Here is a 144,179-nt window from a genome sequence, read left to right as displayed (position 1 = left end):
TTGTAAACACTGGAGACAAGTGTCGGAGTCTGAGAGTCACATTTTCTTCATCATATATTAAGTAATATATGTTCTATGAATAATTTTATATTGGATAAGTTGTAAATTTGGTGGTTGGAGCGTACCCTGTAGGAATTTGTTTCTTTATCTTATTTTTTTAACTTGCAGATAATGTAAAAAAAACAACACGTTTTTGTATTTTTTGAGCAAGTTTGTATATGATATAAACATATTATCTGTGATAAGATGGTGGAGATGTGCAATTCCTTTCTGCTCCCACACACCTAAATAAAACGATTAGTTGTTAAGTTGAAAGTCGGTGTTATGCCATATGAGAGAAAGCTCGCAGGGATCCAATTGGGCTTTTGTAATTTCTAGTACCTTCCACCAGGCGGTCAGGGTGGCGAAAATCATTGTTGTTGTTTTTTAAAGCAATTGTGTCGCTTAATCGATGTTGTAATAAAGAGTCAATCTAAAAGTTTGAGTTTAGGTTAGGTTAAAATCCTTCTGTTCTAGTTCCAGCCAACAGTTAGTATCTCTGTTGGTTTGTGCCCATAGAATAATATATTGTAGCTGCTGGTTAGCTATATAATAGTGCATAAAATTTGGTGCCTCTAGACCTCTTTTGGATGTACTTTTCTGAAGAGTAGATAGACTAATCTTTGCTTCTTCTTTTTTTATTCCAGTAGAATTTTGTATAGGCCGAGTCCAATGACCCGAACTAGTTAGATGTAGGTTTGAATGGAATCATTGAGAAAAAAATTATTTATTTTGGGCAAAACTTTCATTTTATTGGTGGCTATTCGTCCTATTAGAGAAATGGAAAGATTATTCAAGCGCTCCACGTCACTGTAAATGCTATCCAGAAGTGGAGTAAAGTTTAAATGAATTAAATCAGTTAATTTAGGGTGAGATTTTTATCCCTAAGTATTTTAAATTGCCTATAGGAAATTAGTGTGGGTCCTGGCTTGCAGGGTTCCATGAATTTTCTGTAATACGTAGTAGTGTTGATTTTGTCCAGTTAATAAAATAATCTGATAAATGTGAGAATGTAGTTATTAAGTTAAATACTTCCCCTAACGAGATAGCAGGTTTTTCTAAATAAAGTAAAATATCATCGGCATATAGATAAATTTTGTGTTCTGTTACCCCGGAGTGAATTACTTGAATCCTTCTCTCCTGGCGTATAGCTAATGCAAGCGGCTCAATAAATATTGCAAATAATAAAGGGGACAGTGGGCATCCCTGTCTTGTGCCTCTCTGTAGAGTAAAACTCTGAGATGTAATCCCATTAGTATTAACTGTAGCTTTAGGAGAATCATATAATATTGACACCCAGTGAATAAATGAATTCCCAAAGCCAAATTTATTTAAAACAGCAAAGAGGAAGGACCAATTAACTTTGTCAAAGGCTTTTTCTGCATCTAACGATATAATAACTGCCTTTTTATTATGCCGCTGTAACATGCTAATAAGGTTAAAGAGCCTCCCAATATTATTAGTAGAGTGACGACCTTTAATAAAGCCTGTTTGGTCGCTATGAATGAGTGTGGAGATGACTGTTTTTAGTCTAGATGCGAAGGCTTTAGCGATAATTTTAATATCAGTGTTAATTAGTGAAATCGGACGGTAATTTGATGGAAGGGTTGGGTCTTTTTCTGCCTTTAATAAAAATTTAATTGCTGCTGTGTTCATGTGTGGACGTATGTAACCATTAGTTTTAATTTATGTTACTACTCTTAAGAATAATGGAGCAAGCATTAACTAAAAGTGCTTATAAAATATAGCCGGATAACCATCCGGGCCAGGTGTTCCGCCATTAGGCATACTATCAAGAGCACTGTACAGCTCCTTTATAGTGAGTGGCACATCTAACATATCTTTATATTCAGTAAATAACTGAGGTATATTTAAGCTACTGAGGAATGACTCAATATGCTCAGGGTTAGGCTTGTTAGTTTCTGAGTATAGGTTGCGATAATAGTTATAAAAAATGTGATTAATTTCTTCTGGTGATTGTGTGATTCACCAGTTCTCCTTTTAATAGCCATTATAAGAGATTTTTCCCGATTGCGTTGAAATTGATTTGCAAGAAATTTACCTGATTTGTTATTATATTATATAAGTTGTTGTATATCAATTGTTGTTTTATAAACTCTGTCTTTTTAGATAACATATCGTCTAACTGTATTTTTGTATTTTGTAAGTCAGTCCATATTTGTTTTTTTGGGTTTATTGCGTATTCATCCGTCAGTTGTGTAATTTTATCTTCCAAGTCTTTTTCAATTTTTTTATCCTGTTTCTTTTTATAAGATGAATATGATATAATTTTACCTCTAATTACCGCTTTCCCAGCTTCCCAGAGAAGAGATGGTGATAAGTCTGGAGAGTCATGTATTATTTTTAATGTTTGGACTTTTATTTCATGAAACCATGACAGTGATTGTTGTCACAAACAATGACTTGAAGGGTGTGTTATGCAATGTGCTGTATCTACACGTAAGTGTCAGTAGCACCTAATTCATGCAGTTCCATGCTAGCCTGATAATGTGGGCATGGTTCCATCAGTTCATCATCGAAGATGTGTAAAGGTCCATCAGTCCGCCAATGTTGACGGAAGGTCCGTCAATGATGGACCACATTTTTCGCTGAGGGAATGATGAATGACGCATTGATGATTACAATGCAGTTCATCTTGAGATATTGATGTCCTGACTGTTGACGGTTGTAGAATGACACTCAAACTTCATTGCCCACCTCTGAGAATTATAATATATCCAGTGAAGTGCATCTTCTGTTTCAATTTAATTATAACTGTTTTGATTTAGTTATAACTATTTAGAATTTTATTTAGAATTAAAAAATTCAAATGATGTCAGGGGGTGATCTTCTCTTTTTACATTCCTGAGGGCATATGGTGGGGGTGAAGCGAATGTGTTAATTAGATCCCTTTGTTTTACAACTAGGCACCAGTATGTCTCTCTCTCTCTCTGAAAGACAACTCTCTTATTACAACTCTCTTATCTGATTTCTGTTTAACATCATGGAAGGTGACCCGAGAGAGGGGAGGGATTTTGTAGGACAAAGGATATTAGCCAAGAGCGGAGGAGACGACACAGATGAGAAGAGATGGCGTGGGTTCAACTGCATTTTCTCTCTGTCTACAAATTTGTGATAATAAATCCTTAAGGAAATATCTGATTTCACAGATCTCATTGTATGTTTTGATAATCAACATCATGAACACATAAAAAGTAAGAATCCTTCTGACAACACCAGCCATCCATCCATTTTCTTAACTGCTTGTCCTCACAAGGGTCGCGGGGGGCGCTGGAGCCTATCCCAGCTGGCTTCGGGCAGTAGGCGGGGTACACCCTGAACCGGTTGCCAGCCAATCGCAAGGCCCACAGAGACGAACAACCATCCACACTCACAATCACACCTAAGGACAATTTGGAGTGTTCAATTAGCCTGCCATGCATGTCTTTGGAATGTGGGAGGAAACCGGAGCACCCAGAAAAAACCCACACAAGCACGGGGAGAACATGCAAACTCCACCCAGGAAGGCTGAAGCCCGGATTCGAACTCACGTCCTCTGCACTGGGAGGCGGATGTGCTTACCAGCCAGCCACCGTGCCGCCAAGTATAAATATATGAATATCTAAATTTTTATTTTTTGACCCATGAGGACCCTTTTGCCAGAGCCAATCACATATACTGTATGTCATATATGTTAAGAATTAAGATGCCTCTTGCTCAGAGTCAGATGGGATCGGGGCCAGTTAACTGTGATTCTAATTAGGACAAGCAGTATACAAAATGGCTAGATGCACTCTAAAATAAACAATATGGTTCTTTTCCTGGAGTTTGCATTTTCTCCCCGTGCTTGCGTGGGTTTGTTCCGGGTACTCCGGTTTCCTCCTACATTACAAAAACATGCATGGTAGGCTGATTGACCACTCCAAATTGTCAGTAGGTATGAATGGTTGTTTATCTATCGGTGCCCTGTGAGTAGCTGGCAACCAGTTCAGGTTGTACCCCGCCTCCCAGAGTCGGTTTTGGCTATGGGCAATGTGGGCGACCGCCCACGGGCGCTCTAAAAACAAAAAACAAACAAACCTCTAAAATCGCTAGTTTACTCGCTAGACTACCGCACGTTTCAGTTTTTAAAGCACTTTATTCGCTTACAGATCAATTACAAACGCATGTTTCAGTGCTGGGGCACCTCGCTGCGGAGACTCAAATTGGAAGATGCAAAGGGGAAGGGGGGAGCGGGCGGGCGGGTGTCAAATTCCGACTGCGTGCAAATGCGTTTCCAAATAAATTGTATTTCATAATTAATGTAGACCCATATGTCTACACTAAATTGATGGGTATGTGAAAACATTTAAATAATAAATAAACAAAAAAAAATCTATGTAAACGTTGATGTCCCGTGTCAAGGGATTCTTTCGCCCAGGGCGCAAATCTAGCAAGAACTGCCTCTGCCGCCTCATGCCCATTGGCAGCTGGGATAGGCTCTAGCATGCCTGCAACCATCGTGAGGATAAGCAGTTTGGAAAATGGATGGATGGTTCTTTTCCCTCTTGAGTGTAGTAATTATGAGCTCCAGTTATGTTGTGGGATGACACTGCTTCAGGTCTGGCCTGAAAACACACAGCCCTTCTTTCACATTTACATTCTGTCAAAGCACATGAGAGTAGGGGGGCAAAGCGGATGAACAAGGACTTGACTAATTGAATGTGATGAACACTAACTGGAAACATAAAAGCATGTAAGAAATGTCCATTTCAAGTGCAGCGCTTACGAGACAGAATGAGGGCAATGAATTAGACATACAGTTGGGGATAAGATGTCTGTGTACACCAGTGCTGCACAAACCACTTAAATAATACACTTTGAAGGAGCCAGATATTTATCAACAAAGCAAAACAAAAAACAAAAAAAAACATTTTTGTAGATGTAGCCAGTGTTCCCTTTTTGACCCAAGGTAAAACCGTAGGTTAAAACTTAATAACATATTTCCAAAAACCAAAATCATCCTATAAAAAAATGTCAGGGAACTATTCCTTTTCTTATTTTCATTGTAGAGGAAGATAATAAGGTGAAAAGTATGCAGCGGAAAAGTCAATTTGTTCAATTTACCATAGGTGTGCCAACGCAAAATGGCCACCGCCGGCTTTACTTTTGCTACAGCATGAGCAGCCCAGGTTATTTTTACGACCGTGCTGTATCATCCTGCGAATACACCTCAGAGTCTGACTGTTTTGAGGTTTGAGCCAGGACAGCATGGTAGCGGTTTCATTAATTTTTTTTAAACTCAAGAACTATGGTTGTATAAGCGTTCGGTTGGCTAGCATCGGGCTAGCGGGCAATTTAAATGACGTATGTGTGCTTCTCTCGCAAAGCAAGATCTTTATGAGTTCTGGATTAATCGTGCACATGGTGATGTGATGAGGGCAGGACTTCCATATTGCATGTAAATCCGTGAATGAGCGGCCCTCACTGGAACAGCTTTTGGGGATTAAAACATGAATTGTCAAGCGTACGTACCAGAACGTTGATAGTAAGTTCTTTGCACGTTGAGAAGTACCTGAACACTCAAGGGAGATTTTTACAAGTGCTGGAGCTCTGTACCGGTGCGTGTGTGTGTATATATATATATATATATATATATATATATATATATATATATATATATATATATATATATATTGTTGCTGTATTTCTATCCTCCTCACCTGTCGTTTCTTGAATAATTACTGTCTAAAACTCTTGCAGCAATATACATAACTACAATACATTATTATAAAGCTTTGCTCTGTATATATTTCGATTTTTTATTATATACCATTATTTTTATATACTGTAGTAAGTCGCGGCCCTGCAGTTGTGTTACAGGAATTGGATTTAGTTTTACAATTTCCAACTGTTTGCAAGGCCACAAAGTTGTCTGAATGTGATTGGATATGAGCCGGGGGATGGGGCTTGTGCAACCAATCGTGGACAATGGGGAGTGTGTAAGCAGGGTTGTGTTCTCACATCTCTCAAAAAAATGAATGTCATCGATAAGCCAACATTGATTAGACTATTAATGTCAACTATAAAAAAATCTTAAATCATTCAACCCCTAACGCTCTGCATTTTATTAGACGAGCTAAACCATGTGTGGCCAACACATGGCATTTGTACTTTATCAGAACATTTCCCTAAAACCAGTGTTTTGTTTGTGCCAGAAAGAAGCCCAATAGTAGAATCAAGGAAAAACATCTAGTGTTGTGAAACTTATAAGCTTGAACGATCTAAAACTTTTGTGAAGATCCTGGTTTTCACCAAAATCAACTCCAATCATTTATTAACTGATTATTATACATTAGAAATGATTATTTTTGTTATGATTCTTATATTTGATTACTATTATCATTATTACAAAAACAATGCCCATAAATAAAAAATAAATAATCAGTGTAAAAGCTGAAATGAAAGCAGTGTTGGAAGAAGACATGTGAGTGAGATGGAAGGAAAACCTGTTGAGATTACCGAAATAATAAAAATTCTCATATTATTCAACTTTTCAAAGCAAGGTGAAACCTTCCAAGGCAAAACAGTTGTAAGAAGAAAAGAGGGTGAGATGGGAAGATAAGTTGTTGAGATAATAAGCAGTTAAAAACAGAAAGAAAAAAAATGTATGTGTGTGTGTGTGTGCGTGTGCATATCTAAACCCCAGACTGTTTAAATAAAGCATAAAGACCACACATTTCGAGAGGGATTTTCCTGTTGCTGGCACACCCAGCCGTGATTGCATAGTTTATGGCTGAGGCATGATGGGTTAGAATTATAGATAGCTGGCCTGAGGGCATACAGCAATACCATTACTCTTGATGGATTCCTTTTTGCTCACATATTGTCTGCAGACGTCAAGAGGGGCCACAAGGCTTGACTAATGCATGCCTTGATGATGGATCTGGAGAGGCAGGGGAAGGATGCAGACCTCATCATCTTAATCGTTCCTTTCACGGTTTTCTATTCTCTCCGACTATACTCTGCTCTCAGATGTAGTTAAACAATTTGTAGCATTTTAAAAAGCACTGTAATAAGATATGACGCGGAATCATAGAAATACTGTTTGCCATAAAAAGCAGGTTAGCATCTCTCCCTACTCAAATTTCCATTAGAACCATCAACTCTCCCAGTCAGTTTGTAAGAACCCAAAAATCAGGAAGTTAATACATTTACTTTGCAGTAAAATAATCTCTCATTAATAAATCACTAATTATAGTTTTTGTGTAAAAAGGTTTTTTAAAAAAAGAAGCTTTATTTTGATCACTAGTGCTGGACATACATTGTTTTTTAATCTAGATTAATCTCACTCTTAATTCTGCAGTTAATCTAGATAAATTTGAATTAATTTGAATTTTGACGAAGGCAACACGTGTTACCGAAACAATGACACTTGCTAATGATCAATAAGTCTTTTACTTTGTAAAAGACCAATACATTTAGGCCAGAATGTAAATGAGCAGTCTAAGTAACCATATCAATCAAGTCTGTCTGACAAAATGGGAGGCAATGAGACCATTCCAGGGATGAAGTGACACGAAAAAATTGGCCATCATTTTTATTTAGGCCTGCCAGCTACCACGTATATCTGACACTGATGTTGATTGGTTCAGTTTGCTATCTTTATTAAAAAATGATTAATGGTTTGTTAAATTAGATTAATGATGAATTTTTTTTTTTGTCACGCGAAGTGAGTCATGTTTTAACACTACACGTTAACGGCCCAGCTCGAAAAATTACACTCTCCAAGTTTCCAGTGCCAGCAAAGCAAAATTGGGTGCTTGGATCAAAATGTATTTCTTTTATCGGTAGTCGTACCTTGACCTATGAGTTTAATTTATTTCATTTTTTTGTTCTTTTTTTTTTGAGAGAGTTCATTCAGTAATTTTACCGATTCGACATGTCATCATCATTGCTCTATCCCTCTTTTTTTAAATATATATTTTTTCTTTTTTTCGTATGTGCTTGAGTATGTGCATGTCCGTGTGTGTGTGGGTGCGTGTGTGTGAGTGTGTACTCATTGATTCACCTAAAACCTATTTAAAATCCCATACCGTTCACCTAAACCGAATACTAATCCAGCTAGAAACGTGAGGTTGTCAGGAGACCCGAGGAAGGATGAAAGAAAAGAAAGGAAAGTGAAATCCAGCACCGACCAGACATCACCTACTACCCACCAGGTTACCAACCAGAGTCTTTCACCAACCCCAGAAACACCTCCCCCCGCCTCCCACCCACGTCATTTAGCAGTGAGATGTTAAAACGTCATGTCGGGGGTGGTTTAAAGGTATAATCAACTTGTAGGTTAAGGGAGACTGGTGCATGGTCCCTAAAAATAATTTGATGTATTTTTGTACCATTTTTATCAGCAACATAATTCTTTGTAAGAAAAAAATCAATTCTTGAAAAAGACCGGTGCACAACAGAAAAGAAGGTAAATTCCTTCTTAGTTGGGTTTTTAAATCATCCATATATTCACCTATTACTTTAGTAGATTGTAATCGCCTTATACATGTCGTATTATTAATTATTAATCTATTAATGGATTTAAGACTATGTTAAAATCTCCTCCAATAATAATAGTAGAGTTTGCTCCCAAATCAAACAGCTGAGAGAAAAATTCACCGTCCCTCCAAAGTTTCCGACCGAAGAAAGAGGGCACTCATCAGAGAAGTACCCAAGAGACCTCTGAATGATCAAGTGGAAGACGGTGTTGTGGTCAGATGAGAGCAAAATAAATTTTTGGGGCCTACAATGAAACACTATGTTTGGTGCAAGAACAACACTGCTCATCAGTCTCAATACACCACCCCCACTGTCAAACATGGTGGTGGGAGTATCATGCTCTGGTGGTGCTTTTTTTCTGCAGGGACAGGGAAGATAGTGTGAGTAGAAGGGAAGATGGTTGGTGCCAAATACTGGGTGATCTTGGAAGAGATCCTGTTGGGGTCTGCAATAGACCTGAGACTGGGACAAAGGCTCAACTTGCAGCAAGACAATGACCCGAAGCATACAGCTAAAGCGACAATGGAATGGTTAAAAAGAAAAAAAGGCATCAATGTGCTTGAGTGGCCCAGTCAAAGTCCTGATCTATATCTAATAGAAAATCTGTGGAGAGATCTTAAGATTGCGGTTCACAAACACTCTCCATCTAACCTAGCTGAGCTGGAGGTGTTTTACGAGGAGGAATGGGCAAACATTTCAGCCTCCTGTTGTGCAAAACTGATAGAGACATACCCAAAAAAGACTTGAAATTGTAATTACAGCAAAAGGGGGTTTGACAAATAATTAATTCATTGGGGACGAATACTTTTGCACACCCTATTTTTCAGTTTTTTTGTTGTAAAACAACTTTGAAATACATACAGATATACACTTTGTTTCACGTCACAAATGTGTGCTACTTTGTGTTTAACATTCACATAAAATTCCAGTGAAATATCTTTGTTTTGTGGTCGTACCATGCCAAAATGTTGAACAACTCAGGGGGATGAATACTTTTGCAAGGCACTGTATGTGTCTGGAAGAGGGCTCATGAACACTACTCAGCGATCCCATCCCCTCTCGACCATGGAATTTCACATGAACACAGAGACTGGCAAGTTAAAACCACTATGGTTTTGAGGGTGACGTCATCCCCAAAGCCCTTGTCAGTGTCTTGGCGGAAAAGGAAACAGATGAGGATGATTTAGCAGCTGATGAAATCCATACAAATATGGATGATGATCAGGAAGAAAAAGAAGGTGGATGATTAAAATCCAGTTATATATGATCATATTTGGCTACACAGAATGTTAATCTATTATTAAGAAATGTTCACAAGTCTGTTGGATTAGGCCTCTTAATAAGTAGATAGGCGACTTGAGCTAGACCGTTGGGTCTCTGTGTCCTGTCCTGGCTTGGCGCCTTGGTATCTATCGGCACTCTGGTGCACTCATCCAGTTAAAACCAGTTAAGACCATCATGTCACACATTTGCACATGGGCTAGGCTCCCCGTGTGAACTATATTCACTTTTATGTAATTCACTTAAGATAGTATAGTACTACATAACCCATGTTTCAAATATTGTTTAAGAATTTTTTTTAGATGCAGAAAAATAGCTTAATCCCATTTAGAAGAGTAATTCTGGAATTTTCATTTTTTTCCCCCAATTTTTTTCCCGGTTTAGGGAAAAGTGGAGTATTTTGGTCATAGTTCCTCTAATACTTCACATAGAAAGCTCATCTTGGACTTAAATTGAAGGTTACAAATGTGGGATGTTTTTAATATATACTTGAGGCAGTGAGATGTATAGTAAAATGTTTAAAATTGATCACTTTTGATGGTAATTTGTCAGGCGGAGAAAGATTTTTTTTTATTTATCTTTTAGGGTATGTTGAGGGTGATATTTGAGAGTTGAAATACAGGAAGTCCATTATTTGTAATTTTATCAAATGTTAAATTTTATACCTTGACAATTTTACATTTATACCTTGACATTTGCAATTACACAATTTCGCCATAAGCTTTCCCCAAAAGGGGTGTTTTTTGGCCCTTGTGACCAAACAGCTCTGAGTTGGGGGTGGTCCCTATCAACTTATGATGGCCCAAGGTATGAGATAACAGGAAATCATAGTAAAAAAAAAATGTAAAAAAAAAAGATAAGAAAAAACATCCTGAGGATTTTTTTTTATGACTCAGAACAGGAATCTCAAGTGTATGAATAAATATTTACAGAACAGTCTGAAATGAATATTCACTGTTTTTGACCACAATAGTAAAGAAGCTAATTCTAGAACAAGTTTTTTTATAAACTCGGGAAAATACTGCTGAATACAGCACATACAGTAGGAAATAATGAACTATTATGTGAATAATCAAGAGTTGTTATAGGCAACACAGATTTCGTTATTTTGTTTTCAATGTTTTAATTTTTACTACTTAACATTATTAAAGGATGTTAAGCTGTGTGTGTAAAGCTTAATTTGCAACATTTATATTTTTATGGACTGCAGTGGGGGGATAAAATCTAATATGTATTGATTCATAATGTGTTCAGCTGTGCATGTGGAGTGCTTTTACCAGCTAAATGAAAACGAACTTAGGCAGCCAGTGTGAGAGACTGACGCAACACAAACCAAGCTATGCCTTGTCAAGAGCGCTAAGGCTGCAGAAAATTAAGGACCAGTTAAAAGATAATTAATTACTGTCCGAGTGCCAGAAGGCGATGCTGCGCGGACAGATCCTCTCTCTCGCTCTCTGTGTGCCGCGCAGCGTGCGCCACAGACAGAAGGGAGAGGCCGGCTTTCCTTCAGCACGGATATTAAGGAAGTCTATCCGTGTTATATTCGTATCTGGGAAAAATAAAATGATCTGTAACGGATACTCGTGTTGTACGAATATCTGGCTCACCCCTAGTAAACAATAATTTGCTCGTTTTAAGAATGAGGAGACGATCAGCAGGAAAATAAATGCAATGGGTGCGCATCCTTTTCTAATGGCAAAAAATGTGTAAAAACATTCAATGTCATAAATAAAATCACTCGGAACTTGGGGCCATTTTGTAAGTCAAGGTAACACAATACTTACTGTATGCTGGTCAGGGAAATCTAATGCAAGTTACGTAATGTAACTGCAGTTCTATGAGTCCCAAACGACCACCAGAGGCGATACTTAAAAGCACAAAAAGTGCCTTCGCGCACGCTCAGACGACACAGAGACACGATTCATCAGTAGTGACCCCAGGGTGACCCAGGGTATGTATATAATAGGCAACAAGTCCTCCAACAATAACGACCATATTGGTCATTATGCCATGCACCAAAATACGACCAAGTGTCACGTATTGTAGTTTAACGACCTCTATCGGCCATGTTGAATAGCGAAAAAATACAAAACTGACACTTGAACCCGCATCGTCTGGTCGGTAGACTAACGTTTAACTTACTGAGCTGAGTTTAGTTCCTTTTTTTTGTTGACATATATTGACTTATGTCAATTCGGCGTCGGACTAATGGGGTTAGGGTTAGGTTGAGACTTTCAGTGAGGTTGTACAGTACACGTTACGTCTTTACATGGGACACTAATAGTTGAGTATAGGAAAAGGCATAGTGAGGTTGCAGACTGTTAGAAAACATGTAATCAACACTAGCAAAACATTTTGTCATCACTAAAACAATCACTGGCCAAATATCTCAGTCAGATAAACACTATTCTTCCAACCAGATGGACCGGGTTCGAGTCTCGCTTTTGTATTTATTTATTCATTTAATTTATTCATTTATTTTTTATTTAACATGGCCGATAAAGGTTGCTAAACTAAAATATGCAACACTTGGTCGTAATTTGGCACCTTTTCAAAACGACCTATGCGGTCAAATTTATTTATTTTGTCTCATAAAAAGCAATGGCACATGGAAGACAGTCCCTCAGAACCTACTTGCACGAACACAAGGGCTCCAAGTGATGAACCACGCCGAAAACCACACCCAGAGGATGGGGAGTGATGACATCTCAACTGAAAAACCTGGAGAAGGTGCCAGGTGATGACCAAGAAGCAGCAGCACAGATATTCTCCAAGGGCACGCCCTTCAGGACAGCAAAAGACATAGAAACTCCTAAGGCACTTTCCGTGCTGTTAAGCACCACCTCTGGTGGTCGATGATGATGGGAGACGTAATAGAAACAACAGCCCTTCAGTCCCAGGTCAATTTTGTAACCACAACTCTTTGTTTCATCATTTTTGATACATGGATAGCCTATTTTTTCCCCATTCTGTTAATTCAAAGAATATATCTGGTCCAGTTACCGCTAAATAAAACACTCAAGTCTTTTTTTTTTTTTTAAGATGTATGTTATTTGAGTTTTGAGACTTGATCTTAAGATCTTGCATCTTAAAATGAACTTCACTGAGGGTCAGCCGGGCAGCCATGCCGACCTCAGATTCTAGACGTGCTCCGGGTCCTTCCCGCAGATCCGCATGTGGATGTGTTCCGGGTCCTCCCCGCGGATCTGTCCACGGACCCAGACTTGCTCCGGGGTCCTCCCCGCAGATCCGGCTGTGGACGTGCTTCGCGTCCTCCCCACAGATAAGTTGAGGTACCCGCAGGGACTCTGCATTGGTAGCTTTTCGAAGGGACCCCGACGCCTAGCTTAGCTTAGCCTAGCGCAAATCCAGAGAGTCAGACGTCCATCGCTGGGTCGCCAATCCTGCCCGGGCCGGCAGTCTAGCCTGGAGTCCAGACCCAAAGTCAGGATATGGTAGGATTAAATAATACATTTTGCTTGCTTGTCCTTTTTGTAAGTGTGTAGGACCGCTAGAAGTTTGTGCGGGTCCGCGGGTAACAATTTATGCTACGGTAATGCTATCTGAGCTTGGCTCTGTGGCATAAAAGGAGTGCATGCGCGTCAGTTTCACACTTCAGCCAAAGACATGCTGTCGTGGAGTGACAGACATTCAAATGTGCTCCGTCACACAAAAGTTACAAATGCAACCGGAGCACACAGTGAACAGATCTGTGACCATTAACTTCTAGACATATTGGCTGTTGTCAGTGCACGATAAGTCTTAAAAAAAAAAAGTCTAAAATTAGCAACGGTATTTTCGGATACCCCGGTGAAATGTATAGACGGTAAAACGGTGTCAAAATTTGAATACCGTCAAACCCTAATAGTCAGCATTCATTTGAGTCCACCTGGTATTCATGAAAAGAAAGCCAAACTTAAATGATCCACCTGGAGCGAAACAAAAATGCCATCTGTGTTCATCATTATATCACGTGTACTCTCAGTGGTATGCAGAAGTCTGTTGATCCCCAATGCGAACGTGTAGTTGCAGAAGGATTTTTACCCATGCTCCCAATCACGCCCCTCCAGGTCTCACAGCAGAACAAGGGAGTCTCCAGGAGGAGCGCTCTCCAGCACACCCTCCAAGAACTCCAAAAGGGGTGGGTGCTCTGAGCTGCTAAAACAACAGGTAAAAACAACTGTCAGGACCCGTCCCCCCACCCGAAGGCAGAGGGAGGCTACCCTCTCGTCCACTAAGGTGAACCCCAACATACAGGCACCAAGCCGGGGGGCAATAAATATGCCCACACCTGCTCTGCCCCTCTCACCATGGGCAACTCCAGAGTGGAAAAGAGTCCAACGCCTCTCGAGAGGGCTGGTACCAGAGCCCATTTGTGTGTGAAGGCAAGTCCGACTAAGTCTAGTCAGGACTTCTCAGCCTCACACACCAGTTCAGGCTCCTTCCCCGCCAGAGAGGTGACATTCCATGTCCCAAGCACTAGCATCTGTAGACGGGGATTGGTCTGCCAAGATCCCCGCTCTTGGCCGCCACGCAGCTCTCTCCGCACCCGACCTCTATTGGCCTCTCCCACATGGTGAGCCCATGGGAAGGGGGATCCACGTTACTGCTTCAGATTGTTCCCGACCACTAGGCGCTGTTTAACTACAGCCCCTCTGTGTAGTTTAGTGTGGTATTCTTGACATGTCCCTGATGGTACAGTTGACATACTGACCATTGACGTGCAGTGAGCTCTAGATTTGGGTAGGCAGGCAGTCACAAATTGAGACGCACACACCAATTACAATTTTGTGTGTCGGCAGGCGACTGTACAACGTATCCTAGGTTGACCATATTTTAATTTTCAAAAAAAGAATATTCAGCCTGACCTTGAGATACTTGATACTCAGATACAAGATGTCATACATTCAAACTACTTTACATATGCCTCCTCTGTATGGGTAGAAAATAAAACAAAAAAGCATTACTCTCTTTTGAAGTCTTACATTTTTTGCTCCCCAATCTTTTATTTTTATTTTTTTTACTTCGAGCGGAGTTCGTACCCATCGCCTCCAGTGCAGCAGCTCAACACTTGCCACTCAGCTAAAGTTCTGGGCCACTGTCAGCCAGTGCGCGGTCTGCCAGCCACAGTAAACGTTGCAGTGCACTGAATCCCATTTTCCGCACAACAAAAAACAGACAATTTCAAACCCGCCCGGACAGAATGTAATAAAGTTAATATCTTCCTGTACAACAGCCTAAGTCCTCACAAAATCAAGCAATAATGCCAAACACCATGTAAAGTGAAACAGCCAGTTAATCGAAGCACATCAACAAAGCCAGTCTTTCCTTTTGCACCATTCTTTGTGAAAACTACGAATAATTCTTTGTCCCTTACTTTGCTGAAGATCCTCTAGCTAAGTCGTTGGTCTCCCATCCTTTAAAAGATGGCGTTTTAACTCAAAAGAAATGCATGGAAATTGTTTTATATTCTCCAGAGTGGCGTCATCTTATTGTTTTGCTGTGCACTAGTGTTTTGAATTCACAAATGCACTGTGCGAACGTACATTCGCATAGGAATAATACAGTGACGCAAAAAGGCTGCATAGTGATCTGCCTATTTGCGTAAAGGACTTTTCTACTGGGAAACCGACTATGCATGCGCAAAAAACACACATTACTAAGCAGACAGGGCTGGGAAAAGCACAGTAGCGGTGTGCCTTCAGGAGGATAATTTTTGCAGCATTTTTGCCTGCAGGCCAGATGAAGTAATGAGTCATTTTTAATTGAGGTATGGAAATCACCAAATTGTTGACATTTAACATTTTCAATTTATATTTTTACTGTTTATGAATTTACTTATGAGTATATAGATGCCATATAACTGTGTAGATAAAGGAAGAAGACTGTGATAATGTTGTTGTGAAATATATTGGAACTTTTTACTCCCTTCCATCTCTTGAGATAAGAATGTGTATTGGGAGTCAAGTTCTCATGGAGATAAGAATGTATGTTTTAAAGGGAGTCAAGTTCTCATGCCATTACTCATCATGTCGTAAAAACTGAAGGTCCAAGATCAAAACCTGTCTACATCATATTTCCGGGCTGGTAGGGGAGCTGGAGTAAACATGTCGGTATATCACATGTCTGCTTATTATAATTACTAACCCTTTATCCAGCCTGAGAGTGGGAGAGGAAGCTTTTTCATGTATAAAAAGAGTGGGTGTTTGCTAATCGGTACACACTTGGGGCTGGACATTGCTTTCAAATGTAAGCTCACTAATTGTGTCTTAAGAGCTCTTAATAAATCTTTGCAAGGAAAACTTTATCAAATAATACCTTCAAAATGTTGTCACTTTTAAACCTAGAGGTAGTGTAGGCTTTCTGAAATGAAAGAAATAATTAAAATAACTAGAAAAAAACAAACAGTTTCAACATTAATTTCAGCCTGGGGTAGGCAGTGCCTACCTTGCCTATCTTGACCACACGCCACTGGTGTGGAATCAAATTAGTAGAAGCTCAATAACCAATACACAAAGTAGCAAATCAAAACGGGGACACGACAGGGACGCCACCAGAAGCAAATAATCCAACAAAGACTGAAAAGGAGGCAGGGAAGTAAACATAAGCAAACTGACGAGACAATGAGGAAGAAAGTTACAAGTGCCTAAGGTCGCTGATAGGAAGACACAAGGGGACCATGTAGACAAGCACATGTGGACACAAAACCTTAACAAGACAGAAATGAAACCTATTACAAGAAAAAATGACAAAAAAGTAAATATAATCTAGACAAAAACATAGAAAAACAGCCTCTCAAAAAATCTATATCACAAATTAAAAAAATAAAATAAAATAACTGGCAACCTTGATGAGGAAAAGCCATGAATGAATAGGTAATTACCGAATTAGAGAACTTTTTTCAGTTTCTAATGGTAAATAGACTGCTTTTTATGCAGCGCTTTAACCAGCTCAGTGGCCTTTTGGTAGAGTGTCCGCCCTGAGACTGGGAGGTTGTGGGTTCACAAGGTTATGCCAAAGACATAAAAATGGGAAACCTATAGGTAGTGTAAGCTTTATGAAATGAAAGAAATAATTAAAATAATAGAAAAAGCCAAAACGGTTTCAACTTTTATGTCAGCCTGGGGTAGGCAGTGCCTACCTTGCCTATCCTGACCGCACGTCACTGATACTGACATACACAAGCATAATGTAGAATTTTATTTTGTGGTATGAAATTGTGTTTCTTATATGCAACTATTGATGTTGATGACCTATGATGTATTGGTGATTTTCCCTCTTCTTTTGTGCTTGCCATTTTCTTTGCAGCTCTAAAAGCAATTTGCGACCCATATATAGAGGAAATAGAGGGTGAAAGATCACACACCCCTTCATCACTGGGATGACCTGCTCCTTTACCTCTTCCTCCCCTGTCAATGCCTTCAACAAGGAGAGGTTGAAAGGCCTGCCAGGTCTCATGGTCCCTGGACAGACCACGATATCTTGGGCAACTGACCAGGAGGAAGAGAAGTACACAACTGTCTGATCTGGAGGACAGATTACTGGGCGTACTCCAGGAGCCTCCTTCCAAACCAAGCGTGCCTGACACTGAACTGGACAAGGCATATCATTTTACTCTCAGCACAGTCCCCCTGTTGTTGAGTTTAACTCTTTTACTGCCAAAGACGTTAAATGACGTTCTGCAAAAACCTACGGAGGAGCGCCAAAGACGTTAAAAGACGTCCTCCCATTTTTTTTTTTTTTTTTTTTGAAACGGGTGCTGGGAAGGCTTGCGGAGCTCTCCTGGAAGTTTTAAGCAGGTTTTTTGAGCCTAATGACTATTTTTGGCCCCTAGAGGGCAGCGATGACTCTCTTTTGACAAGATCGGGTGGGCGTCAGTAGAGGCGGAGCTAGAGCGTTGAGCAGGAGATCAGAATGGAAAACAAAGGAAAAATGGCGGCCGGTCGCGAGGAGCTAACGCCAGAGCCGTTTTTTTCAAAGACCAAAAGCATCGCTAAAAAAGCACATTGTTGATGACGATGATCATCATCGATGATGAAGATGATGGTGACTCCGTGGTTGGAAAGCATTGACGCGGCAGTAGAAGACGTTAGATGGAGCTAGATGGAGGAGGGAACGGGCAATGGCGAGCGTTTGCAAGCAGCTCTACACTTACAAGACGAAAGGCATCGACCAACGCTAAAATAGTACATTGATGACGATGATGATGAAGGTGAATCCGAGCTTGACGGCGAAATTGGAACCGCTGACGCGGCGGCTATGACGGTGTCGTAACGCGGAGCGCAACCGAGCACGCACAGGCGGACGTTCGATCGGACGACGGAGAGTGCCCTGAGTCCAATGCATATTCATCGGAGGAAGTGTGTACAGTCTGCTACTTGCTTTTTATTCCCCAGAAAAAAAGGCCGTCAAGAAAGTGTAACGTTTGCACGCAAAACGGACCAATGTGAAAGTGAAAGTAAACTGTTGTGCGAGTCCTGGCGTCTCCTTGCACGCAGGAGAGCGTTACAAAAGGAAAAACTATTTGAAACATCCACATAATTGTAAGTAGTACCACAGTTGCACACATTTGTAAATAGTTTGCGAAATTGTTACACTGTTGAATGGAAATAAACGTATTTTGCAATCAAAAAACACTTTTTCATTGTTGGTGAAAGCGTTTTACAGAAGTAAAGCACTATTTAGGTGTTTGTGGCATCATTCATGGACAAAAAGAAGTGTACAATTCACTAGAGTGCATGAAATAACATCGTTTCACAAAAAGCTCTTTTTCTCCGTTTTTTGTTTCAAAAGAGAGAATTTCGGTGAAAGTAACCATTTTCTATTGTTGATTACTGAAGAACGGAATAAGGTAGAAACAAACTTTTTTTTCTGATGAAAGCTGAGAGTCCAATCTTTCATTTGGTAGTATGTGTGTTTCCATAGTCCAAACACAACATTTTCTGTGGACCTTGAAAGATCACTCAAAATGCTTAAATCGGCTGGCACTGGCGACAACCCGTTTTTGAAAACGTCTGGCAGTCAAAGAGTTAAACAAAACAAGGAGGCGACGAGCAAAATTAGAAATTTTGAGTACACTTGACCGCCTCAATGAGGAACAGGAGCGTGAACAAATTGCTGCATCTCAAGCTAGCTGGAGATCTTTTACCCTCCCCGCCGAGACTTAACATACACCAACTGCAACATCACCAGACCACAACCAAGACCCATTCAGCATCCAGGCCCCCACCCACCCTAGACAACGGCAGAAACAATGGGATCGTTTACAGACTTGATAACTGTAGATCCACAATAGGAGGAGTCACATCTTGGAGCATCCTCCTCACTGACCTTTAATTTTGTGTGTAGTTTCATTCATTTGTTTTGTTGTGTGTTTATACATTTGCATGTTTTTTTTATATATATTTCCTATTGTAAATAAAGAGTGTGTTTTCTAAAGTTGGTGCTTAATTCTTCATATTTACCTCCTCTACCTGCCAGTCTGTTTTTGGGTTTTATAGCAACTCTGTAGTTTGTGGACTGTCTCCTCAGTTCAGGACCGATAATGGAAAGAGGTTCATCCATCTGCTCAGCACTCATCCAAAAGTACTGTACTTGTGATGTTGTTAATTGTCCAGCCTCAGTTCAACCACAAGATGATGAAAATCCCCTTGTTCTGACCGTAGCCTGTTGATGGCATGAACCCAGACACATCTTCTTTTTAGCCCTCCTTTACAGGGAACAGGGCAGCAATGGCTTTTCTTCGGTTGATATGCACTGTGTAAAAAACATATACAAATGTACCTTTAATCGTGAACGTATTATATAAAAGACAGTTATGAACATATTTAATAGAGATGGATCAAAAGATGATGAGTGCTTTGTCTTGGAAAGCTAGCTAACTACATAGCGTGACAAGACGGGCATTTAAAAGTAAAAAAAAAAAACTGGTCAAAATCAATTAAACATGACTAAATAACACTATGTAAACACAAAATGTACTTATCCATGGTAGAAAAGCATTCGTCTATGCATTCATCCACCGGTGTCACCATGTTTGGTTTGTTTCTCACGGCAGGGCTTGTTTTCATCACAGCCGCATATCTTGCCCTCAAAGACACGGACGGTTGCTGTGTGATTGGTCCGAACCACCAGTGAGTGGAGTATACTTTTTCAATCAGTATGTATTTTACCATTGACACAGTAGTGGAAGAGGTGGTGGTAACATAGTGTGTGTGTGTGCGTGTGTGTGTGTGTGTGTGTGTGTGTGTGTGTGTGTGTGCGTGTGTGTGTGTGTGCTTGCCATATCTCTGCAATTATGTTTTTTTGTGAGACTTTTTTTTTACAATTTCAATAGAAGATAATTCCCTTGGAAGACTAGTAAACGATGATCATATCAGCCCAAAGAGCAGAGCCCCATCTCTGTTTATTTTTAATAAAGGCTTTTCAGCCAGCAAAGAGGTAACACACACTATGGAGATTTTCACTTCCCACTGAGACTAAAGGTAGAGACAATTTCATTTTCACAAAGAGTTAATGATTTGCTGTTTCAGTTTAGGTTAATTTCCCAGTACTGTTACGAGGAATAGGATAAGTGGAATACAGGACCCATTGTAATCACGCAGTACGTTTATAGCCCGTATCTCACTGTGCGGCGCAGGTTTGGGATGGTCGGTGCATGTAGCAAGTGTTGCTTTTTCTGCCGGCTTCCTAAAGTGTTACAAAACGTTGCAATGCCTTTTGCCATACTCTCTCAAACCCTCTTTATCATCTCAAAACCTTTTTCTTGTCGTGGAGAAATGTTATACATGTTCAAAATTAATTTTGACAAGGCTTCAACTGAAGCAGAACCTGAACAGACAGATGTAACATTAGACCGTGCCAAAGAAGTTGACCGGGTGACTTGATTACTTTTTGAATGTTGATGTTGAAATCACAGTTTTCAGAAGCAAGACGTTAGTAGTGAAGGGTGTCGATACTAGGGATGCACAATATACTGAAAAAACATCATCACAATAACGTCTCTTGCAATATATGTGTATTGCAAAGAAGTGCAATAAATACTGAATTTTATGCAAAATAATTACATTTTGAGTGAGGTTATTTGTGGGTTTTTTCAACGGTTCATGTGCCAACCTTAAATGGTAATTTTTATGCAAAAGAGCCCTTTGCGGTGGGGGGGAAACTGGGAAGTTATTAATTTTAACAATATACTTTATTCACAGTTGATACCTACTATTAGCGAAAAAAAGTGATCAGGCTGGTCCGCAAAAGGTGAAAATCTGCATAAAATTAAACCATTGAGATGGTTTGGTGAACGGGGCAAAGGGTGTTGTGCCAAAAATAATTAGCCCCGAAAAAAAATGTGTCCTATGCCGCGGAAGCATTGACATCATTACTACGCCGCATGTTTTCATTTAAAGACATGAACAACATGCTTATGTGTAGTTTTGTTCCGATACCGTTTTTTGGCCCCCAATACCGATTCTGATACCCAGCTTTGCAGTATCGGCCGATGCTGATACCATAGCGATACCTACATTTTTTTTTCTCAACATGAAAACGCTGTCCTGCCATTGGTTCAGAGCATTCAAGGGCCAATAGGATATCTTAGCTTGGCATGCAGTGAAAATGTCACACATGAGTGAATGCCGCGCATGAGCAAGACACAAGATGCTACATCCAAAGTCCTATATTAGCGTTAGAATTAATGATATCGGCATGTTACTTGATAGTACTCACCGATACCACTGTTTTAATGCGGTATCGGGGCCTCTGCTGATACCAGTATTGGTATCAGAACACTACTTATGTGTATTTTAAATTTCAGTTGTATAAACAATTGCTTGCGTGTGTGAAGAAACAAAAGAAATGCAAGTACTCATACTCGTGTTGGGCATCAGACTCGAGATGCATTCAATGACCACTCACACAGTAGGACATCTCAAACTTCCATAGAAAATTCATCATTCAGTGCACCAACCAGCGATGATTGCAGGGGGTACATGGAAACATTTTATTATTTATTTGCCCGATCACAGATGACTGATGAAGACAAAGTAAAAATGCTATAGCAGATCTACATGCTATTATTTGTTAGATTTTTTTCCCCTGCTGTTAGAATTTTAACCACCTGTTGTTTAAAGGAAATTTATTCATAAGAGCTCCAGAATTTTTGTCGTCAATGTTATGAGAACTATAACTGCAGGTGAATTATTTATTTTGATGATTATTATTATATTTATATTTCTCTTTTTTTTCAAGGCGGCATATTAATTTCAGTAACCAAGAAGACAATGTCCAATAATTAAATGCTCAAATTAAAGGTGCATGTCGCAATATTGACGCAACTTGGAGTGTCAAAATAAACAGATTTTTCACTGACACATGCTTTAATTTTTTTTAATAATGGACAGGAGGCACTACTGTGGCACAATGGCTGTTGCCCCTATTTTCCTGTAGAGTCAAATAATGATTTGGTTTTGGGAACGAAACTAAGGTTTCTTCCTGACTGGCGTGTGCACGCTCTCTCTCTCTCTCGCTCCGCGGAAGCGCTGGGAAGGCGGAAGTGTTTGGGAGTGTTTCTAGGAATCCGATGGAAAAGACACGCATGTGCGACAGCGGAAATAAAAGTGTGTCAAAATAATAATAAACCAAGACTGCAGTGCGACCCTCAGTCTCCATCGGGCAGAAAGTTTGGCGACATGCAACGGGAGTTGTCCACAGAGGTGACTCTGACCCAGTGAAAAATCTCACCAGCGTCCCCCAACCACGGTCAGGATACCAATCAGAAAAGGATACCACTGTCTAGTGTGACAAAAAGGCAAAACTGAAGTTGCACAAGCATTGCGTAATGGACGTGGATTAATATTGAAGCAGCGTTAATATTGGAGTAGGTGGAAAAACCTAAGAGGATGAAAAGGGACCCACAGCTATGCTTTCTTCTTGCTAAAAAGGTAAGACCTGATAGATATTATAACATTTTTAATACTCCATTTCATTTATCAACCATTATTACACACTATTAACATTTTAATTCTTTATATTAGCCTTGTCGAAATATTTTGTGTCCTGTGCAGAGCAGAGTGTGTTGATCTCGGTATAATCTGACCTTAAACTGGGACATACTATTTAGTCTAAAAAAGTTCCTTCTCAGCGTTTTGTGCGAAAACACATTTGGTCCTTGAGAACAGAATCTGTTTTGAACACCCACACCTGACTCTGTTTTCGGCATCGCTCACGGAAAAGTACCAGAGAGTATGTTTTGTCTACAAATGAAAGAGAGGAGGTCTTTTAACTATAAGAAACCATTGTACATGCGGAAGAACTACATTTGATGCTCTGAATCCCACCTGTTTAAGTGATGAATTAGAGGCTGTTATCTGTCCAGAGATCTCTGACTGATTAAAAATCATTTTTGCAAAGGTGTATTTTTCTTACATTAAATCTATTTTCATTTTTGGAACACGCAAAGAGGACAAAATAATTTTATTCCTCTTTCAAAATGGTGCACCCCGACGTAGAGCGACGTTTTGCAGCGGGGCGTTCACAGATGAATGGAACTCCCGGCCACATTAACTCTTTGACTGCCAGACGTTTTCAAAAACGGGTTGTTGCCAGTGCCAGCCGATTTAAGCATTTTGAGTGATCTTTCAAGGTCCACAGAAAATGTTGTGTTTGGACTATGGAAACACACATACTACCAAATGAAAGATTAGACTCTCAGCTTTCATCAGAAAAAAAAGTTTGTTTCTACCTTATTCCGTTCTTCAGTAATCAACAATAGAAAATGGTTACTTTCACCGAAATTCTCTCTTTTGAAACAAAAAACGGAGAAAAAGAGCTTTTTGTGAAACGATGTTATTTCATGCACTCTAGTGAATTGTACACTTCTTTTTGTCCATGAATGATGCCACAAACACCTAAATAGTGCTTTACTTCTGTAAAACGCTTTCACCAACAATGAAAAAGTGTTTTTTGATTGCAAAATAAGTTTATTTCCATTCAACAGTGTAACAATTTGACAAAACAATTTCGCAAACTATTTACAAATGTGTGCAACTGTGGTACTACTTACAATTATGTGGATGTTTCAAATACAGTTTTTCCTTTTGTAACGCTCTCCTGCGTGCAAGGAGACGCCAGGACGCGCACAACAGTTTACTTTCACTTTCACATTGGTCCGTTTTGCGTGCAAACGTTACACTTTCTTGACGGCCTTTTTTTCCGGGGAATAAAAAGCAAGTAGCAGACTGTACACACTTCCTCCGATGAATATGCATTGGACTCGGGGCACTCTCCGTCGTCCGATCGAACGTCCGCCTGTGCGTGCTCGGTTGCGTTCCGCGTTATGACACCGTCATAGCCGCCGCGTCAGCGGTTCCAATTTCGCCGTCAAGCTCGGATTCACCTTCATCATCATCAAGGATGATCACCGTCGTCATCAATGTACTATTTTAGCGTTGGTCGATGCCTTTCGTCTTGTAAGTGTAGAGCTGCTTGCAAACGCTCGCCATTGCCCGTTCCCTCCTCCATCTAGCTCCATCTAACGTCTTCTACTGCCGCGTCAATGCTTTCCAACCACGGAGTCACCATCATCTTCATCATCGTCATCAACAATGTGCTTTTTTAGCGATGCTTTTGGTCTTTGAAAAAAACGGCTCTGGCGTTAGCTCCTCGCGACCGGCCGCCATTTTTCCTTTGTTTTCCATTCTGATCTCCTGCTCAACGCTCTAGCTCCGCCTCTACTGACGCCCACCCGATCTTGTCAAAAGAGAGTCATCGCTGCCCTCTAGGGGCCAAAAATAGTCATTAGGCTCAAAAAACCTGCTTAAAACTTCCAGGAGAGCTCCGCAAGCCTTCCCAGCACCCGTTTCAAAAAAAAAAAAAAAAAAAAAAATGGGAGGACGTCTTTTAACGTCTTTGGCGCTCCTCCGTAGGTTTTTGCAGAACGTCATTTAACGTCTTTGGCAGTAAAAGAGTTAATCAAGGTAAGTGGACACTTTATCCACGTTTTAGGAGTTCTGTCTGTCTGAGAGCGCTGCGGCTGGTAAATTCGTCTTGCAAAATTATATTGAGGATGGAATTTGTGTAAGAAAAATAGTGATAAATTTTGAAGTCGTTTGGTTGGACGCGAAGTCCCAGATTTCGGATTTTACCACGGTGTTTGAACTGTACACGTACGTGATGACGTAAGCATTGTATACGGAAATGCCGTCACGTTGTTGGGTAATGCGCTAAAATGAAATGAAGATGAAATAAGGTCGCGCTGAGGTGACAACAGACATAAATTAAATGTCGATAGATTCTTGGAAGGAATTAGGGAAAGATTCTAGATTGAAGCAGCGGATAGATCGCCCGCTGGTAGTAAATCGAAAATAAAAAGTTCCTTGAATAATATGTTAAACAGGCATAAATTAGAATGTCGGTAGATTCTTGGATGGAATTAGGAAGATTATGATTGACACAACGGCTAGATCGCCCGCTGTGAAGATATCGATAATAGATCCTTGAATAATGGATTATTTTGCTCAGCGCAGATGAGGATTCTGCACAATTGAATTAAACAATTGTGAACAGACAGGCTGAAATGGACGTACAAATTTTAATTGACAAAAATGATACGCTATTAAAATGCCGATAGACTGCCTCTTTTGAGTAAAAGCAGTATGTTATTTGTTGTGTGTCACGTTCGTTTGTTTGTATGCCGTCTTGTCTGTGAAGAAAATCTGACGTCACGGTAAAATCTTAAAGTGACCGCGACGAGAACAGTTGACTAATTCTGTTATAAGTGAGACGTCACTTCATTTTTAAATATTAATACGACTTAACTACAATATAATATAATATAATAAGCTAATAACTTACGGGAGTCAATAAATAAGAAGAGAAATGTACGCTTTATTCGAGCGCGTAATATAATTGTTTGACCTGAATAAGCTTCCGTTAAACTATGGGATGACGCTTTGAAAAAGTTGAGAGCGCAAGCGCCGTTATAAGACGGAGAATTATCTATGAAATAAAGACGAAAAACAAAAACAATTGCACGACTGGGTGCACGATTGCGGTGGAATAAATCTTATGGCGCCGTTATAAGCTACGGTAAGTTAATTTTATTGATGGGGGACGTTGAGGCTTGCGCCGCCGGGCGTTTGATGTGAAATACAAGATACAGAACACTTTTACGAGTGGAATAAAAACGACACATAATCGTGTATTTTTGGATAAGATGATGAATAATGCTAGAATATAGCTTTAGGTATTTTTGTGAAGTTATAACCATTTATATAACTTTAATAAAGTAATAATGTTGGGACTATGGTGCGCTTTTATTCTGAAGGACTAAATGATTTTCCGCTAGACGTAACTAAAGCTTCTAGGTTATATAATCGACCGTCGAATAATGATATAAAATGTATTTAATATTGAACGACGGGACTTGAATTTATTGTGGAAAAGGTTAGTTTATTTGAATGAGATGTGACATTTGTTCGGTGGTTTTGGGGGCGGCAGTTTGGCTGTGGATGTGTGTGAACGCCGACCACTGATTGAAAAATATTAGAGTTATATGTATTTTGATATAGAGGAAAATCCCGGACGTAACTTTAAAAAAAGAGTATTAAATAATGATTAATGCTGAAATGTTGCTTTGCAAATAAAACAGCTGTATAATACAAATTTACGTAATAAAATAAATGAAAATGGTTAATAAACGCTAAACGGGATAAATTAATTAGACGGTAAAATTACGAATAAAATTTCGAACGCTAAAACCGCAAGCGTCTGCGTTAAATAATTGAACGACATTACATAAATTGTTGCCGTAACTGATTTTATAAGCCCCTTATATAAATTTCTTAAGCACTAATGTTGAATACTTAATCTGGCTTCACGAGTGCAAATACGTCATATTTAAAATTATGTTTGATATAAAATGAACGAATATTAATATGCAAATAACATAGAGAAGTATAGTGTTAAAATATTGTAAAATTTAGATGCATATCTTATGCTTATTGAACATAAATAACTTTGACTGATTGTAGTTGCTATGACTCTAGCTGACCGCCAGGTGTCATCCTTTTATAAATTAGTGACGCAGGTCAATTTGAAAATTTTAGTTGCTGTGACTCATTCTGATCGCCAGGTGTCACCCTTTTTCAAATTAAAAATGCCAAGAGCAAATCAATTAGTGTAAAGAAGGGATATATTTAACTTTTTGGATTGTTTTTAGATGAAATAATTTAGTCTCTACTCTTATTCTAATAATAATAATAATAACTAAAAACCGAATAATTTGGATGGCAACTAATGTGGAATATTTTGTTATAAGATGATTGTTTTTTCCCTTATGATTTTTCTCGTACGCGAGAACATTATTTAACCTTGAAATATCTTTTCAGAAGCGGCTATCACCCATTAGAAGGAGTGGAGACGACAAATTCCTTATCTCCCGTCCTGGGGATGAAGTAATGTGTTAATTATAATTTAAAAAGGAGTTTTTTCCCATGTTTATAAATAGAAAAATAATTTTAATCTCTCCTGAATATATTTAACCTTTGAATTCGACATTTGAAGTGCCATTTCAGAATTGGAGTCCATGCGAACAGACCGTTCCATGAGGAGCCATTTGGGAGGATAACATTTTTGACATAATTGGAGGTGCTATGAAATTAAAAAATAATTTGTGCTTTGATGTTTGACCAAAAAGCGGACTAGGCGTTTCTTGAAAACATTAATTGAAAACTACACACTTATTAATTGACTATATTTGTAAATTGTTAGAGTATATCTGTCCTATCTCATCCTAAGTATTATTTATGAAGGTATGCAAAACATATTAAATTAAATAGTGTAAACCATAACAAATATTGACATATAATTACCAATTATTTAAAATGGTAAGCTTTCATTGTTTTAATCATTTTTATTTTTTATTATTTTATTTTTTTTATTTTTTAAATTTAGAAAAAAATTTCCTTCTCAAAATTTTTTGATTTTTTTAACAAAGGAAGTTTTTTGTTTTTAATATTTACTGACATGTTATAACCTAAATACTGTTGGGGCAGATTTTAATGTTTTCAGTCGAGTGAGGGTCATTGGTCGGGGTCATTATTTCAAAACAAAGTCAACTGGACCAATACGAGCGGGACACAGATCTCTTCAAAACAGAACCCCCACCAACAAAGACCACCACCAGAGGGGCGTGATGCAGCCATCATCACAAAATATACCTGACTCCACCTACTCGGCCTACCACAACCTGATGGAGAGCAGAGGTTCCTGGCGCCACCTGTTGGAAAGTTTCCACAATGACTGTGCCGTCATATACAAATGTGATAAAACAAAACTGCTCCACTACCCAATGCACACAATGACTGCACCCTGAACTCACATGCAAAAGTCTTAAATGAAAAAACTGCTCCAATGCTTCTTTAATGCATTCCTGCATCCCGAACTGTCCTGTGAAAAAACTGTTCCACTACGCTGGTGACTCCGCCCCCACCAAAAATGTTTCCTTGAGATGGTGATATTAGACCATATGATGTGATACTGATAGACTGTTTACACTGCACTCTATATTTTGACAGATATAAGGTGATAACATTTACAGTAAAACATTACGTAAATAGAACGAACTGATTGACAACACTCTATACACACAGATTTATTATATTTTAAAACTTTTGATGTTTATTTGGATTTGATCTGATTTGTTTATCTCTGTCTATTTTAAAACAGTCAGCTTTTTGGACAAACATCAACAAGGGGGACTAGCAAGCTTAATGGTAACATTAAAACTAAGGGCAACATTTGATGGATTGGCTGAAAACTGAGATTCTTTGTAAAATTCATTGGCTTAAGCTACAACATTTTTATAGTACAAAATATAATACAGGTAAATTTCGTGTGGTTTCAAAAATTGAAAACAGCTAATGTGAATAAAGATAAGATAAAATTTATTTTAATCTTAATTATTATATTTTACGCTTATTGAATTTAGTCTTTTAATATTTTCCAAATTTTCTTTTGAAATTTAAATAGTTGCTTGGGACGCATGGTCGAATTTACTGGTTAAATGTAAAATTTTACCCCTTTTTAAACAAAAAACAAGCAAAATTTATTTACTGCAGAACTTGTATATTATTAGAGTCTGAAAAATTCTCTAAGTCGATTTTTTCAGATGGGGGAATTATTGGTCGGTCTGGGTATATCGTTGCGAAGGACACAAACAGTCCATGTTGAATTAAATAAATGTAAAATTAAAAGTTAGTCTTAATGTGATAATTATAGATAGTCCGTGAGAATGAATTTTACAGGAGGACAATTGGGGATTTCCTTGACCATGGAGAAGGAGTAAGTTTTGGCAGGGACGGCGAAAATAAGGTGAATATGTTCCATTTCTATTTTCCCCTGGGGCCCTGGGGTTAGATGTTATATTTTTTGATTTTATTTGTTGGCGAAAGTTGCATTTATTTAATGGCTGGAAGCACATTCATGCTATATCTATAACAGTAAATATTATAATAAAACATTTCAATAATCATTATATTCTGTAAACAAAATTGGCCTCGTCAGATTTTAATTGGCTAAGATTTTCATTTTTTGCATTAATGAATGTGCTCAGGTCATTAAAGTCAGCCAAAGGCTGGATCCTAATTGAATGTCACAACAAACAGAATTTTTTCCCACAGGACAGGCCTACAGAACTTTACTAACATTTACTAACTCCTAACTAATAACACTACCAAAATGCTCTTTCAAAAAGAAGGGATGTGAATAAATGTTTATTAGTGACTAAATGAAAATATTTTGCACCCAGATGAGGTGATGAAAAGGTCAATCTAGTCCAGTCCACGGGGCACCTGGTTCCACATCTTGCCTATCAGACCAGCAGGGGGTCCGCTTTCTACTCAACCCCCACCTTCAGAAGCCAGCCACCAGCGGGAGCCAACTGAGAAACCAGTCAACTGCTCCAGTGACCAGACGTGCCAGCTGAGAGGCCATTCAACTGCTTCCAGTTCCCACCAGACAACCTGAGGATTACCCAATGGAGAGAGGAGGAATGTGTCCCTTTTCCGGGGCGTTCCACAAAGAATGAGTCACACCTTGGGCCCGGTGATCATCTCTGGCAGTTGATGTGGGTTCTAAAAGAGCTGAAGGATCCATCCATCCATCCATTCCCTTGACCGCTTGTCCTCACAAGGATTGTGAGGGTACTGGAGCCTATCCCAACTGGCTTCGGGCAGTAGGCGGGGTGCAACCTGAACAGGTTGCCAGCCAATCGCAAAGCTGAAGGACTCGGTTTAAAAAACAAACGCAAGAACGAAAACGGAACTGACAAACGTCAACAAAAACTTCCCTATTTATAACAGTAAATATTATAATAAAACATTTCAATAATCATTATATTCTGTAAACAAAATTCTGTGTGCACCCAACCTCCCCGGGAGCGCACTGTTGATGTGATGTAAAACTCTAAGCCTAAATCTTTAACCCACTGAAAAAGAACAGGAGTCGCTCCTTGTCTATCAGAATTTTAAAACTACTAATTAGATCACCCAGAGCCGTAATTTTAACGGCTTGATCTCTGGTAATAACGTAATTACTTAAAATTATTATTACAAGAACTATTGTTCTGTTGTTTTAACAAGCCGTTTGAGTAGCTACAAAAAGCTATTTTGTTTATTACAATTTTTAATGTAAATGTAAATTATGTATTGTAGCTCCTCTCCTGGGACTACTGGAGTCGACACAGTCAGATGGTAAGGTTGAGGTGTTGGCTCTTTCAAATGGAGCCTGCCAGCTAACTGTTCATAACTTGTTCATTTTCCTTTTTTATTTTTATTTTGTATTTTAATGATCTATTATTGGATAAAAATATATAGAAGTTATTGTGCTTCCTACTCCTTTTAAACACATGATGACATTGATTTATTATTTTCTTTCTTCAAATTTCATTTTAACTTCAACTTATATTTTGTAATGTGCTAATATGTTCAATAAATCAACCAGCCAACAACAGCTCTGTGGTCTGTAGCCTGGTCTTTAGGCTCCTCTTGGTTGACAGGATCTGACGATCTCTGCCTCGTCAATATTTTGAAGCAGATGTAATACCTCTACAGTTTTCTTTATTCATTTTTTTGTGTCAGCCCATGGTGGCATTTCTCATAATGCCTTGCTGAAAAGTGGTTGCTTTGGAAATCTGATAGCGTTGTCAGCGGTGCAAGAATTACTCATATAAATATTTTCATGTTTTTTAATACAATAAAATGGCAGCATATGAATAATATACACACAGGCACATGAAAAGTCAAAACGCCAGAAAGGCAGAAACATTAGATAAATTAATTCAAAATACAGCTCTGTTGTTAACAAACGGCGCCCGTGTGATTAATAACTACAGTGATCCCTGTGAATGTTAGCAAGTTACAACTGTCTCCGGTGGTCAGCATAAAATAAAAAAAACAAGGCAGAGTTATAACCTGTCTATGTGGGCACACAATAGTGATCACTCGGCATACTGTGATCTGTCCTCTTCTTCGATGTCTTGACAAATGCACGCAACCACACATAAAAAAATACTCCAAAACGCTGAGAACTGGTTGAGGTTCTCTGAAGGAAAACAAACGACGATGACATTACCGGAAAAGTCGGTGCGTTATGAGATACGTCACGGCTATTTGTGCATAGTCCATAAAACTCTAAAAGAAAAACAAACGGGCATCTTAAGCCAACTAAGCTTTCTGAACAAGTTTTAATTGAAATAGTGCAATTTTTTTTAAATCAAAAAGTGCAATAATTGTAAACATAAATGGTAATGAACAGCAACCCATGACACTTTTGTAACATAAAAAAATGAAGACAGCAAATACGTTATTTCAATGGGTCAAACAAATATGTAAACTTAAGTAACAGGTTGTCTCTTAAAAATGCAACAATTTAGAACAATTATCTGATGTCTTTAACCTCAGTGAACAAAACTGCTGCTTTAGAACATTTGTTGTTCAGACATCTTCGAGCTCTTATCTCCTAAAAGGAGATGCATTAATATGACAGATTACAGTGACAAATTTCTAGCCAGGAAGACTAATTTGTCAACTTTATCTAGCCTGAGAGTAACCTTTTGGCAAGTGATTATGTTGCAACCTGTGCTGAAGACTCATTCTGAGTGAGCACTCGTTGCTGGAATGCACATATATTTTCGGGCTAGTTGGCTGACCCTTGGAAACCATTCAAGGGAATCCATCTCACTGTCTGCATTTGGTGTGGACAGGTAGGCCTTCAGTTCCCCATCTATTGTCCCTCTTAGAGTTGGGAGGGCAGACATGGTCGAGGTTTTGATAAGGCCAACTAAAGTATTATTTGCTTTCTTTGGTGGACTTTCTTCTTCTATCCAAGGACTCTGTGATGTGGATGGAGGCTGTCGGTATGCTTGACCATCCAGCATAGACTCAAACTGGTATCCTGGTATTTTTCTGTGAAGTAGTTGAGTATGGTTGTCCTCATCATGTTAGTTAGTTCACTGTCCTCATCGTCCAAGTTAAGTAGGTTGCCTTTCAGCAGGTGCAGGACTGCCTTGAGGTGGGAGACACTAACATATTCCTCCCCTGAAAGTAAATCTGTGAAATCTCTCAGCGGACAAAGAGCCTTCTTTGTGGACTCCATTACATCATAATAGGACATAGGACATAAGAAATGGTCCAACACTCTCTCAATCATGGCAAGTCTGGAGCCCTATCGGGTTGGTGACTGTGACGAGATTTTGTTGAGGTAGTTTCATTTTGGTTTGAGCTAGACTCAAATCCTGTTCTTCTTCCAGCTGAAGGAGAATGCACTCACCACTTTATTGCAGAAAGAAACTGCACGTGTTACACGAGGATCTTAGGAACTTTTTTCTGACAGAACAACACAATATTATTAACCACTAGATGTATGTTAGTTTGACGTAAATGACACCACTTAACCTGATGTTAGTTTGATGTAAATCAAACTAACATCAGTTTAAGTGGTGTCATTGTCTATAATTTTCATTCAACAAATTATCAAAATTATTGTGAGTACTCTAATGCTTCATTTGTTCACAAAGTCAATAGAAAACATTTCATTTTTTTAAAATCATAGGCTAATGTAATATATAACTGTGTTCGTAGTGTATCCTAGAGTTATTTTCATAAAATGTCCTCACAATCTGAAACTGAGTATCTGACACCCCCTTATCTCCCTTGCCCCTGGCCCTGTGGTTTGAGACAGTTCATACCAACTATGTTGTGGGTCATCTAGATGAACTCAAAGGTGTCATCACGTCAACATTTGGGCGAATTCTGAAGCTCGACTCCACCAAGAAGGTAAATGTAAACCTCTTTAAGCTTGATTTAATATGTACTTTTCTCGTTGGATAAATACAGGGTGACACAAAAAATAAAAATGGGAATTTTTTAACAATCCAATAAAACCAAGAGTAATGGAAGAAAAATGTTTTATTTATGGTAGTTGAAACCTTAAAAACATACTATTTAAGAAACAATGATGGCATTTTTTAAAAATTACATCATGTAGATGGCGACTTCCTGTACAAATGCATTCTTGAAATCTGCTGTTGAGATTCCTCATTTACTGCTGAAACATTTCAGCTGGGATAGCTGAGATTCCAACATTGTTTCTTAAATGTTTTAAGATTTCAATTACTTACTATGAATAAAATATTTTTCTTCCATCACTCTTGGTTTTATTGGACTGTTAAAAAGTTCCTGATTTGTTTGTATATATGTGCTTATGATGTTTGTACTGTTACAATGTAGATCACCAAGAAATTGGCTGGAGGAATTGAGGACACCGCAACATGAATGACCAATGTTGGAAACGAATATGGTCAAATCCTCAATTCAGTCCTCACAACTGGTGAGGGGGTTGGGCTCGATGACCTATGTCAGGGTATAGTCCAACGATACAGGGATGCTGGTGAACCACAGCCAGACGCTACCTATGTAGACAGAAACTGCTGCAATGCCAAGGGTGTGTTATCTTCATATTGTATTGTAATGTTTTTTTTTTATGATTATGAAACAAGTTTTGTTAGGAGAACTAATATCACTCTCTTGTTCTGGTGAAATGGCTAATTCTATTAATGTGGATTTACAGGAGGGGAGTCCAGTTCTCTGTTTGTTTCGGCCATGGACGTCTACTGTGCAGTTGGATATCTTCCATTTTATAAGATTTACCAATGGTTTCACCACAGAGCACCATCCACTCTATGGCACATTCTGCTCTAAAATGTCAAGCTGCATTTTTGAGTGGGACAAGCAGGACATCTGTCGTTTGAAAGAGGCCAAGCGAGCAGAGCTGAAGGAAAAACATCATGGCCATGAGCCTACAGATGCCCAGGTGCTCAAGCGAGCTAACTAAGCACTGCCGCAGGAGAACCCGGGTGGTAGAGGAGACCCGTGCCCTGATCAAAAATTTGCTGGACTCAATGTGGTGGCTAACTGACAGCACTGGACTGCACCTCATACATCATGAGAGCGTGTCCCGAGTGTGGGAGTTGCAGCAAAAACACGTTGTCTGCATCCAGGATCCTCCTGGTGTTCCACTATACACCAACACGGGATCTGCGCTGGAGAAGGGAGACAAGACACTGTAAGTCCTAAGATGTGGCAGAGGGACCTCCTCCCTTGAGAGCTTCCATAGGCATCAGCGTGCTTTCATTTCAGGCAAGTTGAAATGTCACACAATGTAATTTGTTTGATACATTATGTACAATAAATTGCCATAGTTTTTAAATGTGTTATCATCAGTAATCTTGAGTTTTGTCTGATCAGGGTGGAGATGCAATATGGTACATACTCAGATATACATGCTTGAGGGTGTGTCAAGGTGGAACGTTAATCGGTCATCCGAAGCATGCAACATGAGAGAAACATCACGGACACAAATCTATGACATTCGTTTGATGTCCAGTGTCAATGCCCTCAGCAAGAGTCTTGGGAAGACCGCTCCTCCCAGAGTTTGTTACCCCTGGGAAACCTACCGGTAAGACTACCAAAGAGAGAAAAAAATGCTCATGATCTATTATATCTGAGCTATGATGTGATAGATAAATTTAAGCCACAATTCTACTGCCATCTTTTTTTTCTTCACTGGTGAGTAATTGTTTGTTGCAGGTGAGTTCATTGCTGTGGAATATCTCCTCGCACAGTCCAACAGAGGAGATCTTCTAAGGGGGCAGACTAACACTGCTGACAACCTGCCGGAGGTCTTAGTGGAGGACCAGGACGATGAATGTCCAGAATACCACTGGCTTTGGAAATCACATTTTCGGTATTAAAATGATAACAGTTTGATCATCTATTTAAAAACTGTAAGCTTATTTTGTTAGTTTAAACCACTATCAGAGTGTCTCCTCATATAAAAAGTTTGCTTTTAATGTAGCATGTACAGTGTCAGTTGTATGCAACAAAAACATATATTGTATACTACTTTTGTTAATTACTTTAGGAACATGCACTTGGAAGTGCCTCTCCCAAGAAAGTCCCATCCCCATCAGAGGAAACCAGTGGCACTCCTGTCACATTCCCATCAGAGGAAAGCGTCTCTCCACCTCTGGTAAAGGCTAATATCTGACCATTAGAGATGTGTTGATGAATGGATGGGTAGGTAGGTAGGTAGGTAGGTAGGTAGGTAGGTAGGTAGATAGATAGATAGATAGATAGATAGATAGATAGATAGATAGATAGATAGATAGATAGATAGATAGAGAGATAGATAGATAGATAGATAGATAGAAATAACTGGTTTTATCTGTTTCTTTCTTGTGGTAGGTAAGGTGTGATTTCAGAGGGATTCCTGGACGGGCGGCTGTTGATGCCCTGGCAGGATACCTGGTTGGCCTTAACAGGACTATAACAGCCCTCAGTAATGCTGAGGTTGCTGAAGTTTTGAGGTTGTATTCTCGTCTGGAAGAACTGAGTCCTACAAAATACAGCCCCAAATCCAAAAAGGTTACTTTGCCAGGACCTTGGAGAGCTTCACGCAAGCGCAGTGGCTCTGCCCCAGGCCAGAAAGCTACTAAAAGGTATGAAAATGGGCATCTCACATCATTGCAATTCGCGAGCATTAGAAGGACTGGACATAAAATGATTGTAAGAAAAACTTCAATAGAAATATATGATTCATCCATGTTTTCACATTCAGTAAAAATAGCAAAGGGTAAAATACATGTGGCTGAAAGCCACATCGTGACAGGCTGAAGCACACAAGACAAGAATGTGTTGGAATAAGATGTATGTCTGGCTGTGTTTAAAGGGCTGATACTGAGAGGAACACAGTCTACACATACTGTAGGACTGTCAACAACTATTGTTAAATCAAATATATATTCAAACCTTCAAATCTAAAAAATGAACATTTTATTTTTATTTGTGATATTTAATTATGGAAAGATTTTTTTTTTAAATTAGAGGAAAATCTGGTGTCTGTGTTACTGAAGAACAGCCAGACAGCCTTCAGATCAGACTGAAGATTTTACAAGATGTAATGTATGATATATAAAATATTAACCTGTTTTATTTATCAGACAAATAATTTTTTTACTAAAATAAATACATATATCAAAATTAATCTTCTGATATATTTACATCTCTCTCATGAGTAACAGCAAACATTTAAGATGGAAAAAATTATTTACACCGTGATATTTTAATGTAGACTGATCTTTTGTGGAAAACACTGCTTCACTTTTATATTTTTATGCAGGATCGTGAGTGATCGGCGGCAACAATGAATACACAGAGATTGATATACTGTGCTAGAATAATTGTGTCCTTTATTCCCCGCAAACAGCAATCAACACACTTCAACGCTAAGCAGTATAATATAATCTCATCAGCGCTTACCTTGACACTGGACCGGAGAGCCGACGGTCCGGGTAGAACGAGCTGCTTAACGTCTGGGCGAACGTACGCTACCCTCAGCTCACTCTACCCAAACCGCGTGCCGCTCCGTCTTTTATTCTTTAACAAGTAGGGATGAGCGTGAGAAGCCGGGCTGGCCAAGCCCTCTCCCAGGCACCCTTTCTATGAGTCGTGTCCTGCTTCGAAAACATGTCTCCGAAATAGGGAGGACTGCAGGTGTCCTGCCTCGAAAACATGTTTTCGAAATAGGCAGGACTGCAGTATAAACAAGGCATTCAACTTAAAAGTTCCCAGGCTCGATTCTGCCAACAGTTCAGCCTTATATAAGAGGTTACATGAGGACATATCAAACCATGTTTACTTTCCATTCATTCCACCCCTGGACTCATGAAACCTCTTAATATTTGCAGATCCTGGCACATTTGTCTAAATTAAAATGGGTCCATTATAGACCCATACCCCTGTTATAGTTTTGTCGTTTGATGATCCTCCCATAATTGACCAGTATGGAAAGTGATTGCTTCCCATAGATATTACTGTAATGTTAATCCATACATGTTATTTCAAAATATCGTCCCCTCATTCCAAAAGTGTTCTAGTTAATTTGTCATCCATGGCGCGTTTTACCCGTTTCACATAGAGGCAAGTACATACATTGAGTAAATATATTGCACATAATACCACAATAAGTACAATCAATGGAGGAGTCATTAATTTTCGTGCAAAGGGTGATAATCCTGTGAATATATCATACCAGTGCGACGCTGATGATTGTTCCACCGTCTTTGCCACTGCAAGTACCTGTGTTCCCTGTCTACCACTGTCATTATCTGTAATTTATTAAGGTTATGACGGTGTTCTTTCACCATCTGTTTTAGCTCCTTAGATTCGCTCAGTGCGCAACTGCACTTCTCCAAGGAGATACCCAAACGGTTTTCATACAACACCTCCCACTGGATCAAGGTGAGAGCTGTGGCATCAGTGAAATTGGTTAACCGATAAGTATGATTGTTCCATGTCCACAGAGACATCCTTGAGGCAGCCAGAGAATGGTACTTTCGGCAACTGGGGATGCGACCGGGTTGTAGCTACACATAAGGTATGTGGCCCTACCTGATATAGCACATCTCGGGGCACCTCATAATCCCAGTCACACATTGCATTTTCCTCTTTCAGGCATGGATTGGTGTACCCTTGATTTAGCATACAGACTTTTCCTCCATCGGTATGGTCACATCCGGTTAAATCGTAAGTCATATTTGTTTTGGGTGCTAACCACTCTCCTTTAATGTGTAAAATCCAGTATGCATTTAGAGCTGTAACCGGTAATACATAATACCTGCATAGTGTCTGAGAGTTGGTTACATTATATTGCACCCATGTGCCGGTGCACACAGTGTCATTGCAAACAGTTTTTTCTGCCTGTAAGTATAACCAAACATTAGTAGTAATATTCCATATCTTTTGCCATTCGTAATAATTATTTGTTATTACAATTGCTTTAAATCGATTTCTTTGTACTTTGGCATGTATGTATTGCAATGAACACACAGTCCAATTCATCCAATTAGTCATATTGTGTAATACCTCATCAGTGGAGTTGTTTACTTTTTCTTGAAACTGCACTTGTTTTTCCCAAATTAATAAATTCTGTGCTTGACCTTGCACCACAGTTGGCATCCATTGTGCCACTTTTACTAATGCATCATGTGTATATTGTCCAATGTAGTGTCGCTTGCTTATAGTAATCTGGTTGTCAATCAGGTTGGCGGATCCCAGCAACATTCCTGTCCCCCGCAGAAGAGTGTCATACCACGGCCGTCGAGCACGATGGCACTCTGGTAAGATAGGGAACTTGATTGTCCAACGCACCTCAGTTCGAATCAGTCCATGTGCCATCTTCATACAGGTTGGCACGATAGGAACAACGTGGGTTGTGACATTGGTGGTAGTATTAGGGGATACCTATCTCACTGTGATTGTCCAGTCAGTGCCATTGCTGTTCCCGGTGGAATTCCTTTTTTCCGTATCATACTCACATAAAGAACATGTGGCTTTCACCGTCAGTTGGCACCCTTTGGCTATCACTGGAATGTCTTGTCCATTGAAGCTCTTTCGACACACCTGGAGCGGACAATTACTGCTTACTTTGGCAACCAGGCAGGCTTGCAAGTTAAGTCTTCCTGGGTGCGGTTGTCAGCGGCGTTTCTCCACCATAACTGAAACCACTCCAGCCCCAGCGTTCGTCCAATGGTGGCCGTCTGAATCGGCTCCCAGCAAAGGACGATCATCCCCATCAGCAGCACACCACCTGCAGGGCCTCCGATGCCCCATCGTCCAACATCACCATGTCATTGTTCCAGCATACATCTTCTCGTTGTACTTGGATCCTCAATCGAGGTGAATTCAAACCTGTACACATAGACATAGACAACTACATGCTAGGATCAGTTTTCTCGTAAATAACATTTGTTGACGGGAACATTCACCCACTTTTCGTCTCCAGGATACATTACGGCCACAGAGCTATCTTTCCCTGCGCTATAATTTCTCCTGCTTTGGGAGGTCCTGTCGCTTGTTTTACCCATACTTTTGCTCCAGCTTTGTCGGTCAAATGTTCTCCTTTTGTTATCACCTGTTTTGGCATTTCTACTTCCTGAAAGTTTTGATCACTGTACTTATGTATCACAAGCTGTGCTATTTTGTCTCCAGCTTGTAACACTAATGGTTGTTCTCCTTCTTGTTTGCAGATGACCACCAATGCCCCTTGGTAGTCATGATCAATCACCCCACCCTGGATTGTTAAGCCTAACAACGCCAGGCTTGCTTTGGGTAATATTTGTCCATATTGTCCCTTGGGACATTGTAGACCTATTCCTAGGTCAATAACCTGCACTTTTCCTGGTACTAAGGTTACTGTTTCATACACCTGCACAACCAGCCCCACCGAGCCTGGTGTGGGTCGCACAGGTAGTTCTGCTTTATTTCTAATTTTCCAAATTTGAATGGGTTCCTCCCCGGTTACTGGGGTCACATTAATCATTCGATTAATCGGCGTCACCCCTGACCCTAATGGTCTGTTGTTTATTTTTGCTTCAGAATCTATATTTTTAGTGTGTGCATCTACATGTGACACCGTAATTTTCACACCCTGTACTTTGTCCCAAATGTCTTTCCATAGTTCTGCACCCCATACCTCTTTCCCGTGTATTTTCCACCCATGTGTATGCCATCGGCCGCTAAAAAATGGATGGTGGGTGGCAAATGGCCCCCGGGCCGTAGTTTGGACACGCCTTTGTCTTATGTTTTGACTTATGGGAAATTAAAAAGACAAAATTAGACATTTTTCTCTAAATATCAAATTTACACAGAACTAGTTATAAAATGTGTTACATAATATGCATTTTATCACACATTGGTTTATTTCCCCTTTAAATCCTCAAGATTACATTGTAATTTTTCTTAAATTACATTACAATTGTAAAAATGTTGAACACAAGGAACTGTCAGTTTCCTGAAGCTCATGAACAGCGTGCGACATTGTTTTGTTTTAGCCGGCCAGTCACTCACGTAAGGCCGCTGTTCCAACATAGCCATAGCATATGCTTCCAATAAATCACTTTCTTCTCCCTGAGTAAGACCAACGTTTACCACAGCATTGATTCCTGCATCAGTACTCAACTGTGCAAACTTTTTAATGTCCATATGGTCCAACTTAACCTCTGATGCACCCATTTCCACCAGATGCACCAACCAAGTATCTACCGCTTCACCTGACTGCTGCTTATATTTACTAGTCAGATGTGCGATCTCGTCCTGAGTGTAATCCTCTAGCAGCGTACTAATCTGCGGCACTGGCTGTGGTCCCAAAACTAGATTCCTTTCTCCATCCACTATGGGAACGCCCTGCAGATCCCGCTCTACTCGCCTCTCATCAGGCAGTACATCCTGCAATTTCCTACATCTCAACACAGGTCTCGCCTTTGTTTCTGTCTGCCTCTTTACTTTGGTTTCATACTTCTCGCGATCACAGATATAATCACGCCAGTCGTCTTCCTCATCACTATTCCAAATGTCACCATCCCATGAGGAGGGATCCCATGAGGGCGCGCACGTTTTTCATGGATGGTTGTTGTTTCTTTTTCCTCGCTTTATTTATTTATTTTGGCCACATGTAGAACAGCCATGTCTCGGTATTTCCCCAGCTGCGCTTGTATTACTTGCACTTGTGCTTGGGCTACCGCCTTGTCCCCTTTTTCTTTAATTACCTCATCCTCCTTTTCTGTTTTTCCAACTGCTTAATTTGTTCCGTTTGTTTTCGCTATGCAGAACCAGTTAGTGACAATCGTCTCTGCAGAGCGTCGATCGGCTTTTTGCCAGTTACAGGAATTTGCTGTAGAGCCGCGGTTAATGCTGTAGGACCTCCGTCTTTCAGCACTTCAGTCCATGGCTCCATTCGCCCGCCCCCCTTGCGCAGCTCCTGAGCTACTGGTTACGTGGGCGAACATTCATCCCAACCGGGTATACTTTCTGTACAACCCGTTTGCTCTTTCTTTTTACTGTTTTTGTCTTCCGACTTTTTCTCTTTTCTCCGAAACATTGTACCGTAGCCACTCACTTACTTCTCTTTACCGAGAAGTTTTCGATACTGCCGACAACGCCAAATTGTTTTGTGGAAAACACTGCTTCACTTTTATATTTTTATCTCTTTGACTGCCAAAAACGTGAAATAACGTTTAGTAAAATACTACGGAGGAGCGCCAAAGACGTTAAAAGACGTTCACCAAGTTGTTGTTTTTTTGGAAACGGGTGGAGGGAAGCTGGCCAGCTGTGCTGAAAGTATCAAGCAGATCTAGTTAGTATAATGCCTATTTTTGGCCCCTAGATGGCAGCGATGACTCTCTTTGGACAAGATTGGGTAGGCGTAAGTAGAAGACGTGAGGCGGAGCTAGAGTGTTGAGGGGACAATGGCTGAGGAAGCCATAATGGCGACCAGTTGCAAGCAGCTCACGCTTGAGCATTTTTTTCAAAGACGAAAAGCATCGACCAATGCAAAAGAGCACATTGATGACGACGCTGATGATGATGGTGACTCCGAGGTTGACGCCGAAGTTGGAAGCGTTGACGCGGCGGCTATGATCACGTCATAAAGCCTCACCGGCTAGCGATGCTAACGCCGGAAAACGCGGAGCACAACCGAGCACGCTCAGGCGGACGTTCAATCGGACGACGAAGAGTGCCCCGAGTCCAATGCATATTCATCGGAGGAGTGGGTACAGTCTGATCACGGAGAAGACACTGGTTATGGACTACGATGCCACCATGAATGGAGCGGATAAGATGGATCAGAACATCTCTTACCACCCGGTATAGCAACTGAAAGACATGAGGAAGCCAGACGTAACACCACCGTAACGTCACCATAACGAAACGTATCATGATCCTGAGAGTAGACTTGATGGCAACATGGCCAAACACACACTGCAGTATATACTTGCTATTCCCCGGAAAAAAAGCCAGCAAAAAAGTGTAGCGTCTGCAATCGCAGTGAAACTAATCTGTTGTGCAAATCCTGCTGCGTCCCCTTGCACGCAAAACTGTATTTGAAACATCCACACAATTGTAAATAGTACCACGGTTGCACACATTTGTAAATAGTTTGCCAAATTGTTTTGTCAAATTGTTACACTGTTGAATGTATTTTGTATGTATTTTGCTATCAAAAAACACTTTTTCATTGTTGGTGGTAGTGTTTTACAGAAGTAAAGCACTGTTTAGGTGTTTGTGGCATCATTCATGGGGAAAAAAAGGTGTCAAATTCACTAGAGTGCATGAAATAATATCGTTTCACAAAAAGCTTGATTTCTCCGCATTTTGTTTCAAAACAGAGCATTTGGGTGAAACTAACCATTTTCTATTGTTGATTACTGAAAAACGGAATAAGGTAGAAACAAACACATTTTTTTCTGATGAAAGATGAGAGTCCAATCTTTCATTTGGTAATATGTGTTTTTCCATAGTCCAAACACAAAATTTCCTGTGGACCTTGAAATATCAGTCAAAATGCTTAAATCGGCTGGCACCCACGGCATCCCTTTTCTGGAAACGTCTGGCAGTCAAAGAGTTAAGCAGGATCGTGAGTGATCGGCGGCAACAATGAATGCACAGAGACTGATATACTGTGCTAGAATAATTGTGTCCTTAATTCCCCGCAAACAGCAATCAACACACTTCAACGCTAAGCAGTATAATATAATCTCATCAGCGCTTACCTTGACACTGGACCGGAGAGCCGACGGTCCAGTGTCAAGGTAGAACGGGTAGAACGAGCTGATTAACGTCTGGGCGAACGTACGCTTCCCTCAGCTCACTCTACCCAAACCGCGTGCCGCTCCATCTTTTATTCTTTAACAAGTAGGGATGAGCGTGAGAAGCCGGGCTGGCCAAGCCCTCTCCCAGGCACCCTTTCTATGAGTCGTGTCCTGCTTCGAAAACATGTCTCCGAAATAGGGAGGACTGCAGGTGTCCTGCCTCGAAAACATGTTTTCGAAATAGGGAGGACTGCAGTATAAACAAAGCATTCAACTTAAGAGTTCCCAGGCTCGATTCCGCCAACAGTTCAGCCTTATATAAGAGGTTACATGAGGACATATCAAACCATGGTTATTTTCCATTCAACTGATATGAATAGACTTTAACACAGTCTTAAATCCATTAATAGACCGTTCTAATAATACAACATGTATAAGGCGATTACAATCTACTAAAGAAATAGGGGAATATATGGATGATTTTGGCCTCGTCGATAGCTGGAGACTTAAAAACCCAAATAAGAAGGAATTTACCTTATTTTCCACTGTATTATTTTCTTACAAATAACTCTATTGCTGATAAAACTGTTACGAAAATACATCCTATTATTATTAGCGACCATGCACCAGTCTCCCTTTCCCTACAAGTTGATTATACCTTTAAACCACCACTGACATGGCGTTTTAGCATCTCACTGCTAAACGACGCAGAGTTTGACAAAATTATAAGAAAAGAGTGGGCAGACTTTTTGGAAATAAATGACTCTCCAGACCTATCGCCATCTCTTCTCTGGGAAGCTGGGAAAGCAGTAATTAGAGGTAAAATTATATCATATTCATTTTATAAAAAGAAACAGGATCAAAAATTAGAAAAGACTTGGAAGATAAAATTAAACAACTGGCGGATGACTACGCAATAAACCCAAATAACCAAATATGGACTGACTTACAAAATACAAAAATACAGTTAGACGATATGCTAACTAAAAAGACAGAGTTTATAATACAACAATTGAGATACAACAACTTTGGATATAATAACAAATTAGGTAAATTTTTTGCAAACCAACTTCAACGCAATCGGGAAAAATCTCTTATAACGACTATTAAAGGGACAACTGGTGAATGCACACAATCACCAGAAGAAATTAATCAAATTTTTTTATAACTATTATCGTAACCTATACTCAAAAACTAACAAGCTTAACCCTGAGCATATTGAGGTATTCCTCAGTTGCTTAAATATACCTCAGTTAACTACTGAATATAAAGATATGTTAGATACGCCACTTACTATAAACGAGTTGTACAGTGCTCTAGATAGTATGCCTAATGGCAAAGCACCTGGCCCGGATGGTTATCCGGCTATATTTTTTAAGCACTTATGGTTAATGCTTGCTCCACTATTCTTAAGAGTAGTAACAGAAATCAAAACTAATGGTTACATACGCCCACACATGCATACAGCAGCAATTAAACTTTTATTAAAGCCAGAAAAAGACCCTACGTTACCATCCGATTTCACTAATTAACACTGATATTAAAATTATCACTAAGGCTTTCACATCTAGACTAGAAACAGTAATCTCGACAATCATTCATAGCGACCAAACAGGCTTTATTAAAGATCGTCACTCTTCTAATAATATTAGGGGGCTCTTTAACCTTGTTAAGGGTGCTGAGGGTTGGAGGGTGTCTGGGGGTTTGGGGACCTGGGGGCGGCTGGGGCTGGGTTGGGGTTATGGCGGGGGTGGATGGGGGGGGTCGTGGGAGGAGCGGGGGCTGTGGACTGGTGGGGTGCCTGGCGGGCCTGCAGTGCCCCGTCCTGCTGCGTTGGGTTGGGGGCATGGGTCGCGTTGGGGGGCGCTCCTGCGTTTGCTCTCCGGCCAAGGGTCGTCCTTTGGCGCTACCGCGGCTTGGGGGGCCCTGAGGTGTTGCGCTTGCTCTGTCCTGGCAGGGGTCGAAGGCTCCCCTCTTTGGTGGAGATTTTCATGCATGCCAGATCCACCACACCAGCATCTATCAAAACTCAGACACAATCTGCTTCTTCCTCAGGTCATTGAATCGGTGGAGGCTGGTGTCTGTAGATCTCACTCTGTTTTGTCTGTCCTTCCTTCCTTTCCTCAGTCTCTCCTTTGGTCTCTTGAGGTCTCCCTGATTGGAATTTAGATGTCTCTGGGGTTGGTGGCCTGGTGGGCGGTGTGTGGTCGGTGCTGGATTTCACTTTCCTTTCTTTTCTTTGGTCCTTCCTCGGGTTTCCTGACGGCTTCACGACTCTGGCTGGAAGTGTTCGGTTTAGGTGAACGGTATGGGATTTTTTTAATAGGTTTTCGGTGAACTAATGAATACACACACACTCACACTGTTGGAATTTATTTCTAAATCAACATAAACTCAAGTTAGTAATCTGACTCCAATTTGTGACCTTACCCAACTGCCACTCATCCAACAATATGCGCGCTCGTTCTGCAATAGAAAGGTATCAGGAAGCCGGCATTTTCACACACGAGTGGATTTATTCCTAACACACAGATCTAATACAAGCACCTGGGTCTCGGGTCCCTCTCAATACAGCTCTGTACGCCTCTGTTGCCACCAGCAGACGTACTCCACATCCGAGTTGCCCAGCAATGAGTTATACTACACAATATGCAAATGGCACAGCAACAAAGGCATCCTGGCATTATTCTATTGGCTATGTGTATACTGCAGTTAACTTTAGCTTGCTCTCATTGGTCTTTCTTCCCCTGCAGAATCGTTTGGTGGCTCCTCCTGGTTGTAGTTTCCTCACAGTATTTTTCCACCAGCTGCCTCTGTGTTATCTGTCTCTGCATCCTCTCCGCGACTGGCACCGTTTGTTCTGAAACATTCCATTCTTGCACTCCCTTGCCTCCCACATCCTGTTTTGTTCCACCATTCACCCGCTCAGCACTCCACAGTCTCACATTCTCATACACAGGATGGAATGAACTACTTTAAGCTCAAACTCTTATGTTCCTTTAGCACGCACGCACATACACATATTCACCCACATACAACCCCCCCCCAAAAAAAGGAGAGCAATGAAGATGACGTCAAATCGGTAAAATTATCGAAGGAACAATACTGAGCTCTCCAGAAAAAAAAAATTCCATTACACAAATAGGCAGATCGCTATGCAGCCTTTTTACTTATTACTCCTATGCAAACGTACGTTTGCACAGTGCATTTCTGAATTCAAAACACACTTAGTGCACAGCAAAGCAGTAAGATGACGACACTCAAAAAACTAATTTCACACCTTTCTTTTGAGGGAAAACGCCATATTTTGAAGGATGGGAGAACAATGCCTTAACTACCGGATCGTCAGCAAAGTAAGGGACAAATAATTATTCGCACTTTTCACAAAGAATGGTGCAAAAGGAAAGTTTGGCTTTGTGAATGTGCTTCGATTAAATGGCTGTTTCACTTTACATGGTGTTTGGCATTGCTATTGCTATTGATAGCTTAATTATGTAAGGGATTAGGCTGTTTTACAGGGAGATATTCACTTTATTACATTCTTTCCAGGCGTCCGGGCGGGTTTGAAATTGTCAGTTTTTTGTTGTGCGGCAAATGGGAGGCAGAGTGCACTGTCCAGAACTTTAGCTGAGTGGCAAGTGTTGAGCTGCCGCACCGGAGGCGGTGGGTACAAACCCTGCTCGAAGTAAAAAAAATCAAAATAAAAAATAATTTAAAAAAAGATCGCGGAGCAAAAAAACTTAAGACTTCAAAAGAGAGTAATTTTTTATTTTTTTTTCTACCCATACAGAGGAGGCATATGTTAAAATAGTTTGAATGTATGGCATCTTGTATGTGAGTGTCAAGTATCTCGAAGTCAGGCTGAGTGTCCTCTTTTTGTGCAAATGAAAATATGGTCACCCTAGGATATGTTGTACACTCGCCTGCCGACACACAAATTTGTAATTGGTGTGTGTGTCTCAATTTGCGCCTGCCTACCCAAACCTAGAGCTCACTGCACGTCACGATACAGCTGTTAAAGCACATGACTGGCATGTGCAAGGTTCTGGGTTTGATTCCTCCTTGAAGCTTCTTAGAGTGAGTGCAGTTCAATTTTTCTTTTTTTTAATTTATCATTCAACTACAACTAATTATTAGTCATTTTCATAATTTATTTTTCAATTTACTTCTTAAGCATTCCACAAGCATTCCACATGCATTCAGCTTTTATTAGCATTCAGCTAAAAATTCAGTGTTGAGTACCCTTTAATATTCAATGTATTCAATGTCATTTATGCTGAATGCATGTGTTCTCATTCATCTAATCACCAGGTGGCATGCTATAAAAGGCTTGCCATCAGCAGTCAGTCAAACTCACCGAACGACCAGACTTTTTCCTCACATGAAGTTTGCTTTGTTTGCTGTGATGTCCTAATATAGTGTGAAACTTAGATGTTAATGTTGTAAACTCTAGACAGGTATGTTTGATAAATAAAACTGAATTAAATGAGTTTGTATGCAAGTCAATATGTCTTGCAGGTGGTAGCAAGTCTATTTCACAGCAAAATGTTTGTATTAGTCCTGTTTGAATTGCATTTTAAAATTAAATTAATTTTGTGCTTTGTTTAAGAATGTACAAGGCAAGTCAAAACATACTTAAGGCCAAGGTGGTGGCCTTAAAAAAAAACGATTCAAGGTGCACCAATGGGCCCTGGAGAAGGGAGGAACACTGGTCTCCATTAAGGAAGGAAGGGAAAATACAGCAGTGGCCTGTTTACCAAGTGACCCTTTTCCCGCCACTCAAGGGTTACGGGATGGGTTACGTGACCATTGAGGGACGCCTCACATGTGCACATTCTCACATAGTTAACTAATTGTAATGTCTTTCTGGGACATATTAGGCAGAACCTATTCAAATTATCATGGCTCAGGGAGTCCACGTCCCCGTGTGACATATTTTCATCAAACAAGCAGAGGTGGGTGTTCCGTCAACATTGCCAGAAGGTAGAGATGTTACGCTGGAGCCTGCCTGCTCGAATCCGATTCGAGCAAAGGAAGTGGGGGCGTGTCGAAGCACTGTTCTGACAACTGCGTCGGACTTGCCGGAAATCACATGACCCCTGCAAACGAAGCCTCGAATGTCACAGACGTGTCAGCGAATCACGCAGCTTCACACGAAATTCAAACTCGGTGGCCGTGTGGCTCGTTCCATCAGATGGAAATGCAATAAAAAGTGGCAGAATCACTGGGTAAATCGTGCGTTTTTTGAGAGGAGGAGACTTTGCGAGCCCTTATTTGACTCGCAAGACAAAATAGAATACTTTCATTGCAAAACACAGTACATTCATTCATTCACATAGTTACACTATAGTCACTGACATAAGTTTAGAATAGTTACAACATACACACGCACGCACGCACGCGCACACAGTCTCTCTCTCACACACACAAACAGTCTCTCTCTCTCACACACACACACACACACACACTATACACACATACACAGGCAGTGTGTTAGTGACAGTAATTGAGAGTCGTGTTGTGCATCCCGACTACTTCAATATGGATCAAGTGTCACGCAAAAGAACAAGGTCCTATGCATGGGAGCACTTTGATTTATTCTGCCCCAACAAAGTCAAGTGCCATATCTGTGCTCAGGAGCTGACTTATAGTCATAATACCTCCTCAGTGCTGCATAATTTACGTGCTAAACAGACCACACCAAATGAAGAAGCTGCTTCTGGATCTGCTGGTGCAGCAACAAGACAAGGAATATTAGCTGTTAGTTAGGTCCTTGGTTTGAATACACATCCAAACATAGTAGTACAGTATTTAAAAACTAGAAAAATTCCCGCGGAAATTTTGAATGGGACTGCTGACTCTTTGGTAATGAGCTGAACAGTTTAAAATTGAAACCACTGGAATCGGTCAAGAAATGTGGAATTGCTGACTCTTGCAAGGTGGAAACACGCATGTATGTAGTAGTTGTAGACATAGTAGTAGTAGTATAGTAGTAAGTAGTAAGCAAGTACAAACAGAAGTAGTAGTATTAGTAGTACTTGTAGTAATTTTAGTAGTAGTCAATTGGCTAAGATGGCCGCCGACCCGGGTGGGCGAGGGGGAGAGAGTCCACAGCGTGTCTTGGAAAAAGGTGCTTGATGTGTGATCTTCTCTTCCCTTTTCCCATTCATTCCCAATGGGGAGTTAATTTGGGAGTTTTTTGGGAATAGCGTCGCCATGGTAACTGGGAATTCTTAGAAAAATAATAGCGCAGCGAGTCAGATCGAGCCGCATCGTTTGATACCTCATTTGTGCCGGTGCGATGTACGGTACGGGCCGCATTTTAGCGGAAAAATCGCTGGAATAATAAAAAATAAAAACTAGAAAAATTCCCGCGGAAATTTTGAATGGGACTGCTGACTCTTTGGTAATGAGCTGAACAGTTTAAAATTTAAACCACTGGAATCGCTCAAGAAATGTGGAAGTTAACCATAATCAACATCAACTAAAAGTATCTCACTGTCCCTGAAAATGTATTTTAAAAAATGTAAATGAGCTGAACATTTTAAAATTTAAATGACTGGAATCGGTCAAGAAATGTGGAAGTTAACCATAATCTAAAAATATGTCACTGTCACTTTAAGAGCACATACATTTTTGACTTGGAGACGTCACGCGCCCCACATTCCATTGAGATCGCATGAGAGAAGCACCCCTTGTACAAAAGCCTCTCACGACTTAACGGTTGAAGATACAGATTCAAGAAATGGCTCGTTAGAACGGCAAGGGTTTGGGGAACACGAGCATGTTCTCATTTTCTTAATCGGATAAAAAATGACCAAATGAGAGCAGGTTGAAAACTTATGATTTATCAGAAATGGAGAGAGGAAGGCACCTGAAATTAACATGTACAAGACAGGCGAATTAGTCCGACTTCTCTTGCTTAAGGTGAAAATAAAGGTACTAAATGACACCTTAGCCAAATAAAAGTTAGTTTGTCTGAAAGAAGACACTCGTGACTACAAAATGTGAGAATTTGACGTCTAGTGACAAAAGATCGTTGCCATGGTGACGAGTTGAAGTGACGTCACGCACCCACATTGCATTGAGATTGAATGAGAGAAGCACCCCTTCAACAAAAGCCTCTCGCGACTTAACGGTTGAAGATACAGATTCAAGAAAGGGCTCGTTAGAACGGCAAGGGTTTGGGGAACACGAGCATGTTCTCATTTTCTTAATCGGATAAAAAATGACCAAATGAGAGCAGGTTGAAAACTTATGATTTATCAGAAATGGAGAGAGGAAGGCGCTTGAAATTAACATGGCAGAGATAGGCCAGTTGGTCCGACTTGTCCGAGCTTAAAGAGAAAATAAAGGTACTAAATGACACCTTAGCCAAATAAAAGTTAGTTTGTCTGAAAGAAGACACTCGTGACTACAAAATGTGAGAATTTGACGTCTAGTGACAAAAGATCGTTGCCATGGTGACGAGTTGAAGTGACGTCACGCACCCACATTGCATTGAGATTGAATGAGAGAAGCACCCCTTCAACAAAAGCCTCTCGCGACTTAACGGTTGAAGATACAGATTCAAGAAAGGGCTCGTTAGAACGGCAAGGGTTTGGGGAACACGAGCATGTTCTCATTTTCTTAATCGGATAAAAAATGACCAAATGAGAGCAGGTTGAAAACTTATGATTTATCAGAAATGGAGAGAGGAAGGCGCCTGAAATTAACATGGCAGAGATAGGCGAGTTGGTCCGACTTGTCCGAGCTTAAAGGGAAAATAAAGGTACTAAATGACACCTTAACCAAATAAAAGTTAGTTTGTCTGAAAGAAGACACTCGTGACTACAAAATGTGAGAATTTGACGTCTAGTGACAAAAGATTGTGGCAGTGGTGACGAGTTGAAGTGAAATTTTTTCTAATACATTATTTGGTTCCCGGCACTGGATGGCTAATTAGCCAACAGAGTGTGTGAGAAAGCTAATTCAGCCACTGTCTTTGAACCCGAACAGGGGGGGGGGCTTTCATTCCTTAAAAAAGATTTAGACACTGAGCTAAAGATGGGAAAAATTCCTACAAAATGAGCTAAAATTCGTATCGGTCGGATAACGTATGCGCGCGCAGCGTGTCTTGGAAAAAGGTGCTTGAAGTGTGTTTTTTTCCTATTCATTCCCAATGGGGAGTTAATTTGGGAGTTTTTTGGGAATAGCGTCGCCAAGGTAACTGGGAATTCTTAGAAAAATAATAGCGCAGCGAGTCAGATCGAGCCGCATCGTTTGATACCTCATTTGTGCCGGTGCGATGTACGGTACGGGCCGCATTTTAGCGGAAAAATCGTGGAATAATATATAATAACTAGAAAAATTCCCGCGGAAATTTTGAATGGGACTGCTGACTCTTTGGTAATGAGCTGAACAGTTTAAAATTTAAACGACTGGAATCGGTCAAGAAATGTGGAAGTTAACCATAATCAACATCAACTAAAAGTATCTCACTGTCCCTGAACATGTATTTAAAAAAATGTAAATGAGCTGAACAGTTTAAAATTTAAACGACTGGAATCGGTCAAGAAATGTGGAAGTTAACTATAATCAACATCAACTAAAAGTATCTTACTGTCCCTTTAAGAAACATGCACATTCACGCACGCACATTTGACTTGGAGACGTCACGCGCCCCACATTCCATTGAGATTGCATGAGAGAAGCACCCCTTGAACAAAAGCCTCTCACGACTTAACGGTTGAAGATACAGATTCAAGAAATGGCTCGTTAGAACGGCAAGGGTTTGGGGAACACGAGCATGTTCTCATTTTCTTAATCGGATAAAAAATGACCAAATGAGAGCAGGTTGAAAACTTATGATTTATCAGAAAGCAGTCCTCTCCATCCGCATGTTGACAGCATCCCACAGCAACCGCGCAAGCACCGGCATCCCATCGCTGTCACTGAGGTGTACCTTCCAGACATGATCAGAAATAAATATTATATATCTGCAAACATACTTTTGATAGGAGGAACACTAATAAAATGTTTGTTTGTTTTTTGCAACAACTAATGTACTTACCCCGTCTCTACACCACAAGTGAAGCTGTGACAGCGGGAAGTGGCCAGCAACAGATAGGTAGCGAATACCTACAGTAACAAAGAAAAAAAACATTATTAGTTCAAGAGTCCCGCTGAGACACACCAATCAGATCAGGAGGTGACGTAAAGAAAAGTAGAACTTTGTGTGTGAAAACAATTTTCAACATGGAACGTACCCATAAGTGCTGCCACCCGGTGGTACTCCTGGCGTAAAAGGTCCTGCTGGGCCAGCTCGACGGTCAGACGAGGGGGGAAGTCCAGGACAACAACCTGCACAAAGTTTAAAAAAGTAAAATATACATCTGGAGCAAGATGAACTTTCATTAATATTCATCAACTGCTTAACTACGGGAAAAGGCTGAAATGTATTTTAAACAGAACATATTTGACATATCATGCAAGTACATACTTGAAATGTAAATGTATGAACTATATGAAGGAAATGTGTGAATTTACGTTGGGCCAGCGGCTGCAGACGGTGCGCAAGAACTGGCCAAAGTCAGCCGCTGCCTCAGCGATGGGGCGGCCCAAGTTGTTGCTGGGAGCCAAAATGCAGACCGCCTCGGGTGACCGAGGCAGAACAGCATTCAGCACCTCAGCACGCAACTCGGAGGCCCTGGCACCCGGGGTGGACATCACGCCAAAAGAGAAATGTCCCTCCGGCATCTTCACAACCCCATCGGCAAAGGCTCGCAGGTGGGAGTCACCAACAACCAGGACAAACTATTAAAGAAAAAAAAAAAAGAAGTAATTGATTTTTTTTTTTTTTTAAGTATTTAAAAAATTTAAAAAAAGACAAATGAAGGTTAATTTGTTTTACAGGCAGTTTATTATAAAACATACCTTGTTGTCCTGGTTCAGTGATGGAATGACCAGTTTGTGCCTCCGCCCAGTCACAGCTGAAACTGGCCATTCCCGAACTCTGTGGCGCCAGCCAGTGCCTCTGCCTAAAATGATGCACACACAGAATACCATGTCAAGTCTCACAACTTAAATTGCTGACAAAGCACAGTACAAGTTACACTTTGAGTGTATATGAACCTGCAAAATATTGGAATTTCTAAAATAATCGATTGTAAAACTGCTGCAGAAGCAATTAAAATAAAATGATGACTGACCTGGTACCAGAGCCTTGGCACCAACAGAGGACACCTAAAACATAGACATTACAATTGTAGGCATGTGCAGTCACCTTAATGCAGAGTAAAAAGCAAACATAGGTTGTAATGCTTAAGTTAGTTTCAATGAAAATTGACCAGGTCTTTTCTACATACAAGTGATGTTAATTCAGGCCAGGTTTATTAATGAAATTATTAATCACGAAAGAGATTCAAGGACTTAACTGATACTTTTGTTTGTGTCTGAAATACAGTCACAATTGATCAAATTTGGTAGAATTTTCTGATCAAATACATGAGCTAAAAGGCAGCAGATTGTACCAGCCTAACTTCACAACAGCACCATCTACTGATAAATGTAATGTACTCCAACTACTGTCAAGTGTTAAAACAATTATTGGCTTGACATTATCATTTCAACTGTTCCTCCCACAGTCATGCAATAGACCATGTCTGCAGTTATTAAATAAAACATGTGAAATATCTGTGTCCAGGATAGGCATCTCACAAGTTTTTGATCAATGTTAGTGAGTTTATTTTAGACATCAGTAGTTTGAAAACTTCTTAGAATATTTGAAATCTTGTAGAAAACAGACTTCATCAAAATTCTATTCAGAATTATTTTGACATGAATAAAGCACTGCACAAATCACATGTCATACACTCTATATTCGTAAAACTGTGCCCCGATGAAGACAAGCTTGTGTTTAAACACGTTGGTAGTCCATTTTTAATAAAGGATTTTTTAACATTACTAATGAGTGTCTTGCATAAACAGACTGCTTTTTACACAAGCCTTTTAAGCTAATTTTTCTGCCTGATTCTATATTTGTAGCCTGAAATATTGTGTATTGCACATTAACAAAGAATTCAATAGAGGTAAAGTACATGCTGGGGTGCGCTGTTTGGCCTCAGTTCCAGAGCAGCAAGGTCCAGCTTCTTCCATTGGCGCTTGGCTGCCTCTGAACGCTTCCCCTACGCGGCATGCTGCTACAGCAAAGAAAAAAAACTTGCCATGACAAAGTCAAAAGTAAAGATTCAACATCAAATTTGTACTTAATCTCAGATGTGTATGAAGCATTAAAAGCGTACACTTCCGAAATCCCTCATTGGCGCCGCTTCGCTACACCGTCGACACGCCACTCAAACCCCCCCCCCCCCCCACGTCGACGACAGACGAGACAAAAGCCTTACTGTATATTGTAGCAACGAGAGATGTACACAATTGAGATTTAGAGCCTACTCAAACTTTTCTTTGTTTTTTTTTACTGCACATTAAAACTTTAATGTAACATCTGCTAGCTCTTTGCTAGCGCTAGCAGGTGCAGCTAGCATGTAGGCTACCATCTCTAGCACTTAACTTTTCCAATCTTGTTAAAACAGCAACATAACGTTCAAACACATCAAATACGTTTCAATACATCGCCAGTATTAACGTGATGTAGTTTAGGATGGGGAAAACTTGCAAAATCACACTTATTTAGCATTATTCACCAGACTACAAACAATTGCCTTGCAACTTACCTCAGACGAGATGAAATGGGAGGAGTAGGTTCTCGAGAAACTTCTAATTGGTGTCATTAAAGCGTCTCTCATTGGCCACAGCACAGACACGCAGAAAACGAACCAATCAGGGAAAAGAGAGAAGACTAGATCCAACTATCATCAAGATTGGTTGCATTCCATTGAGATTGTATGACAGACGCACCCCTGGAACAAAAGCCTCTCACGACTTAACTCTTCAAGATACAGATTCAAGAAAGGGCTCGTTAGAACGGCAAGGGTTTGGGGAACACGAGCATGTTCTCATTTTCTTAATCGGATAAAAAATGACCAAATGAGAGCAGGTTGAAAATGTATGATTTATCCGAAATGAAGAGGAAAAAAACACCCAAATTAACATGGAAGAGATTGGCGAGAGAGTCCAATATCTCTTCGCTTAAAGGGAAAATAAAGGTACTAAATGACACCTTAACCAAATAAAAGTTAGTTTGTCTGAAAGAAGACACTCGTGACTACAAAATGTGAGAATTTGACGTCTAGTGACAAAAGATTGTGGCCATGGTGACGAGTTGAAGTGAAATTTTTTCAAATACATTATTTGGTTCCCGGCACTGGATGGCTAATTAGCCAACAGAGTGTGTGAGAAAGCTAATTCAGCCACTGTCTTTGAACCCGAACAGGGGGGGGGGCTTTCATTCCTTAAAAAAGATTTCGACACTGAGCTAAAGATGGGAAAAATTCCTACAAAATGAGCTAAAATTCGTATCGGTCGGACAACGTATGCGCGCGCAGCGTGTCTTGGAAAAAGGTGCTTGAAGTGTGATTTTTTTCCCATTCATTCCCAATGGGGAGTTAATTTGGGAGTTTTTTGGGAATAGCGTCGCCATGGTAACTGGGAATTCTTAGAAAAATAATAGCGCAGCGAGTCAGATCGAGCCGCATCGTTTGATACCTCATTTGTGCCGGTGCGATGTACGGTACGGGCCGCATTTTAGCGGAAAAATCGTGGAATAATATATAATAACTAGAAAAATTCCCGCGGAAATTTTGAATGGGACTGCTGACTCTTTTGTAATGAGCTGAACAGTTTAAAATTTAAACCACTGGAATCGCTCAAGAAATGTGGAAGTTAACCGTAATCAACATCAACTAAAAGTATCTCACTGTCCCTGAAAATGTATTTTAAAAAATGTAAATGAGCTGAACAGTTTAAAATTTAAATGACTGGAATCGGTCAAGAAATGTGTAAGTTAACCATAATCTAAAAATATGTCACTGTCACTTTAAGAGCGCACATCCATTTTTGACTTGGAGCCGTCACGCGCCCCACATTCCATTGAGATTGCATGAGAGAAGCACCCCTTCAACAAAAGCCTCTCACGACTTAACGGTTGAAGATACAGATTCAAGAAATGACTGGTTAGAACGGCAAGGGTTTGGGGAACACGAGCATGTTCTCATTTTCTTAATCGGATAAAAAAATGACCAAATGAGAGCAGGTTGAAAACTTGTGATTTATCAGAAATGGAGAGAGGAAGGCGCCTGAAATTAACATGTAAAAGACAGGCGAATTAGTCCGACTTCTCTTGCTTAAGGTGAAAATAAAGGTACTAAATGACACCTTAGCCAAATAAAGTTAGTTTGTCTGAAAGAAGACACTCGTGACTACAAAATGTGAGAATTTGACGTCTAGTGACAAAAGATTGTGGCCATGGTGATGAGTTGAAGTGAAACTTTTGGAAGTACATTTATTTGTTCCCGCCACTCTAAAGTTAATTGCTCCACTCTGGCACTTGCAATACACAACAATGGGAGAAGGCTATTTGTCTGCTGTTTGCTCACTGTCTTTGAACCCGCACAGAGGGGAGAGCTTACATTCCTTAAAAAAGATTTCGACACTGAGCTAAAGATGGGAAAAATTCCTACAAAATGAGCTAAAATTCGTATCGGTCGGATAACGTATGCGCGCGCAGCGTGTCTTGGAAAAAGGTGCTTGAAGTGTGATTTTTTCCCATTCATTCCCAATGGGGAGTTAATTTGGGAGTTTTTTGGGAATAGCGTCGCCAAGGTAACTGGGAATTCTTAGAAAAATAATAGCGCAGCGAGTCAGATTGAGCCGCATCGTTTGATACCTCATTTGTGCCGGTGCGATGTACGGTACGGGCCGCATTTTAGCGGAAAAATCGTGGAATAATATATAATAACTAGAAAAATTCCCGCGGAAATTTTGAATGGGACTGCTGACTCTTTGGTAATGAGCTGAACAGTTTAAAATTTAAACCACTGGAATCGCTCAAGAAATGTGGAAGTTAACCATAATCAACATCAACTAAAAGTATCTCACTGTCCCTGAAAATGTATTTTAAAAAATGTAAATGAGCTGAACATTTTAAAATTTAAATGACTGGAATCGGTCAAGAAATGTGGAAGTTAACCATAATCTAAAAATATGTCACTGTCACTTTAAGAGCACATACATTTTTGACTTGGAGACGTCACGCGCCCCACATTCCATTGAGATCGCATGAGAGAAGCACCCCTTGTACAAAAGCCTCTCACGACTTAACGGTTGAAGATACAGATTCAAGAAATGGCTCGTTAGAACGGCAAGGGTTTGGGGAACACGAGCATGTTCTCATTTTCTTAATCGGATAAAAAATGACCAAATGAGAGCAGGTTGAAAACTTATGATTTATCAGAAATGGAGAGAGGAAGGCGCCTGAAATTAACATGTACAAGACAGGCGAATTAGGGCAGCACGGTGGCTGACTGGTTAGCACGTCCGCCTCCCAGTGCAGAGGACGTGAGATCGAGTCCGGGCTTCGGCCTTCCTGGGTGGAGTTTGCATGTTCTCCCCGTGCTTGCGTGGGTTTTCTCCGGGTACTCCGGTTTCCTCCCACATTCCAAAAACATGCATGGCAGGTTAATTGAACACTCCAAATTGTCCCTAGGTGTGAATGTGAGTGTGGTTGTTCGTCTCTGTGTGCCCTGCGATTGGCTGGCAACCAGTTCAGGGTGTACCCCGCCTACTGCCCGAAGCCAGCTGGGATAGGCTCCAGCACCCCCGCGACCCTAGTGAGGAAAAGCGGCCAAGAAAATGGACGGATGGATGGAAGACAGGCGAATTAGTCCGACTTCTCTTGCTTAAGGTGAAAATAAAGGTACTAAATGACACCTTAGCCAAATAAAAGTTAGTTTGTCTGAAAGAAGACACTCGTGACTACAAAATGTGAGAATTTGACGTCTAGTGACAAAAGATCGTTGCCATGGTGACGAGTTGAAGTGACGTCACGCACCCACATTGCATTGAGATTGAATGAGAGAAGCACCCCTTCAACAAAAGCCTCTCTCGACTTAACGGTTGAAGATACAGATTCAAGAAAGGGCTCGTTAGAACGGCAAGGGTTTGGGGAACACGAGCATGTTCTCATTTTCTTAATCGGATAAAAAATGACCAAATGAGAGCAGGTTGAAAACTTATGATTTATCAGAAATGGAGAGAGGAAGGCGCCTGAAATTAACATGGCAGAGATAGGCGAGTTGGTCCGACTTGTCCGAGCTTAAAGGGAAAATAAAGGTACTAAATGACACCTTAACCAAATAAAAGTTAGTTTGTCTGAAAGAAGACACTCGTGACTACAAAATGTGAGAATTTGACGTCTAGTGACAAAAGATTGTGGCAGTGGTGACGAGTTGAAGTGAAATTTTTTCTAATACATTATTTGGTTCCCGGCACTGGATGGCTAATTAGCCAACAGAGTGTGTGAGAAAGCTAATTCAGCCACTGTCTTTGAACCCGAACAGGGGGGGGGGGGGCTTTCATTCCTTAAAAAAGATTTCGACACTGAGCTAAAGATGGGAAAAATTCCTACAAAATGAGCTAAAATTCGTATCGGTCGGATAACGTATGCGCGCGCAGCGTGTCTTGGAAAAAGGTGCTTGAAGTGTGATTTTTTCCCATTCATTCCCAATGGGGAGTTAATTTGGGAGTTTTTTGGGAATAGCGTCGCCAAGGTAACTGGGAATTCTTAGAAAAATAATAGCGCAGCGAGTCAGATCGAGCCGCATCGTTTGATACCTCATTTGTGCCGGTGCGATGTACGGTACGGGCCGCATTTTAGCGGAAAAATCGTGAAATAATATATAATAACTAGAAAAATTCCCGCGGAAATTTTGAATGGGACTGCTGACTCTTTGGTAATGAGCTGAACAGTTTAAAATTTAAACCACTGGAATCGCTCAAGAAATGTGGAAGTTAACCATAATCAACATCAACTAAAAGTATCTCACTGTCCCTGAACATGTATTTAAAAAAATGTAAATGAGCTGAACAGTTTAAAATTTAAATGACTGGAATCGGTCAAGAAATGTGGAAGTTAACCATAATCTAAAAATATGTCACTGTCACTTTAAGAGCACATACATTTTTGACTTGGAGCCGTCACGCGCCCCACATTGCATTGAGATCGCATGAGAGAAGCACCCCTTGTACAAAAGCCTCTCACGACTTAACGGTTGAAGATACAGATTCAAGAAATGGCTCGTTAGAACGGCAAGGGTTTGGGGAACACGAGCATGTTCTCATTTTCTTAATCGGATAAAAAATGACCAAATGAGAGCAGGTTGAAAACTTATGATTTATCAGAAATGGAGAGAGGAAGGCGCCTGAAATTAACATGTACAAGACAGGCGAATTAGTCCGACTTCTCTTGCTTAAGGTGAAAATAAAGGTACTAAATGACACCTTAGCCAAATAAAAGTTAGTTTGTCTGAAAGAAGACACTCGTGACTACAAAATGTGAGAATTTGACGTCTAGTGACAAAAGATCGTTGCCATGGTGACGAGTTGAAGTGACGTCACGCACCCACATTGCATTGAGATCGCATGAGAGAAGCACCCCTTGTACAAAAGCCTCTCACGACTTAACGGTTGAAGATACAGATTCAAGAAAGGGCTCGTTAGAACGGCAAGGGTTTGGGGAACACGAGCATGTTCTCCGAAATCCCTCATTGGCGCCGCTTCGCTACACCGTCGACACGCCACTCAACCCCCCCCCCCCCCCCCACGTCGACGACAGACGAGACAAAAGCCTTACTGTATATTGTAGCAACGAGAGATGTACACAATTGAGATTTAGAGCCTACTCAAACTTTTCTTAGTTTTTTTTTACTGCACATTAAAACTTTAATGTAACATCTGCTAGCTCTTTGCTAGCGCTAGCAGGTGCAGCTAGCATGTAGGCTACCATCTCTAGCACTTAACTTTTCCAATCTTGTTAAAACAGCAACATAACGTTCAAACACATCAAATACGTTTCAATACATCGCCAGTATTAACGTGATGTAGTTTAGGATGGGGAAAACTTGCAAAATCACACTTATTTAGCATTATTCACCAGACTACAAACAATTGCCTTGCAACTTACCTCAGACGAGATGAAATGGGAGGAGTAGGTTCTCGAGAAACTTCTAATTGGTGTCATTAAAGCGTCTCTCATTGGCCACAGCACAGACAAGCAGAAAACGAACCAATCAGGGAAAAGAGAGAAGACTAGATCCAACTATCATCAAGATTGGTTGCATTCCATTGAGATTGTATGACAGACGCACCCCTGGAACAAAAGCCTCTCACGACTTAACTCTTCAAGATACAGATTCAAGAAATGGCTTGTTAGAACGGCAAGGGTTTGGGGAACACGAGCATGTTGTAATTTTTTTAATCGGATGAAAAATGACCAAATGAGAGCAGGTTGAAAATGTATGATTTATCCGAAATGAAGAGGAAAAAAACACCCAAATTAACATGGAAGAGATTGGCGAGAGAGTCCAATTTCTCTTCGCTTAAAGGGAAAATAAAGGTACTAAATGACACCTTAGCCAAATAAAAGTTAGTTTGTCTGAAAGAAGACACTCGTGACTACAAAATGTGAGAATTTGACGTCTAGTGACAAAAGATTGTGGCAGTGGTGACGAGTTGAAGTGAAATTTTTTCTAATACATTATTTGGTTCCCGGCACTGGATGGCTAATTAGCCAACAGAGTGTGTGAGAAAGCTAATTCAGCTACTGTCTTTGAACCCGAACAGGGGGGGGGGGGCTTTCATTCCTTAAAAAAGATTTCGACACTGAGCTAAAGATGGGACAAATTCCTACAAAATGAGCTAAAATTCGTATCGGTCGGATAACGTATGCGCGCGCAGCGTGTCTTGGAAAAAGGTGCTTGAAGTGTGATTTTTTTCCCATTCATTCCCAATGGGGAGTTAATTTGGGAGTTTTTTGGGAATAGCGTCGCCAAGGTAACTGGGAATTCTTAGAAAAATAATAGCGCAGCGAGTCAGATCGAGCCGCATCGTTTGATACCTCATTTGTGCCGGTGCGATGTACGGTACGGGCCGCATTTTAGCGGAAAAATCGTGGAATAATATATAATAATAACAACAAGAAAAATAAACCACTGTCCTAGGTAGAATAACAATATGTGCCTGCTTGCTTCGCAAAGCAGTCCCATAATAAACCACTGTCCTAGGTAGAATAACAATATGTGCCTGCTTGCTTCGCAAAGCAGTCCCATAATAATAACGACAAGAAAAATAAACCACTGTCCTAGGTAGAATAACAATATGTGCCTGCTTGCTTCGCAAAGCAGTCCCATAATAATATTAACAACAAAAATAAACCACTGTCCTAGGTAGAATAACAATATGTGCCTGCAGCTGCTGCTCCGCAAGCAGTCCCATAATAATAACGACAAGAAAAATAAACCACTGTCCTAGGTAGAATACTAATATGTGCCTGCTTGCGGAGCAAGCAGTCCCATAAAAATAAAAAATAAACCACTGTCCTAGGTAGGATAACAATATGTGCCTGCTTGCTTCGCAAGCTGCTTCTTGCTCCGCGCGGAGCGAAGCTGCTGCTCCGCAAGCAGTCCCATAACTAGAAAAATTCCCGCGGAAATTTTGAATGGGACTGCTGACTCTTGCAAGGTGGAAACACGCATGTACTGTATGTAGTACTTGTAGACATAGTAGTAGTAGTAGTATAGTAGTAGCACTTAGATACCTAATCAATTGGCCAAAATGGCCGCCGCCCTGGGCGAGCAGAGTGGCGAGAATCCTGTTTATCCTTGTTTATGTGTGCAGTTTAATTTTTTGTCAACTGGTGGCAGTAGCAATTCAAAATTGAATTTTCTGCGTCCAGTAGCTTTAAGGGGTGGGGAGGTGAAAGCCATGGTCTACCTGTGTCATGTGCTGTTTTGAATCTGTCGCTCTAGTCTAATAAATCAGAGGCAGCCGACGTCCTGTAATGGATCCAATGGATTGTTCAGAATTTAATACCACTACAATTAGTTAAAAACATGTGTATAGACACTTCATCACCTCTCTACTGCCAAAAGAGAATTTTACAATTGATGTATGCCAGACGCGTATTTAAGCCATATTTGGGGGTCCTTCAGCAAATGTTTAGATTATATAGATAAATTTTTACTGTGTGTTCTTTTTAACAAGCTAGAAAGTTCCTGCCCGAAGCCAGCTGGGATAGACTCCAGCGACCCCCGTGACCCTTGAGGACAAGCGGTTAAGAAAATGGATGGAGGGATGTATTAAAGACAAGATGTAAAAAGGCAAACACAAACAGTGCTAAAGTCAATTTGTTTTGTTCATATGTTTTATATGTGTCTGTACTTCACTCATTCACAGACTTGTACATGCATTATTATTTTGTAGATTCAAGCACATTTATTTTTTTGATGTGTATGTAATGTACATTTTTTTATAACATAGTGGAGACAAGTATAGTCAAAAAACAATCATTCTGTATTAAATAAATGTCTGTTAACATATTTTATATGTTATGTGTTTCATTTAAAATAACATTTCAAAAACAAGTCCAAGGTCCATTTTTGTTCATTCTCACTGCAATTTGTGGGAAGCTGGTTTACTCCAGAAACATGCATACTGTCAATGCGTATGTTGAGGAGCTATTGTAAAAAGAGTACCCTTCTCAAGAGATTAAGGTTGGGGTATGGTGACATTTTAAGTCATTTTCTCCTTTGCATAACATTTATTAGATTCACTTTACTCACTGAGATGCATTTTTTGGAGTGGGAAGTAACCCCAAACCACGAAAAGCTATATATCACATTTGCCTCCCCACCCCCATTTTTATTTGTTCTTTGTTTTCTCCTAGTAGGCATGACAACTTAGACCATGTAATGTAATGCACTTTTAAACTTTAACAAGAATACTGTATTGTGTGGTAAAAGAAGAAAGTGATTTTTTTTGTTCTTGATATGGAACTCCAGTCAACATGATTTACAGCCTTCTCTCCTTAGTCATTGATTGGCATAATGAGGTTACAACAAACCTGAAAGGAAGAGACTATCAACAGTGATTAGTGTCACTGTGTTGCACCAACGATCAATTACGTCAGTTAGACTCCTTATTAGCGACAGTGGAGTGACTGGAAAACACGTGGCTATGTTTCTTGTATCTACTACACGGCCTAATCAACCAAGGTACAGCAGCTTCATGAAATCTGATATTTAACAATCAGTTGTTGCAAAGTGTGTGCGTGTGCGTGCGTGCGTGTGCGTGCGTTTTGGACACTCAAAAAGGGTGGTAGAAAATAGCAGAGGCAGATGGATATGAGGTGACAAGGCTCATACAAAGCCTTGTCAGGAGGCTGAGATGTGATGAAAGGCTGTCAAGATTCAGCAGAAGACAACCATGTGGTCTTTTGAAGGAGCTCATCACTTAAAACAAAGTTTCATCCATTAATTTATACATCTTTTTACAATCATTTCAATATATATTGCAGACCAAAACACACAGTACATGCAATTAATTGGATGGATTTTTTTTAAGATATCAAAGCTCTTTGATTCAATTTCTTGCCAGGATGATTGGCAAATGAAATTAAGAGTAATGACACTGAACTTTTTAAGTTAGCTTGATTTTCAAGTGACTGTATCTTGATATTGTTGTTGTATGTACCAGCATGTTAGTTTATATATTTTATTACTTATCATCAGTATTTATTATATTTACTTTTATTCATTCATATTATTTTTTAATTATATATTATGCATGCTGTCACTTTAAGATTGAGGGCCGAATTCACTAAAGGATTGTGTGGCTTCTGCATAGCAAATAGAAGGCTAATTCACAAAGGACATAAATGGTGAAAGATTTCACTAACAATGCCAAGCAGAATGGAACTTGGTGTGCCGGTGGTATTTGCGTACATTTAGGGGAGACCGGGGCTAGTTGTATCACTTTTTATACTTTTATATGTTTCTTGGAATCAATACACCATAGCTATCTATATAAACAAAATGTATACCAGATGAAAGACCAAAGTCTTAGGTATATTTTTTGTAGTGCTAGGACAAAATATTGTTTGGCAATATATCGTGATACTTGTTCATGCGATCTGCAGTATCGATCCATTAAGTGATATCGTTGATATTTAGCGTGGCTGCATTACAAGTAGACAGCCATATGTTAATCTGCTAATCCTAAAGGGGAGCAGCATTGCGCCACCGCAGTTTAGCGACAACTCAAAAAAAGAGATGAACAAGAGTGTAACCTACTACCTATTAGCTAATATGTTCGCCTTGGATCGGGAACAACCAAAGATGAACGACGTTTTCCCTGTTCACTCGCCGCTACCGCTTAGTTTCTTTTCCTCTCCTTTTAGTAATGTGCTTAAATTCAGCAGGTCGTTTCGTCTGATCTCAGGTCAGAGAGGGGGTCGGCGGTGAGGGATCCGCCGCCATCCAAGTTTGAAAGTGGCCACTGAAGACATTTAACATTTTCAATTTATATTTTTACTGTTTAGGAATTTACTTATAGTATATAGATGCCATATAACTGTGATAATGTTTGTGTGAAATATATTGAGCATATTAACTGTATTGTAATGAATAACACTTTTCACTCCCTTCCAGCTGGTGAGATAGGAATGTACATGGGAGTCAAGTTCTCAAGTTCTCATGGAAGATAACACTGTGGGTCTGAGGGAGTCTAGGTCGCATGGCATTACCTGTCTAATCATATATTTCCGGCTTTGGAAGGGGAAATGGAGTAAACATGTCAGTAAATCACTTGTCTGTCTATTATAATTACTAACCCTTTGTCCAGCCTCAGAGGAGGAGTATGCTTTTTTCATCTATAAAACGACTGTGTGTTTTCATATTGACACACTCGAGGCTTAACATCACCTTTGGAATGTAAGCATTTACTCAATTGTCTTTAAGAGCTCTTAAAATAAATTCTTAATAAAGAAGGCTTCTTCATCAGATCTCATTTTTCACTTATTTTTGAACACGCAAAGATTACACTTAATATAGTAATCAAATAATACCTTCACCACCTCGGGCCGCGATTTATGCTGTGGGCTGCACGCGGGTGAATATACCGTCCTCCACCGGCAGCCGCATGGAGGACAGGCTCCCCGCTTTAGTAATATGTTTAAACTCGGCGGGAGAGGTTTCGAGGTGGCCTCAGCAGTCGCGATGCGGGCTGCACGCGGGGTAACGGGTCCTCTCCACCAGCATCCGCGAGGTGCGCGGGCCGGGCCAGCATGTTTACATGTGAAATATCTATATGGAGTTGTATCTTTCAGCTCTTACATGTGTTTCCAAGCTAAAATAATTACAGCAATCAAGCCAAATGTGTAAAAATTGTATTGTTATCTTAAAAGTAGACAACACTAGTGACACTGTAGAACGCTAACGTTTTTTCAGGTAGCGCATCAGCACGAGACGCACCACATGTATCAACCCCACCAATAAGCTGTGCATCTGGCTGGTTTAGGTGAACAGGATTTTTCCCATTCCTGTCTGAAGTCCTCACCATGGCTTTCACACAGGTTGTGGAGCACAAAGCATGTTATCATTTGACCAAATCAATGTTATAGTCATTTATTTTCAGAAGACAGCACCATCTGCCCTTTAGCAGCCCAAAAGCATTTTCCACCACCACTCTACGATACGATACGATACGATACGATACGATACGATACGATACGATACGATACGATACGGTATACTTTTATTTTCCCCGTGGGGAACTTTTTCCTGGACTCCGTCCAGCTGCAGTTTACAGTAAGGAAAAAACAACAGAATAGAAAGAGATAAAATCAAAATTAAATAAGAAGTGCAGCAGTAGTTTACAGTAAGAAAAACAACAGAATAGAGAGAGATAATTAAAATAAATAATACACACACACTCCTATATATATATATATATATATATATATATATATATATTGCACCACTTAGTTAATGTCGGTTATTAAGCAATTTGATGGATGTCGGCAGGAATGAGTTCTTGTAGCGGTTCAGCCTGGTTCTGGGGGCCCTGAATCTCCTGCCGGCTGGAACTCATGATGCAGAATGTGAGTCGGGTCAGTAACAATTTTCTGTGCCAGTCTGGTGACGGACTGCTCATAAAGCATCTGTAGGGAAGGATGATTCCTGACCCCCATGATCTTCATGGCAGTCCGCACCAGACCGGCAATCTGTGACCTTAACTGCACAGTCAGGTTGCCGTACCAGGCCGCAATGCCGTATCTGATGATACTTTCCAATGCAGCCCGGTAGAACAACAGCATGATCCTCTGCTCCACTCCATAGACCCTCAATCTGCGTAGGAAATAGAGACGCTGTTGGAGTTTGGAGCAGAGACTTCCAACGTGTACCCTCCAGCTGAGTGTGTTGTCAATGTGGACCCCCAGATACCTGTATGAACCCACCTGGCTGATGTGATTGCCTTTAATGACGACTTGCCCGTGGTCACCAACAGTTTTTTGATCAAATATCACCTCCTCTGTCTTCCCCACATTGAGCACAAGATGATTCCGGTCACACCACTGGACAAATTTCTCTATTTCTGAGAAATAGTCCAGTGGGCTACCGCCGGCCTGCAGCAAGCTGACGATAGCTGTGTCATCAGAGAACTTAATGATAAAGTTCTCAGGGTGTGATGTCACACAATCATTTGTGTACAATGTGAAGAGGACCGGGGAGCTGACGCAGCCCTGTGGGGCGCCTGTGCTTATCAATCTGGGTTCCGAGAGGGAGCTGTTGACCCTGACTTGCTGTGTGTGCTGTGTCAGGAAGGAGTGATACCACCTCGAGATGTACGGGTTCACATTCATCTCCTTCAGTTTACCCAAAAGCAGGTGCGGCTGCATTGTGTTGAACGCTGAGCTAAAGTCAACGAACAACACACGCGCATAAGCTTTAGGGACGTCCAGATGTTTGCTGACCAGATGTGTGATGCTGTTGATAGCATCGTCAGTGCCGCGACCCCGCTTGTAGGCAAACTGAAGGGAGTCTAAGTGTGCATCCACCTCCCACCTGTGCCGAGTCACCATCAGATTCTCGAAACACTTCATAACAATGGAAGTTAGAGCCACAGGCCTGAAGTCATTATTGACCAAAGGACATTGTTTTTTAGGAACCGGGGTGATTACTGATTTTTTCCAGAGACTGGGAATGGAGTGTGAGTCCACAGATCTCTGGAAGATGGGCTGCCATGCCGCTGTGAGCTCCTCTGCACAGGATTTTAGCAGAAGGGCAGATATCCCATCTGGTCCTGAGGCCTTCTTTGTGCAGTCAGACCTAAAAGCAGATTGGACATCATGGGGATGAATGACCAGCCTTGAGTCCTGCTCATTCACTGAAATGGACCTCAGGACCTCCCCACATTCAGAGGAGAAGTCCTGGGTTTCGAAACTTAAATAAAAGTCATTCAGCTCCCTTGCCTTCTGGAGGTCATTTAGAGTGCTGAGACCTTTTTGAGCAGGAGTCAAGTTGGTGATCCTCCTCATGGTGTCCCACATTTTCTTAGAGTTGTTAGCAGCAAAGTGTTTTTCTATAGTCTCTTTGTGCTTCCTTTTTGCTTCTTTAAGCATGTGTTTGAGTTCTTTTTGAACCAGTTTGAGCTGGGCTCTGTCCTGGTTCTTAAATGCCATGAAGGATTTCATGAGCCAGTTGGTCTGTGAATATGCAGCATCACCCAGTATGTAGTAGCCCATGTCATGTCCCTCAACGACACGTGTTGGTCCTGGGAACTTGCCGTCAGTGTCCAGCATATTCTCATGTCCAGACCTGCGCAAAACTCTGGCATCATGCATGCTGCCAGGAAGCCCAGCAAAAACATTCCAAAAGAGTCCTTTGCCATCCACAACAGCCTACAGGACAATGGAATACCAGCCTTTTCGGTTAAAATACTGTGTGTGGTACTCCTGTGGTGCTAAGATAGGGGTTATGTGATCCATCTATTGCACAGATACATTGTGGCAGTCCCCATCTATTTTCAAAATAGTTTGCCATTTCCTGCAGTGTGGCTGCATCTGGAAACTGGAGAACTTGAGGCCAAAGTATATTTTCTACAGCTGAACAAAAGTCCTTCAAACACTTGCAAGTAGTTGATCGGCTGACTCCAAACAAGTGGGATATGCTTTTGTAGCCTTCATTTGTTGCCGGCTTCGACACTGCGATTTGCTGGAGTGGCACGCTCAGGCGCTAAGACTTAGTGCTGCAGCGGACTAGAACCCGTGACTTGGTGATGCAGCGGACGAGAATTTGTGACTTGGTGCTGCAGCGGACCAGAATCCGTGACTCGTTGCTGCAGCGGACCAGAATCCGTGACTTGGTGCTGAGGCAGCGGCACAGATGAAGCGACTTGGTGCTGCGGCAGCGGCACATATGAAGAGACTTGGGGCTGCGGCACAGACGAAGAGGGCGGGATCTGCAGCGGCATAGGCGAGGAGGCCGGGGGCTGCAGCGGCACAGGCAAAAGGGTTGGGGGCTGCAGCGGCACAGGCAAAAGGGCTCTGGGGTGATCGTGGGGAGAAATCAATCTTCAGTCGATAGCAAGTGGAAAAATTAGTTTTTAAAGTTATTATTTGTACATGAAAAATGAAGTTATCACATTAATTATACTCAAAATGTTAACTTTTTACTGTAGAAAATGGTTCAATGAGTCAAGTATCCCTATAAGTAGAAATAAAATGCATGAAGTTTATGCATGCTTTTGGATTTTTTGTGTGTGTATGTTTAAGAGTGCTTCAAGAGACATGATTCAAGTGTTATATTCTCTGTCACGAGTTGTTTCAACATTTGGATGTGGTGGAAGGTCGTTCACCTCAGATCTCTTCGACTTTTTAGAAATTAATATTTGGTGGGTGTCTGTTCACCTGACTGTTTCCTTACCAAGGAGTGTACACCAAGCTCTGGACAAGGTACACCATGCCTTCTAAATTTGAATCAGTAGTAAATTAGCCATCTGGTTTCAAAGACGCTGGCACCACCCGTACACCATTTGGCTTGTCAAAACAGGACAAGCAACCTGTACATGAACAGACAACATATATTAAAAGCAACAAAGTACAACATTTACATATTTGTTATATTACAGTGTGAAACTAATGCAAAATGAATTATTGGCTCAACAATTACTAAAAATATTATTTTATTTGCCTTACCAAATAAATATCCTGCAGCATGACACCTCTCTGCTTGGTTTTGAAGGAATATTAAATTACTATATTAAGTGTAATCTTTGCGTGTCCAAAATAATTGTATTCAGGATCTGATGAAGAAGTTTTCTTGCAAGAATTTATTTAGAGGCCTCTAAAGACACAGTCAGAATATCACATCAGAATGCAACGTGATGATTCCAAGTGTGTGACAATTTACAGAACATCGACACATTTATACAAAAAAACTAAAAGGTTCCTCCTCCTGGCTCATGATTGAACAAAGGGCAGACATGTCATCTCCTAGATTGAACAAAGGTGTAAGGTTGATGGTAAACAGACATCTTTATACAGTTCCCCTTCTTGATTGGGGGAACAGAAGTAATCAAAATCTGACCCCAGACCTTCAGTCCCTAAATGACAAGAGACTCTGACACATCATGCACATTGCCCCTCTAACAGCATTTGAGGGTACGAAGATCAAATTAAGTTCACAAAATCACCATCCCACTGTATTCTTTTAAACACTCATGATTATATCACATTGATATGCCTATAAGTAAATTCAAAAACAGTAAAACATCAAATTGAAAATATTAAATGTCTTCAGTCCTACCATTGAACTTCTATAAGTTCAAAAACCGGACATTTAATCCCACAATAGTCTAGAGAGAAAGTCCAGCGTGAATCTTGATCGTCGCAAAAATGAAGCAATGTCTATGTGTGGAGTTCAGAAAATAAGAATAGCAGGTGAGAGAGAAAGAGAAAGAGAGAGAGAGAAAGATAGATGGGCTTAGCAGTCAAAATTCAGTTTGATTCATTAAAAAATTCGGTGGAAGGGGCATAATAAATGTGAGGCATAACACTATGTGATGTGGTTAAGTGTCACGACGCAATAGCAGATGTGTCCGTCCCTCGAAGCCATCTCCTGATGAAGGTCTTGTTGAATGAAAAGTGCGTTCGACAGTTGGTCAAAAAATTTTTTTAAAAAGAGGCGTTTGTCAGCCTTTTTCCGAACCCTGGCTCACTGCCAGAGATCGCAGGAAAGGTCACAGGACTTCATTTCCAGTGTGACTCAATCCTTGTGAATTGATGAAAAGGGGATTTGAGTGATTTCCCCCTTTCAAACAGCAGATTGACATTTGATCAGCTTTTCCAACTGTGTCAATCCGTGCCCAGGGAAAAGGCACTCCAATGAATCTTCTTTCCTCTGCGTCCTTGGGCAGCTTGTCAGGTAGACACTGGAACCGGGTGTGGTGGGATCCGTTAGATGGCTCCAATTGGTGTGGACGCAGATCAGCAGCTTAGTCAACCCCCTCAGTCGGAGTCAATTGATGTGATTTGATGAGCCTGGGACCTCTTGGCTCACATGTGGTGGATGTGGCCCCCACCATTATGATCAGCAAACCAATCTGTGTGCAAAATCATTTTCATTTAGTCACTCATAACATACATAGTCTTCATTCTTTACTTTGAAAAGAGCACCTGTTTTTTTAGCAAATGTTAATTGTTTAAGTTCTGTAGGTCCTGAAACATGCTGTTGGACACGGAAAAAGTTATTTTTGTTGTGGCATTCAAACAGAATCCGTTTAATGACATTTGTACATTCAATGGCATAATAATGAAAGTTTTGTTGCCATTGAACCTTTATGAGGCCAATTGTTTAATATTTCTATTTTTCTTCAATGTCCTTGAGATCAGAGATAATATACTAAATCAAATATGTTTTAATCTCAATGCCTTTTCTATATCTTATGAAGTTTTGTTTTTTCAAGTGGGTTTGTCTGATCCAATCTTCCTAGGAAACCCTTATGATGGTAGATAATGATTAATCAAATATTTTACCATGATATTTACTGTTGTAGATTTTAGCATAAATGTGCTCTTTGTCGTACATCAAATTTCTGTATTTTTAATGCTGGTTTCTTATTATAGCAGTGTACATCATTTAAAAACAACATCATCTTAACTCAGAACCATTCATGTCCGGCCGGGCCATGAACAGTCTGAGAAGAGATTTATACTTATACCTTAAATAAACACTGCAGTTCATTTTTAACAACTTGTCTCATGAAAAAATGTCACCCAGGTGTGTCAATGTTCCTTCCACACCTAAATGGCATATTCCATGGGCTCTAGAAATTATACTTAACAATCGTTTCTGAGATGGAACATACTTACCGTATTTCTGCTATTCGGGTCGTCTTTTGTCATCTTTGTAGAACTTACGTTTCCTCCAAGTCAAATCCTCCAATTCTCCGCTCCATTCTTTGCCTGTAAATTCCTCACACCAAACTTCATTCTCACATCAGACTTCCTTTTGATACACCGACAGACCAGTCATTCTCACATCAGACAGACCAATCATTCTCACATCAGACTTCCTTTTCAACAAACTCAGACAGACCAATCATTCCCCCATCTGATAAAGATCAATTTTGATCATTTCAGACCTGAATGTGAAAACTGCAGCCGCTTCCATATTGCTGCTTCAAAGAGGAAAAACAGACACCTTGTGTCCTGTAGATTAAAAAACAACCAAATTGTGACAATTTGGCCAACACCAGAACTATAAAAAGATCTCCAGCTGAGCTAGCCAGGAGCCAAAAAAACAAAAGCCTTTGAGGCAAGAGTTTGTAATGTAAATTTGAATCCTGTAGATTAGAAAAACAACCAATTTAAGCAGATGTAAATTAAGATCCTGCAGCGGAGGACTTTTAGGGTCAGGAAGAGAAGAATTATTATTATTATTATTATTATTTTATTTTTTTTTAAACAACCCCATTAATCTATTGCAGGTCACAAATCTTCCAAATATCTGCCATCTCAACTAGTAAAAGAAACAAGTTATAATCAGAAAAACAAAACCCCTACTTTAAACCAACCAAAAAGTATTCTTAAAATGCCAACTAACCTCACCTCTTCTACAGAGTAGTGGGGGCTTGTAAAAACACAGCAGGGAACTTTGCCTTTGTGCATTCCCCGTGGAATCCAAAGATCAGTGCTGTTGAGCTTAATCAAAATTAAAAATTTAACCAGCAAATTTGCCATAAGTGTTCCATATCTGAGTCCACTTCTGAGAAGCCAAAGTTATAAAAGAGAAATGGGAAAAAAAACTAGAAGGCCAAATTCAACAAGCATCAAACAACGGAAAATATAGGATTTAAAGATTAGAATAAATTTTATACTACCCTAATTCACATAAGCTGTTCTCAATTTCCGAAACTGCGTTGCTATAGATCACATCTCCCTTCTGACATAGTACAGAGTGCAAATGTCTACAAACAGAATACAACATACGACCTCAGGCACCAAACTCAGATGATTCCAGAACTTTGAGTCCACAACTGTAGTTCATATTCCTTCCTGTCCTTGTCGATAGCAGTTTATGCAGAGCATAGTTCAAAGCGGGCACTGGGCTTTGTGTACTGGAGTTCTCAGGAAAAGTTCATCATGGCAGAATCGATGATAATCCTGTCGGCTCAAAAAGTTGCTGGACCTTATGCTCAAACAATGCATAAGAGTCATTGAACAGTCACAGGACGAGCGGATTTACAGTGTACCATCCTTTTTGCAGTCCGTGTGGTCACTTCCCCCCCGAAAGTGACCATTGTTCAGTTCGCCGTCCACTCTGAACATCAAGCATAGCAGGAGAATGCTGTTCATTCCATTTCCAGCACTTTTTGGTTGAGTCACCCAAGTGAAACACCTTTCAGTCAAAGATTGAACCTGCCTGAAACATTTATACACTCGGAACAGACAGAGTGAGATGAGATCATAGCAAGAGAACACTGCTTGTTATCATTTAATTTCCAAGAAAAAATAAAATAAAAAATTTCCCCAAAATATTTTGTTTTTCAAACTATTTTTAATTGATTCATTTATTTAATTTTGTGGTTTTATTTGAATTTGATCACTACACTATAGCAAGTAGTAGTACTATATTTACGCATATGTCTACCATAGACATCTTCATTACGTGTTACCTCAAATTTAAGAAAATGTGACAGCTGTCAGTCACCCTGGCCACTTGGATGGAAGTCCTTTCCAGACTTCTAGAATGGGACTCAGATAAAGACAAAGGTTAAATCATTTTCACACCTACGAATAAGTTATCAGAGATGCAGGGGAAATATAAAAATCAAAAATGAAAAGTCTATTTCAATTAAAATTTGGTTTTATTACTTATTCAACTATATTACACAGATCTGATTTTAAAAATAATATGATAGTGGCCTGTAGTTAACACCTAGACCTCTATGTCCTTCCGCATAACAGGAACAATTTGATTTAGCCTTAGACGACCCCTGCTATTCACACACACAACAGACTACAAGTCTCCCAAATGGAGACAATGGGAGAGAGGACTAAACTTATCACACCCCCCTGTCCTTTTTTATCTAGTTTAATTTAATTTTAACAGACAACAGTACAAATCACAACCTTCTTAAAACAGCAGCTCACGGCCCCCATCCTCACAGACCTTTAGTCCCTAATCAAGCGTGGGGGGAAGAGCTTTAAAAAATGTCACAGACAAAGGCAGAATTCTCCCCTACTTTCAAAATATGCAGATTTCCTGCTTACCATTCTTTTTCACCCTTTTTTGAGGACAAAGAATTTTGGAGGGAAAAAATTACTTTCCACCCGTCTTTTCTTTCTTTCCTACACTTAAAAATCACTGTCTTAAACAAACTTACACTTCCATTCACTTAACTTCTGCACTTTCCTCATCTCCACAAAGGCAGTGAGGAGAAACAGACCAAACGGCCATTTTGATTTCTAAAATCTCGCTAGAACATCACACAACACACCTTTCCCATTGTCAGAGTCACACAAACAGTCACAAACTCCCTGCAGGCACACAAACAAGGAAAAAATCACACAATCCACACATGCTCCAAACATTTCACCAACTGGGCTCAACAAACACTCACACAACCCAAACTCCTCAACTTAATTCAGTGGCGTCTCAGTTGTTGAACCACAGACGAACACAAACCTCTCTGAAGTGCGCACTCATTTGTAAAATACACCGTTTATTCGTCTAATAATAACTTCACCACGTACTTATAGCTCAAATGTCGACTTATTCGCGCACAATCCATCGCAACGTTACGGCTGCGACACAGACACGTCGCGCACAATTTAAAACAAACAACGAAAAAAACGCGTGGCCACAACACACCATGGAGCTTAACAAACAAACAAACGCGTACACTCAACAATTCATTTCTAAGCCAAGAGCTCTCGCTTGGTTCAAATTTTCCCCCCGGGTCATCTTTCACAGTCAACACTTCATCCAATTTATGTTCCAATTTCTTAACAGATGCGGCTGCCCGCAGCTAACTCATCCTTAGCCTTAAAAACAGATTCGCACGGTAGCATCTTACCAAAAACTCATCTCCTGCGCAAAACTCGTACTCTGTCAGAGCCGCTAGCTTAGCATCAGTTTCCTCATTCTCAAAATCACTTAACATCATCATTTGCGCAACTTTCACAGAGCTATCCAACGCTAACATTCTAGCACAAACCAACATTTGGCTCACGACCCCACACGTCTAACTTTTCTTCCATTCGAAGAAACTTATAGAAGTGTTTTTCACGGAGGTAATCAGCGTCTGGCGCTGTTTACACAATCAAGTTCCACAAACACACCACACTTTACAACGGTGAGAACCAACCACTATCACAATTCGTGCGCATTCATACATTTAAAAGAGTTTCATACTTACGTTGACGCTGTGGTGGAAATGCGTCCAGCATCATGAACTCACTGTTCGCTTAGCGACCAATTCTGACTCTCGACCGGAAGTCTATGCAAACCTCCTTAGTTACGGTCGAATTTTTTCGTCCATAATATGTAGTAATTAGTCGTTTTTAATATTTTATAAAGTCAGTGACGTCTCACTTATTATACTACGATATAACAGATCAAAAGTATTCTCATTAATCCCCCCAAAAAAAAAATATATATATATATTTTTTTTTTTCAGACAAACACAAGACGAAAACGAAACAGATATTAAATACCTTTTGCGCGACTTCAACAAATATATCCAGGATCTTCACGGGCGGCTTAAACCACACAGCTCTCGAACGTAACAATGTACGGACGGCTAATATTACACCACACACCGTTAATATACGGGTGTTCAACACAGCAGACGCCTTGTGTGATCAACACAGGCCGCTTAAAGCACAACACACAACAGCACTCACTTAAGTGTGATCAACACTTAGCGGCTAATAACACAACTACAATCAACCCAACAGCCAATCCCCCGTGGTACTCAATGTCACATGCCGTTTTAAACGGCGAAGCGCTTCGACTTGACGTCACTTCCGTAAACACGGGGCATTTCCATGCGCGACTTAATATTTTCCCGGCTTCTTATTTAACACAACATCCACACACCGAGGAATTATGTCCCTCGGTTTAGAAATTCCACACAGCACACACCTTGTTACCACACAGGCGGCTAATCCACTCCGCACTCCCAGTATCTTATATACTGAAGGCTTATTCATACGAAAAAATAAAAACACAACCTATTCCACCGCGGAAAAACTCCCATGCATGGTTCAATGTCGTAGTAATTTTCAAAATCGAGGACTTTCCGTCCCACCGTAAGAAATATTACTACAACCCCCCTAACTTGTTCACAGATCCCAAATACAACTTAGCACAGACGAAATGCAACTGTATTGATCCCAAACAACCAGAATTTCTCTACGTGGATAAAATGTCCACTCACCTTGTTAATATTTTTGCGCTTTAGAAATCCGGTGTTCAGGATCAATCACAGCTGTTGAAAAACGTCTCAATAAATCACGTCGGGGTCACCATTTTGAAGGAATATTAAATTACTATATTAAGTGTAATCTTTGCGTGTCCAAAATAATTGTATTCAGGATCTGATGAAGAAGTTTTCTTGCAAGAATTTATTTAGAGGCCTCTAAAGACACAGTCAGAATATCACATCAGAATGCAACGTGATGATTCCAAGTGTGTGACAATTTACAGAACATCGACACATTTATACAAAAAAACTAAAAGGTTCCTCCTCCTGGCTCATGATTGAACAAAGGGCAGACATGTCATCTCCTAGATTGAACAAAGGTGTAAGGTTGATGGTAAACAGACATCTTTATACAGTTCCCCTTCTTGATTGGGGGAACAGAAGTAATCAAAATCTGACCCCAGACCTTCAGTCCCTAAATGACAAGAGACTCTGACACATCATGCACATTGCCCCTCTAACAGCATTTGAGGGTACGAAGATCAAATTAAGTTCACAAAATCACCATCCCACTGTATTCTTTTAAACACTCATGATTATATCACATTGATATGCCTATAAGTAAATTCAAAAACAGTAAAACATCAAATTGAAAATATTAAATGTCTTCAGTCCTACCATTGAACTTCTATAAGTTCAAAAACCGGACATTTAATCCCACAATAGTCTAGAGAGAAAGTCCAGCGTGAATCTTGATCGTCGCAAAAATGAAGCAATGTCTATGTGTGGAGTTCAGAAAATAAGAATAGCAGGTGAGAGAGAAAGAGAAAGAGAGAGAGAGAAAGATAGATGGGCTTAGCAGTCAAAATTCAGTTTGATTCATTAAAAAATTCGGTGGAAGGGGCATAATAAATGTGAGGCATAACACTATGTGATGTGGTTAAGTGTCACGACGCAATAGCAGATGTGTCCGTCCCTCGAAGCCATCTCCTGATGAAGGTCTTGTTGAATGAAAAGTGCGTTCGACAGTTGGTCAAAAATTTTTTTTAAAAAGAGGCGTTTGTCAGCCTTTTTCCGAACCCTGGCTCACTGCCAGAGATCGCAGGAAAGGTCACAGGACTTCATTTCCAGTGTGGCTCAATCCTTGTGAATTGATGAAAAGGGGATTTGAGTGATTTCCCCCTTTCAAACAGCAGATTGACATTTGATCAGCTTTTCCAACTGTGTCAATCCGTGCCCAGGGAAAAGGCACTCCAATGAATCTTCTTTCCTCTGCGTCCTTGGGCAGCTTGTCAGGTAGACACTGGAACCGGGTGTGGTGGGATCCGTTAGATGGCTCCAATTGGTGTGGACGCAGATCAGCAGCTTAGTCAACCCCCTCAGTCGGAGTCAATTGATGTGATTTGATGAGCCTGGGACCTCTTGGCTCACATGTGGTGGATGTGGCCCCCACCATTATGATCAGCAAACCAATCTGTGTGCAAAATCATTTTCATTTAGTCACTCATAACATACATAGTCTTCATTCTTTACTTTGAAAAGAGCACCTGTTTTTTTAGCAAATGTTAATTGTTTAAGTTCTGTAGGTCCTGAAACATGCTGTTGGACACGGAAAAAGTTATTTTTGTTGTGGCATTCAAACAGAATCCGTTTAATGACATTTGTACATTCAATGGCATAATAATGAAAGTTTTGTTGCCATTGAACCTTTATGAGGCCAATTGTTTAATATTTCTATTTTTCTTCAATGTCCTTGAGATCAGAGATAATATACTAAATCAAATATGTTTTAATCTCAATGCCTTTTCTATATGTATATATATTCCTGATGAAAGGAGTTACAGTGAGAAGAACAAGTTACAGATAAACTTTATGAATACATTTCTATACAATTGCACTCAATTTACTTGAAAAAATAAACCTAGAAAATATGCTATTCAATGTTCTATCTTCAACTGTTAAAACAGCTTGAAAAACAACTGAAATTAGATCCATTCTTCATGTAAACACTCCTGTCCCGTTTCAGTGCAGTTCGTTAGCTTACTAGCATATTAGCAACATAGCACACCGACTTGTATTGCCTCTCATTGCTAATAGGCCGTTAGGATTAGCAACATAGCTTCAACGTTTAGGATGATTCGTAACAAATTCTTCACTCAAACCACCTCTAAAGACAACAAATGCTTAGTGACCCAATTGACAATGGACATTATGATACACATTGACATACTGTTGGTTTTATTTTAGTGCAACTTTTACCTACCTGAAACACAGAACGCCGACACGTTTGGATTCCCGCTCATTACACAGCTCTTGGCAATTTGAGATTATTATTATTCTACGCCGTGTGCGTGTCAGTCTGGCTAATAAAATGGCCCCCCAAAATAAGACTGTGTAGATTATTATTAATCTTTTTTTTTTTAAATCTGAAACTGCAATTAAGGGTGGGAAAAGACTGGCTATACGTATATGGCCCAGATTTGTAAATTGATTTCTGGGCCAGATGCATCACTCAACAACTGGCCCACATCTGGTTTGCCAGAGTCAAGCCAGTGCCTCCTTTGCCGCTCCAGGGCCATGTTCGGTCCACATGCCTTATGCCAGTGCCGACTGAATGCCACCTGTGCCGGATTTATGGCAAATGTGGGCCACATGTCTTTGCTGACTGTGATGTATCGGCAACATGTCAGAAAATTTGGTGTGGCCCACCACTGGGCCACACAACCCACTTTCACTTGGCCCACTACCTCATTGAATTACGGTCCTTTAGTGGGCCACATCTGGCATCCACATGTGGGCCACATCCGGCCTTATGTGGCCAACATCTAAGCTAAATGGTATAACCACAGATGGCCCTATGTTGGGCCACATCCGGCATCCACCATGTGGGCCACATAAGGCCCACATCTAAGCCAAATTCTATCCGTTACTGGCCCTACTTTGGGCCACATCCACAATGTGGGCCTCTCTATAACCATTGTTGGCCCTACTGTGGCCCTACACTGGGCCAGACAACTGGTTCCTGATATCACTTTTTTTTTAAAGACTCAACAACAATTTCAATATTATTAAGACATTTATTTTTATATTATATTATATAATTATATTCATATTTCATGTATTTTCTTGAAACAGAACATTTGGTTTCTAGTTTCAGCTGGTTATTACCTTAAGCAAATATTTAAGCAAAAACAGCTTAGAATAAGACTTTTGTTCAAAAAGTATACTAAAAACAACCACTCATCAGGTCTCTTGAAGCACTCTTAAACACACACACACAAAACAATTCCAAAAGCATGCATAAACTTTATGCATTTTATTTCTACTAACCTTTTACATCAACCTCATGATTTACTATAAACATTAAAGTATATAATAAACAATGTATTTCCAATATATTCTCCCAGAATAAAACAAATAAAGCAATACTGTAGATGGCATATTTACAACATTATTGGCATAACGTTAAACTTGTATCAAAGGGGAAGTCATCCTAAACATTTTCTTTGCAATATGTTCTGTGTGCCACAGCTAGTTTAAACACAGTATTCTGATTATTAGTGCATTTTTGCAATATGAGTTGAGCAGCGAAATCCACCCATAGTTATCCCTTTTAAAAGGAACCCCGACTGCAATGACAAGTTTGCTCTACTGTATATTATGCATTTGGTTGTTACTAACATAACTAAGTGATTAATTTTTCAAAAATTATTTCCAGTTGAATACATTTTGTAGAAATTGTATTTGGACGTACACCGCCACTGTTATTTATGTCGCAACGCATTCAGTGCGTAGTGACATAGAATGGCGGCGGCTCTCTGCCGAGCAATGTGAAACTATAAAGAAAGCAAGTTAAGCCTCCAAAGCATTCCTAAGAAACAGAGCTACCCAAGAGCTCTCCTGATTGCATTTTGTTTCTTTAGAAATGCAACGAGGCTTTTTTATACCCGTTTCACATTGCTCAGCCAAGGGCCAGCCAGCATTCTACGTCACTAAGCACTGAATCCGTTGTAATGTAAACAACACATACAAGTAACGTTTCTATAAAATGTATAAAACTGGAAATGATTTTTGAGAAATGAATCTCATAGATGTTAGTAACAACCAAATAAATCATATGGAGCAAACTTTTCATTACAGTTGGGGTTTCTTTTTATTAAGCCACTCCATTTATGAGCTGTATTTGTCCCTTAAAAAAAAACCCTCAACACTATAGTATCCACAGATGTTTATTTTGCAACCTAGTAAAGCTCCGCACACTTTAATTTATTAAAATATTATTACTAATTATGAAGGCCCGAGCAGCTATTGTACTGTACTTTACTGTGAAGTACCTCTTGTTTTTCGTTCATATTTTTAGACCCCGAGCAGCTACCGCTCCAACCACATTAACTAAATCTACTTCATATTTGCTCAGAAGTGTGTTTAGGCCTTCATGATGTCATAACACAAAGTTTGTGAGTTTTCGCGAATCGCTGTGGGAGTGGCAAGGTACTGTTTGCCAAGAAAACCACGCCAATTTTGAGGGCCTAAACATGCACAGAAACTCATGAAACTTGGCACGCATATCTGGCCTGACAAAATGAGCAATATTTTATCGTGTATGTGTGATTTTTATAAAATTTATTCACTAGCGCCCCCTGGAGAAATTTGTAACGAAGCAACCATGGTTATATGTTTAAGCAAGATCTACGAAAACAATTTGGTATTTGGGGGAGCCCAAGACCTACAAAAAAAGTCTCTTGGACCCAAATGCTTAAATGAACAGGAAGTGAGCTACACATTTTTGAATGTACGAATTTTGCCTTTTTTTTTTAACATTTACAGGGTGCATACTCTTGCTCATTTCTCCTACACGTTTGATCCAATTGACTTCAATCTTGGCCTGGACCATGTCAAGACCTGGGCCATCAACAAGGGGAAAAAATCTTGCGTTTTCTAAATACTATATGACGGGGCATCATATTTTGTGCTTCATATTTCCTTTGCTATGAAAGACAAAATACGTAATAACTCCCCGGTACATGCTCCAAAAAATCCCAAACTTCACAACATATGTACTTTTATTTATTTATTTATGATACCCTATATGGACAATAAAATCAATATTGTGCTATGAGTAAAACTAACTATGATGTGTATATATATATATTAAAACAATGTCAACAGGGAAAACTCATTGCCAAAAAATTAAATAGGCCGCTGATTTTTGAGGGTCTTATCATTGACCAAAAAGCATCACACACACTCATCACACTTGGCAAAAAAAATCCATATGCAAAGGTTTATTATGCCATTTTCAACGAAACTCTGCTTCCAATGTCCCACTACCCCAGCATGCCAGTACCCCAACCTGCAAGTACACCAAAGTGGCCCGTGCTGCGAGGGCCCTTTATAGCTGCATGCAGCTCTAGTTAATATATATTATTTGATTTACATTTAATTATATTATTTAATTTAAATTTTAATTATATTGTTTAATTTACATTTAATGCATGAACAAGGATACAAAATATTGAAAACTGTCAGTGCACAAACTGGAAAACTAGACTTTTTTTGTAAACACTGTCCATGAATGTGGATATTGCAGATTTTAAACACTGAGTCTGTGAACCAAGACTGCATATTTCAGAAGTTGGAATACATCTTGCTCTTGAACATAATCTGTCGGTCTATCAAATTGTTGCGCTCGCCCTGCCCTCTTTTCTCCTCATCCTCTCCTTCCTGTCACCATCTCTATCAGGAGCCAGATGTAGCTATCTTTTGATTGTGGCATCGATTTCCTGGTCTGTGGCCCCAGATGTTAGGCTGTTACGCCTCACAGTAGCTGAAATATGCAAACATACTTTTAAATGAACTTTTTGGATCATCAGATAATATGGCTACTAAAAATAATTGTTCAAATAAAACTGATAATGTAGTATCAAATCTCAAGTATATCCCAAATGTTTACAGCTTTGTTCAAGGGAACTTTTTCTTCTTCTTTTTTTTTACCAATATCAAACATTTGTGCATGTCACCAATGTATGGTCAATAAAAATAACCCATGAAGATTCTTAAACTAGGTGAGACACTATGGGGTGAAATGTGACACCAGAAACACAATCTTTTTTTTTTTTTTCCTTTTGGGGAGAGCTCAGTATTGATCATTTGACATGTCATCATCATTGTTCTCCCTTTTTTTTTTTTTATGTGTGCGCGTGTGTGTGCGTGCGTGCGTGCGTGCGTGCGTGCGTGTAAAAAAAAAAAAAAAGAATTCCCATACCGTTCACCTAAACCGAACACTTCAAAATCCAGCCAGAGTCGTGGGGCCGCCAGGAGACCCGAAGAGGGACCAAAGAAAAGAAAGAAAAGCGAAGCCCAGCACCGACCAGACACCACCCACCGGGCCACTAACCAGAGTCCTTCACCAACCCCAGAGACATCTAAATTCCAACAAATCAGGGAGACCTCAAGGGCCCAAAGGAGAAACTGAGGAAAGGTAGAAAGGACAGACGAAACAGAGTGAGATCCACAGACACCAGCCTCCACCGAATCAATGACCTGAGGGAGAAACAAATTGTGTCTGAGTTTCGATAGATGCTGGTGTGGTGGATCTGGCATGCATGAAAATCTCCACCAAAGAGGGGAGCCATCAACCCCCGCCAGGACAGAGCAAGCGCAACACCTCAGGGCCCCCCAGGCCGCGTCAGCGCCAAAGGACGACTCCAGGGGACACCGGCCGGAGAGCAAACCCAGGAGCAGGAGCGCCCCCCACCCCAACGCGGCCCGCGCCCCCAACCCAACGCAATGAGCGTATGTGGTGCATTAAAAGAAATTAATGGGGGGGGACAGGTGACCGCAGCACTGCTCCATACTGCGGCCTGTCCCAACCGATCCCCCCCCCCCCCCCAGTTGTGTGGTGCATTAAAATTGGAGGGGAGCTGCAGGGTGGAGACGGTGTCTCCACTCTACCCCACTCCCCCCCAAATTGTGTTATGTGCCCTAAAATGTATTGTGCAAAACTAGTGCAGTGAGTTAAGAGGAGCGACCAGCTGCCCCCCCCCCCAACCGGGCGGGGTCATCCGCCCACCAATCCCCCACCCACCCCATCGGGCCCGCCCGAAGTGCCCGGAGGTCCACCGGAGCGGGGCGGGCACAACACCGATCCCGCCCACTCTCCCGGCCCCCGGAGCGCCGAGACCCGGGCCACGGATGGAACCCCCGGCCTAGGGGAGGGGGAGGAACCCCTGTGGCCCACAGACCCCGACCCGCGTCGCCGGGCCCAGAGCGACGGACCGCGCCGGGGCAGCGCCGCCCCGAACACCAGGGAGAGCCCCGCAACACAGCACCCCCCACAAGACCCAGGGAACGACCAAGACGCAGCCGCCACCCAGCAGCCAACAGAGGGGCAGACCCGCCCACGCCCAGCCAGGGGGGACAGCACCTGTAGAGTTAGTCCCCTGGCATGCAGTGAATCCGAATATTAGCCCTTAGTGCCCATTGGAGGTGAATCTGCTCGATCCTGTTGACAGCAACTGGGTTCCTGACTATAAAAATACAACCATTAGTTACAAACTGTCAAATGCAGAGACATCAATGTAAGTTATCACGATGTGGTGGCTCTCGCTAACAGGCAGAATTAAATAACCAGAATTAGGTTAAAATATTCTATATACGTAGACCATATTTCTATGAATTTTGATATTTGTTTTTTATTTGAGGCCGATATTTTTTCCATTAAAATGTGATTTATGAGGAGGTTAGACCATTGGTCGATATTCAGAGTTTGTTTATTTTTCCAGTTAACAAGAATTGTTTTTTTAGCGATAGTAAGGGCTACAAGTGTCGATTGAAATTGTTTATGTGGTAGGTCAGTTGTTGTTAGGTCACCTAGCAAACACAAGTTTGGAGATAAAGGTATCCTATAGTCCAAGATAGCGGAAAGTTTTTCTAAGACTTTAGTCCAGAAATACATAACCGGAGTGCATAACCATAAAGCATGAAAATAAGTGTCTGTAGTGTTTTGTAAACACTGGAGACAAATGTCGGAGTCGGAGAGTCCCATTTTCTTCATCATATATTGAGTAATGTATGTTCTATGGATAATTTTGTATTGGATAAATGCATTTTCACAAACTTGAATCCAAAAGTCAGATTCCGGAGCTATAGACAAGTCTGTCTCCCATTTTAAGATGGGTAAAGACATTTTATCCGTATATGAAAGTAACTTATATATTTTTGAAAGTTTTTTTGTTGTTGTCAGAGAAAGCTTGGTAATATCTTCAGCTAAACCAGGCGGTTGGAGTGTACCCTGAAGTGTTGGAATTTGTTTCTTCATCATATTTTTAACTTGCAGATAATGTAAAAAAATTCCGTTTGTTATTTTGTATTTTTTGAGCAAGGATGTATATGATATAAACATATTATCTGAGAAGAGATGGTGGAGATGTGTAATTCCTTTCTGCTCCCACACACCTAAATAAAACGATTGGTTGTTAATTCGAAAGTCAGGGTTATGCCATAGGGGAGAAAGCCCACAGGGCTCCACTTGGGCTTTTGTAATTTATAATGCCTTCCACCAAGCAGTCAGGGTGGCGGAAATCATTGGGTTTTTAAAACAATTATGTCCCTTAATTGATGTTGTAATAAAGAGTAAATCTAGAAGTCTGAGGTTATTACATCCTTCTGTTCTAGTTCCAGCCAACAGTTAGTATCTCTGTTGGGTTGCGCCCATAGAACAATATACAACATGCCTGACGTTAAACAACGCACGCAAGGACCGCTTAGTAGTCTAATAATATGCCCAATGTAAAATACACTAACTCAGCACTGAACTAAAGCATGCATTAACACAGCATTTTTCATCCACTGATGCCATCACTCCACAACAAAAAAGGTAAGGTATTTTTTATTGTTTGAAATACTGTACAGGGTTGTACATGTTTTTTACATAAATAGAAATTAAAATAGGAATTATTCGGTTTTGGGGGCTTGGGAAGGGATTAATTGCATTTACATTATTTCCTATGGGAAAAAAATGTTTGAGGTTGAACAATTCGACTTTGAACACTTCACAGGAACAAATTGTCTTCTAACTCCGAGGTACCACTGTTTTTGTATAGTTAACCACCTCAAATTTGTTTCTTATTGGTGTTTCCTGTTTGTGTTTGTGTATCTCAGACAACCAAAAATGTTGACTTCCATACCAGATCAGCCAAGGCCCGGGTTGATAACGACCACCATCAATTCTGTTGACCTACATGGTGCCGGTGGAAACTGGACTACTGTTGGTCGAAGAAGGAGAGGAGGAAGGCATGTTCATAGAAGGAACGAGAAGAGGAACACCAAGAGTCTAGGACTGAGAGTAGGGACTTTAAATGTTGGAACTATGACAGGAAAAGGTAGAGAGCTGGTTGACATGATGCAGAGGAGGAAGATGGACATATTGTGTGTTCAGGAGACAAGGTGGAAAGGGAGTAAAGCTAGAAGTTTAGAAGCAGGATTCAAGTTTTTCTATCATGGTGTAGATAGAAAGAGAAATGGAGATGGAGTTATTGTGAAGGAGTAGTTTGTTAGGAACGTCCTGGAGGTAAGAAGAGTGTCAGATAGAGTGATGAGCCTGAAGTTAGGAATCAAAGGTGTGATGATCAATGTTGTTAGTGGGTATGCGCCACAGGTAGGATCTGAGCTGGAGGAGAAGGAAAACTTTTGGTTGGACCTTGATAAAATGATGCAGAGCATCCCTAGAAGTGAGAGAGTTGTCATTGGTCACTGGTGCAGACTTCAATGGACACGTTGGCGCAGGAAACAGAGGTGACGAGGAGGTGATGGGCAAGTTTGGTATCCAGGAGAGGAACGCAGAAGGACAGATGGTGGTTGGCTTTGCAAAAAGAATGGAAATGGCTGTCGTGAATACTTTCTTCCAGAAGAGGCAGGAACATAGAGTGACCTACAAGAGTGGAGGTAGGAGTACACTAAAGACTAAATCTTGTGTAGACGGTGTAATCTGAAGGAGATCAGCGACTGCAAAGCAGTGGTAGGTGAGAGTGTAGCCAGACAGCATAGGATGGTAGTGTGTAGGATGATGACTCTGGTGGTGAGGAAGACAAAGACGGCAAAGGCAGAGCATAGGACGAAATGGTGGAAGCTGAAAAAGGAAGAGTGTTGTATGACTTTCTGGAAGGAGTTGAGACTGACTCTGGATGGTCACGAGGTGCTTCCAGATGACTGAACAACTACAGCAAATGTGATCAGGGAGACAGGTAGGACAGTCCTTGGTGTGTCATCTGGAAGGAAAGGGAATAAGGAGATTTGGTGGTGGAATGAGGAGGTGCAGAAGTGGTTCCAGAGAAAGAGGTTAGTTAAGAAGAAGTGGGACACTGAGAGGACTGAAGAAAATAGACAGGAGTACAGGGAAATGCAGCGTAGGGTGAAAGTAGAAATGGCAAAGGCCAAACAAGGGGCTTAAGATGACTTGTATGTTAGGTTGGATAGTAAGGAGGGAGAGACTGATCTATATAGGTTGGCAAGGCAAAGAGACAGAGATGGGAACGATGTGTAACAGGTTAGGGTAATAACGGATAGGGATGGAAGTGTGTTGACAGATGCCAGTAGTGTGATGGGAAGATGGAAAGAGTACTTTGAAGAGTTGATGAATGAGGAAAATGAGAGAGAACGAAGAATAGAAGAGGTGACTGTTGTGGACCAGGAAGTAGCAAAGATTAGTAAGGATGAAGTGAGAAGGGCATTGAAGAGGATGAAGAGTGGAAAGGCACTTGGTCCTGATGATATACCTGAGGAGGTATGGAAGTGTCTAGAAGAGGTAGCATTAGAATTTCTTGATTGTTCAAAAGGATCTTAGATAGTGAGAAGATGGCTGAGGAATGGAGAAGTGTGCTGGTGCCTATTTTTAAGAACAATGGAGACGTGCAGATTTGTGGCAACTACAAAGGAATAAAGCTAATGAGCTATCACAATGAAGCTATGGGAAAGAGTAGTTGAAGCTAAACTGAGGGCAGAAGTGAACATTTGTGAGCAGCAGTATGGTTTCATGCCAAAAATAGAGTACCACATATGCAGTATTTGCTTTGAGGATGTTGACAGAGAAGTACAGAAAAGGTCAGAAGGAGCTGCATTGTGTCTTTCTAGATCTGGAGAAAACTTACGACAGGGTGCCCAGAGAGGAACTGTGGTTTTGTATGGGGAAGTCTGGAGTAGCAGAGAAGTATGTTCCAGTGGTGCAGGACATGTGTGAGGACTGTAACACAGTGGTGAAGTGTGCTGTAGGTGTGACGGAGGAGTTCAAAGTGGAGGTGGGAAACTTCAGGGATCAGCTCTGAACCCCTTCTTGTTTGCTATGGTAATGGACAGGCAGCAGAAGCTAGAGGCATGGAGGTTTGCCCTGGAAAGGAGGGGAATGAAGGTTAGCTGTACCAAGACGGAGTATCTGTGTGTGAATGGGAGGGACCCAACTGGAAGAGTGAGGTTACAGGGAGAAGAGACCAAGAAGGTGGAGGAGTTTAAGTATTTAGGGTCAACAGTCCAGAGCAATGAAGAGTGTGGAAAATAATTGAAGAAGCGTGTGCAGGCAGGCTGGAACGGGTGGAGAAAAGTGTCAGGTGTGATGTGTGATAGAAGAGTTTCAGCTCAAATGAAAGGAAAGGTTTATAGAACTGGTGAGACCAGCGATGTTGTTTTGTCTGGAGACAGTGCCACAGAGGAAAAGACAGGAGGCAGAGCTGAGGTGGCAGAGATGAAGATGCTGAGGTTCTCTTTGGGAGTGACCAAGATAGATAGAATAAGGAAAGAGTACATCAGAGGGACAGTACGTCAGAGGCTTTGGAGATAAAGTCAGAGAGGCCAGACTGAGATGGTTTGGACATGTCCAGAGGAGAGATAGTGAGTATGTATAGGCAGATTATTGGCTTGATTAATGTGTCTCGTTATGGTTTTGTGTCCACCTGTTCTTGTCAACCCCCATACCTTGTGTCTACCAATCAGCTCCCTTAGCCACTTACTGTCGTATCCAGGTTTTTCTTGTTGTCTTGTTACTTTGTTGTATGTAGTCCAAACGGAAGCAAAGCCGGCTTCGTTTCTCAAACAAATCTCGTACACACAGAAGCATTTCAAGACTTGCGTGTGTCCAAAAGAAGGCGCTGAGGATGTTTAACAGCTGTAATGTATATGCCAAGTCTGGAGTGGCGCTGTAGCGCAGCCACGGAAAGCGTAGAAGAAGAATCAACGAAGAAGACAAACACTTTTTTTCCCAACTTTATTGCAATCTACAGAACATGGGAATAAAGAAGCAAAATATTTAGCTGCAAAAGCAAGCTAAGGAGGCTGCGCAAAACTACGGCACGGCTATCCACCATTGTTGTTGACAGACTGACGGTTCGCTCGCAGTCACGCGAAAATTGGCGCATACGGCATCAATCTGCGACAATGCGTCGTCATCAAGCTGCGACCATAAGCCAAGTGCCCATCTCGGCAGCACGGTGCATTATGGGTAGGCCGGCTGGTAGCCTGCTACCAACTTGTCATTGAAAATGAATAGAGTCTAACGGGGGAGGCGCTGATTTGGACCATTTCAACCGTTGGAAAGTTGATGTTTTTTATTGAATCTATTTTAAACATGAATAACATGTCGTTACTGACTACCCTCTGCCGGGAGACGACAGTTAAGCCTATTTAAATGCTTATTATTGGACTATTGGAGTGTGTGCACTTTACCAGGAGTTGGACCGAGGACACAACACCGGGACACGATCAAGAGACGGGTTGGCGGTTTCTTCACTGAAGGGGTCAATTGGGTCTAAAAGCATGTTCTTAAATGATTGTCACTCCTTTAGTTTGGTTACACGTATGTCCGCTAGCAAGCTTCGTGATGCTTCCGTCTATTACCTCACTTTCAGGATATTGACAAAAAAAAATACAATTTTTTTTTTTTAGCCTTTTACACATCCGTTTGGATTTTTCTTTTCTGTCTGGAAATTGGGAACAGAGGTTTACAAGCGTAGACTTCTGTATTATCGAGCATTTCAATGGTGTTTTTTTGCTGATGAACTCCATTAGAACAGTTAAGAATGGCATCAAGTGCACCTGTCATTTTGTCTCTTAAGGCTGAAAGCCGTTTAAACAATGCTTGCAAGCTTTAAAGTGTGCAGTTACGCAAACACTTTCAGCACTCCATTCGCCGCCATTCAAATGACGGCTTTGTTTGGTAAGAAGTTTTTTTTTAAACTTTGATTTTCACGCATGCGCAAACGTAATGCGCACTTCTCTTATTACGTCATCAATGGAGGAGTGTCCAGATGGACGCGTACGGGGCGTGTTTTGAAATCTTGAAATCTTTGAAACCGCGCCATCGTGTGGACGAACGGCTTAAACGGTTAGAAACTTGTGAGAATACATTGAAACTGGCTTTCGTGTGGACGGGCCCTTTTCGTCTTCTGTTCAGTCTTTGTCGGGTCATTCATTTGCTTTGGTATGTAGTCCTTTTCTGTTGCTGTGTATCAGTTAGAGTTGCCACCCGTCCCTTTTTTCCCAGAATTGTTCTCTTTTTTTTTACCAGCTGTCCTGGGAAAATACAATCTCCCAGGACACAATTTTTCCCGTTTTTTTAAAGGAATAATGCCATAAGCTTATTTGATTTCCTTAATTCTGTAGTTTAAAAATGCCCCTGTGCTACTGTGGAACACTTTGTTACTGAGCGTGCCGCCGGTGGCACATTTCCGTAGGTGCACTTTGGATTTACCTGAACTCTGGCACCATCTGTCCTATCTGAAAAATTATAATGGTGTCTGAAAGGTAAGCCCTTGCGCTTTACAAAAAAAGTACAGTCATTACGGTAATTTCAGTCCTCCTTTCTCGGAGGCCAGGGAAGTCAGTGAGTCACAACGAAAGACTGCAGCGAGAAACAGCGGGATTTTCAGAAATTTCTACATCAATTTGAACAAAAATTTTAACAAGAAGGTATGTATATTGACACTTGTATCACAAGGTGTTTTTTTTTATAGAACTTACCAAGTCTGTGACTTTGTAGTACGTATGTAATTGTGGGTGACGTTTTTCTAGAACAGTTTCACTTTGCCACGTCGTGTTTGTATGCCTTGTTTGTAGTTTACAGTGTGTGTAACCAGCTGAATAATTAATATTCTACTAAGTTCAGACATTTTAACAAAAAGTGGCACGTCCAAAATTATTTATACCTTTCTCCTCAAAATCAATAGAAAAGCCTTTATTGGCTATTACAGCAAATAAAACGCATCCTATAGTTGCTGATCAGCTTTTTGCATGACTTGGCTGATATTTTTGCCCATTCATCTTTCGTGATGAGTTCTTCTTGACATCACCCTGATCTTTAGTTTCCTCCACAGATTTTTAACTGACTTTAAGTCTGCACCATCTGGGCCACTGCAAAATATTATTATTTTTGTCCTCGAAACATTTCTTAAGAACTTTTGCTGTGCGTTTTGGGATTTTGTCATGTTAAAATGTACACATAATCAAAATTGGCCGGGTGGATGAATAATTTCAGGGTTTACTGTTAAGTGCCCGAGCTTGGTCAGGTGTCCCTTTTTTCACAAATCCAAGGTGGCAACCCTAGTTTCAGTATCATAGTGAGTTTTGCACGACTGTAACGACTTGCAATGTTTCCTAGCTTGGAAGAAAAAAAGTCTTTGTGTTTTTATCAGGCAGAGAAGGACCAGACAGTATTCAATGCATTCGCAGGACCTCTTTTTGCTCTCTGTCCCAAACGTACGGACATAAATTGGTTATAAAAAAAACCTTTGGGGTACTCTGCACTATCAGCCTGGAATCTTCTGCAGAATGACTTAAAGCTCAACGAACTGGTGTCCTTAAATGTTTTTAAATCTAAATTGAAAGCCATGGAAACAGCTTCCATACAGTGTCAATGTTTTTAGCTTGGCTGTTTGAACAATTTTATTGAACATTTAGTCCAAAATGTTGTACTTTGTAAAATTTTTTCAATTTGTCCCACTCTGTACTGTATGTCTGTAACTTTGTGTTCTTTTGCTGCTGCCTGTCATGGCCAGGTCTCTCTTGAAAAATAGTTTTTTATTTTTTATTTATTTTATTTTATTTTTTCTTGGAGAGCTCAGTATTGATCATTTGACATGTCATCATCATTTTCTCCTTTTTTCTTTTTTTTTGGTATGTGTGTGTGTGTGTGCGCGTGCGTGTAAAAAAAAATCCCATACCGTTCACCTAAACCAAACACTTCAGAATCCAGCCAGAGTCGTGGGGCCGTCAGGAGACCCGAAGAAGGACCAAAGAAAAGCAAGGAAAGTGAAGTCCAGAACCGACCAGACATCACCCACCGGGCCACTAACCAGAGTCCTTCACCAACCCCAGAGACATCCAAACTCCAACAAATCAGGGAGACCTCAAGGGCCCAAAGGAAAGACTGAGGAAAGGTAGGAAGGACAGACGAAGCAGAGTGAGATCCCACACACCAGCATCCACCGATTCAATGACCTGAGGGAGAAGCAGATTGTGTCTGAGTTACAATAGATGCTGGTGTGGTGGATCTGGCATGCATGAAAATCTCCACCAAAGAGGGGAGCCGTCGACCCCCGCCAGGACAGAGCGAGCGCAACACCTCAGGGCCCCCCAGGCCGCGGCAGGGCCAAAGGACGACCCCCGGGCCGGAGAGCAAACCCAGGAGCAGGAGCGCCCCCCACCCCAACGCGGCCCGCTCCCCCAACCCAACGCAGCAGGACGGGGCGCTGCAGGCCCGCCAGGCACCCCACCGGCCCACAACCCCCGCTCCCCCCACGTGGAGGGGAGTTGCAGGGCGAAGATGGTTTTTCCACCCTACCCCACTCCCCCCCAAAGTGTGTTATGTGCCCTCTATGTCTGAAGTGTATTGTGCAAAACTAGTGCAGTGAGTTAAGAGGAGCGACCAGCTGGGCCCCCCCCCCCCCAACCGGGCGGGGGCGGGAGGCGCACCCGACCACCAAACCCCCATCCACCCCACCGGGACCCCGGCGGGCATATGGGACCTGCCCGGCGGGGCGATAGGGCTCGCCCCCCGGATACTGGGGCCCACCCGAAGTGCCAGGAGGTCCACTGGAGCGGGGCGGGCACAACCCCAATCCCATCCACCCTCCCGGCCCCCGGAGCGCCGAGACCCAGACCACGGATGGAGCCCCCGGCCCAGGGGAGGGGGAGGAAGGCGGACAGGGGAGGGGGAGGGGACGGGGGAAGGAGACGACAGGAAGGGCAGGAGGCAGCGGCAGGGCCGCAGAGAGAGGGGGAGAGGAGGAGGAAGGGCGACGAGGGAGAGGGGACAGGGAGGCGGAGGACAGGCAGGGAGAGGTGAAGAGGGAGAGGAAACAAGGGGGAGGAAGGGGGAGGGGAGAGGGAACCACGGGGCACCCCGGCGGCCCACAGGCCCCGAACCGAGTCGCCGGGCCCAGAGCGACGGACCGCGCCGGGGCGGCGCCGCCCCGAACACCAGGGACAGCCCCGCAATGCAGGGAGTCATCACCCTCATCATCATCATCGATGATGATCATCGTTGTCATCAATGTGCTCTTTTAGCGTTGGTCGATGCTTTTGGTCTTTGAAAAAAATGGCTCGGGCGTGAGCTCCTCCCAACCGGTCGCCATTTTTCCTTTGTTTTCCATTCTGATCTCCTGCTCGACGCTCTAGCTCCGCCTCTACTGACGCCCACCCGATCTTGTCAAAAGACAGTCATCGCTGCCCTCTAGGGGCCAAAAATAGTCCTTAGGTACAACAGACCTAATTTAAACTTTCACCACAGATGCGGAAGGCTTCCCCCCACCCGTTTCAAAAAAATAAAATTGGATGACGTCTTGACGTCATTGGCAGCCCTCCATAGGTTTTTACTTGACGTCTTTAAACGTCAGTGGCTTTGAAAGAGTTAAATAAAGGCTAAATGAAAAAAAATTCACATGTGTCTAAGGCCCTTTCCTCCGCTGTCCTCGGGGACGCAGTGTTACTGTCTCCATTGAACGGGAACGAACCGTTTCTGTTTCTTGTTTAATACTGGACATTGATAAACAGAAATTGAGTATTTATCTGACCTTCCATTATATGTTTGTTTTGCACAAGTCGGGAAACAAAATGCGACCTTAGTTTGTTTCCCTTGAGCTTGTTTTGCTTTCACTCGAAAGACATTCTTCTTCTGCTGTCAAATTTTCTTCTTCTACGCCACTAAAGCAGCAGCGGCCCACTGATCTGTATATAACTCTAGCTTGTGGCAGGGTGGTCACTATTTTTTAACACGTGGACGATATGTTCTGCTTGTGTGAGAGCCAAGATTAACAGAGGCATCTTTTGTTGAATTACAGTTATAATTCTTTAATTAAACAAATACAAGTTTCCTCCTGTAAACATCATTAACTCTTTCACTGCCAGACGTTTTCAGAAACTGGATGTTGCCAGTGCCAGCCGATTTAAGCATTTTGACTGACCTTTCAAGGTCCACAGAAAATGTTGTGTTTGGACTATGGAAACACACATACTACCAAATGAAAGATTGGACTCTCATCTTTCATCAGAAAAAAAGTTTGTTTCTACCTTATTCCGTTCTTCAGTAATCAACAATAGAAAATGGTTAGTTTCACTGAAATGCTCTGTTTTGAAACAAAAAGCGGAGAAAAAGAGCTTTTTGTGAAACAATGTTATTTCATGCACTCTAGTGAATTCTACACTTCTTTTTGTCCATGAATGATGCCACAAACACCTAAATAGTGCTTTACTTCTGTAATACACCACCACCAACAATGAAAAAGTGTTTTTAGATTGCAAAATACGTTTATTTCCATTCAACAGTGTAACAATTTGACAAAACAATTTCGCAAACTATTTACAAATGTGTGCAACTGTGGTACTACTTACAATTATGTGGATGTTTCAAATACAGTTTTTCTTTTTGTAACGCTCTCCTGCGTGCAAGGAGAGGGAGCAGGATTCGCACAACAGATTACTTTCACTTTCATTGTCCGTTTCGCGTGCAGACGTTACACTTTCTTGACGGCCTTTTTTTCCGGGGAATAAATAGCAAGTAGCAGACTGTACCCACTACTCCGATGAATATGCATTGGACTTGGGGCACTCTTCGTCGTCCGATTGAACGTCCGCCTGAGCGTGGTCGGTTGTGCTCCGCGTTTTCCGGTGTCAGCATCGCTAGCCCGTGAACCTTTATAACGTCGTCATAGCCGCCGCGTCAACGCTTGCAACTTCGCCGTCAACCTCGGAGTCACCATCATCATCATCGATGATGATCATCGTCGTCATCAATGCGCTCTTTTGCGTTGAAAATTCCCAACTGTGAGCTGCTTGCAACATTGTCCGCTTTCCTCCATCAAGCTCCGCCTAACGTATTCTACTGCCGCGTCAATGCTTCCAACCACGGAGTCACCATCATCATCATCATCGATGATGATCATCGTCGTCATTAATGTGCTCTTTATCGTTGGTTGATGCTTTTCGTCTTTGAAAAAAACGGCTCTAGCGTGAGCTGCCTGCAACCGCCATTATGGCTTCTTCAGCCATTGTCCCCTTAACACTCTAGCCCCGCCTCACGTCTTCTTCTGACGCCCACCCGATCTTGTCAAAAGAGAGTCATCGCTGCCCTCTAGGGGCCAAAAATAGTCATTAGGCTCCCTAGACCTGCTTGAAACTTTCAGCACAGCTCCGCAAGGCTTCCCTGCACCCGTTTCAAAAAAAAAAAAAAAAAGAATGGGTGGATGTCTTTTAACGTCTTTGGCGCTCCTCCGTAGGTTTTTGCAGAACGTCATTTAACGTCTTTGGCAGTAAAAGAGTTAAAAAAACAAACAAATAAAAAAACAAAGGCCTGTGAATTTGCTACAAGTGCACAACAGACTGAATTAAGTGTGCCAGGTACACTAAGATGTCTTGGAAGAAAAAGAATGGACAAGTCCAACTAACTGTCTTCTCATTGCAAAGTATTTTTCTTAATTGAACTGTAGACTGCACTAATGTGTTATCTTCTTGTCTGCTGATCACAAAATCAGATGTAAATGCAGAGCAAGAGTCTGCAAAAAAAAATAAATAAATAAAAAATAAAATAAAAATCCAAGCTTTACCTAAAACTTCAAGCATGGTGAGTTTACACTTTACGGAATATGTTTGACAAATTAAATTAATCCTTTTCTTTTTTTTTTTTTAATTGTTCCTTACACTTTTTTAAATGTCTAATGCAGCAGATTTCGGAATTCTCAGTGTTACATGACCCTGACTGCCCTGCAAAATTACCTCAAAACTGGAACGTCATTTAATTCACACTCCAAAATATCAGGGAAACTGACATGTTAAAAAAGGAAGACATTGTCAATGTTTAAAGTTGCTATATTCTTTGCACCATTTCAGCAATTGTCTTAAATCATTTCAAATGTATCTGATTTTTAAAAAAAAAAAAAACAGGGTCATTAACTCTTTGACCGCCAAAACGTTTAATAACGTTTAGTAAAATCCAAATGAGTGCCGCCAAAAAGGGTAAAAGACGTTAACTATTTTTATTTTATTTATTTTTGAAAACGGGTGGAGGAAAGCCTTGGCCAGCTGTGCTCAAAGTATCAAGCAGATCGAGTTAGTATAATGACTATTTATGGGCACTAGATGGCAGCGATGACTCTCTTTGGACAAGATCGGGGAGGAGTCAGTAGTAGAAGACGTGAGGTGGAGCTAGAGTGTTGAGGGGACAATGGCTGAGGAAGCCATAATGGCGACCGGTTGCAAGCAGCTCACGCTTGAGCATTTTTTTCAAAGACGAAAAGCATCGACCAGTGCTAAAGAGCACATTGATGATGATGATGATGATGGTGACTCCGAGGTTGACGCCGAAGTTGGAGGCGTTGACGCGGCGGCTTCAATCACGTCGTAAAGCCTCACCGGCTAGCGATGCTAACGCCGGAAAATGTGGTGCACAACCGAGCACTAATGCACAGGCGGACGTTCAATCGGACGATGAAGAGTACCCTGAGTCCAATGCATATTCATCGGAGGAGTGGGTACAGTCTGATCACGGAGAAGACACTGGTTCTGGACTACGATGCCATCATGAATGGAGTGGATAAGATGGATCAGAACATCTCTTACCACCCGGTATAGGAACTGAAGGACATGAGGAAGCCAGACGTAACACCAGGTCACCGTATCATGATCCTGAGAGTAGACTTGATGACAACATGGCCAAACACACACTGCAGTATATACCTGCTACTCCCCGGAAAAAAAGGCCGGCAAGAAAGTGTAGGGTCTGCACGCGAAGGGGCAATCACAGTGAAACTAATCTGTGGTGCAAATCCTGCTGCGTCCCCTTGCAAGCAGGGGAGTGAAACATCCACACAATTGTAAATAGTTTGCCAAATTGTTTTGTCAAATTGTTATACTGTTGAATGAAAATAAACTTATTTTGCTATCAAAAAACACTTTTTCATTGTTGGTGGTAGTGTTTTACAGAAGTAAAGCACTGTTTAGGTGTTTGTGGCATCATTCATGGAAAAAAAGGTGTCAAATTCATGAGAGTGCATGAAATAATATCGTTTCACAAAAAGCTTGATTTCTCCGTATTTTGGTCCAAAACAGAGCATTTGGGTGAAACTAAAGATCAGTCAAAATGCTCTCTAAATCAGCTGGCACCTACATGTTCTCTTTTCTGAAAATGGTTGGCAGTCAAAGAGTTAATGGTTTTTCATTTCTTTTTTAGAATGGCGACAATGACAAACATGTTAGCAGCTAAATTAGTGGCGATGAGGACCAATGTCCAAACTGGCAGCATGTATACATGCACGTGTTCGCGCATGCGTTAGAGCATGTACATCTCAACGTGTGCACATGCAGATGCGCAAGCTCTAGCTCCATACGCTATTCAGGCCAATTTCATTGGTTTAGTTGTCAAAATAATTATGTTTAGGGGTGGAGCTAGAGCAGGGGTGGGCAAACTTTTTGACTTGCGGGCCACAATGGGTTTGAAATTTTGACGGGTGGGCCGGACCAGGATTTGGACCTCATAGCACAGTAAACACACACAGATGAATGTACAACCCGATTTACTTATAGTGTGCACTAAGGACTGCGTTTTTCAAATGTGCAAAATCCACTTATTTAAAACAGCTTTTCCAATAGTTTCATTTTTATTGTTTTAGCTCAACTTTTGCTGTGTTTTTTTGCTTTGTAAAGTGACCTTGGGTGTTCTGAAAGGTGCTGTTTTTAAATGAAATGTATTATTATTATTCTGATTATTATAAAATAGCCCTAATCCAGGTAGTACGTTTGCCTCAATGAATATGCGAGATGCAGCATTTACACACTATTTGGAAAAGTGGGAGGAGAAATGTAATTAGATTATAATATCACATACACTGTGATCTGTCAACCCTGGTGATTGCATCTATTTTTAATAGATAATAATTTTTAATTTCAATTCAAGGCGTAAAGTTAAAGAAATCAAGATTTATTGAAAAAAGATGAACACTTTCAACATTCAAAACACATTATTACCCAACAAAATACTCAATGTCAATTATTTCTGCTCCACTGCTGTGCATAAAGGCACACTCAATTAAAATACACACTTTCAAACTTATTTTCCATAACAGAACATAAGTAGAAAAACTCACTCATTTCAGTGGGAACAGTGTTGTTGGTCTCCCTTTTTTGCCAGTACATCAAAGTCTGGAGTTAGTTTTGTTGTGGCAATTCTCAGGATAGATCTGAGGTGTTGGTCAGTTAACTTGGATCTGTGACGGCCTTTATTTATGTTCATGATGCTGAACGTCTGCTCACACACGTAGGTCGAGCCAAACAACACCAGCATCTTCTGTGCCGTCCTCCGGAGGTTTGGAAACGCGGCTTCGTCCAGTGAGGCATAAAAGTCATTCAGTTTAAGAGACTTGAACTTCTCCTTTAAAGCAGAGTCGGACTGAAGATCGATCAGTTCCAACTGCAACTCCGGTGGTGCTGTTTCAGGCTCTTGTGACAGGGGACAGGACACCAACTGAAGTGATGAGGCAATTTGTTTAAAATCAGAGAAGCAACGGCAGAATTCTCTGTGCAGGTCGTCCAGTGATTTGCAGTATTTATCCGTGTTTTGGATGGTCCCTTTCTGCACAGCTAGTGTGGGGAAATGAGCGAAAGATTTCTTTGCCATTTGTCTGGAGAATAAAATCAGCTTGGATTTAAAGGCGCTCACATTTGTGTACATGTTGTGCACAAACTGATCTTTCACCTGTAGCTTCACGTTCAGATCATTCAGGTGTGAAAATATGTCCACAGCAAACGCAAAGTCAGAAAGCCAGTTCACGTCACTCAACTCGGAATATTCTTCGGATTTTCCCATTAACTCCAAAAACGAGCTAATCTCCTCTTTGAGCTCCCACACTCGTTGTAACACTCTTCCCAAACTTAACCAGCGGACACGAGAGTGGTAAAGTAGGTCCTGGTGATCCGCATCGGTTTCCTCCAACAGTGTAACGAACTGACGATGATTAAGTCCCCTCGCTCGTATGAAGTTAACAAGTTTTACAACTGGATCGACAACGTGATTAAGATGCAACACAGACTTACACAGAGACTCCTGGTGAATGATGCAGTGAAGGAAAATAACGTCCTGCTCAGGGTTTTGCTCCTTCACTTTATCCTGGATCCTTTTCAGCAGTCCGACGTTTTTTCCTGTTAAATTTGGCGATCCATCCGTGGTGACATTGGAAAGTTTACTCCAAGGAAACTTCATCCTCTCAATTACAGCGGACACGTGTGCATACAAGTCCTCTCCTCGCGTTTTCCCCTTCAGCGACTCCATGCTCAAAAGCTCCTCAGTTATCTCAAAACTGTCGTTTACCCCTCGGCTGAAAATTAGGAGCTGAGCAGTGTCGTTTATGTCGTTACTTTCATCAAGTGCCAGTGAATATAACGTAAAGGTCCCCGCCTTTTTATTTAACGTGCTCACTATATCTTCATCAATCAGTTCCACACGGCGAGTCACTGTCCTGCGTGATAAACTGATTTTTTCAAACTTGCCTTTGGTCTCTGGACACAAGAGACTTGCTGTCTCTACCATACATTCTTTCAAAAACTCGCCTTCGGAGAAAGGCTTGCTAGCCTTCGCCAATTTGAACGCCAACAAAAAACCTGCCTTGGTACTTGACTCCTGAATTGAAGTTTGTCGGTGAAAAAAATTTTGCTGAGCCTGTAAATTAGCCGCCAACCTCTGTGCAGTAGCCTCCCGTTCTTGTGTTGACTGCTTGCAAGCATATTTTGCATGTTTCGTGGCAAAGTGACGGCTGATATTGTACTCTTTAAAAACCGCAACGGCTTCTTGGCATATCAGACATACAGCCGTTGATCGGACTTCCGTGAAAAAATATCGTGTTGTCCACTCGTTATTAAACACTCGACCCTCACCGTCCACCTTCCTTTTCTTTGGTGCGCTCATTTCTACAGATGGGGTCAGATGGCAACAGGAAAAGAAAGTAAATCGCTGTCCTTGGTACACGCGGTAAAGCACTATTAGGGAAGTGAAGGGAATTTTCTCTGGCCCGCCCATTTTTCCTCAGGCCCACCCACAATAAAAAGCCTGGCGCCGCGGCTGGCGCCACCTACTGGTGAAACGCGGCATTGCAGGGACAAAATTAAATTAATGATTTTGAATTCAAAAACAATGTGATTCATTAAAAGATTTTTTCAGTAAAATAAGCATATCATATATGAAGACAATGTGTTGTGATTATGATTAAAAATTGTGGTGGGGGATCCCAGAAATAGCAAATTGGCATGACAGTCAGTATGAGAAAGAGTGTCATTATGTACGCAATTGAAGACGCATTTGAAGACGCGATGGAAGACTTGTTGTCTTTTTGAGCGATGGAAATTCTTTGTTGAATGAGAAGGACGTTTGTCAGTTCCATTTTCGTTCTTGCGTTTTTTTTTTGTTTTTTTTAAACAGAGTCCTTCAGCTCTGTGATTGGCTGGCAACCCGTCCAGGTTGCACCCCGCCTACTGCTCGAAGCCAGTTGGGATAGGCTCCAGTACCCTCACAATCCTTGTGAGGACAAGCAGTCAAGGAAATGGATGGATGGATGGGTCCTTCAGCTCTTTTAGAACCCACATCAACTGCCAGAGATGCAGGGATTGATCACCGGGATTTGTTTTCCCAAGGTGTGACTCATTCTTTGTGGAATGCCCGGAAAAGGGACACGTTCCTCCTATCTCCATTGAGGGATGTCCTCATCTCGTCAGGTGCACACTGGAATCAGTTGAATGGTGTTCCATTTGGCTCGTCAGGTGGTTCCTGGAAGCAGCTGACTGGTTTTTCAGTTGGTTCGCCAGGTGGCTCCTGTTGGTGGGGGTTGAGTAGAAGGCGGACCCGGCAGGTCTGATAGGCAAGATGTGGAACCAGGTGCCCCCGTCAACTGGACCATATTGACCTTTCCATCACCTCATCTGGGTGCAGAACATTTTCATTTAGTCACTAATAAACATACATATTCACATCCCTTTTTTGAAAGAGCATCTGGTAGTTTTTATTAGTTTGGAGTTAGTAAATGTTAGTAAAGTTCTGTAGGCCCGTCCTGTGGAAAAATTCTGTTTGTTGTGACATTCAATTAGAATCCAGCCTTTGGCTGACTTTAATGACCTAAGCACATTCATTAATGCAACAATGAAACTCTTATAGCCAATTCAAATCTGACGAGGCCAATTTTGTTTACAAAATGTAATGATTATTGGAATGTTTTACCATAATATTTACTGTTATAGATATGGCATGAATGTGCTTCCAGCCATTAAATAAATGCAACTTTCGCCAACAAATAAAATCAAAAAATAACATCTGACCCCAGGGCCCCAGGGAGAGGTAGAAATGGAACATATTCACCTTATTTTCGCCATCTCTGCCAAAACTTACTCTCCTCCATGGTCAAAAGTCCAATCACCAATTGTCCTCCTGTAAATTTCATTCATTCTCAGGGATAATTATCACATTGAGACTAACTTATAATTCTATATTTATTTAATTCAACATGGACTGTTTGTGTCCTTCGCGACGATATACCCAGATCGACCAATACTTCCCCCATCTGAAAAAGATCGACTTAGAGAATTTTCAAAATAATAATAAAAGTACTGCAGCAGTAAATACATTTTGCTTTTAAAAGATGTGAATTTTTACATTTAACCAGTGAATTCGCCAATGCGTCCCAAGCAATTGTTTAAATTTCAAAAGAGAATTTGGGAAAAATATTAGAAGACCAAATTTAACAAGCGTCAAATAACGGAAAATATAATTAAGATTGAAATAAATGTTATCCTATCCTTATTCATATAAGTGAATTTTCAATTTCCGCAACCACACGAAATTTACTTTTTGTGAAACGATCTTATTTCATGCACTCTAGTGAATTGTACACTTCTTTTTGTCCATGAATGATGCCACAAACACCTAAATAGTTCTTTACTTCTGTAAAACGCTTTCACCAACAATGAAAAAGTGTTTTTTGATTGCAAAATACGTTTATTTCCATTCAACAGTGTAACAATTTGACAAAACAATTTCGCAAACTATCTACAAATGTGTGCAACTGTGGTACTACTTACAATTATGTGGATGTTTCAAATACAGTTTTTCCTTTTGTAACGCTCTCCTGCGTGCAAGGAGACGCCAGGACTCGCACAACAGTTTACTTTCACTTTCGCATTGGTCCGTTTTGCGTGCAAACGTTACACTTTCTTGACGGCCTTTTTTTCCGGGGAATAAAAAGCAAGTAGTAGACTGTACACACTTCCTCCGATGAATATGCATTGGACTCGGGGCACTCTCCGTCGTCCGATCGAACGTCCGCCTGTGCATGCTCGGTTGTGCTCCACGTTACGACACCGTCATAGCCGCCGCGTCAGCGGTTCCAATTTCGCCGTCAAGCTCGGATTCACCTTCATCATCATCGATGATGATCATCGTCGTCATCAATGTACTATTTTAGCGTTGGTCGATGCCTTTCGTCTTGTAAGTGTAGAGCTGCTTGCAAACGCTCGCCATTGCCCGTTCCCTCCTCCATCTAGCTCCATCTAACGTCTTCTACTGCCGCGTCAATGCTTCCCAACCACGGAGTCACCACCCTCATCTTCATCATCGATGATGATCATCGTCGTCAACAATGTGCTCTTTCAGCGATGCTTTTGGTCTTTGAAAAAAACGGCTCGGGCATGAGCTCCTCGCGACCGGCCGCCATTTTTCCTTTGTCTTCCATTCTCATCTCCTGCTCGGCGCTCTAGCTCCGCCTCTACTGACGCCCACCCGATCTTGTCAAAAGAGAGTTATCGCTGCCCTCTAGGGGCCAAAAATAGTCATTAGGCACAACAAAACGGCTGGAAACTTTCACCACAGCTCCGGAAGCCTTGCCCGCACCCGTTTCAAAAAAAATAAAAAATAATAATTGGATGTCGTCTTTAGACGTCATTGGCAGTGCTCCGTAGGTTTTTACTTGACGTCTATAAACGTCAATGGCAGTGAAAGAGTTAAGCTTGCTAGTCTCCTTTGTTGATGTTTGTCCCACCAGCTGACTGTTTTAAAAGACAGAGATAAACAAATCAGATCAAATCAAAAGAGAATTAGAATATAATAAATCTGTGTGTATAGAGTGTTGCCAATCAGTTAGTTCTATTTACGTAATGTTTTACTGTAAATGTTATCACCTTATGTCTGTCAAAAATATAGAGTGCAGTGTAAACAGTCAGATATCACATCATATGGTCTGGTATCACTAACTCAAGTAAACATTGTTGGTGAGGGCGGAGTCATCAGCGTATTGGAGTAGTTTTTCAAAAGATGTTTTCCTATAGGATTCACAGGACAGTTCGGGACGCAGGAATGCATGTAAGGAAGTTCGTGCAGAGCACTGTGTGCATTGGAGCAGTTTTTTCATTTATCACATTTGTATATCACGGCACAGTCATTGTGGAAATTTTCCACCAGGTGGTGCCAGGAACCTCTGCTGTCCATCAGGTGGTGGTAGGCCCAGCATGTGGAGCGCTGTTGTTGCCCAGCAGGTGGCGGCAGGTAGTGCTGATTAGGGGAAAAGGGCAGATATTTTTGATGATGGCCGCATCACGCCCCCTCTGCTGGTGGTAGCAGCTGCGGTCTCTTTGCTGTCAGCAGCTTCTGGTTTTGATGCTACCTGTGTCCTGCTTGCATCGGTCCATCCCGTGCCAGTTGACCTTATTTTGAAATAATGACCCCGACCAATGAACCTCACTCGACTGAAACATTAAAATCTGCCCCAACAGTATTAGGTAATAACATATCAGTCAATAGTCGGAAGAACAAAATCCTCCTTTATATATATATATATATAATATATATATATATATATATATATATATATATATATATATATATATATATATATATATATATATATATTATTTTTTTTTTAATTAAAAAATAATAAAAATGTAAAAAAATAAAAAATAATTTAATAATTAATAATTAAAAATAATTAATTAATTAAAAATAAAAAGTAACCAAAACAATAAAAGTTTACAATTAAATAATTGCTAATTATAATTCAATATTGTTATGTTTTACAATATTTAACTTAATATGTTTTGCATACCTTCGTAAATAATACTTAAGATAAGAAAGGACAGCTTTGCTCTAAAAATTTACAAATATAATACAATTGGCAAGTGTGTAGTTTTCAATTAATATTTCTCAAGAAATGAAGGCCGCAGCCCGCCCTGTCAGCTTTTGGTCAAACATCAAGTCAGGGATTATTTTTAATTACATATCGCCTCAAATTATGTCAAAAATGTGATTCTCCCAGATGGCTCCCCCATGGAATGGTCTGTCCAGTCTCCGGCACCCGCATGGCCGACTCCAAATTCTGAAATGGGACTTCAAATGTCGAAATTCAAAGGTTAAATATATTCAGGAGAAATTAAAAAGTTATTTTTCTATTTATAAGTATGGGAAAAGTCCCTTTTTAAATTGTAATTAACAAAGGGAGAAAAGTCTCCTTTTTTCATACAAATAATACATTACTTCACCCCCCGGGCGGGAGATAAGGAATTTGTCGTTTTCCTCTCATAATGGCTGACACCAAATTCTGAAAAGATATTCAAAGTTAAATAATGTTCTCGCGTAGGAGAAAAATCATAAGGGAAAAACAATCAATTTATAACAAAATATTCCACATTAGTTGCCATTCAAATTATTTGTTTTTTATTTATTATTATCATTATTATTAAAATGCGGAGAGTGGAGACTGAAATATTTCATCTAAAACCCAATCCCAAAAAATTTAATATATATTTTCTCATTAACCTTTAAAAGCAGATTAACAATCACACAATTAACATCTTCTTTTTTATAGAAAACATAATATTACCTCTTTGCCAGGTTTATAAGGCTGTTGGCAATTTTAATTTGGAAAAAGGGTGACACCTGGCGGTCAGCTAGAGTCATAGCAACTACAATTTTCAAACTGACTCGCGTCATTAATTTAAAATTCCAATATCACAGCAATACATTCAGTTTTACAGTTATGTATGTTTAATAAGCGTGAGATATGCATCAAAGCTTTGCAATATTTTAATACTGTACCTCCATGTTATGTGCGTGTTATATTCGTTCGTTTTGTATTAAACATAATCTTAAATATGACGTATTTGCGCTGTGAGGCCAGATTAAGTATTCAACATTAGTCGTTAGGAGATTTAAATGAGGGGCTTAGAAAATCAGTCATGTCAACAATTTATGTAATGTCGTTTAATTATTTAACGTAGACACTGATGATCGCGGTTTTAGCGTTAAAGATTTTATTAGTAATATTACCGTCCCAATCAATTTATCCCGTTCAGCGTTTACTAAACGGTTTCATTTATTTTATTACGTAATTCATATTATACAGCTGTTTTTATTTGCAAAGCGAGAAAATAGAAAATATAAAGCTATTTATTTAAACACATCAAAATCATACGAGCTGTCTTTACAAAACCATCCAAAGTCAACACTTCAGCATTAATCATCATTTAATACACTTTTCTTAAAGTTACGTCTGGGATTTTCCACTATATAAAAATACATATAGCTCTAATACTTTTTCTAATCAGCGGTCGGCGTTTACGGAAATACACAGTTAAACAGCCGCCTTTAAAACCATCGAACAAATTCCAGATCTTATTGGAATAGACTAACATTTTCCACAATAAATTTAAGTCCCATCGTTCAATATTAAATATATTTTACTCTATTTTTGAACGCGGATTATTTAACCTGGAAGCTTTAGTTACGTCTAGCGGAAGTACTATCAGGTCAAGCTATTCAGTCCTTCAGAATAAAAGCGCACCCGTAATTTATATTAAACATTAACCTATGTAGTTATTATTATATTAAAGTTATATAAATAATAATAAATGCAGTGACGTCTCACTTATAATACACTAATATTAGTCGACAAATTAGCTCTTTGCGCCCCGTAAAACAATAACAATGACGTCCGACTATTCTACCAAATACAAAACATACAATTCACACACAACAAATATCATGATCTCCTCTCAAAATAATAAATACTGCTTTAAATCAATCACGAAGCAGTCTATCGGCTCCTTCGCAGCGAAGCGTTGTTTCCAACTTTGAAGCAGACCTTATTATAAAGAGACTGCCATGTGTTTTCCATAATAAATACTGCTTCAGCCTGTTTGCCACAATTATTTGATTCAATTGTGCAAAAAACATCGTAACGTTACGTAAATACTGCTTTAAGTCAATCATGAAGCAGTCTTATCGGCTTCTTAATAGCGTAACTTTGTCAAATTTGTACGCCCATTTCAGCCTGTCTGTTCACAATTATTTGATTCAATTGTGCAGAATCCTCATCTGCGCTGAGAAAAATAATCCATTATTCACGGAATTTATTACGATTTCCTAACAGCGGGCGATCTGGCCGCTGTGTCAATCCATAATCTTCATCCTAATTCCATCCAAGAATCTAACGACATATATTTTAAGCCTGTTTTCATTTCAGCGCAATGCCTAACAACCACAACGTACGTGTACAGTTCAAATACCGTGGTAAAATCCGAAATCTGGGACTTCGCGTCCAACCAAACGACTTTTTTTTTTTCTTACATAAATTCCATCTCCAATATAATTTTGCAAGACGAATATACCAGCCGAAGCGCTCACAGACAGACAGAATCCCTAAAACGTGGATAAAGTGTCCACTTACCGTAATTAATATGGCCTGGAATTTTATTCGTCCGTGAACGCTCCGCTCGCAAAACGTCGTTTTTCCAGCATCGGGGTCACCATTTTGAAACCAATTATTTGTCCTCTTTTGCGTGTTCCAAAAAATATGAAGACAGATTTCTTGTAAGAAAAAACACCTTGCAAGGATGATTTATTAAACAGAGAATTCTCCGGTCACCGGCAACAATTTACATCACGTAAAAAGGTGGAATTAAAGAGTGCCCAATGTGCCCCCTCCCTTTGCGGAATCCAGCTTTTAAAGAATCGAGTTTGGAAAGTAAACGCCCCTTCTCCTCCTACTAAGAATGAGTAGAACAGATTGGTTCTCACACAATATGTTACATAATATTATTTTCGTACACAGACTGCACCTGTTTCAATTTTTAGACAAAATATACTCTGAGGGTACTTTTTCCCAAAACAAAATCTAGAGTGGCCGTGAGTGATGAGTCAGTGGTGTGTGTGTGGGTGTGTGCGCTCCCCCTCACGAAAGAATGTGTTTTCGCACAGAACACTGAGAAGGAACTTCTAGACCAAACAATGTGTACCAGCTTAGTTTAAGGTTAAATTATACTGAGTTCAAACACTATTTTACCTACTTCACATCTATAAAGCATTTCAACATGGTTAATATATGAAATAAAGAATTAAAAATGTTAAAAATGTATAACACGTGCAAGCAGTTTAATGAGGCCACAATTAGTCAGGGAGGCAGGGAATGGAGTCCAAGCAGGAGGCGCGGGATCCGGGGAACAGGAGAGCAGGCAGGCCAGCAGCACAGGTGGGCAATCCGTTAACATTGACGGAAGATCCGTCAAACCGTCAATGACGAACGCCAATTTTGTTGGCGATTGACAGCAATTTTTTTTTTAAAGAACGAATTAACGATTGACGGAAGATCCGTCAAACCGTCAATGACGAACGCCAATTTTACTGACAATTGACAGCAAAAAAAAAAATTAAAGAACGAATTAACGATTGACGGAAGTGGGTTTCCTTTAATCAATGTAATCATCAATCCATCACTACGTCAAGAATTTGTCAGTGAGAGAAACCCACTTAGTTGTGCATGCAATTTCTCCCAAGCAGAGTTAGGAATAAATACTATACAATCAATCAGGTTATGCAATAAACAAGATGCAATAACCCAACCAGCACTATGTCACAGTAAGACACCATATTAGTGAGTGTAAATCGAGCACTAGTTAGTTCAACCAGACTTTCAGAATCATTGCCTTTAGCAGCACATGGCTGGGATGTCATTGTTTGTAGTGCGGCCCACAGTCATGGGTGTATTAAGTGAACTGTATTAAATGGAAACAATCTTGTTCAAAACATTCATAGTGCATGTGGGAACAAACTTAAAGTAATAAAAAGCAGTGATTTTAATTAAAATTGTTACAGATTAAGAGATGTTTCTGTCATTTAGCTTTTTACGCAAATTCATGTTGATGACAATCGCTGTGATTGGCTCTTTCCCTTCTCGCAACCTGCCTGGGTAAATTTTTCTCTATTTCATAATTTTTTTTTATCAAAGTTCAGTAAAGTTAATTGTCATTATCTCATTCTTACTAACAAAGGTTCCATGTTGACATTAACAGTGGGCAGATGTGACGTGACTGTCGGGCCATCTGAAGCCAACCAATGATGACGGCCTCACGCCCTCACCATTGACTTCTTTGGCCAAGCCATTTTAGTATTTTATTTTTACACTACAATTAATTACGCTTTCTATTAACAGCAGCTGCAGTCTAGGTTGAGATTTTTGAAGTTATTTTATTTCTGTCTTTCAATAAATAGTGAATGTGCAGATTTTTGCTGAGTGCTGAAGAAGGTTGTGTTAAAAATACAAACTTTTGCGTGTCCAATAAATCAAATGATGAGATTTCCGTGAACAGGGTTCCTTGCAAGGACATTTATTCCGGAGACCTCCAGTCACATCATTGAATAGAACTTAAAGGAGTTTCAGTCAATAATGCCCCTCCTCCTTCGAAGAGCGAGCTTTTTATTACAATCAAGTTTGAAAGAACAATGCCTCTTTCTCCTCCCCTCATGAATAAGTAAATATGTTATATAACAGAAAAAAACAGATTGAAAAACAGAATTCTCAGTACACAGTTGCAGCTGTATTCATCTCTAGACAAAATATACTTTCAGGGTACTTTTCGTACTTTCTCCCAAAACAAGATCTCACAAACAAGTTGAACTGGACAGCTCCTAATGTAGTATAGTTGTGGGAGTGCGCGCTCTCTCTCACGAACAGAATGTGTTTTCGCACAGAACACTAAGAAGGAATTTTCGACCAAACAACGTACCAGCTTAGGTTAAGGTCAACACTATTTTACCTACTGACACATCCATAAAACATTTCAACTTGGTTAATATATGAAATAAAGAATTACAAATGTTAATAATGTATAACAGTGCCCATATAAAGTAATCTCAATCCGCCAAGAGAAGAAGATGTTGATGACAAAGGAGAAGAATTAGACAAAAACGACAAGTGCCGTCTGGTCATTGCTCTATTTTTTGTAATCTTATGGATATGGATACGGTTGCCAGCAAGAGAAACAGAACTTTGTCACCTACTGGTGAAAATGCCGACTCCGAGTCCCTCCGTAACTCTGAGGACCACAACCAGGACAGTGTGGAACCACTGGCTATAATGGAGCTAAAAGGCTACATTCAGAACTGCGAAAGGTAAGGGGGAGAATTAGAATTTTAATTTTACTGTATACTGTGTAATTACGGTGAGAGGTCCCGGGGACGACCCAGGACACGCTGGAGAGACTGTCTATTGGCTGGCCCGGGAACGCCTTGGGATCCCGCCGGAGGAGCTGGTGGAACTAGCTGGGGAGAGGGAAGTCTGGGCTTCCCTCCTAAAGCTGCTGCCACCGCGACCCGACCCCGGATAAGTGGTAGTAAATGGATGGATGCATGGATGGATGAATGTACTTAAGAGCTGGTAGGCTCAATAAGTTTGTTTAGCTGAAGAAATATTACACCACTCACCAGTTCATCACGTAAGGCGAACGTAAGAAAAAGATGCACACTAGCTTGGCCAAGTGCATGCATCCGGGCTGCAAGAACCAGGATGTGACCTACACCTCAATTTCCAGGACGCATCTGACCACCCACTATCAAATTGTGAGTTAAAATTTAAAAGTTTCAAATTTATTTTAAACAGACTTTAACAGTACTTGCTTTGTACAGAGCAACTGTAAAATAAATAAGACAAAATTTGTAAAGATAAACATTGTTTTAATTGTTTTTAATTTTCAAAGAGATGCACCCTGGGAAGAAGGCTGAGCTCCTACCTGTGCTGTCTTGAAACAGTAAGGTAGCGCAGGGTCATCCCTCCAAGAAGCGCCAGCTCTCGGTTGAGGAATCTTTAGGTACAAGCTCAACCAGGACAAAGCCAGGGAGATTTTCCCAAGGAAAGAACAATATTTTATTTTTGGAAACAAAATTTCAAACTTAACTGTTTAAAATTGCCAAGTTAATTTTTCCGTAATGCCACTAATGTAATTAATCTTACTGCATTTGCAAATGTATTAAATAGTTTTTAAATTTTTATTTACAGGTGGTTTGTGGAGACACTTTCCCCCCTTAGCCTTTGTGAACACCCCTACACCAGGGAGATGTTTGCTTTCTTCTGTCCTGAGTTCAAGGTCATGTCCAGGAGGAACATGGGAAGATACCTGGATGAGATGATGTACAAGGCCAAGCTAGAGCTCAACAACCTGCTGTACAAGCAGAAGTGGGTGCAACAACTGCTGACAGGTGGCTAATGCACAGCCGGTCAAACTATAAATTTAATTGATTGTACTTAACACATTTATCTGCACATGATAACTAACATGTTACATGCCCATATGAAAAAATTATTAATATATTGCAATTTTTTCACAGTGCCTTCCTGGGCATGACTGTGACTGGATAGACCGGTCCAGCCTGAAGAGGAAGAAGGCAATCCTTGCATGCAGAGAGTTGAAGGCAAAAATGTGGAGAGGTGCCTGCCTGGCAGGCCTGCCGTGCCCTGTTCTGCTGCGTTGGGCTGGGGGCGCGGGCCGTGTTGGGGTGGGGGGCGCTCCTGGCTCCTGGGTTTGCCGTTCGTCATTGCGGGGCCCGAGGGTTGTGCCTTGGCGCTGCCGTGGCCTTGGGAGCCCTGCTTGCTCTGTCCTGGGGTCAACGGCTCCCCTCTTTGGTGGAGGTTTTCATGCATGCCATATCCACCACACCAGCATCTATCGAAATTCAAACACAATCTGCTTCTTCCTCTGGTGTTTGAATCGGTGGAAGCTGATGTCTGTGGATCTCACTCTGCTTCCTCTATCTTTCCTTCCTTTCCTTAGTCTCTCTTTGTTGGAATTTAGATGTTGCACATGCACACAAAAAATAATAAAACAGTATTAAAAAAAAAAAGAGAGAGCAATGATGATGACGATGTCGAATCGGCAAAATGACCGAATTAACAATACTGAGCTCTCTCAAAAAAAAAGAAGCAAAAAAATATAAATATATATTTATTTATGTGTGTGTCAGACCACAATGCATTGCAAGCATGAAAAAAAAATGGCGCTAGCATAAACCCATTAACTTGATACTACAGAAATAATTCGTTAGTTGAAAAATGAAATAAAATACCGTTTTAAAATATGTTTATTCACAATAGTCAATAAATAGTTGGAGATTTATTCGCTGTTGCATCATGCAGTCACTTGATATGTGGTGGTCACGACTCACGTGATATGCAACGAGAAGGAAGCAGTGAGCTGGCTGCCCAGATCGCCAAACAGCATTAAAAACATATAGAACAAGGGCATTATATTTTAGCCAGCTACATACTAGTGCCAGGCTTGACAGTGACCATGTATGTGATACACGTGTGTCACATTGTAACAGCACAAAAATCGTGATTAGATTGCTTAGAGCTTTAACCAGACCCTCAAAATCATTGCCTTTCACGCCATGTCAAGGAAGGCACATGGTTGGGATGTTGTTTGTAGTGCGGCCCACAGTCATAGTTGTATTAAGTGAAGTGTATTAAATGGACACAAGCTTGCTCAAAACATTCATGGTACAGTCGGGAAACAAACGAGAAGTAAAAGCATTGATTTTTATTAAAATGGTTAAGTATTAAGAGATTTTTATGTCATTTTGCTTTTTATACAAATTGGTGTTGGTGACAATCACTGTGCTAGTACTAGACAGGAAATGCAAATCAGTTGTTATTTTTCCCTCCAGTAGGCTAACTAGGCTGAGTCATCTTTAATTCCAAAAATAGATCATAACACAAATCAAAGTTAAGTTAATTGTCATTACAAGAGACGAAGGTTCCACATGAATTTAATGAACAAATTGAACTAACAAATGAGCAGATCACTCTTTTTTTTTTCTATGCTTTTATTGACACAATTCAACGCAAATCTACATTCAAGAACATAGCTTGCATAAATATCTGACAAAATCTTTGTTCATCACTCTTATTTAATGGGGTGTAAAATGCTGTAAATGGGACGTCATCGCCCAGGAAACTCTTTGCCTGGATTTGCATTTTCTAGCTAAATAGCCAATCAGTGATCTCCATTTGACACACTGCACTTCAATTGAAACCATGTCTAAAATTCACAATGTCTTACTTTCTTCAATTATAAACCATACATTTTGCTTAGATATGTGCATTTTACTTGGCTGTATTTGTTATATGTTTGGAAATTGGAATTTTATTTCATTAAACCATGACAGTAAGTGGTGTCACAAGCAATGACTTCGGAAGTGTGTTATGCAGTATCTACAGCTTGGTATCAGTAATACTTACCACATGAAGGTTGATGTGAGTCTTCCAAAAGTGAGCAGGAAGTTCATCAACATTGATGAAAGTTCAGTCACTGCCGTTCAATTTAAGATTTCGCCGGATAGACAATGATGGAAGAGAATCCTGACTGTTGACAATTGCCGAATGATCAAAATTCATTAGAGATGGGACAATGAAGCCTTGTGAAGCTTTTGAGGCTTTCGGCTGATTGATTTGGAAAAAGAGTCAAAGTTTCAAAGCCCCATAAGATAGATCGTACCGGTGACATCTGGTGTCAGCTGGAGTCATAGCAGCTATAATCTTCAAAGTGATTCGCCTGATTGATTAATATTCCAACATAACACCAGTACATTCAGTATTACATTTGTGTCTGTCTAATGATCATCAGGTACACATGGAAGTGTTGCAATATTTTGACACTGTACCAGTACTATGGTTCAATGTGATGTCCTGTTACTCATTCGATTTTTATAAACATGATTTGGATATGACACAAGTGCGCTGTGAAGCCAGATGACAAGTATTTCAACATCAGTCTTTGGGAGAAGTGACTGAGGGTCTTGGAGAAGCGCTTATAGCAACTCGGTGGAAAATACTTGGGTCAAGCCTGTATCTTCTACACGCGATTTAAAAATAATGCATAGTTGGAAACTTTAAATGCATCATTGTGGGAGTACTTTTGTTGGAAACATACCGAATAGCTAACTTTTCCAGGTGACCATAAAGTGAAGCAAATATCTACATGAGGGAATTGTGCTTGTGCTACAGTGAAAATAAAGCAAATACCAGTATGTACATGAGGGAATTGTGCTTGTGCCCAACTTTTTATATTGTTCTTATTAAAGAACAATATTTGCTCTATTGTGTTCGGCTTCTTCTCCATCCTAAAGCTCTCTCAAGTCAGTTTTCTCTCAAAAGGCTGTAAAGCACTGGGCGCGGGGGAGGCAGTGTTTGTTTGGTGTCTCCTTTTGACAGCTGACACAGCGCCAAAAGGTTTGAATCAATTACGTAATTTCCGGTATGTCATTAGCGCGCATAAAGCCGCATACGTCATCAGCACGTGATCACGGAGGTTTGATCGGGGCTTTTGATACATTGTTTCGAGCAGTCTGTCTCACTCGGCTGACACATGCTCCGGAGTCTCAGTGTCAAACTTCCCATCTCTAAAATTCATCAACGCGTCCACCTCTGGTCGGCAAGCAGGTTAGCAGATGAGAGTCCAGACACAACTGGAGTGAGTTGAGGATGACCTGGGCAAGAGTAGACAAACGGGTGAGCAACAAAGCACTTTCCAACAAGAGTAATGAGAGCGCTAGATTGGACTGACTGAGCAACAAGACAAGACGATCTGGCTCCAAGCTGAGGTCCATGGCTGGCTTATTTAGGTTGATGGTGATTGCCGACACCTGGCCTCTGTCTCAGCTATGCCTCCTTCCCCTAACAGCAGCAACGAGCAGCAACGAGCAGGCACACACGCACGCACACACACACACACACACACACCATACAAGAACAAAAAGGCAAAAGGGGAAAACGAGAAGGGCAGGGCAGCAGGATCCCTAACACAGAGATGTAGATTGAGGAGAAGTTCATGTGTATGCATCCTGCATTTAGCTAGTGTTTATTTCCGAGTGAAAGTGTTGAACTTCACCTTTAAACGTTTGCTGAAAAGTAACGTTATTGATGAAGATGAGAATGTAAGTTGATGTTTAGATCTTGCATTGTTCATTTTATTATCATTTGTGTGCAATATTTTATATTTTGAGTGGTCTGATGGGTCGAAAATAAGCGTGAGCTTTAGCGTGTGCCTTTCCGGTCTGTTTGTTTTCTTTTTTGACGTGTTTTTTTTTTCTTTTATGACTGATCAAAATAAATTGTATTCATTCATAAGTTATATGTTGTCAATGACAATGCATGTAATATGATCTAGGACAGGGGTCAGCAACCTATGGCTAAGCCACGTGTGTCTCTTTCATCCTTCTATTGTAGCTCCCTGTGACTTTTGAAAATAATGTATTTCATTAATGTTGCGTGGATGCGGATTTGCTTGTGTGGGGACGAGGATTCGCTTGTGTGCACACCTGAATGCTGTGTGACGTGCGGATGTCAGAGCGTGTGCGTGGAAGAGGAGCACTGTTTTAGAGGAAGAACGCGGAAGTGATGCCGTGAACTAGAAATGTCCCGATCACACTTTTTTTGGACCCAAGTCCGAGTCACCTCATTTTGAGATCGGCTGTCAGGTTCCGTTTACGTAGAACACAGACAAGGAAGGAAGACGAGAGATTTAAATTCTTTTAGCTCGCAAGAACGGACAGAGATGTGCACAGATTACAATCTTCTACCCATTCTGAGGCACACTCCGCCGAGTCCAGCTTTATTTTTGAGAACTTATTGTAGCCATTTTAAAGCGAGCTACTTAACACAAATTGATGGGCTAACCTAATGTTGTTTTACTTTAGGAAGAAAAAATACAGTATCTATGTGCATGAAACAAGGAAACTACAAACAAAAGGCTACATTTGAAGAGCAAGCAAGCAAAATGTATTTAATCTTACCATCTCCTGACTTTGGGTCTTGGCTGGCACCATGCTAAACTGCTGGCGGGATTTGGCGATTGCGAAGGACGTCCAACCCTCCGGATTCACGCTAGGCTAGGCACCGGGCTTCCTTCAAAGGATGTCCAGACTCGCCAGCGCGGGCACTGCAGCTGGATCCGCAGGGAGTCGGGGACGAAATGAAGCACGCCCACAGCTGGATCCGCGGGGATGACACGAAGCATGCCAGAGTTGCCACCGCCTAATGGAGGTGTGGCTGCTCAGCTGCCTGTCAGTGAAGTGCCACACAAAATGCTCACTTTGCACACAGTGCAAGTCACACCGTCTCCGCTTCCACATTAAAAATAATAACTTATCGTCTACTTCCAAATACCTCCGTGTTATTTCCTTGTTTAGCCCCGCCACTCAATGGCATCAATAGTGTCACTGTAGCAAAGTGACGCCATGCGACACGCTAAACTGTGTGGAAAAATGAAGTCTCGCTTTGTGCCATCACAGCCGCGCATCTCCCTATCTATTAAAAAGTTATAAAAATAACATCTATTCATCCGAGTCCTGATCAGGAGACAACGTCCGATTCCAATCGAGTCAGCAACCACTGTGATCGGGCCCGATTTCCGATCATGTGATCGGGACGTCCCTATTCTGAACGCGAATGTAAACAAGTTTCATTATGTAACGATTATCGGCTAGTTTTAAGTTTTGCAACCTCATCAAAGACAAAGGAACGCCTTCCACTTAACAAAGCTTCAACACTTTCTTTGTTCGCTTGACACCGTTTTCTCAGTTTTCATTCCTCTTCACTATAATTTTGTCCCGTACATGTATAGTCGAAGCACGCCGTCGGAACTACTGTAACGGCAATGGAAAATGGACTGCTTTTTATATAGCGCGTTATCTACATCAGTGGTTCTCAACCGCGGTCCTCAAGTACCCCTATCCAGCCTGTTTTCTATATCTCCCATAGCCAGCACAGGTGTTTCAAATAATTAGCTAATCAGCAAGCTCTGCATGACACCTGATAACGATCGTCAGGTGTGTTGGCTAAGAGAAACATGGAAAACAGGCTGGATAGGGGTACTCGAGAAACGGGGCTGAGAAACAGGGATCTACTCAATGTGGTTGGTGCCTTAAGCGCCTTACAATGCCTCACAGTCACCCATTCACGCACACAATCACACATCAGTGGTCAACTGCTGGCATACAGGGCACTGCCAGGGAGCAAATTAGGGTTCAGTGTCTTGCTCAAGGACACATCAACATGGTCACCAGAGGTGAGGATCGAACCCACAACCTCACGGATTGAAGATGACCACTCTACCACTGAGCCATGCCATGTCTACTTCCGTGTATGCTGTTGTTAATTAGTGAAAATTGGCACAAATAGCCAAGGAAGTCGATACATTCCTTACTTAGGAACCCCCCCACCCCCTTTGCTGTTCAACAATGTGCTTGACGTAAAACAGCGCACGCAACAAACCCTTAGCAGTCTAACAATATGCCGATGTAAAATACACAAACTCAGCATTGAACTAAAGCATGCATTACCATAGCATTAATGAGGAATCTACAGCAGGCTCCGTACATTTGCGAACTCTGAGGTTCTACTGCATACAAAAAAATGTTATTGGTTATTTGTATCTGTTTTGTTTTTCTATTTGTTTTGGGAAACAGTAAGTTATCGGTTATCGTATTGGGGCATACAGTAATCATGCATCCCTAGTTTATTTTACAACTTCCCTCAGTGGTTACTGCAGTAAGATGCATTTTTGCAAAATTGTGACTCACATTATACTCCTTTACATGTTCTCCTTTCATCTAATTGCTTAACATAAGCTTATGCTATGGCACAAGATTAGCTTCCAAGGGAGCAGCCATCCTAGGTGTGTCTTTCCACAAGGGGCTTATAGAATAAATATGTGCTGGCTAATAGCCTTATATTTCCAGCCTTTCTTTGAAGAGACAATCAGATTTTGCTAACCCCTTTCACCCTAAAAAGTTTGTCATAGAGACTTAGTTGTCATATAATGTGTTTGAACACAGCGGTAAATCTTTGGCATTAGTTTTATGACACTACAGTAGACAGGCTTTGCAACACTGCAGCGGTGTCAATCAGTTATTTGTGTCAATCTTGGATTGGGTCTAAATTTCATTTGCGGCCTTTCTCTGTTCTCCCTGTGTGTGTGTTCTCTCGGAGTAACAAGTATGTTATATGAACTAAATTCTTCATAAACATGTGAGATGTTTGCATATAACGTCATTATAACCACTTTCCAGGGGGTGTGCCACAACAGGTTGTTTGTTTGTCAGTGGAGGATGTCTTAATGATTTACAGCATTAACTAATTTTCACATTTAAAGAGGCTATCTGGCCAAGATACCCATTTTCTAACTCCAAAAGACTATGCATTTTTTGATCAGGAAAATTATATTAATTAGCATTTAAAATTTTTCAATTTGTTTTGAGGAAATCAGTAAAAGGTAACTACTAATGCTCCTTTTTCCTCAGCAAAATGGCCACAGGCCCCATTCTCTTCCTGTCTTTGTGGGAGTCAGCGGAGGAACCGGATATAATTCGCACAATTTGTCCATTCAAAACCACATCACTAATAATGTTTAAAAGAAAAAAACGGTGATCAATCGGCACCAAAATGTATCTATATTTACTAGCACTTCAACTTCTGAAAAGTGAAAAACTTCACGCCGATCTGATCGACTTGATTGTGATCAACCAGTATTTGGCATTTTATGCATGATCGGTGATCGCCTGTAATGTCATATTTGCACGATCGATCAATGACGTCATTGATTTGCGCTGCAAATTATACAGCCTGAGCCTACACAATCCCGTTGACGTTTTGTGACATCTTACATGTTTCAATCCAAAAATTACTTTTATGTATTTACATACATACGTGTGTATTACTTTATTTATTTACTTACTTACTTACTTGCTGTCACATTTTATGACAGTGTTTCTCAACAACTGTGCCGCACACTAGTGTGCCGTGAGATACTGTCTGGTGTGCCGTGGGATATTGTCCAATAGGGCAGTTTACAATTACGCCCAAACTACTATTCTTAGAACAGCGCACATTGCATGGGCATGGCCAGTTGATTTTTCGGACCATAAACAGGCAGGCGACTAAGGCAAAACTTGTAAATTGACTTGCTATTTCACCATAAATATACTTAACAGACATATTATGGTTACAACAAACTTCTGCTGCTTTGGTGTCTGCCGCTATGTGACTGGCGATGTTGTGACCGGGATCGAATGAAAGAAGTTTCCAGAGGAATGTCTACGCTGAATTCAAGCATGTCCAATTAAACGGCATGGATTTACGTGACAAATGTCAGAAAATACACCTATATGTGCGCTCTACATTTCGACGGCGGAAATGGGCCAGCATCTGAAAATCCAGCCCCAATATGAGCGACTGCAGGTATGTTTATTGTCTGCTATCTCAGTGTTAGCCTTGCTAGCTTCTACGACATGCTAGCTACTATACATTATGGTGAAAATGCACCAAAAAGGCCTCGAGCTTACCTACAGAGGCCACTTAGATGCTGCTTAGATGTAAAAATTTATATAAAGTATCAGCGCTATAGAAGCCTATGCCAAAAACATGCTAGCTACTATACATTATGGTGAAAATGCACCAAAAAGGCCTCGAGCTTACCTACAGAGGCCACTTAGATGCTGCTTAGATGTAAAAATTAATATAAAGTATCAGCGCTATAGAAGCCTATGCCAAAAACATGCTAGTTGATCAGTGTCAATAAGTTGTGAGCGGTCACTGTGTCACCATGCCACTTTCACAAAATTAACGAGACAGAAATTACAGCCCAAAAGTAGGCTTAAAATCTTCAAATGAAAATCGTAACTTTAATGTGTTTCGTTTTCATGAAAATTAGCGACCACCATGAGAATAGCAGTCATCTAGACCAGAGGTCCCCAACCCTGGACCTCAGGGACCGGTATCCAGCCTGTTTTCCATGCCTCCCACAGCCAACACAGGTGATTCATATCATCAGCTAATCAGCAATCTCTAGTGAAGGCTGATAACGATCTCCACCTGTGTTGGCTGTGGGAGGCATGGAAAACAGGCCGGATACCGGTCCCTGAGGACCAGGGTTGGGGACCTCTGATCTAGACCGCACCGGAGTGTCAGCAATGATCATACAATAAATCTTACCTTTCTCCTAAAACTGCTTTCTTAACTCTTTTACTGCCAAAAACGTTAAATGACGTTTAGTAAAAACCTACGGAGGAGCGCCAAAGACGTTAAAAGACGTTCATCAAGTTTTTTTTTTTTTTTTTTTTAGGGAAACGGGTGGAGGAAAGCCTTGGCCAGCTGTGCTGAACATATCAAGCAGATCTAGTTAGTATAATGCCTATTTTTGGCCCCTAGATGGCAGCGATGACTCTCTTTGGACAAGATTGGGTAGGCGTCGCTAGAGTGTTGAGGGGACAATGGCTGAGGAAGCCATAATGGCGACCGGTTGCAAGCAGCTCACGCTTGAGCATTTTTTTCAAAGACGAAAAGCATCGACCAATGCTAAAGAGCACATTGATGACGACGATGATGATGATGATGGTGACTTCGAGGTTGACGCCGAAGTTGGAAGCATTGACGCGGCGGCTATGATCACGTCATAAAGCCTCACCGGCTAGCGATGCTAACGCCGGAAAACGCGGAGCACAACCGAGCACGCTCAGGCGGACGTTCGATCGGACGACGAAGAGTGCCCCGAGTCCAATGCATATTCATCGGAGGAGTGGGTACAGTCTGATCACGGAGAAGACACTGGTTATGGACTACGATGCCACCATGAATGGAGCGGATAAGATGGATCAACCACCCGGTATAGGAACTGAAGGACATGAGGAAGCCAGACGTAACACCACCGTATCATGATCCTGAGAGTAGACTTGATGGCAACATGGCCAAACACACACTGCAGTATATACTTGCTATTCCCCGGGAAAAAAAGCCAGCAAGAAAGTGTAGCGTCTGCACGCTAAGGGGCCATCGCAGTGAAACTAATCTGTTGTGCAAATCCTGCTGCGTCGCCTTGCACGCAGGGGAGTGTTACAAAAAGAAAAACTGTATTTGAAACATCCACACAATTGTAAATAGTACCACGGTTGCACACATTTGTAAATAGTTTGCCAAATTCTTTTGTCAAATTGTTACACTGTTGAATGTAAATAAACATATTTTGCTATCAAAAAACACTTTTTCATTGTTGGTGGTAGTGTTTTACAGAAGTAAAGCACTGTTTAGGTGTTTGTGGCATCATTCATGGAAAAAAAAGGTCTCAAATTCACCAGAGTGCATGAAATAATATCGTTTCACAAAAAGCTTGATTTCTCCGTTTTTTGTTTCAAAACAGAGCATTTGGGTGAAACTAACCATTTTCTATTGTTGATTACTGAAAAACGTAATAAGGTAGAAACAAACTTTTTCTGATGAAAGATGAGAGTCCAATCTTTCATTTGGTAGTATGTGTGTTTCCATAGTCCAAACACAACATTTTCTGTGGACTCTAAGCCAGAGTTACAAATTCCGACATATCCTGTGTACCTTAAATGCATCAGTAGTTGGAGCAGAAGCGCCATGTTCCAATGGAAGAGGAACGTTAGTTTTACCGATTTTTGCCGCGGCAAAAGTGGATGGGAAGGATCGTGGTTTTTATGAAACTGAGGGGGAAATCTTCCTCGCGTCCTCAAAACCAACTGCGCCCAAATGTCAGACTTCATTGTGCGATTACAACTTGTGTCACTACATTTCAATTGAAGCTAGGCTAGCACGCAGCATGCTCTGTGATCATGTCGACAATATCTATCAAATAAAGGCATTCGTTTTGCTTGACTTTTCTGCATTTTATGACCTTGGCTTTTGTTTACTATGAGTGAGACTACGTAAATACAAACAGAGAGACCAACTTACCGACCGCAAGTGTAGTGGCAAGTGTAGTGGCAAGTGTAGTGGCAAGTGTCACAAATGGGTAGTGTTTGTTGAACCCCAAATGAAAAGAGCAGACCAAGCCAGGGCGAAAGTCACTCAATTTTAATCAACCAACAAAAAGCGCACAGCACGTGGACAAAAAGGTTGCTCAATAAGAGGCGACAATGACAAAAAGGCGTACATCGTGGGCAGAAACAAGAAAACACAAAATCACACCGGAGGGTGGATAAAACAGAGAGGAGTGTAGTATACAAAGTAGATTAAAGAAAAACGCTACTAGTCTAAATACTAGTGGTGTCCACAACACCAAGAAAGATTGACTCTAGAAAGGTAGCAGTATCAAAACGTCAGGTATGGTGAGTAGTGTCACAGAGCAATAACCCGACACTCCTCTCTGTTGCTGCCAGGCTTTTATTTTGGCCTGATGACCTAATGGGCAGCAGGTGTGTCGGCAAGATCCGATCCAAGGAGAAAATTTTCTTTAGACCTTGAAAGATCAGTCAAAATGCTTAAATCGGCTGGCACTGACGGGATCCCTTTTCTGAAAACGTCTGGCAGTCAAAGAGTTAAATACAAAATAAAAAACTGATTTTTTTTTACATTATCTGCAAGTTAAAAGTATGATAAAGAAACAAATTCCAACACTTTGGGGTACGCTCCAACCGCCTGTTTTAGCTAAAGATATTACCAAGCTTTCTCCGGAAAAAAAAACCCTCTCAAAAATATATAAGTTACTTTCGTATACTGATAAAATTGATTTACCCATCTCGAAATGGGAGACAGACTTGTCTATAGCTCCGGAATCTGACCTTTGGATTCAAGTTTGTGAAAACGTATTTAAAATGACAAAACACACACATTTACAATTTATCCAATATAAAATTATTCATAGAACATACATTACTCAATATACGATAAAGAAAATGGGACTCTCAGACTCCGACATTTGTCTTCAGAGTTTACAAAACACTACAGACACTTATTTTCATGCTTTATGGTTATGTACTCCGGTTTTGTCTTTCTGGACTAAAGTCTTAGAAAAATGTTCCGCTATCTTGGACTGTAGGATACCTTTATCTCCAAACTTGTGTTTGCTAGGTGACCTAACAACAACTGACTTACCACTTAAACAATTTCAATCTACACTTGTAGCCCTTACTATCGCGAAAAAAACAATTCTTAACTGGAAAAATAAAAAGCAATTCTTGTTAACTGGAAAAATAAACAAACTCTGAATATCGACCAATGGTCTAACCTCCTCATAAATCACATTTTAATGGAAAGAATATCTGCCTCGAATAAAAAACAAATGTAAAAATTTATAGAAACATGGTCTACGTATATAGACTATTTTAATCTAAATCTGGTTACTTATTTCTGCCTGTTAGCGAGAGCCACCACATCGCAATAACTTATTTTGCTGTTTCTGTATTTGGCAATTTGTAACTAATGGTTGTTTTTACAGTCAAGAACCCAGTTGCTGCCAGCAGGATTGAGTAGACTACATTAAATCACACCTTACAGTCACCAACTCCTCAAGATTCACTTCCAATGGGCACTAAGGGTTAATATTCGGAATCACTGCATGCCAGTGGGTTGACTCTATAGGTGCTGTTCCCCCATGGCTAAATGTGTGGGCAGCTCTGCCCCTCTGTTGGCTGCTGGGTGGCGGCTGCGTCTTGGCCGTTCCCTGGGTCTTTTGGGGGGTGCTGCGTTGTGGTGCTCTCCCTGGTGTCAATCCGTCGCTCCAGGCCCAGCGACGCGGTTCGTGGGCCTCCGGGGGTGCCCCGTGATTTCCTTTCCCCTCCCCCTTCCTACCCCTTGCCGCCTCTCCCTCCTGGCCTCTCCCCGCCCGTCCTCGGCATCCCTCTCCCTTCTCCCTCGTCACTCTTCCTCCTCCCTCTCTCTGCTGCCCTGCCGCCGCCCCTTGCCCTTCTTGTCGTCCCCTCCCCCTGTCCCGTCCCCCTCCCGTCTGCCTTCCTCCCCCTCTCCTGGGCCGGGGGTGCCATCCATGGCCCGGGTCTTGGTGCTCTGTTCTGCTGCGTTGGGGCGCGGGCCGTGCTGGGGTGGGGGGCGCTCCTGGGTTTGCTCTCCAGCCGGTGGCCCCCCCAGGGGTTGTGCCTTGGCGCTGCCGTGGCCAGGGGGGCCATGCTTGCTCTGTGCTGGTTCTTGGTCGACGGCTCCCCTCTTTGGTGGAGGTTTTCATGCATGCCATATCCACCACACCAGCATCTATCGAAATTCAAACACAATCTGCTTCTTCCTCTGGTCGTTGAATCGGTGGAAGTTGATATCTGTGGCTGTCACTCTGCTTCATCTATCCTTCCTTCCTTTCCTCAGTCTCTCCTTTGGTCCCTTGAGGTCTGCCTAATTTGTTGGAATTTAGTAGTTTCTTTCTCTTTTTTTTTCTTTTTCTGGAGAGCTCAGTATTGCTCATTCGGTAATTTTACCGATTTGACATGTCATCATCATTGCTCTCCTTTTAATTTTTTTTTAAATATATATATATATATATATATATATATATATATATATATATATATATATATATATATATTTTTTTTGTATTTATTTTTTTTGTATGTTGGTGAATGTGTATGTGCCTGCGTGCGTGCGTGCGTGTGTGCATTCATTAGTTCACCTAAAACCTATAAAAAATAAAAAAAATCCCATACCGTTTCCCTAAACCGAACACTTTAAGCCAGAGTTGTGAGGCCGTCAGGAAACCCGAGAAAGGACCAAAGAAAAGAAAGGAAAGTGAAATCTAGCACCGACCAGACACCACCCACCAGGCCACCAACCAGAGTCCTTCACCAACCCCAGAGACATCTAAATTTAAAAAATCAGGGAGACCTTGAGAGACCAAAGGAGAGACTGAGGAAAGGAAGGAAGGTCAGAAGAAGCAGAGTGAGATCCACAGACACCAGCCTCCACCGATTCAATGACCTGAGGAAGATTGTGTCTGAGTTTCGATAGATGCTGGTGTGGTAGATCTGGCGTGCATGAAAATCTCCACCAAAGAGGGGAGCCATCGACCCCCGCCAGGACAGAGCAAGCGCAACACCTCAGGGTCCCCGAGGCCGCGGCAGCGCCAAAGGACAACCCCCGGGCCCCGCAGGGGCCACCGGCCGGAGAGCAAACCCAGGAGCAGGAGCGCCCCCCACCCCAACGCGGTCCGCGCCCCCAACCCAATGCAGCAGGACGGGGCACTGCAGGCCCGCCAGAAACCCCACCGGCCCACAGCCCCCGCTCCCCCCACGACCCCCCTGCCCCCTGCCCCCCATCCACCCCAACCTAGCCCCAGCCGCCCCCAACCCCCAGACACCCTCCCACCCCCAGCACCCCCCCCCCCAAAAAAAAAGCCGCCCCGACCCCCGACCCCGGCGCCGAAGAGGGGCTGGGCAGCGGAGCAGAGAGGGCATCCGCGCCCACCCCATCCCCCACCGCGTGGAGGGACGGAACACCGGGGGCAGAAGGGGAGATGGGGGCACCGGAGGACGGGCGGCACCCCCGAGCCCCAGGCCCAGCGGGGAAAGGCCCCGGTCGTCACTCCAGCGTAACTAGTGAGAGTTAACCCTGTTACTGAGTTCGCCAGCTCGCCGACTGGCGAACTCTACCCTTAAACCTTGAATGTGATCCCATCTAGTGTATATACAAGTGTGTGCGTGTGGTGCATTAAAATTGGGAGCAGGTGAACCGGAGCAGAGGTAAATGATATCCCCCTCTGCTCCGATCTACCCGCCTCCCAGGCATGTCAGTGAGTGTATGTGGTGCATTAAAAAAAATAAATGGGGGGCGGGGGGCACGGACAGGGGACCGCAGCACTGCTCTATACTGCGGTCTGCCCCAACCAATGCCCCCCCCCCCCCCCCCCACACACACACACACACAGTTGTGTGGTGCATTAAAATTGGAGGGGAGTTGTAGGGCGAAGACGGTGTTTCCACCCTACCCCACCCCTCCCAAAGTGTGTTATGTGCCCTATATCTCTATAAAAATGTATTGTGCAAAACTAGTGCAGTGAGTTAAGAGGAGCGACCAGCCCCCCCCCCCCCCCCAACCGGGCGGGGGCGGGAGGCGCACCCGCCCACCAAACCGAGGTGCAAGGAGGTCCACCGGAGCACAGCACCAACCCACCCGCCCTCCCTGCCCCCGGAGCGCCGAGACCCGGGCCACGGATGGAGACCCCGGGCCAGGGGAGGGGGAGGAAGGCGGACAGGGGAGGGGGAAGGGACGGGGGAAGGAGACGACAAGAAGGGCAGGAGGCAGCGGCAGGGACGCAGAGAGAGGGGGAGAGGAGGAGGAAGGGTGACGAGGGAGAAGGGACAGGGAGGCGGAGGACGGGCGGGGAGAGGCGAGGAGGGAGAGGCAGCAAGGGGGAGGAAGGGGGAGGGGAGAGGGGACCACGGGGCACCCCGGCGGCCCACAGGCCCCGAACCGCGTCGCCGGGCCCTAGAGCGACGGACCATGCCGGGGCGGCGCCGCCCCGGACACCAGGGAGAGCCCCGCAACGCAGCACCCCCCAAGAGACCCAGGGAACGGCCAAGACGCAGCCGCCACCCAGCAGCCAACAGAGGGGCAGACCCAGCCACGCCCAGCCAGGGGGGGACAGCACCTATAGAATTAACCCCCTGGCATGCAGTGAATCCGAATATTAACCCTTAGTGCCCATTGGAGGTGAATCTGCTCGATCCTGTTGGCAGCAACTGGTTTCCTGACTATAAAAACACAACCATTAGTTTCAAATTTCCAAATACAGAAACATCAATGTAAGTTATCACGATGTGGTGGCTCTCGCTAACAGGCTGAATTAAGGAACCAGAGTTAGGTTAAAATATTCTATATACGTAGGCCATGCTTCTATAAATTTTTATATTTGGATTTTATTTGAGGCAGATATTTTTTCCATTAAAATGTGAGTTATGAGGAGGTTAGACCATTGGACGATATTCAGAGTTTGTTTATTTTTCCAGTTAACAAGGATTGTTTTTTTTGCGATAGTAAGGGCTACAAGTGTAGATTGAAATTGTTTATGTGGTAAGTCAGTTGTTGTTAGGTCGCCGAGCAAACACAAGTTTGGAGATAAAGGTATCCTACAGTCCAAGATAGCGAAAAGTTTTTCTAAGATTACAGAGAGTATTATGAGAGTCCCATTTTCTTCATCATATATTGAGTAATGTATGTTCTATGAATAATTTTATATTGGATAAGTTGTAAATTTGTGTGTTTTGTCATTTTAAATGCGTTTTCACAAACTTGAATCCAAAAGTCAGTCAGTAATTAATTCTCTCTTAATTGGTCCTTAATTTTCTACAGCGCACTCGTATTTAGTTTGTTATGTTTGTCAAAGTTATGTGGGAAACTTGTTTTGGAACGCTGTGCAGCCGCAGCGCTCTTGACAAGGCAGATCTTGGTTTGTGTTGCATCAGTCTCTCACACTGATGGCCAAGTTCATTTTTATTTAGCTGGCAAATGCACTTACATGCACACCTGAACACACTACAAATCAATATATATTAACCCCACCCTGCAGTCCATAAGAATATAAATATTGCAAATTAAGCTTTACACACAGCTTAACCCCTATTAGGTAGTAAAAATTAAATAAAACATTGAAAACAAAAAATTATTGCTATGACAACTCTTGTTCATTCACATAATAGTTAATTATTTCCTACTGCAGTGGAGTCCTTGGGTTACGTTGTACGCGACCTACGTCGTTTCGACTTTGCGGCCTCGTCCGTAGGATCTTCTTTTTCATTAATTTCCCACAGTAATCACGCCATTTGAAAGTTATTTAAAGTTGTGTTGTGTTACCTCCAGCAATGAACGTCCATCAGCAGGTCAGCTCGCCATCAGGCGCATCACATTTCCGTGTTTAAGTATGATTTAGCTCCGCATTGTCGTCCGTCAGCAATGAATGTCCGTGCGGGAAAAAAGGAAATATTGGTCTTCCGGGTCGCGCAGATATGCTTTTTAAAATTACTGTACAAAGTATTTTTATTTAAACATTGACTTTAACGGTGAAATCCGACTTAAGTTGAAATGCGGGTAACGGAACGCTGCCATAACTTGAGGACTCCCTGTACTAGAGTATTTTTTGTTTAGAAATTCGCTTTGACACACAAAAACGTTTTCTCTCCACCTGTTCGTCGTGATGCAGTTTCCGTTGGTCGAAAGATTAGATCCCCCAAAAGTAATCGCCGCAGCCCTGGTGCAGTTTCTACAACAGAAACGTGCGAGTATCATTACTACATCCGGTTAGCTCCTGTCCTGCTCCTGAAATAAAGGAGTATTCGGATGTAACTTTGTCCAGCTGTTTTTCTTTGATGGGGAATCCCAAGTGTGATCATTCAGTGTTTTACAGCCTTGATGATGGTGTCTTGGTGCGCCATTAGTCTCCCTAGTACTAGTCTCACACATGAGTCAGTCTGTCAAATTGTAGTTCCAAAGCAATTCCATTCTCAAGTTCTGAATTTGGTTCATGATCATTGCATGTTACAGTCATTTAGGGATTAAGATAACGTACAAGTCCGATGCTGTAAAATATTGTCGTTCCTGTGCAACTTGTCAGGTTGCCGGGAAACCAAACCAGGCTGCTCCGTGAAGCCAATTCCTGTTGGTCCCCTTCCAAAAACAAAATTCGGCAATCAGTACATCCTCACTGTTAAGTGTGGTGCTACACGTTATCCAGACGCTGTTCCCTTACGCTCTTTAAAATCCTGTGCCATTGTGAAAGCGCTTGTGAAGTTCTTTTCCATATTTGGTCTCCTGAGAAGCAGCCAAAGTGACCAAGGGTCAAATTTTATTTCCAAACTTTGCCCAGGTCATGTCCGAGTTAAACATCACACCTTGAGCGCATATCATCCAGAGAGCCAGGGTGCATTATAGAGATTCCATCAAACATTAAGAAGCATGTTACGTCAAACCGTGAATGGGATGAGGGCTTGCCGTTGTTACGTTTTGGGTCTCTTGGTTTTAGTCCAGCTATTTTAGTTTTTGGACACATTGCGCGGCCCACTGCGAAAAGTGGCTCGCAGATGAATCCATTCCCAAACTAAACATTTTGGATTTATGTTAGTTCTTTTCATGAACAACTGCATAATTCCTGTGATTTGTTCCGTAACTCGTTGGGTGTTGCCCAAACAAAAATGAAAATAAATTATGACACACACAAAAAACTGTCGTCATTTGAGCCTGGAGTTACTGATTTTAGTCTATCTCTCAAACTCTGCCAATTCTTCCACTCTTTTGACAAGCCTAGTTTTTGTTTAGTCTCAGTTGTTCCATCCTTCTGATTACAATTCCTATTAAAGAGGCGCAGCCTGTCTTTAACATAGATTAGATAAATGAAAAGGAGGTTGCCAACATTATTAGTTCACTAAACAATTCAAAAGCTAAGGATAATGATGATCTTGATGTTAATTTTATTAAAGAACATAAGGACACACTGATACCACCAATAACGCATATGGTGAACCTGTCAATTAAGCATTTAGTGGTCCCTGCCTCTTGAAAAGTGGGTATGGTTAGGCCATATGGTTTTTAAAAACCGGGGATCATACGGACAAACATAACTATAGACCAATTAACATCTTGCCTAGCTTAAAAAATAATAGAGAAATGGGTTATGAGATTGTTAACGGAACATCTTTGCTTGAGTCATAATCATCTACATCCTATGCAGTTCGGATTTTGCACCCATTACTCAAGAGAGGGAGCTCTTAGTATGTTTTTAGAAAAAACTAAAGGCTTCCTGGACAAGACCGACTGTGTTGGAGCAGTATTTTTGGACCTAAAGAAAGTCACCGTTGACCACAAAATCCTACTATCCAAACTAACCCATTCTAGTTTTTCAGAAAAAGACATTTCCTGGATTAAATCGTACCTCAGCAATAGAATACAGCGTGTTTTAGTTAACAGTGTCAAATCACACATCTGGAGTGTACTGTACCATGGGAGTTCCACAAAAAAAAAATATTTCAGACCATCACTGTCGTGTCTTGGAGACGTACAATCTTATGGGTCATTTTAAATTTGCTTGTGTAATATATAAAATACTCCATAGACTGGCACCACCACTACTAAATGAATTTGTAAAGCAGAAATCGACTAACAGCAGAGCTACGAGGTCAGTGGTCAGAGGAGACTGTGATGTGCTTTACAGACGAACTACTTTTGCTGAATTTCCTACAGGACCTCACGAAGTGGCTCGATGCTCTTTTTCATTTCCTGTATTTCGGTTATTATTTTTTATTATTTATATTTTCGGTTATTTTTCGGCATTACATTGACTTTCGCAAGAGAAGATTTTACCTCCTCAATCTCGTCAGCTCTTTTGTTAAAAATCACAAACAAGTGCAAGAGCTCCTTGTTTTGTATGTTCAAATACACAATCACATTTTGATGACATATCCACCTTGCAACTTGTTGGCAACTGGGTTGCCAAATAATGTCCTTTTCCACTCAATTAATTTATAACCCTTTAAGCCCTAAGCTATTTTTCAGGCTTTTGCTCGAAAATTACATACCCAAAATAAAAAGAGGATATCTCTGCAACCACAACCCACCCAGAATTTTTCGGTCTAAAAGACGTCTAAATGGTACTTAGACGGCTTGGCTAAAAACGGTCTACAAATGGAACTTGTTGAATCAGGTTGTCTAAAAAAGGGACCAAATCTAACCTGTGATCCTTACCTTGATGTAGTTCCAGGATGACAATTCACATCACGTGTTTTTGAAACTTTTAAATAGTAACAGTAATGTTATGCTTATTTTACCACTGGATATAAATACATCTCTTGATGTTAACATTAACCAAACTATCCTACTTAGATCTAAATCAATACATTGTTTTTCAAACATTATCCAATCATCACAAACATTTGAATGTGAATATATATTTTTTATTTCTTTACACATTTCTAAACATATTGCAATGACATTAAAACAACAACAACAACAATATTACCAATATAATATAAACACTTGTTTTGTTTTGAAATTGGGGTGGAAAAGTGGCTTGAAGTCTACAAAATTACATAAATAGTAAAAAAAAAATTAAAAAAATCCAGACACTACCTGCCTAGGATGCATAAACCAAAACACAGAAGAAGAAGAAGAAGAAGAAGAAAAAACACCAATTTCTAATTTCCCAGGACATAATGTCAAAAGTCTCCAGAGTCTTTATGGGCAACGGTCCACTCTCAGCTTTGATTTCTCCACAAGAGTTGAGGCTCTTTAACCCATCCAAGGATGGCCAGTAGTGTCTCCACAACTACCATCTGAAACAATCTATTATTGGGATTACGGAAATGATTCAATTTTTTGAGGATATTCAAATTTTGGGACGAGTACCTGTAATCCGACAGTAGTATGGATGAGACTGCGTCTATCAGATCCTGAGAGATAAATAAATGGCATAAATTACATATCTAACTTGCAACCCATACCAAATAAGTCCAACACTACACTGAATTACAGTTTACCTTCAGGAGTCCTGGCTGGGTTGCGGACATGAGGTGCGTCTTGCCGCCAATATTCACTGTTGGGGTATATTAATGAATATTTTTATTCACAGTGTTACCATTGTGAGCATTGTGATACTGAACAAATACGGTACCTTGTTTCCTGCCTGTCACGTTTGCCAGGTGCTGATGTGTGCGCGCCATTGATTACCTGCTGGAAGACAAAATGGAAATCATACTTGCAACATTAGTCACGTTTGATATACAGTATGCTGTATAGGCGGTTTGGCTAATAACTTGTGTACTTTGTCCTCCTGCTGCACATCAGTGTGTTGTGGATGACCCAAGGTAGAAATGATCAATAATAACTTCCGTCTGTCCGTCTTCTTCCGCTTATCCGGGGTCGGGTCGCGGGGGCAGCAGCTTTAGCAGGGAAGCCCAGACTTCCCTCTCCCCAGCCACTTCAGCCAGCTCATCCGACGGGACCCCAAGGCGTTCCCAGGACAGCCGAGAGACATAGTCTCTCCAGCGTGTCCTGGGTCGTCCCCGGGGCCTCCTGCCGGTAGGACATGCCCGGAACACCTCCCCAGGGAGGCGTCCAGGAGGCATCCGAACCAGATGCCCGAGCCACCTCAACAGGTTCCTCTCAACGTGGAGGAGCAGCGACTCGACGCTGAGTCCCTCTCGGATGACCGAGCTTCTCACCCTATCTCTAAGGGAGAGCCCGGCTACCCTGCGGAGGAAACTCATTTCGGCCGCTTGTATCCGGGATCTTGTTCTTTCGGTCACGATCCACAGCTCGTGACCATAGGTGAGGGTAGGAACGTAGATCGACCGGTAAATCGAGAGCTTTGCCTTTCGGCTCAGCTCCTTCTTCACCACGACGGACCGATACAGCGTCCGCATCACTGCAGACGCTGCACCGATCCGCCTGTCGATCTCCCGCTCTAACCTACCCTCACTCGTGAACAAGACCCCTAGATACTTGAAGTCCTCCACTTGGGGCAGGACCTCCTCCCCGACCCGGAGAGGGCACTCCACCCTTTTCCGACTGAGGACCATGGTCTCGGATTTGGAGGTGCTGATCCTGATCCCAACCGCTTCACACTCGGCTGCGAACCGCTCCAGTGAGAGCTTGAGGTCACGGCTTGAAGAAGCCAACAGCACCACATCATCTGCAAAAAGCAGAGATGCAATGCTGAGGCCACCAAACCGGACCCCCTCAACGCCTCGGCTACGCCTAGAAATTCTGTCCATAAAAGTTATGAACAGAATCGGTGACAAAGGGCAACCTTGGCGGAGTCCAACCCTCACAGGAAACAAATTCGACTTACTGCCGGCAATGCGGACCAGACTCTGACATCGGTCGTACAGGGACCGAATAGCCTGTATCAGGGGGCTCGGTAACCCATACTCCCGAAGCACCCCCCACAGAACTCCCCGGGGGACATGGTCAAACGCCTTCTCCAAGTCCACAAAGCACATGTGGACTGGTTGGGCGAATTCCCATGCACCCTCGAGGACCCTGCTGAGGGTGTAGAGCTGGTCCACTGTTCCACGGCCGGGACGAAAACCACACTGCTCCTCCTGGATCCGAGATTCGACCTCCCGACGGACCCTCCTCTCCAGCACCCCTGAATAGACCTTACCTAGGAGGCTGAGGAGTGTGATCCCTCTAAAGTTGGAACACACCCTCCGGTCCCCCTTCTTAAAAAGGGGGAACCACCACCCCGGTCTGCCAATCAGAGGCACCATCCCCGATGTCCACGCGATGCTGCAGAGACGTGTCAACCAAGACAGCCCCACAACATCCAGAGCCTTTAGGAACTCCGGGCGGATCTCATCCACCCCCGAGGCCCTGCCACCGAGAAGCTTTCCAACCACCTCGGCGACTTCGACCCCAGAGATAGGGGAGCCCACCTCAGAGTCCCCAGACCCTGCTTCCTCAAAGGAAGGCGTGTTGGTGGAATTGAGGAGGTCTTCGAAGTACTCTCCCCACCGGTTCACGACGTCCCGAGTCGAGGTCAACAGCACCCCGTCTCCACTATACACAGTGTTAACGGTGCACTGCTTTCCTCTCCTGAGACGCCGGATGGTGGACCAGAATTTCCTCGAAGCCGTCCGGAAGTCGTTTTCCATGGCCTCACCGAACTCCTCCCATGTCCGAGTTTTTGCCTCAGCGACCGCCAAAGCCGCATTCCGCTTGGCCAGCCGGTACCTGTCAGCAGCCTCCGGAGTCCCACAGGCCAAAAAGGCCCGATAGGACTCCTTCAGCTTGACGGCATCCCTTACCGCTGGTGTCCACCAGCGGGTTCGACGATTGCCGCCACGACAGGCACCAACCACCTTACGGCCACAGCTCCGATCGGCCGCCTCAACAATTGAAGTGCGGAACATGGTCCACTCGGACTCAATGTCCCCCGCCTCCCCCGGGACAAAGCTCTGTCGGAGATGGGCGTTGAAACTCTTTCTGACAGGGGGTTCTGCCAGACGTTCCCAGCAGACCCTCACAGTACGTTTGGGCCTGCCTGGTTGGACCGGTATCTGACCCCGCCATCGGAGCCAACACACCACCAGGTGGTGATCAGTTGACAGCTCCGCCCCTCTCTTAACCCGAGTGTTCAACACATACGGCCGCAAGTCCGATGACACGACTACAAAGTCGATCATCGAACTACGGCCTAGGGTGTCCTGGTGCCAGGTGCACATTTGGACACTCTTGTGCTTGAACATGGTGTTCGTTATGGACAGTCCGTGGCGAGCACAGAAGTCCAATAACAAAACACCACTCGGGTTTCGATCGGGGGGGCCATTCCTGCCAATCACGCCCTTCCAGGTCTCACTGTCATTACCCACGTGAGCGTTGAAGTCCCCCAGTAGAACGAGGGAGTCCCCAGGGGGTGCGCTCAATAATAACTTTGTATATATTAATATTTGGCTGAGATTTACATGTGCAAATCAGCAATTTGGATAAAGGGGAATGGTTTGAAATCAGAGAAGATAGTATATCAATTCATTATGTACAATATTTCTAAAATTAAAATAAAAAAATAGTAGCATCTTAAAGAGCTGATGTACGAGCCATAATCATTATATAGATTTTTTTTTATTTTTTTTTTTTAAATGGAGCAAGCAAGAAATAAAAATCTAACTAACCTTAACGTTTGTGTGTCAGGAGCACTTCTCTTAAATTATTATTATTATTTGTTTAAAGAAGTCGCCATGATGATGGAAACTTAACCGCAAGCTAAGCTAGCGGGTATCTTGCAAACGGATGAACAATTAAATGAACGAACATTTCAGGACTAAACATTACAATAACGTGGCTTTGAGCACTCACCTATAGGCAGCCCGTCTCTGTCTTTGAGAAATAGTCTTTTGTTTGGCACTTTTTTTCCTTCAGACTGCCTGGAAGCTTAAACGGGTTGCTGCCTCCTAGTAGTGGGGAGGTATCATACAGTTATAAAGATCCGCTGACAGTACATGACAATCTCGTACGCACATATGCGTATAGTATTTGGCTGCTTTATTCGTGAATTGTGCGATCTGGCATTTTGTTTCACACTGATGATCCAGTTGTGCAGTTATTTATTTACTTTATTGTGTCAATACACAATATTCAGTGTATGTAATTCAATCGTCCGGATTTGGCCTAAAGAGAGTTGAAATAAACTTGATTTAGACGTCTAAATCAAGTCTAAATATGAACTACACTGTAAATTGATCAATTATTGTAGATTTGATCAATTACTGTATAATTTATCAATTACTGTAGTAAAAACGTAGTAATTCAACATTTTGTCATCATGTATACAACCTACAGTTATTTTTTTAATTTAATAATTAATATTTACTTGATTAATTGTATCGTCTAGATTCGGGCTAAAATATAGACCAATTATAGACGGGCTAATTAACGGTCTAAACTTAGACGAGACGTCTAATAGAAGTCTATGGCTCAGTGGGAAGGTCTATTTGAATAATTCTTGTGAGATTTGTTCAGATGTGTAAATATTATATATGTTACTGGTTAAAAGTAAATGAAGATGGCACAGCACAAATGTGAAAAAACAACAACACAAAAACACGCATTTTGCTTGAAGTAGTACAACGAGAGTGCCGAGTTATTTCACTGTGGCGCAATACCGATTTCTATATTTGATAAATAAATTAGTTGGTGTTTGAGCTGTGTTTGGGGCATGTAAAAATCTTGTAGCCCCGGTTCTACACTTTAATTTGATGTGCAACATCATTATATTCTTTCATGATTAGTGCATTGTTTCACACAATTTCTTCTTCAAAGTCTGACAGTGTGACACTGTGTGTGTGTGTGTGTGTGTGTGTGTGTGTGTGTGTGTGTGTGTGTGTGTGTGTGTGTGTGTGCGCGCGTGTGTGCGTGTGTGCGCGCGTGTGTCAGAAAGTGGCCCCCACAAGTGATGAATGGTAGAAAACAGGGACCCACAAAACGGGTGTAGAAAAAAAAAGTTTGGAATTTTCATAAATGTTAGTCCTATGTTTGATCAAGATTTTTTTATTTATTTTTTTAGCTTGCCTGATTTTTTTCACAAGTGTATGGCCATGGGAAAGGGTGGACCCCACAAAGATATAAAGATACACCGGAGCCCACAAGTGATGAGACTGTGCACGTGTGTGTGTGTGTGTTTATATCACATCATGGGGACTATTTTCTGGGTTTTTACTATCATTGTGGGCACCCCGTGTCCTTATGGGGAAATTTTGGTGGGCCCCATTAGTCCAAACCTCTTTTTGAGGGTCAAAACTTGGTTTTAGAGTTTAGTTTTGAATTGGGTTTTGGCTGGGGTTAGGGAAAGGGTTAGGGTTAGGCAATCAGTTGTGATGGTTAAGGTTAGGGTAAGGGCCTAGGAAATGCATTATGTCAATAGATGTCCTAACAATGCTATATGTACAAGTAAGTGTGTGCTTGCGTGCATACGTGGTCACCCTCAGAATATATTACCATTTGAAAGGAGCTTCTTGCTCCTGCTAGCAGCCATGTCAAGAATGTTCTTACTTTGGTTTCTTGTTGTTGTGATTGAAATAAAGGTCACTTGTTCCTCGACTTTGCAAGTCACTTCAACCAGCACCATTCTCCCACGGACTCTGCAGCCACCCTAATGTATGGGCCTACTCTATAACTAAAGCATCTCAAATCAAATGAAGGATGACAGAAGGTAGAAGAAAAAAAGGAAACCGTTTCACTCCAATATATCAAGGGAGTTGCTTTGTTTACCTGTGTGTGCTTATTACTCCCTGGAAGGTAAAGCTTGCATAAAAAATCTGCCTCATAAAAGTGAAGTTGTGTTTTATTCTCAGCAAGTAGCCTCACCTCACTGTCTTTTAAAATGTATAATTAATGCATACACAGTTTGTTTATGCCTACGTTTATTTTTCCTGTTGAACTGCCTTGCATATAAGCTTTTATATCTCCATGGTTCTCTTGAGGTTTGAATAATTAAAGTGATTTGTATTCTCTTAAAGACAGTATAAAAAGGGCTTGAGGGAATGGTTGCGATTGAAAATACAGAGGGCCCAAAGTCTGTCTTCATCTGCCTTCTTAAGCACCCCTTTTTACTATTTGAATATCTCTTTTTTTTATAGATTTTAATAAGTTGGAAAACATAATAGACATAAGTGACATGTTTTTCATCCAGGTGATAAAAAGAACTGATAAATATTTGCAGTAAAAATAACCCCCTTTTGACTCTAAATATAGAGATTGTTTTTTTTTTTTATGCCATTAGCTATTTATCATATATTGCCTGCAAATGTTTCTCTGACCTGTGACAGTGTTTTAAAAGAATTATATGTAAGCTACAGTTTTGGGAAATTTCATTTTCTACGCAAACTAGTTCAAAGTTCAACTCACAAATTTTAAAATGAACTAGTTCAGTTCAGAGTTCATGATTGAAAACCTTTGAAATAAGTTCATCGGTCCAAAAATAAACAACTAAATAGCAAATTATGCTAGTAACCCAGTTGGACAGTTGGGAGAGAAGAGACCCACGTCATAGTCAAAAGTTGAGTTACACCACTTGTGTTTCTAAAGAGATCCATTTGGACCCTTGTCTTGTAATAATCCCTTGCTTGTAAATACCTATAAAACTCATAATTCTCTAGATTATTTTCTATTTTCATATCTCGAAAACTTTTCACTTCTCCTTTATCCAACAACGTGCACCATGCTGTCAGTCCCATATATGTCCACCCTTTAAATCCCGTCATATTCATTTGGTTTGAAATTAGTGTCAAATGCCAGCCACTTTAATTGATTAATATCTTCAATTTTGTGTTTTTGAATTACTGTGAACCACAACGTGAATGTAGTAATGGGGCCTAGCTTTTCCCGCACGTGCTCATATAATACTCTATCCCCAACTAAGCTTTGAATGGGGAAACCATCGAACTCTATTTCCATTCTTTTCCATTTGGCTGCATATTCAGTTTTACACCAGCAATCTATATATCTGAATTGAACTGCATGGTAATACTCTTTTAAATTTGGAAGACCCATACCTCCTTGTTCTTTTGGTAGTTGAAGGGTTACATATATCACTCTGGGATGTTTACCATCCCATTTAAAATCTCGATATCGTCCTATTCCAATTTACAAACTGTGTTTGTGGGATCTCTACTAGTAAGGTTTGGAATAAATAAAGAAGCCTAGGCAACATGTTCATTCTGATTACCTCAGTCCGTGAACTAAAGTCCGTTGTTAAAGTAACAATGGACTAACCATTGTTAGTCCATTGGACTAACAATGGACCCTTTATATCCTCTTGAATATCCCTATTAATAACATTGTAATTTACCTTATACAAATCATTCAGATTTTTGGTGATATGGACCCCGAAATATTTTATTGTCTCTTGATTCCAGTTAAACTTAAATACGTCCTGAATATTCTTCAATGGAGTGTAGTTTAATGTCGGTACAGGTGTGTTTGATATATTAATTTTATATCCAGATAAATGACCATATATCTCGAATAGTCTCATTAATGCAAGAAGGGATTCCTCTGGATGTCTGAGATATGCAATAATGTCATCAGCAAAAAGTCCAATCTTATTTTCTCTTATTTATCGTTATACCTATAATTTCCTCACTTTGTTGAACTGCTTGCGCCTAAGGTTGGATAAAAAGAGCAAACAAAGTGAGTGAATGACAGCACCCCCGTGTAGTAGATCTTTGTAGGTATAGCCTGTCTGTCAGGTTACCGTTTATTTTAATTCTAGCATTGGGTCGATGGTAGAGCGTTCTGATACATTGCACCGATCGTTGAAGCCAAATTTTCCCAGTATTTTATATAAAAATGTCCAATTTACTGAATCGAAAGCCTTTTCAGCATCCACGCTAATTAATAAGGCTGTTTGTCGTGTTGGGACTGATCTATTATATGTATTTTTCTTCTGATGTTATCCTGTGCTCGTCGTTTTTTCATAAATCCTGTTTGATCCTCATCTATTAGGTCCGTTACAAATTTGTTAAGCCTATCTGAAATAATAGATGTATATATTTTATAGTCCACATTTAGTAGTGAGATAGGTCTATAATTTCCGCATTGTTCTTTGTCTTTCCCAGGTTTTGGCAGTATAGAAATTATAGCCTCATTCCATGATGGAGGTATTTTAGTCTTTTTAAATTAGTCCTTCCCTGAATGCTTTATACCGTTCTCTGCTGTACCCGTCACTCCCAGGACTCGTATTGTTCTTTATTTTCATAATTGCGTTCTTCACTTCTTCTTCTGTTATTTCAGATGTTAGTTATATTATTTTTATTTTTTATTTTGTGAAAGGCTAATCGACGTTAGTTCCACTATTTTCAGAAATTCCTCCATCTCATCCTTCTTTTCCTTTCGGCTTCTCCCTTCAGGGGTCGCCACAGTGAATCAGTTGCCTCCATTTTACCCTGTCCTCTGCATCCTCTACTCTCACACCAACTACCTTCCTGTCCTCTTTAACTACATCCATAAACTTCTTTGGTCTTCCTCTAAACCTTCTGCCTGGCATTTGGAAACTCAGCATCCTTCTGCCAATATACTCACTATCTCTCCTCTGGACAAAGTCCAAACAATCTCAGTCTGACCTCTCTGACTTTATCTCCAAAGCCTCTAACATGTGCTGTCCCTCTGATGTACTCATTCCTGATTCTATCCATCCTGGTCACTTCCAAAGAGAAGCTCAGCATCTTCATCTCTGCCACCTCCAGCTCTGCCTCATGTCTTTTCCTCAATGGCACTGTCTCCAGACCAAATAACATCGCTGGTCTTACCACAGTTTTATAAACCTTTCCTTTCATTTTAGCTGAAACTCTTCTATCACACCTGACACTTTTCTCCACCCGTTGCAGCCTGCCTGCACACTCTTCAGCACTTCTTTTCCACACATTCCTCCATCTCATCCAACCCTGCTGAAATGGTTTGACCATAGAGATTTCTATAGTATTCCTAAAATACCTTCTAAATCTGCTCCGGTGAGCGACATAGTTCCTGCGTATGCGGCTCTCTTATTTCATGAATACTATTAATAGCTTGTTGTTTTCTTATGCGTCTAGCAAATAATTTAGTAGCTCTAGGTCCTATTTTGTAATAATTCTGTTTGACATTTCTTTTTCTACTTCTACAGACAGTGTGTTATTTATTTTGGTTTTTACCATTTTTATCTCCTCATAAACATTCGCATCTTTCGCATTATGATGTTTTTTTCCAGTTCCCTTAATGTGTTAATGTATTTTCGATATGATTCCAATTTTTTCTTTTTCATCCGCGCTGCTTCTGCTATTAGTTTACCCCTAATGACTACCTTCATTGCATCCCAGATTACTGTTGGGTCCACTTCCCCATTGTCATTTTCTGCCACACACAGTGCTGCTCAAAAGTTTGTGAAACTCTTGAGCAATTTGGACTTTCCAATTGTTCCAACCTGATTTTGTTGTTCAATCCGAACCATTACATTTTATATGAAATAATAGGTGTAGGTTTATCAATTAAATGCATTGTTCTTCTTCTTTTTTTTAATCAATCCTGTAGTAAAAACCTAATTAAAAAGAGTTTTTGGTCAATTCATGTAGGTGCAAAAGTAAGTAAACCCTGAGCTGCATTGCTTAAAACAAGCAGTCAAGTAGGATCAGGTAGGACAAATTGGTAGCTAAACTAACCACTGAAATGGATAAATGAAATGAGAGGATTAGCAAAGAAATTATGCATCACTGACTGAAACAGAGAAAAAAACACATCACTTTAGTCTTACCTAGGTGAACCCATACAGGTCAGGACAGAAATCCCAGGGGACCTCAGGAAGTAGGTAGTGACAGCACATCTGTTTGGGGAAAGCTATAAAGTCGTCTAAAAATGTTTTAGCTTAATCATTCCACTGTGAAGCAGATCATCTGTGACTACAGAACACTGAAAATTACTACAATCCTGCCTAGAAGTTGACAACCTTCTAAAATTTATAATTTAGGTAAAAAGCCAACTCGAACATCACATCAAGGGATTTGCAGACCTCTTTTGCTGCATCTGGGACACATGTGCATGCTTCAACAATCAGAAGAAAAGTCAATCGACAAGGCTTTCATGGAAAGCTTGCTAGGTAGAAGCCTCTGCTCACAAAAAAAGATCAAAACTGCCCATCTTAACTTTGCCAGCAAGTGACTGGACAACACTGAAGCTTTTTGGAAGGTCCAAAATTGAACTGTTTGGTCACAACTAAAACAGTCATGTTTGGTGAAAAGTCAACACTGCATACCAGCAAAATAACCTTCACCCCAGAGTAAAGCATGGGGTGAGAATGTTAAATTCTGGGCTGGCTTCTCATCCTAAGGACCCGGACAACTCCACATAATCCAGGGAATCATGAATTCAGAGGAATATTGTAAAAATCTGGAACATAACCTGAAGGCGTCCTTTGTGAAGTTACAGCCTGGATGGATCATGCAACATGACAATAATCCAAAGCATTCCAGCAATACAACCAAGAAATGACTAAAGAACAACAAGATTCATGTTCTGGATGTGCCCGGTCAAAATCCTGACTTAAATTCTTTCAAAATACTAAGGCGGGACCTGAAGTGGGCAGTTTATGCTAGACGCCCATCCACCCTCACTCAACTGGCTGCATTTTTCAAGGAAGAGTGGTAAAAATTTCCCCAAAGTAGATGTGAAAGACTGATAAATCACTAAAGAAAGTGTTTGCTTCGTCCCATCCCATTCTGGGGCTCTATTTATCCCAGTGCCCAGTGGAACGGGAGTCCTGTACCTCAATCCGCCTTCTTGAAACCCCTCAACAACATTCACTTCAACAGTTATTTTTCATTCAATAAAATGTGACAAATAATAAAACATAATGAATTTTAAAACACATAAGCCAGAGAGGATGCAGTAAAAAATAAATAAATGAATTAAGGCATAACATTAATAAAGTAAAAATGAATTATTACAAATTACAAAGTGAGAAGCAAATTTCTTTACGATGAACAACATAAAGAACAAAGTTAAAAAGTAATACAAGAACATAAGATGAATAATTAGGGATGAGCCGGATATTGGTAGAACACGAGTATCCGGTACAGATGATTGCTTTCTCCCTGGATACAAATATAACACGGATAGACTTCCTTAATATCCGTCGCCTTCTGCCACGCGGACAGTAATTATCTCTTAATTGGTCCTTAAATTTTCTGCAGCCGCAGCGCTCTTGACAAGGCAGAACTTGGTTCGTGTTGCGTCTCTCACACTGGTTGCCTAAGTTCATTTTTATTTGGCTAGTAAAAGCACTACACATGCGCAGCTGAAGACACACTACAAATCAATATATATATATACATACATATATATATATATATATATATATATATATATATATATACATACATATATATATACATATATATATATATATATATATATATATATATATATATATATATATATATATATATATACATACATACATATATATACATACATATATACATACATAGATATATATATATATACATATATATATATATAAACACACATATATATACATATACATAAACACACATATATATACATACACATATACATATATATGTATACATATACACATACATATATATACGTATATATATATACACATACATATATACATATATATACATACATAAATACATACATACATACATACATATATATATACATACATATATATACACATATACATACATAAATACATACATGCATACATATATATATACATACATATATATACACATATATATATATACATATATATACACATATATATATATATATATATATATATATATCCATCCATCCATCCATTTTCTTGACCGCTTTTCCTCACAAGGGTCGCGGGGGTGCTGGAGCCTATCCCAGCTGGCTTCGGGCAGTAGGCAGGGTACATACTGAACTGGTTGCCAGCCAATCACAGGGCACACAGAGACAAACAACCATACTCACAATCACACCTATGGACAATTTGGAGTGTTCAATTAACCTGCCATGCATGTCTTTGGAATGTGGGAGGAAACCGGAGTACCCGGTGAAAACCCACGCAAGCACGGGGAGAACATGCAAACTCCACCCAGGAAGGCCGAAGCCCGGACTCGATCTCACGTCCTCAGCACTGGGAGGCGGACGTGCTAACCAGTCAGCCACCGTGCTGCCTATATATATATATATATATATATATATATATATATATATATATATATATATATATATATATATATATATATATATATATATATATATATATATATATATACACACTCCGGGTTCCTCCCACATTCCAAAAACATGCATGGCAGGTTAATTGAACACTCCAAATTGTCCTTAGGTGTGATTGTGAGTATGGTTGTTCGTCTCTGTGTGCCCTGCGATTGGCTGGCAAACAGTTCAGGGTGTACCCCGCCTACTGCCCGAATCCAGCTGGGATAGGCTCCAGTGCCCCCCACGACCCTTGTGAGGAAAAGCGGTTAAGAAAATGGATGGATGGATGGACATATATATATATATATACACATATAAACATATACATATATATACACATATATCTACATATACACATATATACATACATACACATACATACATATATATATACATACATACATACATATGTATATATATACATACATATATATATACACATATATACATATACACACATATATACATATACACACATGTGTACATATACATATATATACACATATATACATATATATACATATACATACATACACCCCTCCGTGAGTCATCACCTTATCGTGGTGGAGGGGTTTGCGTGTCCCAATGAGCCTGGGGGCTATGTTGTCCGGGGCTTCATGCCCCTGGTAGGGCCACCCAAGGCAAACAGGTCCTAGGTGAGGGACCAGACAAAGCATGGCTCAAACGACCCCAATGACGAACACAAACCTTGGATTTTCGTTTCCCTTGCCCGGACGCGGGTCACCGGGGCCCCCCTCTGGAGCTAGGCCTGGAGGTGGGGCTCGAAGGCGAGCGTCTGGTGGCCGGGCCTATACCCATGGGGACCGGCCGGGCACAGCCCGAAAAGGCAACGTGGGTCCCCCTTCCCATGGGCTCACCACCGGTGGAAGGGGCCAAAGGGGTCGGGTGCGCAGTGAGTTGGGTGGCAGCCAAAGGCGGGGGCCTTGGCGGTCTGACCCCCGGCGACTGAAGCTAGCTCTGGGGACATGGAATGTCATCTCTCTGACAGGGAACGAGCTCGAGCTGGTGTGCGAGGCTGAGAAGTTCCGACTAGATATAGTCGGACTCACCTCCACACACGGCTTGGGTTCTGGTACCAATCCTCTCGAGAGGGGCTGGACCCTCTTCCACTCTGGAGTTGCCCACGGTGAGAGGCGCAGAGCAGGTGTGGACATACTCATTGCCCCCCAGCTAGCCGCCTGTACGTTGGGGTTGACCCCGGTGAATGAGAGGGTAGCCTCCCTCCGCCTTCGGGTGGGGGGACGGGTCATGACTGTTGTTTGTGCTTATGCACCGAACAGCAGCTCAGAGTACCCACCCTTTCTGGAGTCCTTGGAGGGTGTGCTGGAGAGCGCACCCCCTGGAGACTCCCTCGTTCTACTGGGGGACTTCAACGCTCACGTGGGTAATGACAGTGAGACCTGGAGGGGCGTGATTGGGAGGAATGGCCCCCCCGATCGAAACCCGAGTGGTGTTTTGTTATTGGACTTCTGTGCTCGCCACGGACTGTCCATAACTAACACCATGTTCAAGCACAAGAGTGTCCATATGTGCACCTGGCACCAGGACACCCTAGGCCGTAGTTCGATGATCGACTTTGTAGTCGTGTCATCGGACTTGCGGCCGTATGTGTTGGACACTCGGGTTAAGAGAGGGGCGGAGCTGTCAACTGATCACCACCTGCTGGTGTGTTGGCTCCGATGGCGGGGTAAGATGCCGGTCCGACCAGGCAGGCCCGAACGTACTGTGAGGGTCTGCTGGGAACGTCTGGCAGAATCCCGTCAGAAAGAGTTTCAACGCCCATCTCCGGCAGAGCTTCTCCATTGTCCCGGGGGAGGCGGGGGACATTGAGTCCGAGTGGACCATGTTCCGCGCTTCAATTGTTGAGGCGGACGATCGGAGCTGTGGCCGTAAGGTGGTTGGTGCCTGTCGTGGCGGCAATCCTCGAACCCGCTGGTGGACACCAGCGGTAAAGGATGCCGTCAAGCTGAAGAAGGAGTCCTATCGGGCCTTTTTGGCCTGTGGGACTCCGGAGGCTGCTGACGGGTACCGGCTGGCCAAGCGGAATGCAGCTTTGGCGGTCGCTGAGGCAAAAACCTCGGGCATGGGAGGAGTTCGGTGAGGCCATGGAAAACGACTTCCGGACGGCTTCGAGGAAATTCTGGTCCACCATCCGGCGTCTCAGGAGAGGAAAGCAGTGCACCGTTAACACTGTGTATAGTGGAGACGGAGTGCTGTTGACCTCGACTCGGGACGTCGTGAACCGGTGGGGAGAGTACTTCGAAGACCTCCTCAATTCCACCAACACGCCTTCCTTTGAGGAAGCAGGGTCTGGGGACTCTGAGGTGGGCTCCCCTATCTCTGGGGTCGAAGTCGCCGAGGTGGTTGGAAAGCTTCTCGGTGGCAGGGCCTCGGGGGTG

General features: G+C 41.3%; 2 protein-coding genes and 1 long non-coding RNA gene across 4 annotated transcripts; all 3 read right to left on the bottom strand.

The window, feature by feature from the left end:
* Nucleotides 1–51,876: 51,876 nt before the first annotated feature.
* Nucleotides 51,877–54,205, bottom strand: LOC144059213 (uncharacterized). The gene is made up of 7 exons (XM_077578152.1): nucleotides 54,124–54,205; nucleotides 53,236–53,269; nucleotides 52,961–53,064; nucleotides 52,574–52,840; nucleotides 52,294–52,387; nucleotides 52,098–52,165; nucleotides 51,877–51,989 (listed from the first exon to the last, which is right to left on the bottom strand). The coding sequence occupies exons 4-7, from the start codon at nucleotides 52,781–52,783 to the stop codon at nucleotides 51,900–51,902; spliced, it is 462 nt and encodes a 153-aa protein (XP_077434278.1). The 5' UTR covers nucleotides 52,784–52,840; nucleotides 52,961–53,064; nucleotides 53,236–53,269; nucleotides 54,124–54,205; the 3' UTR covers nucleotides 51,877–51,899.
* Nucleotides 54,206–68,278: 14,073 nt separating this feature from the next.
* On the bottom strand, nucleotides 68,279–98,780 carry LOC144059493 (general transcription factor II-I repeat domain-containing protein 2A-like). The gene is made up of 2 exons (XM_077578620.1): nucleotides 97,755–98,780; nucleotides 68,279–68,557 (listed from the first exon to the last, which is right to left on the bottom strand). Exons 1-2 carry the CDS (start codon nucleotides 98,763–98,765, stop codon nucleotides 68,279–68,281), a joined length of 1,290 nt encoding a protein of 429 aa, XP_077434746.1. The 5' UTR covers nucleotides 98,766–98,780.
* A 12,922-nt stretch (nucleotides 98,781–111,702) lies between these two features.
* On the bottom strand, nucleotides 111,703–115,219 carry LOC144059239 (uncharacterized). 2 transcript variants are annotated; one of them, XR_013295608.1, is made up of 4 exons: nucleotides 114,958–115,219; nucleotides 114,585–114,852; nucleotides 113,357–113,466; nucleotides 111,703–113,279 (listed from the first exon to the last, which is right to left on the bottom strand). It is a non-coding gene; the product is annotated as an uncharacterized LOC144059239 (long non-coding RNA). The 2 variants fall into 2 exon arrangements; XR_013295607.1 differs by having other exon boundaries at nucleotides 114,585–115,219.
* Nucleotides 115,220–144,179: the final 28,960 nt, after the last annotated feature.

Source organism: Vanacampus margaritifer, chromosome 10 (genome assembly GCF_051991255.1).
Source record: "Vanacampus margaritifer isolate UIUO_Vmar chromosome 10, RoL_Vmar_1.0, whole genome shotgun sequence".
Taxonomy (NCBI): domain Eukaryota; kingdom Metazoa; phylum Chordata; class Actinopteri; order Syngnathiformes; family Syngnathidae; genus Vanacampus; species Vanacampus margaritifer.
Note: the sequence above shows the minus strand (reverse complement) of the source record. Positions and strands in the feature narration are given on the sequence as shown.

Excerpts from the sequence above, each read along its gene's own strand:
- LOC144059213 (XM_077578152.1), bottom strand. The coding sequence starts at position 52,783 with ATGCCGGAGGGACATTTCTCTTTTGGCGTGATGTCCACCCCGGGTGCC. Across the intron at positions 52,166-52,293 it reads CCGGGTGGCAGCACTTATGG|GTATTCGCTACCTATCTGTT; the intron begins GTACGTTCCATG and ends TTGTTACTGTAG. Across the intron at positions 51,990-52,097 it reads ACTTGTGGTGTAGAGACGGG|GTACACCTCAGTGACAGCGA; the intron begins GTAAGTACATTA and ends CATGTCTGGAAG.
- LOC144059493 (XM_077578620.1), bottom strand. The coding sequence starts at position 98,765 with ATGGAGTCGCTGAAGGGGAAAACGCGAGGAGAGGACTTGTATGCACAC. Across the intron at positions 68,558-97,754 it reads TGTTGTTTGGCTCGACCTAC|CCCCCAACCCTTTTGCCTGT; the intron begins GTGTGTGAGCAG and ends GTGCCGCTGCAG.